General features: G+C 37.5%; 13 protein-coding genes, 1 long non-coding RNA gene and 1 pseudogene across 34 annotated transcripts in view; 12 read left to right on the top strand and 3 right to left on the bottom strand.

Annotated features, from left to right (window-relative positions):
* Positions 1 to 8,790, top strand: part of LOC113668393 (uncharacterized) — a 119,997-nt gene extending 111,207 nt beyond the window's left edge. The window contains exons 1-7 of one of the 12 annotated variants that reach the window (XR_016179963.1): positions 1,666 to 1,780; positions 4,024 to 4,098; positions 5,409 to 5,467; positions 5,816 to 5,875; positions 6,682 to 6,729; positions 7,278 to 7,852; positions 8,063 to 8,790. This is a non-coding gene — a long non-coding RNA (uncharacterized LOC113668393). Of the gene's footprint in view, positions 1 to 1,665; positions 1,929 to 4,023; positions 4,103 to 5,026; positions 5,223 to 5,408; positions 5,468 to 5,815; positions 5,876 to 6,681; positions 6,730 to 7,277; positions 7,853 to 8,062 lie in introns of those variants that run through there. The other 11 variants (XR_016179955.1, XR_016179959.1, XR_016179956.1 and 8 more) reach the window with 11 other exon arrangements.
* Positions 8,791 to 19,566: 10,776 nt separating this feature from the next.
* LOC113684567 (potassium channel subfamily K member 15) lies at positions 19,567 to 23,515 on the top strand. Its single transcript, XM_089183340.1, has 2 exons — positions 19,567 to 20,117; positions 22,746 to 23,515. The coding sequence occupies exons 1-2, from the start codon at positions 19,625 to 19,627 to the stop codon at positions 23,363 to 23,365; spliced, it is 1,113 nt and encodes a 370-aa protein (XP_089039466.1). The 5' UTR covers positions 19,567 to 19,624; the 3' UTR covers positions 23,366 to 23,515.
* A 1,496-nt stretch (positions 23,516 to 25,011) lies between these two features.
* Positions 25,012 to 29,788, top strand: LOC113684549 (potassium channel subfamily K member 3). 3 transcript variants are annotated; one of them, XM_089183344.1, is made up of 4 exons: positions 25,074 to 25,200; positions 27,858 to 28,178; positions 28,869 to 28,990; positions 29,118 to 29,254. In XM_089183344.1, exons 2-4 carry the CDS (start codon positions 27,881 to 27,883, stop codon positions 29,148 to 29,150), a joined length of 453 nt encoding a protein of 150 aa, XP_089039470.1. In that variant the 5' UTR covers positions 25,074 to 25,200; positions 27,858 to 27,880; the 3' UTR covers positions 29,151 to 29,254. The 3 variants fall into 3 exon arrangements, with proteins under 3 accessions (XP_027057745.2, XP_089039470.1, XP_089039469.1); XM_027201944.2 differs by having other exon boundaries at positions 25,012 to 25,200; positions 28,869 to 29,788; XM_089183343.1 differs by lacking the exon at positions 25,074 to 25,200 and adding an exon at positions 26,393 to 26,495 and having other exon boundaries at positions 28,869 to 29,788.
* A 189-nt stretch (positions 29,789 to 29,977) lies between these two features.
* LOC113684550 (potassium channel subfamily K member 15) lies at positions 29,978 to 36,137 on the top strand. Of its 2 annotated transcripts, XM_089183341.1 has the most exons (5): positions 29,978 to 30,091; positions 33,687 to 33,819; positions 33,955 to 34,275; positions 34,859 to 35,456; positions 35,919 to 36,137. In XM_089183341.1, the coding sequence occupies exons 3-5, from the start codon at positions 33,978 to 33,980 to the stop codon at positions 35,986 to 35,988; spliced, it is 966 nt and encodes a 321-aa protein (XP_089039467.1). In that variant the 5' UTR covers positions 29,978 to 30,091; positions 33,687 to 33,819; positions 33,955 to 33,977; the 3' UTR covers positions 35,989 to 36,137. The 2 variants fall into 2 exon arrangements, with proteins under 2 accessions (XP_089039467.1, XP_027057749.2); XM_027201948.2 differs by lacking the exon at positions 35,919 to 36,137 and having other exon boundaries at positions 34,859 to 35,772.
* A 6-nt stretch (positions 36,138 to 36,143) lies between these two features.
* Positions 36,144 to 37,958, top strand: LOC149039906 (potassium channel subfamily K member 15-like). Its single transcript, XM_089183350.1, has 2 exons — positions 36,144 to 36,334; positions 37,362 to 37,958. Exons 1-2 carry the CDS (start codon positions 36,282 to 36,284, stop codon positions 37,831 to 37,833), a joined length of 525 nt encoding a protein of 174 aa, XP_089039476.1. The 5' UTR covers positions 36,144 to 36,281; the 3' UTR covers positions 37,834 to 37,958.
* An 8,687-nt stretch (positions 37,959 to 46,645) lies between these two features.
* On the top strand, positions 46,646 to 53,051 carry LOC113684566 (uncharacterized). Its single transcript, XM_089183203.1, has 4 exons — positions 46,646 to 47,000; positions 48,282 to 48,887; positions 51,381 to 51,674; positions 52,300 to 53,051. The coding sequence occupies exons 1-4, from the start codon at positions 46,787 to 46,789 to the stop codon at positions 52,914 to 52,916; spliced, it is 1,731 nt and encodes a 576-aa protein (XP_089039329.1). The 5' UTR covers positions 46,646 to 46,786; the 3' UTR covers positions 52,917 to 53,051.
* Positions 53,052 to 54,029: 978 nt separating this feature from the next.
* LOC113684565 (uncharacterized) lies at positions 54,030 to 55,908 on the top strand (annotated as a pseudogene).
* Positions 55,909 to 58,123: 2,215 nt separating this feature from the next.
* Positions 58,124 to 59,796, top strand: LOC113684551 (potassium channel subfamily K member 3). The gene is given in 3 exon segments (XM_027201949.2): positions 58,124 to 58,567; positions 59,040 to 59,576; positions 59,579 to 59,796. Coding segments are annotated over 3 exon segments (924 nt in total). The 5' UTR covers positions 58,124 to 58,269; the 3' UTR covers positions 59,668 to 59,796.
* Positions 59,797 to 61,710: 1,914 nt separating this feature from the next.
* LOC113684564 (potassium channel subfamily K member 15) lies at positions 61,711 to 64,485 on the bottom strand. Its single transcript, XM_027201963.2, has 3 exons — positions 64,378 to 64,485; positions 63,003 to 63,298; positions 61,711 to 62,721 (listed from the first exon to the last, which is right to left on the bottom strand). The coding sequence occupies exons 2-3, from the start codon at positions 63,292 to 63,294 to the stop codon at positions 62,123 to 62,125; spliced, it is 891 nt and encodes a 296-aa protein (XP_027057764.2). The 5' UTR covers positions 63,295 to 63,298; positions 64,378 to 64,485; the 3' UTR covers positions 61,711 to 62,122.
* A 2,438-nt stretch (positions 64,486 to 66,923) lies between these two features.
* Positions 66,924 to 91,727, top strand: LOC113677033 (uncharacterized). Of its 2 annotated transcripts, XM_089183320.1 has the most exons (45): positions 66,924 to 66,968; positions 67,608 to 67,678; positions 67,905 to 67,924; positions 68,595 to 68,975; positions 69,623 to 70,006; positions 70,238 to 70,348; positions 71,039 to 71,152; positions 71,352 to 71,732; positions 71,974 to 72,084; positions 72,328 to 72,441; positions 73,077 to 73,457; positions 74,001 to 74,111; positions 74,602 to 74,715; positions 74,998 to 75,378; positions 75,734 to 75,844; positions 76,358 to 76,471; positions 76,779 to 77,159; positions 77,450 to 77,560; positions 78,053 to 78,166; positions 78,464 to 78,844; positions 78,942 to 79,052; positions 79,210 to 79,323; positions 79,540 to 79,920; positions 80,037 to 80,147; positions 81,088 to 81,204; positions 81,669 to 81,785; positions 82,206 to 82,322; positions 82,487 to 82,603; positions 82,720 to 82,836; positions 83,022 to 83,135; positions 83,884 to 84,261; positions 84,528 to 84,644; positions 84,845 to 84,961; positions 85,684 to 85,797; positions 86,385 to 86,498; positions 86,614 to 86,730; positions 86,999 to 87,115; positions 87,266 to 87,379; positions 87,710 to 87,826; positions 88,356 to 88,469; positions 88,590 to 88,703; positions 89,345 to 89,461; positions 89,816 to 89,963; positions 90,685 to 90,846; positions 91,624 to 91,727. In XM_089183320.1, exons 2-44 carry the CDS (start codon positions 67,629 to 67,631, stop codon positions 90,824 to 90,826), a joined length of 7,221 nt encoding a protein of 2,406 aa, XP_089039446.1. In that variant the 5' UTR covers positions 66,924 to 66,968; positions 67,608 to 67,628; the 3' UTR covers positions 90,827 to 90,846; positions 91,624 to 91,727. The 2 variants fall into 2 exon arrangements, with proteins under 2 accessions (XP_089039446.1, XP_089039447.1); XM_089183321.1 differs by lacking the exon at positions 88,590 to 88,703.
* A 300-nt stretch (positions 91,728 to 92,027) lies between these two features.
* On the bottom strand, positions 92,028 to 103,231 carry LOC113677030 (uncharacterized). 3 transcript variants are annotated; one of them, XM_089183337.1, is made up of 14 exons: positions 99,673 to 99,785; positions 99,278 to 99,391; positions 98,460 to 98,574; positions 98,140 to 98,253; positions 97,928 to 98,041; positions 97,743 to 97,856; positions 97,268 to 97,381; positions 96,977 to 97,090; positions 96,596 to 96,709; positions 96,123 to 96,236; positions 95,821 to 95,934; positions 95,410 to 95,436; positions 95,150 to 95,300; positions 92,028 to 92,272 (listed from the first exon to the last, which is right to left on the bottom strand). In XM_089183337.1, the coding sequence occupies exons 2-14, from the start codon at positions 99,356 to 99,358 to the stop codon at positions 92,122 to 92,124; spliced, it is 1,437 nt and encodes a 478-aa protein (XP_089039463.1). In that variant the 5' UTR covers positions 99,359 to 99,391; positions 99,673 to 99,785; the 3' UTR covers positions 92,028 to 92,121. The 3 variants fall into 3 exon arrangements, with proteins under 3 accessions (XP_089039463.1, XP_089039464.1, XP_089039465.1); XM_089183338.1 differs by lacking the exon at positions 99,673 to 99,785 and adding an exon at positions 98,948 to 99,070 and having other exon boundaries at positions 99,278 to 99,294; XM_089183339.1 differs by lacking the exons at positions 92,028 to 92,272; positions 95,150 to 95,300; positions 95,410 to 95,436; ... (5 more) ...; positions 97,743 to 97,856; positions 97,928 to 98,041 and adding exons at positions 98,948 to 99,070; positions 100,154 to 100,270; positions 100,571 to 100,649; ... (2 more) ...; positions 102,538 to 102,619; positions 102,861 to 103,231 and having other exon boundaries at positions 98,133 to 98,253; positions 99,673 to 99,786.
* Positions 103,232 to 105,278: 2,047 nt separating this feature from the next.
* On the top strand, positions 105,279 to 113,261 carry LOC113677034 (putative N-acetylated-alpha-linked acidic dipeptidase). Its single transcript, XM_027193778.2, has 6 exons — positions 105,279 to 105,401; positions 107,324 to 107,686; positions 109,607 to 109,817; positions 110,244 to 110,435; positions 111,216 to 111,492; positions 111,730 to 113,261. The coding sequence occupies exons 2-6, from the start codon at positions 107,436 to 107,438 to the stop codon at positions 112,977 to 112,979; spliced, it is 2,181 nt and encodes a 726-aa protein (XP_027049579.2). The 5' UTR covers positions 105,279 to 105,401; positions 107,324 to 107,435; the 3' UTR covers positions 112,980 to 113,261.
* A 5,604-nt stretch (positions 113,262 to 118,865) lies between these two features.
* On the top strand, positions 118,866 to 131,650 carry LOC113677028 (aminopeptidase NAALADL1). 4 transcript variants are annotated; one of them, XR_016179947.1, is made up of 7 exons: positions 118,866 to 119,017; positions 124,585 to 124,714; positions 127,524 to 127,734; positions 128,060 to 128,248; positions 128,510 to 128,786; positions 129,249 to 130,499; positions 131,322 to 131,650. XR_016179947.1 is itself a non-coding variant. In XM_089183314.1 (6 exons), exons 2-6 carry the CDS (start codon positions 124,668 to 124,670, stop codon positions 130,439 to 130,441), a joined length of 1,917 nt encoding a protein of 638 aa, XP_089039440.1. In that variant the 5' UTR covers positions 118,866 to 119,017; positions 124,585 to 124,667; the 3' UTR covers positions 130,442 to 131,650. The 4 variants fall into 4 exon arrangements, 2 of the variants coding, with proteins under 2 accessions (XP_089039440.1, XP_027049574.2); XM_089183314.1 differs by having other exon boundaries at positions 129,249 to 131,650; XR_016179946.1 differs by lacking the exon at positions 118,866 to 119,017 and having other exon boundaries at positions 124,334 to 124,714.
* On the top strand, positions 119,582 to 122,952 carry LOC113670190 (uncharacterized). The gene is made up of 2 exons (XM_089183315.1): positions 119,582 to 120,221; positions 120,942 to 122,952. Exon 2 carries the CDS (start codon positions 121,194 to 121,196, stop codon positions 122,889 to 122,891), a length of 1,698 nt encoding a protein of 565 aa, XP_089039441.1. The 5' UTR covers positions 119,582 to 120,221; positions 120,942 to 121,193; the 3' UTR covers positions 122,892 to 122,952.
* On the bottom strand, positions 122,957 to 124,319 carry LOC149039905 (P2X purinoceptor 7-like). Its single transcript, XM_089183316.1, has 3 exons — positions 123,804 to 124,319; positions 123,489 to 123,615; positions 122,957 to 123,407 (listed from the first exon to the last, which is right to left on the bottom strand). Exons 1-3 carry the CDS (start codon positions 124,030 to 124,032, stop codon positions 123,239 to 123,241), a joined length of 525 nt encoding a protein of 174 aa, XP_089039442.1. The 5' UTR covers positions 124,033 to 124,319; the 3' UTR covers positions 122,957 to 123,238.
* Positions 131,651 to 135,966: the final 4,316 nt, after the last annotated feature.

Genomic DNA, 135,966 nt, shown 5'->3' with positions numbered 1-135,966 from the left:
ATACCTGAACTATGAGTATCAGTGCATGGGGAATTCTCATTCCTACCCCAACCTACACGTCCCAAACCCCTTCCGTCCTCCACTTCGCTCTGCTTAAAAAAGGAAATTAAAGAGATGGATTCTGGCCAGTTTTGTTCGGAAACCTTTCTGTGAGTTATGTTTCTTATGAATCAAGAACATCGATCATTCCTACCCCAACCTACTTGCCCCAACCTCCCTCCCTCCCCTACTCCGTTCTGCTTCAAAGAGCGAATATAGTAGTAATCAGTTTGCTGGATAAATTGTTTTATTCTTTTTGCTCTCGACCAATTCCAACAGTTCTCACAGTTATTTCAAAAGCTTTTAATAAGAAATTTCTGCGCAAAATTTTGAAGTCATTCTGAAATTTTGTAGGTAACTGGTTTTTCTTTCTGTTCTGGTAGTGTTGCGCTTTTTCTAGACCATGAAACGTTACTGTCAAGTGCAATTTCTTGGGCATTTTACTTTACTTCCAATGCACAGAGGCGTAAGTAAGAAGGAACTTAGCAACAGTGCTTAGCGACAGTTAGGTGAATATTTTCCATATGAGGTGATTCGATATATGAGCTGATTACCTGAGGTGAGTGAAAAAATTAGAACACTAGAAATGAAATATCCGGAGGAAAAAATTTGAGAGTGTGTCCACGAGAGCACCAGGCAGTCTACATGCCATCTCACTTGTTTCAATGAAACTTTGCCAGTTTAAAGGGTCTACCCCAAAACTCAAACAGACAAACTTGTTTCCAGTTTTGGTTCTTTCCGCGGAAGGATAGACCACTTCCTGGTTTCTCTCGTTTTCACCGGGGAAATAGCTTCAAAATGGGCAAAATGTATGAAGCTCTCAGTGCGATGCAACAAAATTTGAGAGGGGGTCAATGTTTAGTGACAGTAGGAGACAGACAACTCTGAAACGTCATGTAACTTTCAAAGAGTTTACACTTCTAGTAATATATTCCCCTCTCTCGCAACAGCTCAGCAGATAGTATTGATCCTATGCAGTGTACGTGTATCAGTTGTATTGCGTCCTCATAGTGATGCTACATAAGTGAGCGAGTGTCTAAAAATCCCTCAATTCAATCTAAAACTCGAATTGAGTTACTAACCAGGTGGACTGCTTTGGATGGGCCCTTTGGAAAACACAAAAAGCTTATGCCTTTTTCTCAGAAAGCAAAGAAGTCTCTTCTAAACGTGTGCCGGACAGGGGAGGAAACTAGTAAGAAGTGTGGCTTCTCAAATATGTAGTTTAAGAGACGACACCAGCCAGAAATGTTGTATAAAACAGACTGGTTGATAGAGCAGCAGATCGCTTGATACTTCAGCCGAATATCTGCCTTGACAAAAGCTGGTTTATTGAAGAGGTTTTCCTCTGTAAGTATGAATAAGGACGAAGAAGTTGATGCAGATGATCTAGTTTCAGAAACTGACCGAACAATCAGAAGGGACCTTGAAAAATTTAGACGAAGACTGCAAGGGAGGGTACAGCTGGCAGCTGCCACAGGCTATAAAAAAATACAGACTTTTGCATCTCACTTTCCTCTCAAATTTATCGTCTTTACCCATGAAAACAACTGGATATGTCCTTGGGTTTTTTCATCACGGGAAATTTGCAGGAAGCCCACTGGTCAAAATATTGCTGGCTCATTCTTCGAGTCACGCAATTCAAAGTCGGTAAGTCAACGTTGGCAACACTCGATCGAGAGAGATGCAGATTTACATGTAGATATAGGATGCTTAAAAAAAAGGAAGATATTTTACGATCGAGGTAAGCAGATACATATAAAGACCTACAGAAGATTTTGAAATTTTTGTCTAGCAGACAGCATGAACAGCGAAAAGTATTCGGGTCACGATGCACATCGTGATGCACATGTTAGTTTTAACGGAGTTCTGCATTGAAGTGTTCGACGGCGGTAAGTGTCAACGACAACACTATTTTACTTTATCTCTGGAATAGTAGCACAGTTTTTGAATGTAAAAGAGCTACTGGTATTTTCTCTCAAGCAAGAGGGCAGATGTTCGCGGCCGTAAAAGCCGAAGTTGTTGCACAGGGAACTTGTATGTCAACCAACACTCCGCATGTGACTTTAAAATCTCCTGAAATGAGCGGTAACAAATCATAGCCTAATGAATGTTTTCTGCCGTACAAAAGCCATATTTGCAGATTTTAGTAAATCTCCAAAGTAAAAAAAGATAAAAGAAAGAAACACTACGATTTCCCATCAACATTTCGCTTACACGCATCTCTCTTGACGTGAAATTAATTTCCATTCCTTGAAAAAAATCTCGAAAATTGTTCACATTTCTTAGCTTCCTTAATGAATCATCATGGATAACGAGCTGTAACATATAGAGGTTTATAACATAGCTAGTAAATTTGTGTAATCAAATTCAATTGCGCGAGCGTGCTTTATTGAAGAAATGTAAAATGGTTTCCGTGTTTACGTAGCCTGATGTAAACACTTGGGAGGTTGGGAGAACACGAGATAAGCGTAGGAAACCACGACGCGAAGCGGAGTGGTTTCCAGCTTATCTCGTGTTCTCCCAACCTCCCAAGTGTTTACATCAGGCTATGTAAACACGGAAACCATTTTACATTTCTTTTATAAAATAACTAATGAAAGAGGAATGAAAACCGTGTTTACATACGCTCATGTAAAATGGTTTTATGGCCAATCAGAGCGCGCGTACTGTTTGAATTATTTTATAAATTCCTATTGTGCACGCTCATGACGTCACAAACAAATCCCTCGAGAAAACAAATTTTCCATGTGGTTGAAAATGTTATAAAACAATTGGTTCATGCGTCAGCTGTGCATTCATCGGGATATGAAGCACTTGGGAAGTTTGGAGAGCACTCAAGAAGCCAGAGTTGCTCTCAGCTACGCCTCGAGCAACTCTTACACATCTTTTGTGCTCTCCAAACTTCCCGTGTGCTTCATATCTCGAAGAACACACGCTGACGTTTGAAGCGGTTGTTAATTATTGGCCCAAGTGATCTCTAAGAGCCAGAATTGCACGACAGGTGTAGTTGATAGAAGCTTCAAGTCATAATCACAAATTTATGAAATGATGGATTATAAAGGGTAATTACATTAGTGTGGTAGCTTTCTGGCAAGGAGAGATAGTTGACCTCAAAGTTATCAAATATTAGATGAATCAAATAAAAACACAGTCATTTCTTTGCCTCTTTTGATTGACAAGCCATCAATTAAATTGATCGATATTTGCATCCTATATTCATTATTGGCTCTTCATATCCTACTTCCAGCTTTTTCTCCTGCATCTAAAAGCTGATAGTAGCCACTTAGACGCCTGCTGATACTCTACCAACAGTATTAAAAGTGCTTCTTTGTTTTGCTGAGAAAGAAATGCAAAATTCCACAAAAACCCAAAAGCTACGAACATATTCAACAACGATCTATTCTTGCCCAGTAATTTGAGCAAAGATTTTTCTTTTTGCTTTTATAGAGGGAGCTGGGTTTGTGATTGATATTGTTTCAGTCAGATAGAGAATATTTAGGTCAAAATTATAAAGATACAGGATACTTGAAGAAAAATTCAATGGAATGGAAAATATTTTAAATAGATGATTGCAGAATATCTAATTGGAACTATAGGGATACAAACTGCAGGAATTAATGGAATACAGGATAGTTAGGCCAATAGTTCATAGGAAATGGGATACTGAAACTAATTTTTTCTTGGAAACCTGCAAATAATACATTCAAACCTACAATCAAACCTGTTCTAAGTAACCTTTTTGTATTCTCCTCCACCTGACACAAGACACAATAAAATTCCAAACACTGCAATCAACAATCCATAATGTAATTATTGCATTTTAATTAGTTATTAAACCATTTTTTGTGTTTATAAATTGTGTGTAAACATAACCTCTCTTCTGATCATCCTACATGTATAAATAATGAATTACATGATATGCAACAAATTTTGTTTGCTGATAATTTCACTGACAACCTAATTGTTTATATATATTTTTTTCAGAATTTCAACACATTACAGAGTGTATGTATTTGATTGGATACCGGGGTGCCAGCCCAACTGCCAATCAAGTTGCATGTAGGTATACATATACATCACAAATTACAAATTTCATTCCTGTTCTAAAGATACAACTTGTCCATATATACAAATATATCTGATTGCATTGGCAAAAACATGCCAATTATGTTGCAAGATTGACATTTGAGTTCACACCCTGTCAGAGCATAGCTAACAGGTGAACATCCTGTGGTTGGAGGCTTGTTGAACATCCAAAGCAGCAGGCTTAGCAGAGGCTGCAAAAACCTGATTTTTAGGTTTTGGTTGAAGGTGGGCATTGCCTGCCTTCAAGCCAGCCTGGTTAAAGAAAATGCAGGGGATTGAATGTTTAAGCTAGTGCCTGCGTGCAGCCTGGCCACCAAACAATCCAAACAATGCAAATGACTCTGTATGGAAACCTCAGGGGGTGGAGAGGATAGATTTTTGAAACCCTTTGGTAGACTGGCATTTTTCTCTGAGGCTAGAAAACACTTGTCTTATTCCTTGTGGTTGAAAGCCTGCATTGCGAAACTGGTAATCAGCCTTGCAACCTGTCACACTTCAACCCCTGAAGAGGGGGGCATGGGGATGTTTGGTTTTGCAGTTTCTAACAGAACCCAATGCCCTCCTCACTAAGCTAACACTCCATGGCTGGAGGGAGGTTGGGTGTCAAAAGCATGCCTTTGGAAAAGAGAGCTCAATTGACATTGCAAGGTTTAATCACTGGAAAGCTGGCATTGCCCACCTTTAAATGAGCCTGGCCGAAAAAGGTGCAGAGGGCTTTAAACATTAAGGTTAGTAACCAAATGTAACCCAACCACCAACCTTCCCGAGGGGGGGTTGCAAATGGCTTTGTGTGCAAAGTGGGTAGAGTAGGTTTTTGACTTGCAAGTTACGAGGAATTTGTTTTTTGCATAAAAGTGGACATCTTGTTTTGATTTATACTTTGTCCGTATATTCATTTCAGACTCATACTTCATGGCATCACTTCTCATGCACTTGATCATTTTGGCTAGGGGTGGGGTTAAAAATGTTCAATTTTGAAAGTTTTTTTCTGTGATATTCACTTTGAGTTTGTTGTTTTTTTGGGTCTGTTTTGGTGAATTCACTCAGATATAACTAGACATATACATATACATATAATACATAATTATACATATACATATACACACCTGTTTTGAATAATGCCATTTGAAAAAAATACATGAAATATATATACCTTTTGTTTTCTCACCAAAAAGTGTCTCTTTTTCTATGTTTACAAAAATAATGAACTATGTAATAAGCCACATGAATATGGTTGTTAATTGCAACATCAGTGACCACATATTTGTATTACTTTTGTACAGAATTTGTAACAAATATTAGTGAGATCACAAAGTGGAAATGTAACAATTGCAAGACAGAGGTAATTTGCACCACTAAATTCAAAACTTTAAAATCCTTTTTTCAACATGGGGCAACTTAGAAGAAGAGGGAAAATTCTCTAATTACATTGCAAATTAACTTTCTAATGATTAAATGCTCTATGTAATATGCCACAAATATGGTTGTTCATTTTATTATTACTGACTGCATATTTCTCACATTTCGTTACAAAATATGTTGTAAGTTATATGCAGGAAAATAACAATCTTGGTTTGTTGGAGAATTTTGTATTTGATCAACAAATTGTGCTGTAATTGATGTTTTATTTGATTTCCTTAATCATCTTTTTGATATTGAATTGATATCACTGACTATTACTTTTTTACAGAATTTGCTGCAAATGCTGTAGCAAAAATGAACACCAAACAACTAGCTGATAGGAACAGAGGTAATGCACCAATAAATTCAAACTTTTAAAATCCCCCTTTCAACCTGGGGCAACTCAGAAAAAAAGGTCTGCAAAGTTTAGCATAATGATTAAAACCTTAGTGAAGATCGAAAGTCATTTATGCCTAAAATATGAACCACAACTGCTAAAACCCACTAACTACTGCTAGCACAAACAATTATTGTATTATATTGTTAATAAATTCACTTGTCATTCACATGAACCCAAATCACCTGTGTTGTTGCATCAAACAATTAAAAATGTTAACTATAAATCACTGGCACAGCAAAACAGAAAAATAGCACTAACTATCAATTGCCTTTTACAAAAATTAACTATTAAATCCAGCACTTTGAGTAGGGAATTTGAACAACACTTTGGCCCCAGGAACAAACTAATCTTCAAAACTTCAAATGCCTGAGGAGATTGTTGTGATATGGGGATGTTGAAGCTCCAAATTGATGGATACATATTTATGTACCATGCCCAGCTTATGAAATTTGATCAAGTCTTATCAATCCTAACAGAATGAGCATACATTTTAATTCATAGCTCCTTACTTGCACATAACACAGAACATTCATGCGTTCAGCAGTGACATCATGAACATCCTAAAAACAGTTCTTCCCACAACACACACACACACACACACACAAAAACTCCTACTTATAAGAAAGTTTTTTTCTTTAATCCAGTCATAGAACACCAAACATCCAAAAAATCTGCAAGATGTCTGTCAATTGAAATTTTCATTGAAAAGAAACTTAACTTAAGTACTCAGACTTGAATGCAACTTTTTTTTGCAGAACATGCTGCACAGGCAGCAACGAGGAGAAGAAATGTACAATGGCACTGTAAGAATATAGTTATAAAATAGCTTGTAAATTACTGCTTAATTCTGCTTACAATAAACAAATAATACTGTTGCAAGACAGTTCAGTTCATTTCAAGTAGGATTTATGTTCTTAACACTCACTATATCAGCTGTTTGTGAAAACATTTCTGTGGAAACATTTTAGATGCCACAGTCGCCTTTCAGTTCATTTCTAGATCAATTGGAGAAAATTAAGTAATCATTAATAGTAATGATTCAAAATTTATCGAACATTGACACCCAACTCAATTCCATTGGTAATCTGTTGTGCCAATCACCAGCCATGATAAGTGAATTTTTTTTAATTGATTCCTAGAATTGAAGATTACCTATAAAGCTAAATAATGGTAACACTTTTCAAATATTTCCAATAGAAAATACAATCTTAACCCTTTAACTCCGAGGATCTCATTGGCAACTCTCCTAACTGACTGTCATACAGTTCTTTTGATGTTCAGTTAGTTTGGCGAATTTGGTATTGGATCAAGTAATAATCTTCTGATTAATATTTGTCTTTATTCTCATTAGTTGTCTGCTTGGTATTGTATTGATTTTGTATGGAGAAACTGTGTCTTGGTCACTCGATCCTGGGAGTTAAAGGGAAGTGACAAAATTCTTTAAAACCTTAAGTGAACTTTTGGTACAGTGAAAAACCCAATTCAACATAGCGTAACACCTTAATTGTGTATTCATTTGATCATTTTTTAAAAGATTTAATTCACTGACATCACAAATTTAATCTAAAAAGCAGGTTTCCTCTGCAGATCTTGTTAACTATAAGTATGTATTTAACCCTCTCCTCCCTAGCATCAGTATGAATAATCTCCATACTACTTCCTAGACATTTCCCAGGGTTCTGACAAGGAGAATTTGTTCAACAATCAAGAGCTTCTTTAGTTGGTGATCATATCCTTTATTCTCATGACCTTAATGTTTGGTTCAAGGGTGATGTTGTTAGGAGAAATTAGATGTTAGTCACTCTTAGTGGTTGAAGGGTTAAGGTGGATCACATCATTTTACAGACAAATTATCTTTCCTATATTTCACAGAACTCACAACAAAACAGAGTCTTTGTTAATCATATGTTGGAGGTGTGCAAAACAGTAAGTTTCAACTCATGTAGTTTACAATTAAATTCAATCACAACTACAATTAGAAAAGAAAGGCAATTACCATTGATAGTTAAAACACAAAAATTTTCATTGAAACACTAGAGCAATAATCATACACCTTTGTGAAGTTTTTATGCCCACTTAAAATGTCATTTCTTCCTTCTGATGCACTCCTTCTGTTAATGACTTCTTTTCCCACAGTTTGCCTCATCTAAACTTGAGAACATGTCAACAACATCTGATGAAAATGATGCTGAGGACGAATAAACAAGATTCTGCTTCATTACCTTCCTAGTATACTCTTCTACACCATTATGTACTGAGCTTCATATCAAAATGCTGCATTATATGTCAATAGCATAACTTTAAACATTTGCAACTTGATATAGCCTATACATGACCTAAAGAGCTGCACAACACTGATTTAATGATAAGTCATCAATGCATTCAATTTCAGAATCCAATAACAAATTGTGACAGTTATGACAACCCATGTTTTTTTTTTTTAATAAAATGTTATCTTGTTAATCAATATTACTTCTCAAAACTGGCTGTCACTTCAATGAAATAACATATTAGTCACACAAAAGGCGTCCGAAGCTCATGTCTCGAGAAAAAGCAAAACGATTAATTCATGAAAGCGTCACATGATGTGTGACTCGGTGCTAATTAAGTTACGAGAGGAACCATTGTATGAGAATTTGAACACATTATAAGGAATAATATGGGGAACGAAATTTCATCCATTTATAAGAAGAAGTCAAGACCGCACGCTACGATTTGGACCGTTGTCCACGTAGAGGTAGTTTGCGCCCTGAAAATCCTCACAATTGGCATTTTTCTCAGCCGAAGTTGCAACAGGAATAACAGTGATGGCCCTAAATCACACAGTAAGGTCATTAGAATAAAAGAAATGATCACCAAATAAATAAGCTTGGAAACGATGGTCTTTTTCTGTACAAAATGATTTCAAGTCGACAACAATATTAACTCTTCAAGCCTTTGAACTGTGATTAATACGTACATCTTGATGCGACCAAAACAACACACCGAATGACAAAAACATTTACAAACTTTAACTAAGCAAAATTACCTTTTTACCATGCGATGAACAATTGCAGTAAAAATCATAGTTCCAGTGTTCCCCTGTTTTGTATCCTACTCGCCAGCAATCTTAAAAGCAATTTCCAAATGGAAATTCTTCATCTTGACTTTCCTCTCTTTTTTTTTTTTTATTTTTTTTTTTATCTAAAACCATTTCTATTGTCTACGAACGATTCACCATACAACAATAAACATATTCCAAACTTCGACGCCATCGTTTAGCTCGTCGTATGTTTCGGCTCTTTGCTGCAACAAAAAACGGTTGCATGATAGATCTTTCTTAGCAACAACCTCGTTACTAGGAGAGTAATATTCACCAATATTCCCCCAGCAACAAACCGGTCCAACACTACCAATTGCCTCGTTAGGCAACATATTTTTAGCCATATACTTCCACGTCAGTTGCTTTTAGCATCTCATACCCTCTGTCTGATAAAATCGAACTTCCACTACAAATCATTCCTGATTTAAAACGACGCTCTAAATGGAGACTTTTCTTTCTCTAATTATCGATGCTACATTTTAAATATACAGGTAAATTCTCAACTAGTCTCTAAGAATCAAACACCACTTATAAGGGCCCAGGTGCACTAGGAAAATTTTGCCAGTCTTTTCAGGAAAAAAATCTGTCTTCTCTTCAGTGAAGCAAGTGCGCCCGGTAATTTTTTATCCTACCAAGTTTTGTGACTCGTTATCAGTCTCGAAAAGCATTGTTCTTCTGCTTCGGAGCTGAAAAAAAAATTTTGTCAGGTGTAACATCTGATAGATGTTTCGATTTTACAAGCCAGAACATCAAATAAAGAGCGTTTAAATTTCACCTTCTGAACCTACCTTTAAGACTGAGTACGTCTTTCGTGCCCACCAAAGAGCGCGGTAAAATAAACGTCGAAGAGCTCTCTAATTTAAACAATTCTGGATTTCTTTCATTTGTGAATACGAAAAAGGGAAAAGAAATACAGACGAAGAAAACGTAGCCGTCATAAAGAATAAGTTATCCAAGTACGTTGTTGTCTTTGAATGGTATACAGAACCGCGTTTTATTTAATTATCCCATCTACTGATTATTCAAATATTCTTAGCTTCCACGACCACTTTATCGAGAGTCTGCTCGCAAAGAAGACTTCTGTTAACAACCTTAAAGCTGGATCCGAGGGAAACAAAAGACAGCGCAATTCAACGCCCAGCCACCGCCTGAGGACTCAGCCACTCAAATCGGTTCCTTTCGAATTTCAAGAAGAAAATGACATTTTCCTCATCGCAGTGGTTCACGTATGAGCAATATGTCGTCTATATCAATGACTAGAGCTAAGAAACCTAGACAAGTCGCAGAATCAAGACTTAAAGTGACGATTTTCTAGGAACGGCACTCCCAATAGCAGCAGAAATTTAATTTAATATTTAGCAAAGAAAAAAACACCTAGCTCTCTCGAAACTGAACTTTCTAAATCTCAAGCTCTACAACGAATCGTTACCTTCCTGGCAGAACTCGTTGGTCCTACAGTTCATTTCGATCACAAAGTCATCGTGCCTAATCCGCACTTCGACATTCCGAATCCTTTTAAGTACTTTGAATGTGAAACCTCGTGTAGCCTCTTCAGTTCCATTAAGAGAGTGCGCTCGTCCCAATTTCAACCCGGACATAAACCGATTGGCACCAGCGACCAGTCGCAAGGAGTGACGAACCACCTGTTACAGATGCATTTCAAGTGCTTTCCTGACCAAGGAATAAAGCCTCTAACGCAATGCTTCAACTCCATCAGCAGCTCAACAAAATCGTTGAAATGCTTGCTATACAGCGAAAGAAAAGTTTTCTTACCCAGCCTCAAGTCTCTCTTTTCGATGATGACTGTTTGAAGTATGAACCCTTTCAAACAGCTTTCGGTCCCATGTTTCGCGAAATTCCACGCCTTACGAGTAGTTTAACTTCTAACTTAGTTTTCTCTCACTCGTGAAAGCAGCAGTTCATTTGTAAATCACACTTGAAGTGTCGCATCCAATGCACTTCAAGTAACCCAGTAACAAATTGACATGTTATTCGTCAATTTCAATTTTTTTTTGTTGTTGTTGTTGCTGGAATTAAAAAAAAAGTTGTTATATTTCTTGACTAAAGCTAGTAGGTAATTAAGCATAACTCATAACAAGTAAGAAGTATAAAAGAGAAGATAAAATAAACCTAGCTAAAACAATAGCTTAAGACAGGTCGCTATTGGCCTCTTTAAAATAGTGCGTCTTAATGAGTCTCTTAAAAATATCAAATCGTTCTCTTTCCTAATATAGTCCGGTAAACCGTCCCATATCTTTGGAGCAGCCGCAGTGAATGATCTGTCCCCAAGAGTGCATTTGAACTTAGCGGTAGGGTCTTGCAAAATAACGCCCGCAAAACTCAGCAGGTTATAGCGAGAACATTGTTTAATATTTATGAGGTTACTTAAAAACGCAGGCCCCATATTGTGAATAGTCTTGAAAGAGATCTCAGCGATTTTAAGGCAAATTCTGAACTTCGCCGGTAACCAATGCAGTACAAGCAGCAGTGGGGTAATATGACAGTATCTGAGTGTATGGGTGATAAGTCTTGCAGCAGAATACTGAAGACGTTGCAATTTGGAAAGACGCACAGCAGGTACACCATAGAGAAGTCCATTGAAGTAATCGATGCCTGCCATGATCACGCCTTGTACAAGCAGTTTGGTGGAACCGGCCTGAAGAACTTCCTTATTTGTCTGATATCATGCAGGTGATAGTAGACTGATTGACTAGTCATGTTAGCCACAAGTTGCTCAAAAACCTTTTCAGACTTTGGGGCACATTTTAGCCAAACCTAAGGATCCTGTCACGAAACTGAACAGCGAACCGACGCCATTTATTCTATTCCTTGCAATGACTGTGACAACGAATAGATCAGACAGACCAAACGTCAGTTTGGTACACGTTTGAAAGAGCATCAAAAAGCGGTTTTCTTTTGCAAAAAAGAAAATTCAGCTTTATCGGACCACACATGCCTAACTAACCACACTACTGGGTGGGATAAGTCTAAAATTATCACCACTAATCGGCGTTACCACCAGCGCCTTTGTTTGGAAGCTTGGCATATTAACTTCGCCTACGCTCCATAAATCGTAATGATGGCGGCTTACTTCCTGACGCCTATTTACACCTCGTCAGGAAAAAGGCAGCTAATTAGTGAACGTATAAAAGGACCTCTTGTTGCAGCGTTTAGATCACTCCTGATGAAGGCACTAGACAGGAGTGTCGAAACGTTGGGTCTATGAATTGTAACTTCTTCGGTTACATTTATTAAATCTGTAAACCAGAGTAGCATCAAACCATGTTTGATTGTCCACCTGGTTGCCATGTCAACTTTAATAGAGTTTACTGGGGTTTTCATTCCAGAACGAAACACTCATTCTGGCATAATTACGCGTACCGCCAGCGGGCGGGAAGCCAACAAAGTGTTCAGGCATTAGTATAGAAAATTCCGCCACTGCCTGGACTTCTGGTAGCGTATTGACCAATTTCCAATCGAGACTTAAGTCTGGCGGGACGCGTAATTTTGCTGACGATGGTAAGTAGCCTACTTACCGGAGCCAGGCTGTATGAATTTTCCAGACATCTTGTGTACTACCTGTGATACACGCTTGCCAATTCCCTTATCGGCTTTTGGAATCGGCTTAACCCTACCATTGCAATGGCCGGACACCTCTCTAGGCACTCTACATCTACTATTGGAACCACGACTCCACCCAACATCTATGTGTGGGGCAAATTGTAAAATCATCGTCTCGAAGATGCCGGCATGCGACAAAATAAGATGAAGTGACTTGAAATGTCTTTTTACAACCATGCAAAGGAACGACTTGAGATATGCAACTTCGGTCTTCTCGGTAACTAAACCCACATGTTCCACCAGCGAACGATTTAAAAGAACAGCAAATCTCCATGTTAGTTTGTAAGATGAGACGCTCAAACAACAGATCAATGAACAAAATCACTATGTTGCTCGTCAATCAAATTGACTTTTGTAACCATTCTTTGACTTCCGCCGCCAAAGGAATCATTGATGGATCTGGACATTTTAGTTTTTTGAATGCAGTAATTCCAGAAAGGTTTTTTCTATATATCATGCAAAGAGGAAAAAACCCATCTCTTGGTGTTTCAGAGGTTGATTCATCTTTGAATTAATGTGTCACGCTTGTCGTGCAACTGATTTAATGAGATGGAGAAGATATATAATCTGGAATTCAATTATAGGTAGAATGTGGTAGAGCACAACGTGATCATCGAAACAGCTAATAAAATCATAAATAATTAAGGTAAGAGTGTTATGTTAGATTATATCTTACAAATTGTAGTGATTTATGGCCGTAAACGGTGGCGACAAGGAGGCACATCATGTATATTTCATAGTCGCTAGAAGGTAAATTTTGCCGGACTTTGAGTTCGTCTCAAGATAGAACAACACAAATACACAAGGGAATTTTTTCAGTAACTTTTTATCCATCCTTTTGTCTTCTAAAAGCTTGAAGCTCAGTAGATTTTTTCATATCGGTCATTGTTAAATCTGTCTTTGCTTTGATGTTACTTTTCGATATACAATCCAATGAACGAGAATTCTTACGGTGCGCGAGATACTAACGCAACAATCCAATGAAAGAGAATTCTTAAGATGCACGAGATAGTAGAAGAGAATTCTTAAAGCGCGCGAGATACGAACATAACAATCCAATGAAAGAGAATTATTAAGATGCGAGAGATACTAACGTAACAATCCGATGAAAGTGAATTCTTAAGGTGCGCGAGATACTAACTTAACAATCCGATGAAAGTGAATTCTTAAGGTGCGCGAGATACTAACTGAACAATCCGATGAAAGTGAATTCTTAAGGTGCGCGAGATACTAACTTAACAATCCAATAGAAGAGAATCCTTAAAGTGCACGAGATACTAACGTAACAATCCAATGAAAGAGAATCCTTAAGATGCACGAGATATTAACTTAACAATCTGATGAAAGAGAATTCTTACGGTGCACGAGATACTAACTTAACAATCCAATAAAAGATAATTCTTAAGATGCAAGAGACTCTAACTTAACAATCCAATAGAAGAGAATTCTTAAAATGCAGGAGATACTAACTTAAAAATCCAATGAAAGAGAATTCTTAAGGTGCACGAATTACCAACGTAACAATCCAAAGAAGGAGAATTCTTAAAGTGCGTAAAGTACTAACGTAGTAATCTAAAAAATGGAATTCTAAAAGCGCGTGTGGTACTAACGTAACATTCGGAAAAAAAGAGAATCCTAAAAGTGTCCAGGATACCTAGGTAGTAATCGATTGAAAGAAAAGCCTTTGGTGTGCGAGATACTAACCTAGCAATCGAAAGAAAGAGAAACTTAACGTGCCCATGATAACAATATAACAATCGAAAACAAGAGAAGCCTAAAAGTGTGAAAGATACAAAAGTAGCAATCCAATCTAAGACAATGCTAAAAATGCGCAAGACATTAAAGTGACTTTTGAATGAAAGAGAATCCTGAAAACAAATCAACTAAAAGATAGTCCAAAAAGTATGCGAGAAACCGGCGTCTTTATCGAATGAAATATAATTAAATTTCTTAAAGTGCACCAAGTTCTGGGGTAACAAACCAATAACAGACAATAGCAAAAGTATTCAAAAGGTTAAGCAACAAGTGAGCGAAAAAGAATCCTTTAAGTGCACAAGAAACTGCGTTTAACGCAATAATTAGTTGATCGGCTAGCCGAATGAAGAAGAAAAACCAGAAGATAAGTCTCGGTCTCTCTTGCGTAAGCGAGTATTCTAGAGCCAACCCTCAAAAGTTGGTCGTAACACATTGCATCTCCTTGCGGGCAATGGTATGTCGCAGTGCTATCAGTGGTCCTAGAGGAAGTGTGACTTTCAGCTCTATCTGTTTTCTGTTTTTCCCTTTTCATGGAACTAGTCGTACTGGCAGTAGATTTTGTTGATCTTTCACCCATCAAAGTGAAACAGCAAGGTTTGGAAATTTCGAAAAACGTTTTCAGTTTGAGTAAAATTATAATTTTAAGGATTGAAGTTGGAAATATGTAAAGAGAGAGATTAAATCAATTTTTTTGATTTGGAATGTGTGACTTTTTTTCTCCTTTGTTTTCTCTCAATAGAACTCTTCTTGCTGCCTAACTAGGTTTTTAGAGTTTCACGCGTTACAAACCAGAACTACACTTTCCTCTGGAACTAAATAAACCGTCGCCAAAACATTTAAGCTCCCATATCCACGCCTCAAAGCAATGATGAAATATTCATGTGCATGCAAAAAAAAGAAGCCAACATCGATGACTTTTCTTTTAGAAACTCATTATGCGAGTTTTTTTTTTTTCAGCCACTGGTTCCAACGGAAGCGAAGCAACTTTGTGATCTGAACATCAAAGTGAGTGAGTGTAACAATCGAAAACCGAACGTCATCCAATTTTGACCCGTATGTTACTAATTATTTGAGTATCTTCGTAGATCGACACAGTAAAGAAAGATGAATGTCTTTTTTTTGTGTCCAAAATATGATTTTATTAGTGGTTGCCGTGACGATACCTTAAAAATTATCTATTTTTCCTCCGTTTTATATTCGCGATCATCGAAAAGGAACAAAGCCAGCGAGAGGAAGACAGTACAAAGGTTTTGTGTTTTCATCTCTACCATCTCTACCATTTTGCATAGAAGAAAAACAAACTCGTTTTGTAGAATCCGGTGTTGGTGATAGTAAAATACTGCATGAGCGCAAAGATAAATCCACTATCAGACAAAACTAGCTTTTTTAAGAGGGGTTTTTGCGCGATATGAAAAATTATAGAAGGGTTTTAAAATAAATAAACCGCTTTCCGCCTTGCTTGTATGCTGGCTAATAATGTCCTCGGCTTCTGGATTGTTCTCAAAATTTCACATTTTCCCTCGAAGCCTTCGCTTCTCGGCCAAATATTCTCTTTTCAGACAATCTCTCAGCTAGCCGTGGACAGCCGACAAAACAGCCACCGAGGGGGTTTACTTATTAAATGTCTTGGGATAGAGGGAAAGGAAAGCCTATTAATCATTAGCGTTTCTGTTGTCTGGTCAATTTTTGAGTGGGTTTATATTGTTTTGTCTAGTTCGTTTTAATTATGTTTTTGTCATTTTTGCTCTGCGTGAATTATTTCTGTCAATGTCTTGGGCTCAACCGCTGCTTTAAGTTTCAAATTTGTCAGAGAAAAGTGATGTAAAAATTGCAATGAGTTAAAATTGAAAAAGTGAAGGGATGACAGATCTTATAAACAATGCATTCCACTCTCTGATTTTCTCTTACTATCAAATCTTACTATCATAAAGCACTTTCCCTCAAGAGATCAAGTCCGCGCGGTAATAAATCTTGCAAATGTCTCCTTCCAGATAACCTAAATAAAACTATCTTAATTTTTTTACACCGCGGTGATCATATCTGTCGTAATTGGAGAGACATTTCCCTTACATTTTTCACCGAGCCATTCAAAAAGCAACCTAATTATTAACGTCGATCGTTCAGTCGCTATCACCACGGCAAGGTATCACCATTTCCCGTAATGATGTCACTCACGGTTAGATGTTACTTTGGAAGATAACACGCCTTTTTTTTTTTTTTTTTTCTGTCTTGACCTAATTGATGTACATAAGCTTCCCACTACGCGAAAGAAGGAGGTAGTGTTTTTTGTGATAAACTGAATTACCTTTAGACTCTTTATGACACTCTAAGTGGTGAAGGAGAGAAATTTACAGCGATCTAAAAAGACAAAACTCCTGAAAAACTAGAAAGAAAGCAAAAAGGGTTGCTCACGATTTTCTTATTGCCTTTTTTTAACGTTTGTTTATTTTAATATTTTGGTCTTGTTCTGGTCTCATTTTTCTCTACAAAAATATGCTAGAATAAGTCTTTACTGATAAAGCAGGATTTGCTTTGATTTCCTGACTGGAATTAAGACAAAAAACAATGCGTCTTCATGCATCCTTGAAAATGGCACGAGTCAAGGAGCGATAACTGCCTCGGCCTGTATTCCAATAATTTGTGTTATATTTTAATCCACAGCGCTAAGTAGAAGAGTCGAAAAAAAATGAAGAAACTGTTAATGAAAAGTCTGTTTAGAGTCTCACTCCTTTTTGCGTATGCCTTATTTGGAGGAGGCCTGTTGTATTGCATTGAGAAAAAGCCCGAAGACAATAAGGATGTCTATTTAAGACTCTCTCGAGAGCTGCAAACAAACTTTACAAAAAAGTTCAATGTTTCCATAAACGAGAACGATTTTAAAAGTTTCAACCATAGAGCTTTCGAAGTTAAAAGTTAATTTTTCCAAATTTTCGGTATCGAGTGACAACGAATGGTAAAACTTCCGCACAGCCCCGTACTATTGTAAAACAATCTGTTTTCTCAAGTATTCAGAAATAGAGTTATTTTTTGGTACTTGTGTGGTATATACGAAAACAATTATTTACCTCGGAGTCGTAAAAAGTGTTGGATCCTTACCTCACCTCTGTAGTAAAAGAAGTAACATGGACATTCAAGGATAGTTATCTTGATTCAGTGAAGTTGTCATTAGTAGAGCTACACAACAGGAATTGAGTAATATCAAAACTAATACGAAATGTTTTGTAATCTTTCTGAATAAACTGCAATCTGTTGATGTTTCATACCTCACTCAGTTCAAAAATGAAATTTGCAGGGAAGTGATTTAATCCCCTTTTCTGAAATGTGAGACAAACAATATCATAAAAAAAACTTCATTGACTGATTGATACGAGAGAGAAAGATAAGACGAGGAGTTTCAGAAGCAAACAAACAAAAAAAAAAAAAAAAAAAAATGAGTAATAAATGAATAATTTTCTGTTCTCAAATAATTCATGGCCAGAAGAGATGCAATTACAGTCAAGTCATCTTCACTCTCTCGAGAAAATTCTGCAAAATTGGAATAAATGAAGATCTGTGGCGTTCTGGACTTTTATTATGTAATATGCAGCTTGCTTCTTCAAAGACACAAACATTTTACTGCGTCATTAAGATCGTTAAGTTCGCTAGCTGATATGCTAAAGCTAAAGATTTATAACTCCCAAGCTTTGTGTCATGATCAGCATTAAATTCAGACCAAATTTCCATAAACGGAAACCTTACTGAAAAATAGACAAAACTAGTGGAATGAGACGTGGTATAAAACAGAAAGGAAGAATGGTAAATCCCTTAAGTGATTTTTTTCTCTGAAATCCCTACCGGGTAAATTTGTGTGAAACTTTTGTCGCATAAACGTTTCCAAAGCTGAATGAATGTAACCCACCCATTGATTTAGCGAGATTCTATTGAATACTTTAAGTCATGCGGAGTGAATTCATCGATCAGTTATCTATAATTAACCTCTTTTTATACTCGCGATCGTTGAAAAGGAACAAAGCCAGCGAGAGGAAGCCAGCTTCCTGTCTGGAGTTTTCTCTACCATCTCTACCATTTTGCACGGAAGAAAAACAAACTCGTTTTGTAGAATCCAGTGTTGGTGATATTAAAATACTGGGCACAAAGATAAATCCACTATCAGACAAAACTAGTTTTTTCAAGAGGGGTTTTCTCGCGATATGAAAAATAATGGGAGAGTTTTAAATTAAAAAAGCCGCTTTCTGGCTTGCTGGTATATTGGCTGATAATTACCTCCGCTTCTGGATTGTCCTCAAAATTTCAGATTCTTCCTCGAAGCCTTCGCTTCTCGGCCATATATTCTTTTTACCGACAATCTCTCAGCTAGCCGTGGACAGCCGACAAACCAACCACTGAGGGCGTTTATTTATTATATGTCTTAAGATAGAGGGAAAGGAGAGACTATTAATCATCAGCGTTTCTGTTGTCTGGTCAATTTTTGAGTGTAATTATCTTGCTTTGTCTTCGCTTTAATCATGTTTTTTTCATTTTTGCTCTGCGTGTATTATTTCTGTCAATATCTTGTGCTTAACCATTACTTTAAGTTTCAAATTTGTCAGAGAAAAGTGATGTAAAAAAAAATAATGAATTAAAATTGAAAAAGCGAAGGGATGACAGATATTTTAAACAATGCATTCCACTCTCTGATTTTCTCTTACTATCAAATCTTATAATCATGAAGCATTTCCCTCATCAGATCAAGTCCTCGGGCAATAGATCTTGCAAATGTTTCCTGCCAGATAACCTAAATAAAGCTATCTTAATTTTTTTTGCACCGCGGCAATCATTTCTGTCGTAAATGGAGAGACATTTTCCTTATATTTTTCACCGAGTCATTCAAAAAGTAACTTCATTATCAACGTCGACCGTTCAGTCGTAATCACCACGACAAGGTATCACCATTTCCCGTAATGATGTCACTCACTGTTAGACGTTACTTTGGAAAATAACACGCCTTTTTTTCTGTCTTGACCTAATTGATGTACATAAGCTGCCCACTACGCGAAAGAAGGAGGTAGTGTTTTTTGTGATAAACTGAATTACCTTTAGACTCTTTATGACACTCTAAGTGGTGAAGGAGAGAAATTTACAGCGATCTAAAAAGGCAAAACCTTTGAAACAACTGAAAGAAAGCGAAAAGGGTTGCTTTTTAACGTTTGTTTATTTTAATATTTTGTTCGTGTTCTGGTCTCATTTTTTTCTACAAAAATATGCTAGAATACGTCTTTGCTGATAAAAGCAGGATTTGTTTTGATTTCCTGACCGGACTTAAGCCAAAAAACAATGCGTCGTCATGTATCCTTCAAAATGGCACGAGTCAAGGAGCGATTACTGCCTCGGCCTTTATTCCAATAATTTGTACTATATTTTATTCCACAGCGCTAAGTAGAAGAGTCGAAAAAAAAATGAAGAAGCTGCTAATGAAAAGTCTGTTTAGAGTCTCACTGCTTTTTGCGTATGCCTTATTTGGAGGAGGCCTGTTGTATTGCATTGAGAAAAAGCCCGAAGACAATAGGGATGTTTATTTAAGACTCTCTCGAGAGCTGCAAACAAACTTTACAAACAGGTTCAATGTTTCTATAAAGGAGAAAGATTTTAAAAGTTTCATCCATAGAGCTTTCGAAGTGGTCCAAGTTGGTCATAAAGCGGATTGGAGCTTCCTTAGTTCCCTCAGCTTTTCGCTGACAACGTTGGCGACTGTTGGTAAGTGACATTTGTTTCTGAAATAGAATGTTAATAAGTTCTGGTAAATATCTTGCTCATAGACTCACTGGATAGACACAGGTTATTATGTTTTCATTAAAATGGAAATCACTTTGATTGCTTGAAAACAGGAGCTTATGAAAAGTCATGAAAGAACGCCGTACTAGCGCAATTTATTATTTTTTTTTTAATATTGAATTTTGGGCCGAAAAAAAAACCTCACCTGATTTAAATGCAAAGTGTTTTTCTAATGATCATTTGAAGAAATTTAAGGAGACGAGGTCGCTAGACTGGAATCTGTGTTTACCGTTGACGTTGACAAATAGATAACATTTTCCTATAATAATGAGATGGTTTAAGGCCGAACAATAACAAGAAGAGTGAAATATACCATATGAAAGATCTTAATCTGAAAGGTAGATTTTTTTCGCAGTGAATACTGTACTTCAGATGTTGGGAGAACGAGAGAAAACTGTACACTAACTTTTGTCGTGCTCTCCAATGTTTATTTAATGTGTGGTCTGTACAAGTAATCACTTGATTTCGAGTGCAATTTGGAATAGATCTACCCGAGTAAATTTTTAAAGGCTAACCAAATTAACAAATTTAGAAAATTTAAAAGTTAATATTTTGACATAGTCGGTATCGAGCGATAACGAATTATTAAACTTCCAGAACCCTGGTCCACGCAAAGGACTTTCCTCGTCGAAAGCAATGTTTAGCGATACAGCAGAGTTATCAGAGTGTGCATTTTTAGAGGAAATAATATTATTTCGAGTGCAATTTGGTGTCATTAAGCATGAGTAAATTCTCCAAAGACAACAAAATTACACGAGTTTGCGCGGCAAGCGCAGTTTTTATTCTTATTATTTACACCAAATGACACGAGTGATCGTGCTATTACTAAAGAATTTTAAAAATCGCCGAGTGCTTTGTCGAGTTCTAGAAGCACGCGGGAATTTCCAAGAACAGGAGAGATGTGCGGAGAAGCACGAACCGAGGACGATTGCTTCTCGTACTTCTCGAGTGTTCTTAAAAATTCTTAAGTGCTTATAGAACTCAACAATGCTCGAGGAATAAGTTTGTTTACTTCTTTTATAAAATGTATCGTGAATTGCGCGCGCTCGTACCGATGACGTACCGTACGTGCATTATATCTCAACAATGCACTCGTGTGACGTTAAAGGCGCATGCTTTATGGAAATATAATGAACTCGTTCTGATCAATCACGGCGCGCAATAGGCAACGATATCTTCACATCTTTAAGGTGCAAAAAAGTTCAAAGTTCGGCTAAACAGTTCAAGGAATTGTTCAGTCTGTGTCCTAATCACTTTCGATGAAATGGAATCGTCGTTTCCGAGGATTAACCATGTTTGTTTTAAATTTCGGCGTTGGATCGCTCGAGCAAAGTGTTAAGCTGGGTCGGCTCGTAATTTTCAATTTCCTCGGCAATTCCCTTCTCTCAACACCACTTTTTCCAAACGGACAACCAAAAAGCAATGCTTTTTACAATTTTTTTCGTTGTTTAAGCTGTTTTTCAGCTGCGGTGGCGAAAGAAAACCTACTCAAAACGCCGGCCATTGTTTCGCTCGCAAATTTTCCAATTTTGTTGCGACATCTAAGGCTCGCATTTGATTGGCTATCTGCGAGTTTCTTTGATTATTGACCAATCAGAATGTCTGATTTGTTTCTTTTTTTGCACTGAATTAACCCTCTTCTGCACTGAATTAACTCTCTTCTGCACTGAATTACCTGAAAACTGCATTTGTTATAAGCAATCACAACTGAGTAATTTTTCCATGTATATTATTAGGACTTAAATCATACGCGTGATTTCAAAATCGAACGAGCGCGCAGTGCTCGTTCGATTTGAAATCCCAAGTATGATTTCACACCAAAATTGAACGAGACGAGGTTCAATTACCACTTTACTACATCCATTTTGAAATCGCCTAAATACAGGATTTAGTCAGTTCAAATATTTTATTGATGCAGTACTGAGCCGATCTGAAATTAAATTCATGTCCATTTCTTGGGGGGCAAAAGTAAGAGTTAAGAAAAAAAAAGTTGCAAAATTGCCACATGATACTCTTTGTCTTTCATTTTCCTGAAATTTGATTGGTTAAACAAGCCTTAAAATCTGATTGGTTATTTTGTTTTTAGTTTAGCCTCCTCTTTGGCTGGGAAAAAGATGCGATTTTAAGCAAAAAATGGTGCGATTCGTGAATAAATCGCATCAATTAGAACCAATAAGATTACAGGGACCACCAGTGATTTAAAAATGGGTATAATAAACAAGAAAAAAAGCATCACAGAAAGTCAAGAGAAACGAAATTTTGACAGCGCGTGCCCGCCATTTGTTATTTGCACTCGTCTCACAACTTTGCACCCATGTTACATGAACAAAACTAAACAAATAACTTGCACAAGCTTTTCCAAGCCGACTTCGATTTTTTGGAAAGTACTGCTCCAAGTAAATCCGCATAGGGTGCACCCTGCCCGTGAAAACTAAGTTTTTTTCATCTTGATTCATGCGATCTTATTGGAGTGTGATCAAAAAGCCTAAAATTAACATGAAATAAAAGAGGCCGTGAGGTTTCTTAACCATTTCACTTTGCCTCGTTTAGGTTATGGCCACATTACACCAGAGACTCCATTTGGACAAATCGTCACTGTTTTATACGCCTTTCTTGGTGTTCCTCTGACGATGCTAACTCTGAAGACAATGGGAAAAATGGTTTCCAAACTGGTTTATGACTTCGTTTACGCAATCGAAACAAAGTTGCTTAGCAGGACACGACCTCGAAACATAAAAGAGAAGAGTGTTTTTGTAACATTTGCTCTCACGATTCTGACCGTTTGTCTCGGTGGATTAGAAGGAATGTACGTGGAAGGTTGGACTTTTGTAGAAGGCTTTTACGCATGGTTCGCTACACTTTCCACTCTGGGCTACGGTGACTACGTTCCCGGATGGAGTGTGCTTTTACAAGTTGAAGAATCTTCAAATCCAAAATCTCAGTTAAATCTTGTTTTGATCATCTTTATTTCAGCTCTCCCAAGCATGGTAGGTCTGTGTGTAGTTGCTGGTTTTCTAAACTCAGTCGCTGAAACCATTGAAGAGTTAAAAATCAAATCGAACGCTCGGAATCTCTTTCTTGGGCATCATAACAAGATAATGGAAACTGGAAGTACATATGGCAACGAAGCAATTGGCGGTTCCAGAAGAGTGCGATCGGCCACTTTGTAAAAAGGAAAATTGATTATTGCTTTTTAAGATGCAAAAAAAGCAAATTTCTTAAAAGGCAGACTAACTTTAATATAAGGAATCGTAAAATTGAGATTTTTAATTTTCATTTAATGGAGAGCCAGCCGTTTCCAATGCGAACGTGAGAGCAGTAAACACTTCCTCCCAAATGCCACACGAACTGATTAGATCTTTCAAACATGATAACATTTACTATATCTCTGGCAGCGAACGAGGGCAATATAAAGCGAATCCTGTGTTTCCATTGGCTACCCGAGCGGGCGAGGAGGGCACATCTTGCCCGCTTGGGATTGCTTGCTTTGATCCACAGCAAGAAAAAACATTGCATGGAGCGGACTTATAAAGTTCGTAATTCTTGGAAAAAGTCAGCTATGGGGACGCGAAAAGCGGCAGATGACAAAATAAACAAAGGCAAGTATACAGAAAGCGTAAACAACTCTCGTGGGTTTATTGTGCTTGTAGGCACAGTTGGCTTTCTTTCCTGGCTCTCGAGATAAACAAGTCATTCTTGATTCTTAATTAAGCGAAATCTTTTGCTATGTATTAAATCCTTCATTGACCAAACTTGTTTGGTCAAGATGGCTGGATATTCGCCTCGTTCTATTTTTCCGTGCTTTCTTGTGGACCTCGACTTCGTCTCGGTCTAGAAAAATTCAGAAAAGGAACTCGGCGAATATCCAGCCATCTTGACTTCACGCTTGGTCAATTACGCATATGTGTTAATCATACGAACCCTAAACATCATGATAAGTTTCAAGGTTGGCCTCGTGGCCTCCATTTCATCTCAGTTCTCATTGGCCAAAAGAAAACTTCATCTTACTCGTTTATCAAATTCCCATCGGTCTTCCATGCTTTTATTATAGACTAATAAATTAGGATTATGAACACTACAATCCAATGCTTTCTCAGTTCAGCGCTGAATTGCTGTTAACCGCTTATCAGCCTTATACCATCGAAACTCACTGGAGATCTAACACATCGGATTTTTTTCCATCCAAACATAAACCTACATTATATCGGGAAGAAAGCCTAGATATCACATTCTATTCATAAGAGATGAAGCGGCAAATTTTAATGGCACCTCACTGTGGAGAGTCTCTCAGATTAAATAGGAATAGGTTCGCTTCTCAGGATAAGCGGTTTAAATGTGCGACTGGAAACTTGCGTGCGCAGCGAATTAGAGATTAATCTGCTATTTGCACCTATCCTTATGAGCCATTTGCACATGACTATGACCAAAATTTGTATATTTCAGCGTAGGAAGGTCATTTACTAGAGCGATTCTTTAAAGATGGTTAATAGATCTTCCCCATAGCGGAAGACAAAAAGATAGACTAATATAGAGATCACAGATCGACCAACATGCAAATGACAATAAAAGTGGTAGTTCCAAAGTGTTGTTTAAGTTAAATATTTGACAGAACTCTGACAAGTGCTATTCAACAGGTAATGAAAAAAACAACATGAGACAAATCCGTGGCAAATATCCCCGTAAAATGAAACTGGAAGTTTGTAACTTTGGTTTGCAATTTTACCATAACGATAATTACGTGAACAAACCATAGATAAACAAAGAACCAGTGGCACTGCAATTAAAAACATTAGTGGGTTTGATGAATAATTTAACTGCCGCATTCAATTGAAGTAATGTTTGAGCGATTCGTGAATATTATCGACTCTTAACGAATGTCATCTTTGATAGCGTGACACGAACAGGTTGTTGCATAAATTCGAGAAGAAGTAAACAGGAACAGCCTTTAACATTCGCTTTTGGACTAAACAAGTGGTTTCTGGATAAATACCGATTTAAAATTCAGGTATGTGTTTGTCGACGAAGATTACAAAAATTTACTGCAGTTATTGCCTCTCAGGTGATGGGCTTTGTATTGCGCATGAATTCATTAAAAGGAATGGCAAATTCAATCGAGCGAATGTTATTAACACTTTCCGTTTTTTTCCTAAAATGTTTAACTCGTATTTAGCAATAAATACACTGCCAAATAATCATTGCAAATTTCAAACGAAAGCTGTATCCATGGTACAGATTCTTGGTTAAAGTTATGCGAAAATCATTTAGCAGGAAACTCGTCGCTCGGCGTTCTTCTTCGCTAATTTGTGATTATAATACAAGGAATAATCAATTTTTGTGAAGATAAGGCTACTGTTAAATTGGAGATAAACGAAGGAACACATTAGTATGATGGCTAGAGGCCAATGTTTTTCTCTATAATGTTCGTCGCAAGGATTTTTTTAGGTTTTCCACGGCAGGTGGAAAAACAAAAGAGCTGTTAATCAAATGTTGATGATGGTTATTCCGGCTCAAACCGAAGGTCTCTCACACCTGTGAACACGCTTTTTACCAACCGCAGAACAAATAGAAACGTTCTTCTACTTGGGGATTGCGTTTACAGCTTTTATTTCAAGGCTGAGAGACAGTCAGAAAGATTTAAGAATGTATATCATTTTTAATTGGTCTGTGGCAATCGAGTACCTCAGAACCTGTACATATAAGTTATTTAACGCAACCGTTGCGCAAACCGTGCGAGCTAGGCTGACTTCAAAAATACTTCCTTTGATATAAAGAAATGGGTTTCTGCGACTGCTATCTCTTTTGCTCGGGGGAAACTTGAATTGCTGGCGCCGTCTTGCTCCCATCTCGGTACCCGAGCTTAAAAATTTCCATAACAATGTCATCCGCGCTGAAAAATTAGCACAGTAATTCGGCTTGGCCTACCTATAAGGTTGATATTTCCCCAAGGTAAACAGTCGTAATTGCCAGGACAGCTCGATTATTAGCCTCGTTTGAAGAGGCCTCGAGTGGTCTACTTTTAGTCAATCGAGAAAATCAAAGCATAAAAACTGTATGTGTAGAAATTAATGAGATATGATGATCCTACTCGATTGTCTGATAGGCTGCATTGAAGCATCGATCAATTCTCTAAAAAGAAACCCCGATACAAGCAAACCACTCGGTCACCGGGATTGTTTTTCTCACCACAGGATACAGGTAATTTTTGCCGAAGACTGCGCTTGATTCTGTCTTTCATGGCTCTTTTGGATCAACACATGTAATTTGCAACACTCACAGGGAGTCTTAATTCTTGCTTAACTGGTGAGCAACGTCTGCTGGCCGTAGACATATACTGTGTTTGATAGCAAGATAGTTCAGAACTACATTTTACTTATGTAGACGAAGGGGTAAAGATCAGGTCCACATCAGGACTTCGGTCTTGCCAATCCTTCTAACCTGCATTGTTAAATAAAGATGTATGTATGTATGTATGTATGTATGTATGTATGTATGTATGTATGTATGTATGTATGTATGTATGTATGTATGTATGTATGTATGTAACTTGTTAAAAAAGACTTAAGACAAAAGATAAACCTCAGTTAATCCAAACTCGATAGCGAACTTAGTATTGGTGTCTGTTCTGCAGTCTTGGTCTCTTTTTCATAGAAAGAGAAAAAGAAATTTGAGGAAGAGGAGTTTGAAGAACGCAAGTATTTCGTAAAACAGGGATCGAAGTTATATCTTTCCGGAGAAAAACGATGATACGTATATTTGTTACTGTATTTCGCTACGATTATGGACTACGTAATGAACGGTTCATTTTAATTCATCCATACTTTTAGTGCGCTATCAAACGCAGGTTCCGCCGCTCGTATGTAAAAATTGTACCAAATCCGAAAAAGATCTGTTGTCCAATGCATTTCGAGTGTGTTACCGACATCAAAAAGCAAAAAATTGATGGACGACAAATGGGAAAGTTGGAGGGACACAATAAAAAGCATAAATTATGGTCTTGATTTGTTTCTTTTTCTTTGCCGGCGTAGATTGAACTCATAATCTCCTGTTTTTCGAACGATCAAAATAATTAATTTTAATTTTAACAAAATATACGACATTTTTAGAAACATGTTTCGACAGTTCTTCTGTCATCTTCAGAAACAGAACAATGTATGCAATTGCAAGGAAAGTTTTAAATTAGCACGATAAAGTTGATGATTATGTGTAGATTGCTCCCATCGATTTTAAGTGGGAGAGTTGTGGAAGCGTGATCTACGATGCTAAAATACTCATCAGAACATAGAGTGCAACATTGTTCTGTTTCTATTGTTTGTTTTGTCCAATAACATTTTGTTATACACTTTAAATTCAACTTTGTACATGTTTTTAAAAGTGTCGTATGTTTTCTTAGATTCGTGACATATCTAGTGCTATCCAGACTTTTTGGCGATTTCCATTTTGGTGAGAAAGTAATGACCTGTGTGTACTCAATGAGTCTGTAAGCTAGATATTAACCAGAACATATCAACATCAGCTTGCTCGATCTACCTCTCAGTTTTCCTACATTTATTTTCACTCGTGGACGAAAAATGGAATTGGCACTGATCTTAAACATGCTATAGCCCTCATAAACAAGTACAAATAATAAAGAACAATTTAACCTTGTCATTTGTTCTACTTTAGTGAAAGAGGTTCAAAACAGTCTGATGAATGAGCTTGTTAAGAGAAGTCTTCATAGAACTATTCTTCTATACGTCTATGCTTTTATTGGAGGATGTATATTCTATGTCATTGAGTACAAGCCTGAGAAGAGCAGGATTGCTTATACAAGACTTAGGCACGAGCTCCAACTTAACTTTACAAAAAGATTTAATATATCCGTGAACGAGAGTGATTTCGAACGGTTTATGCAGACAGCTTTCGAGATTGTAAGAAATGGCAACAAAGCAGATTGGGGAATTTTAACCGGTACTTCATTTGCGATGACGTCATTGACCACCATTGGTAAGTGACGTAATAAAGAATTTCAATAAGTTGTGTTTGTGGTGGTAGAAGTTGCTGTGGTTGAAGTAATAATAGTGGTAGAGCAACTGGCTGCGTAAATTATGCATAGCAGTAGCCATATGCATATCAACTACTAGTCCAAGGAAGGACGCATAGGACACCTATGGGTGTTAGTTCTACACGCCAGAAAAAAAGATAAAGCGAGAACCAGGAGTCCAATGGGCTCCTGGCGAGAACTAACTCCAACGTGATATCTATTTGTTTGTGAACAGAATTGCAACCAGATGCCAAAAAATCTAGGCGCAAAATAACAATATGCAACAAACTTGTGTTTTACTATAAAACGCCTTTAATTTACCAGCTTTAACTCTTATGGGTTAATAGCACGCGATTTTGACATTTGTTACTCAACTCTTAAGCACTCGCGTGTGCCTAATGTATTCAAATTTTCAAAGTGTAATTGAAAAAGCCTCCGCAAAGATAGACGAGCAAATACTCGACATATTAGAGGGAGATTTTTTTAGCTTTTATTCATTTTTTGAAAAATTTATTCTGTGTATTATACCACAGCAGCCTAGCTGCTGTGGTACAACAGGAAACTGTAGAGAACGGATTGCACAAGTTCTATAAGGTCGAAGTGGACGTCATCATTTCCAATCACATCTACTTTTTCTTTGTCTTTACATCCAGGTTATGGACACATGACACCTGAAACACAACTTGGACAATTTTTCACCGTCATTTATTGCATTGTGGGACTACCATTATCAACGCTGGCTCTGAAGTCAATCGGAGAACTAATCGCCAAGATGGTATATAAGATCATTTATCGTGTGGAGACAAAATTACTTTTTAGGATAAGACCTCGGAAGGTTAAGATAAAAACCTTTTTCATAACTTTCACACTGATGATTTTGACGTTATGTATTGGTGCTCTAGCAGGGAAATACCTGGAAGGTTGGACTTTCATAGAAGGCTTCTATGCATGGTTTGCTTCACTCTCCACCATCGGATACGGCGACTACGTTCCTGGTTGGAAAATATTGAAAAATGCCGAAGACTCTGCAGCAGACATTTGGATATTGATAACAGCACTATCCCTCCCCGGTATGGCGACACTTTGTGTAGTCTCAGGTGTGGTTAATTCACTTGTTGAAGCTTATAATGAATTCAAAATACAATGTAACGTTTGTTCTCGATGTCCTGCATGCAGAAGGAGAAAGTCTGAGAAATCTAAAGGAAAACGCAAGAACAAAAAGTCTGCAGGTGGTGCAACACAAGAAAAACACAGAAAAATCGAGTCCCTATACGCTTGTAGCGAAAGGGAAAGATCGACTATTGTTTAGTCGACCAAATACATTTTAAAACGCACTAGGATACAGTTTTTTTTAACAAGAATGTTTTTATAACGATCGAGATTAGTATTTCTCTTGTTTTACCGACTTTTCCATGGTAATGTCTTTTATTGCTTGGCAATTTTTGCACGTTAGTTTGTTTCAAAAAAAAAATGATAGCAATTACCACATTACTTAGTAATAGAAAGAAAAAAAATATACGAAAGTATCAGGAATGGTGATGAAAATAATAAAATGTAAATCAAATTAGTCCAATTTATTCTTCATAGTAATCCGTAAGGCACTGAACTTGGAATGAACCTAATCTTAACAATCTTCAAACCTTTTCCTTGCTTCTCCGCTACGTTGCAATTAAGAGAACTTTTAAAAAACCTTTGTCGATGCAAATGAATAAGCTGGTGGTTATGATGAATAATTCAAAGTTTCAATGAGTCATATACAAACATTTGGTCTTAATATGAATAATACCGACATCTTAAATGTGCCGAAAACGTGCCATCAGACGCTGTTTGTCCATCTAATGCGGCAAGAAGATTAAGCAGGCTGTTAAAAAATAAGGTGAGTGAAAAACCATTGTGGTGACTTACTTTTTCTCATTATTAACCACGTAGCAAACAAGACGCATCAAATGGGCTTATTCCACAAATTCCTCGTAATTTTTAGCCAATATTGAAAATAAAACTCGCTTATCTGTTATATTCGAGCAAATCCTTCAAGCGACTTTCTTTCTTTTGGAATAAGAACAAAATAAAATGTTTCCAAGTACATTTAAAGTTTGTAAACACTTGTGTACGAGAATGAGAGTTTGAAAACTCCTTTTCGAAGCATATTGTAATAAATGTTGTTCTTCGGGCAATCGTAACACGATTTACATTTTATTCGATGTTTAAATATATTCTAGCGGCACTCGGTGGCACATAAACACAGCTGCCGTGACAATGTGCGAACAAAATCTCACGCAAATGGACAAAGTTCGTAATCTTTTCTATTTAAATGGTGGTTGGTCCCCTCTAAAAAAAAACCGATTAGTTTTGAAAATAACTTTGCATAAGAATAAACCGTTTTCTCAGATTTTCTTTCTTTTGCTTTTATCAGAGCACCTCATTGCCAAGTTAAATTAGCAATGTGAGTGCAAATCATGAAAATGTATATGTTACAGCCGTTATGAGTCCTCTTTTTCCCGCACCCCACGAGCACAGCCAAATCTCGCTTAATGCAGTTGGCCTTTAGGGCATTAGTCGTCTCATTAAAGATAATTAAAACAAAAAATGTTGATGAGTTCTCTAGTCGTTTGTGTGGAGTTTGTGTAAATTCCATTCAGTGAGTAATTAGTGCAGCTTAAGTTACGGTTAAACTTCATCCTTTTTACACACTGCGGTGCGAACTACTTAATTTCAATACACAGATACATATAATTGACACATATGATTCATTACTGACCTACATCCTTGGAAAAATGACTGATGCACGAATATGTGACAAGAAAGACCCAAATATCTCACTAATGAAAATCATTAAAATGCCGCGACACATCCACGACACAAAGAGAGAAATTGGCCTGAAAGTCATCAGAAGGGTGCATGTTTTTCTTGTGTTCACTCAAATAACTTTGAACACACAACTTTATCATATGGCTTTTGAAGAAGGGAAATTATAGGCTGACATTGATCAAGAGGAGCTAAAATAAACGGTTTACAACAACTTTATAAAAAGGAATCAAAGATAAAAACGACAGGTTTTTTTTTTCGTGTAAAGACAGTTGAGCAACGAAACTAGCCAATGCCGCGTAAATAGTTTAATAAAAAAAGGACGTACAAAGCTATAGTTTACAATTGTGTAAATTGTAACCTAACAGTTGGCAACTGCGTTCTCATTGGCTTTTGTTGAGACTATTATGTGCGCACAATTACAAGTTTTCTCAAACTACAGCCTTGTTCTCATTTATGAGAAACTTTTCTACCTGACGCCAATGATCGAGATGTGTTCCGTCCAAGAAATGCAGCAGGTTGATCGGGAGTTCTCTTTAGAGTTCACAGAATCCCCGACCAATTCCGCCTTTCTTCATGTTTGTTCACCCTTGATCGGAGGCTCTGATTTACTCTTTTATCTCAAAATGAACGGAGAGGCCCTGTAGCAATTTAGAGACTTTCGCAGTCTTGCCGAAATCTTCGAAAACCCGCAAGTTAGTTTGGTGAAACTAGGGTGTAAGCCTGGCCTCCCACTCAAGAAACGAGAAAACCGAATTGTAAGGCGGTACATTTTGTCCCTACGTGAGTTCAACTTAACGCAGTGTGTGACTTTTTTTCTCATTTCGAAGAAACAAGTGTCAAAGTGACTTTTATACTTCATTACGTCCTTACTATCAAAGAAAAATTGTGCGGGTGGATCTTTGCAGTGAGAATCGAATCCTAAACAGGTAATGGCAGAGCCGAAGTGTTTGTTTAGTACTACGTAGAAAGAGATAAATCGAATGGTTTCAAAATCGAACACTCATCCAGCTTGCAACACATGCACGTAATGTGTGATTTTTTCTAATAATAGCAGGCACAATAACCTTTTAAGCTTTTGTTTCTTAACTCGGCCTTGAACAGTTAATGAGCTAAAGGAATGTTCCCTGGGGAGGAAAGCCCTCCTAATCATTGACCGATCAAAGCTCTCCAGATTACGCTTCGCTGCTAATATTACAAGCCCCGGTTGTTCGAAGGCTGTCTAACGCCGGATAGCGATTTGTCCGTTGGGTAGCGTCATTCGCCTTTTTTGCAACTGGGCCCAGATCTATAATTTTACGCTAATGCAAGTAAACATCACGAGAACAATAGGCATCCTGTGCGATAGACACTTCATTTGAAACAACTCATTCCTCTTTAATGATTTTAGATATATGAAATTCATATATTTGCACTGCGGTGAAGAAACGAATTTTAAGAGATCCTCGCAGCCAAGAACACAACTGAACTAGTAGTTGACAACAGGACCTGAAAAAAAAATTCAAGCCCGTACGGGATTTGAACCCCTGACCTTTGCGATACCGGTGCAGCGCTCTACCAACTGAGCTTAACAAGCGAACTGGGAGCTGGTCGATATGTTGGGTCCAAATAAACCATCCAAGTGATGAATAATGATTATAGATATATGAAATTCGTATTTTTGCATTGCGGTGAAGTGCACCGGCTTGTCAGCTCAGTTGGTAGAGCGCTGCACCGGTATCGCAGAGGTCATGGGTTCAAATCCCGTAGGGGCCTGAATCTTTTTCAGGTCCTATTGTCATTCCTCTTTGTTTGTTTATTGCTCATGTAGTCTGGCAGCACTAATTCAGCGATTGGCTCAACATTCATTTTTGACAGACATGTGAGGATATTACATCCTGTCTATCAAACGTTTATCTTCCACAACTTTCTTTGATTAGCCCAAGGTCATGTTTTGGTCTTAAACAGACGACGAATGCTGGTTCAAATATGGAAGTGTTTCTTTACATGTTAACTACAACTCAAATACGTTGGTGATTTACGTTTAAAGGAGATCGACAGACTGCAGGCATGCTCGATGCATTTCGTTTAAGATAATTCCTTTACGTCTTGTGACCTACGGAAAATTTCTTAGCTCGTTAAACGCAATCCTTTCTAATCCTCTCGATCTTTAACCATCTTTGTCCATATTTCCCCTTCTTTGTCAATCTTTCTGTTTCTCAAAATATCATGAAGTCACTGAGGTTGAAAGCAGTTGACACGTCGCGAAAAATTATTGGACGTATCTGACTTGCTTCCTATGAAATCTACCTGGTTACAGTACAAATGAACTGGAATGAGACAGATGCCCACAACATGGGCATCTGTTTATCTAAGGAGCTAAGTTAGTATTTGAAGTGAAAAGTGTAGTTTCTAAAAGATGCATACTTATTTTATTTGACATATCTTTCGATTTCGATTCTTACATGAAAAAAATACATGTACAAAAGGTTTTCATGAACACTTTGAATGCATTAAATGTGACAGATGCAAGGGGGTCGGTTTTAATGGATAAAAGACCGCTCGGTTACAAAGCTTTGATGTCGTGAGTGTCAAAGCGTAAGTACGGGATATGTTGATTTGACATTAATAAAATGATAATGATCTAGGTCAAAGAAAAATTGAGATAAACTTTTTTTCACTCACAGGTTGAATTCTCCTATACTTAGAAGATATGAAATTCCTGCCATTTCACTGATGTTTTTCCTGTTATTCAACTCAACCAGATAAATACAAGAGAGGATAAAATTTATACGTTTCTTGATAGATATCAAATCGGGGGTGAGTATATTTTCAAATGCATTCTTTTGACGTTTCCAACGAGGTTGCATTTTGATATTTGTTGACTTAGTTAAGGTATTAATTAACTTGGCAACAAAATACATTTAATATGATTCTCTACCGTTTTATGAGTAGGAAGCATTACAAACAACAAAACCATGAAGGAACTTCTCAAGAAAAGTCTCTGGAGAGGAATTCTTCTGTATGTCTACGCGTTCCTTGGGGGCTGTTTATTTTACTATATTGAAAGAAAGCCTGAAAGAAACCAAGAATTGTCTTCAAGGCTATTGAGGGAGCTTCAGCGTGGATTCGCAGTTAAGCACAACATCTCAATTAACGAAAGTTATTTTCGACGCTTCGCGCAGAAAGCGTTTGATGCCGTTCATGTGGGAACTAAACCGGATTGGGGTATTTTCACTGGTATGACTTTCACAATAACAACTTTGACAACAATTGGTAGGTGACTGGCTAGATGCTGACTTTAATTCCGTTAGTTACAAGTAGCATGACTCCCCCATCTTCGACATATGTTCCCAAGAAGCTTTTATCTTGGTGCCTCGATGGACCCACTGTTATTTAGCAAAGAAAAATTAATCTGCTAGAATGATCTTTATAACTTTTTCTTGGAGGGGCAGAGGATTGGGGGGTGAGGGGGATCTTCCATTTGTTCATTGCGATCTACATGAAACGATCGAAATTACACCATGACCGTTAACTATTGGGTAATTTTAAAGATTAATTTTAATTTTGACTAAATTTCGTTTCTTTCTTCGCTGATGATGACCCAGAACTTAACATATCTCCAAAACTTTTCCCTTTTTGCCGCACTTAAGAGGGGCAATATATCATACTGCATATTTTTCAAGCTGCAGTCTTGAAGTCCTGCATATCATAACATTTTTTTGTCTCGCCGAAAGATAGAAAAGAAAATTAACTCTATTGTTGACAGTAAGAGGTAGGAGCAGAAAGGTCAGTCCATCAATTCTTCCCATTGTGCTGAGTCATGTTTTTATTTATTTTTTTTTATCTTTGATTCCAGGATATGGCCATATTACTCCAGAAACGTCACTCGGTCAATTACTCACTATACTTTACTGTCTTTTTGGGCTTCCTATATCACTGCTCACCTTGAAAACGTTTGGAGAGATAGTCTCAAGGATTGTTTACAGAATCGTATGCGTAATAGAGAAAAGAGTGCTTTGCAGAGAGAGACCCACAAACATAAAATTGAAAAGTTTTTTCTTGACGTCAATTCTGATGTTTTTGACATTATGTGCTGGTGGACTCACACAAAAGTATGTGGAGGGCTGGACTTTTACCGAAGGCCTGTACGCATGGTTTGCTACACTTTCTACCATCGGGTATGGTGACTATGTTCCCATGTGGAATTTGCTGAAGGGAAAGGGAAACTCTCTGAATGGCCTCTGGTTTCTTCTTTACTCGCTATCTTTGCCAAGTCTGGCGGCTCTCTCAGTAGTTTCTGGTCTACTGAATTCACTCGTTGAAGCGCTCGCAGAGTTCCGATTTCACCTTACGGCTTGCTACAAAAATGTCAAGAACAAAAAGAGGACCTGTCAAGGTCGCCAAGAAGAATTGATCCTTAGACGAGTTTTATTGGAGAGCTACAGAGAAGCGAGGTATAAGGAGGGCAACATAAGGCCACGGTCTGCTTCTGTTTAAGCTTTTCTAGTTCGTATTTCTTACACTCTAAGCATCATGATGTATGATTTAGGAAATGACTGTAAAACAGTAATTTCTTTGAATTTCTAGAGCGCCTGGTCACGGTGACTTGGATACTCGAATTTTCTGATGTCAAACCATGGAATTTTGCTTGAACGTTTTATTAGTTTATATAAATATGATTATTCTTCTAGAATAGTTGTGTTATAGCCTTCCGGGATTGTTTAGAATATGTTGTAAATGGAAATATAAAACTCGGTCACCTGGGGAAAATAGCTGCTGTTGTCGGCAAAGACAGACTCTCTGGAAAGCTAGACTGAGAGAAAGCTACTGTGGTATGGAAAAAGTGTCTCATATAAGATTGGCCCACTATTTCTATTTAGCAAGCACGGTGACCTTTCTTCTTTCTTTTTTTGTAGTTCTCGAAACGGAGGTGGGGAATATGTATTCCCTCTAATAACAAAGAGCCGTCGAAACCAATTAGCATGACAACAGCAAAAACAAAGCAAATGAAGAGAGCATCCTCTTTTCATTTTACAAGCTCTCAGCATGATAAGGAAACTTCTCATCAAGGCTCTTTGGAGAATTTTCCTTCTTTCATCTTACGCCATGTTTGGTGCCTGGCTGTTTAAATAGGTAAAAAAGACACCGAAAACTTACAAAGAGATTTCTGTTGACATGTTAAGGGAACTTCGCCAGAAATATCCGGCTTTGAATCATTCTGAATTCATCGTCTTCGTACAAAATGCTTATGAAGCTGTTAGAATTGGCAGGAAAGTAGAATGGACTTTTTTAAATGCTTCCTCCCACGTGTTTACTATCTTAACAACGATAGGTGAGTTAATCATGATTTCAAAACTTATAGAGGAAAAGTACCTACTAAACACAAACTTTTGATTGGATATGGAAATGAAACGAGTGACATTGACATTAGCATTGACCACGAAGTATGATATTAGCAGCGCAATTAGGCTGTAAGGTAACACAAAATGACTTCTTTTGAACAGATGTTGGCGATTCGTCCGAAGTTACTGAATTCTAGGGAATACTAACTTGTGCTCCTGCAAATTCGCTTCAGTCATAAATCTAGAAAGTCTTGAGGCTCTGGGTGTCAGGTTTTCGTGATGAAGAATTCTTGGTTTACTTTCCATATAGATAAGCATTCTTTGTTAACAAAACTGAATCTATGGTTTCCTTCTTGTACGTAATGAGCCATTTTTTTTGATCATCTTACGCTATGTTCTGTGCTTGTTTGTCTAAATATGTCGAAAAGACACCAACAACTCAAAACCTTATGGATAGTTTTCTTTTGACTTGCTAGGGGGACTTTATCGTGGGTGCCTAGCCTTGACGTTCCGAATTTTCTGTTTTTGTACAAAACATGCATGAAGTTTCTTGAATTTGAAGTAAAGTGGAAGGGATTTTTTTCATTGCTTACTTCTACGTATTTACCATTTTAATAACAATAAGTAAGTTGAATCGAATCTTGAGGTTCCTACTAGAAATAAAGATTTTCCTAAAGGAAAATTTTTATTCACCATAACAAAAAGTATAATTCAAAAACGAAATAATCATCGAGATAAGAGCTTTGATTACAAAGTATGACATCATTGGTACAATTGAACGGTATGGTGCGTATACTGGAAATTAAAGCTGCGTTTCTGCAAATTTACTTCATCTTTAAAAGTGAATAGACCGACTGAAAGTTCTCGTGTGACACCTATTCCGACTGGGAAGATTTTATTTGTTCTTGTAATGCGATTACTTGTTTTGGAATGCTTTCCAGGTATACTTAAACAAAGCTGTTTGTAAACAGCATGTTTTCGTCCTTTTGCGAGATAGTGCTTTCTTTTGTCATTAAGGTATGGTCACATGACTCCAGACACAGACCTGGGCCAACTGCTGACCGTGCTTTATGCTTTGGTTGGTATACAATTAACCATGCTGGCCCTGAAGACAATGGGTGAGATTATCGCCAATTGCACACGGTTGCTCATTTTAGGAATAGAGAAATTGTTATTCAGAGTCAAACAGGTTCACAGTATCAGACTTAAAACATTTCTTGGAACATGTGCGTTAATGATTCTGTTTCTCGTTCTTAGAAGCCTTGTAGAAATTTACATTGAAAAGTGGACCTTTGTCAGGGGTATATATGCGTGGTTTATCATAATTTCGACAATTGGATTTGGTGATTACATCCCATTCCAGTACATAGACCAACGTTCTGAAAGGAAAGAAATATTATGGGTTTTCATATTCTTCACGGCGTTGTTTACCTTGGCTGGCCTTAGCGTTGTTTCAGGAGGAGATGAAAGCTGCGTCCCTAGCACGTAAAGAATTGGCCATGAGGTCGAAAAGTTTCGTAAGGCGAATTAATAGAAAGTCTGCCGTGTATGAAGCTAATTTCGCCATGGAATGTGAAATCGTTGAAAGAAGAATGTGACTGATCTTGTGAAACGAAAACGGTCAGTGAGGTCGAAGAGCATTTAGAAAAAGGGAAGAGTTATTCAGCGAAGAACTTTTGCATTTATCATCAAAACACAATACCATGAGCCAATCAGCACATTATTGCATCCATGTTTTGATCAATAGTTGCATGCTTTATCCTCATAGAGCTTTCAGTAGTCTTCCTAAAGCCATGAAACTCGAATACGAATTGAAGTGTGTTTCAGTGTATATCGGAATAGGAAAAATCGTGTCCTTAACGATTCTAGATAATTGCCCTGTCGGATATCAATCTTCAAATCTATTTCAACTTTTATCTATACCTCTAGTTGCGAAAAAAGGTTCTTGATGTGTTCTTAGAATCTGAGTGATTTCGGTACCAACTTTCTAACAATAAAGGCTTTTAATCGTCTACTTCTTCTTCCTCTTCCTCTTCCTCTTCCTCTTCCCCTTCCTCTTCCTCTTCCTCTTTCTCTTCCTCGTCCTCTTCCTCTTCCTCTTCCTCTTCCTCTTCTTCTTCTTCTTCTTCTTCTTCTTCTTTTTCGTTTTTTTTTAAGAGTAACTGTATACCAGGCTGAAAATATGTCACCTTTATTTCCATCATCACTGAATGTATCAGTATCGTTCTTCAGTTATTTACGTGACTCTTAGTTGTAGGCCTCGAATGGTAGGATATGAAGTATGTGTTGTCAATATAAAGGAAACGAATCACTGATATAATCAAAACCTTTAAATGCATTTTACATATTTAGCTTTTATCTTCTGATATACCACCCTTAATTTTTTTAAGAGGGACGGTCAGGAAATATCGACCATTGAGTGGCAAGAATTGAAAAATGAATTTTGCTTATTTTCTGACTATAAAAAGCTATTAAGAATAGAAGAAATTTAATGTATTTCTTTTTCTTCCGGAGCGCTTTAATTCTGAGAAAACTGAGAAAAACGAATTTGACCCGCGAGGATCCCGAAAGGTCCCGCAAGCAAATGTGAAATTGATATTTTAAACTGACTTTTGGTCTTCAAGGAAAAACGATTCAAAGGATCATGACGCCGAATTTTGATAGAGTGAGTGCCGTACTTTCCTAGAAACTATATGACTTATCTTCATTGTTGTTCATAAATAGCAAACAACGCGCAGGAAAGTGCTATATTTTCAAACTTGAAAAATCCCGCAAATACCTCCTTAATTCAAATGTTTTTTTCACTATGTGGTATAATTCAGATTTTCCTTTTAACTATGTCATTAGAGGGATTTAAGGTTGTCCTCTGTAATATGTTAGAATCAGCACGGGTTTCCTTTACAGCGCCTCACGCGAAGGTTTTGAAATGACAGTAATTCATTCAAATTTTTTACAACGACTGAGTAAACAATTCTTGTTGCGTGACCGTAACGTCAAGCGGAGTTTTTACACAGCAGACCGGAATATACACGAAAAAGTACTGAAAGCGATTCTGGTGTGAGCTTTTCGTCTTTTTTTATTGAAAAAAAAGGCAATCGGCCGAAGAGGGGTTATTTTTTATTATTGTTAAGGTGAAAGTTTTCCTTTTCAGTGTAAGATGTTTTCCCTGATAAATATCAGGATGTAATTTGATTAGCTCTCGGCTAGCCTGTTTAACTTTTATACTTGTTTTTTTCGCTTCCTTTGGTCTCAGAAGAATCGGAACAGAAAGAAAAAAATAATAGATGCTTTTTAAATTGATATTTTCTTCAATTGTGAGGATTAATTTTTATTATTTGTTGAAGAAATGACAGAGTTGGCTAAAGCTCGAAGCAGTTTACTAGCCGTGGTAAATTGAATTAGTCAATTAAATGCAAATAGGGAAAATTTAATTAGCGAAGTTGGAGTGAATTTATTTTGCCAGTTTTGTGTCATCATGGACGTTAAGTACTCTTTTAGCTCCTTAGTCGGCGGTTCTTGATCTTATGACGCCAGAGATAGGAGCAGATCAACTGAGCTTATTCCATTTCTGAACTGCAAAAGAGACATCGCGGGTCATAAGTCTTCCTTGTCAATAACTGACGTAGAAACCGAAATCGAACTTATTTTGGGAAGAGTATCTACATCCTTTTCTTCGGAGTTAGACCTTTCGGAATTAACAATTTGTCCCCGGCACTGCTCATCCCTCGGTATTGGGTGGCGTCGAGGATCGAATCTGTGCCGAGTTCCTCCGCCAATCTCGAAGCACGGCGGACAAGCCCAAAAAAACGCAAAGGCAGAAAAAGGACTTGGCAAAAGTGCTTGTTATTTGATATGGAAGAAACTGGGAATTTTTATGCCAGTTGGTTCAGGTATGTATACATCATTTTTCATCTTTTTCAACCAAACAGACCAACTCTAAAATGGCGGTCCAATGTGACACTTCAATAAAAGCACTTTGTAAGCACTTTTCTTTTTTTTTTTATTTTGACTTTTTCAATAATTAAGTAGCCGTGACGGTCGCAAATTCAAAAGCCTTTGTTTATTTACGTGTTTCTTTTCCTTTCATTATTCTAACATTTTATATTAGTGATTGTAGCAGCAAAAAGGTAAATTTAGAAGCCTTCACCGGACTCCTAAAATTACAGCTTTTTAAAGCAGATTCCCCGATGGCCTATAGATAGTTACAGGGAGACTCAGCCCCTAAAGGGTACCTTTATCAGGCTTCAGGTATATCAAAGGGTAGGGAATTGAAGAGTTGAAGTATATGAAAGGGCAGGAAAATCTATAATTTAAGTTTATTAAAACAGGTGCCCTTACTTGTGTAAATTAAGACCGTAGTTGTTCAGAATAGTGATTATATCGTATCAGCAAAAACCTGTATTTTCCATCGATTCACTCAACAGGTATTTGTCGCAACTGCCGGGTTAATCTTGATATGCAGAAAATAGGGGAGCTGCCCACAAAGCTTCCGGAGACCAAGAACCTTTCTTACGAGGAAACTGAGACCATTGAGACTTCTGTAAGTTCTGAACTGGCACTCAATGGAAATAGTGTTATTAACAGTGGCACCAAACAAGGCCCGCGGGGCAAAAAAAAAAAAAAAATGGATAGGGACCTTATCATCACAAAGTCTGCATGAGCGGGCCCCGTTTCCTTGCTGCCTTTCCTTAAAATGTAACGAATAAGGATAGAGAGCATAAATTAACCGATTTCGTAGACTTCAGACTGTGCTGGTATCCAAGAAAACAATGCCATATGCTTATTTTGTGCTTTCTACGTCAGTTTTTCCTGAGTTCCGCAGATAATGAAGAGGTTTAATACCCCGTGCATTTTATGTCGCCCTTGCGTCTGCACACAGTTTAAATTTATTCAGCGGATTTTCTATTTTTATTCTCACCAAAATCTGAGAATTTGAAGCAGTGGCAACAAGTTAAAGACCACGTAGTCCGCGATGGTAAGCTGAGGCCAAGTTGTTCTTTTAAGAATAAAGGGTTCATTTAAAAAAAACTGCATTTTTGCTTGCACTTGCCCTGTTGAAGTCCTAAATGTAATAACTGTCCTAAATGTAATAAAGTCCTAAATGTAATAACATTTGGTCCTAAATGTTATAAACTCCTAAATGTAATAAACTCCTAAATGTAATAACATTTAGTCCTAAATGTAATAAGCCACCAATGCAATCGTTCAACTCCTTCAGTGCATAGTTGTTATGGTGGACATCCACACTGAGATGTTAGTGACAGCTGTTGCACCAAAAAAACCGCTGACCAGTACACATGTCACATTACGGGCTCGCTGATATCAATCAGCGTCTTTTTACTTGCTAGACATCATGGTTCATAAAGTGGTTTATTGATCGAGTTGAAGAAAATCATTTCCAGACCAAAGTGGGCTAGTGCTTGGCTGGAAGCTTAATAGGATGGAATAGATTGGTACGAAATTATTAATTTTTTGGAAAAGACATTGACTACAATTGATGATGAACTAGCTTGCTTTTGTTGATGTGTTCGTTCGTGTTAAAGTCTTAAGTAGTGATGCACCATTTTAGAGCAGTTTGAATGAATTCGCTGTGTCACATGTTAATCCAAAAGAAAATTATTATTATCAGTAGCGTTACTGAAATTTTGCACATCAATGTTATCCAGTGTCGGTTGATTTTAATGAAGCATTTGAGTTCATTTTTAAGAATGACTATACTGATATATTCAATTTTGAACTTAGGGTATTGCATTTCTAGCCCTCTATGGCTTTACTCCACCTCAGTAATCAGTTCATGTACCATATGACTATAAGTGGAAACTGTTGAGCTTTCTTTTTTCATTCATCTATATATCTATTCATTTTCTCCCCTCACGGCGGGGAGAAGAGATGAAGACAAAAAATGAAATATAAACTTGAGATCAACTTTAAAATATATTTTTTCCCGAATATTTCGGTTCGGGAACTGATGAACCCGTCATAAGGGGCTAAAGGAAAAAAATGAATGGTTCATTAGACCGTCAACTGACCATCATGTGTTGGATGTCGTAGCTCAATGGTTCAATTTGACTCTTGCGTGGAAAAAAGGCAACATGTCGAGACCAGTGATCGTGAAATGGGATAACATATAATTGGTCAGTAGATATCTTGCTCTGTAAGTCACTTTATCATATAGCTAGCAGCGCACGTGGGCAAAATGAAGTGAATCCTGTGTTCTGATTGGCTACCTGAGCGGGCATGATGGGCCCACCCTCGCCCGCTCGGGATTTCCCGTATTGATCCCACGCAAGAAAACCTACAAAGTTCGTAACTTTTGGACAATGTTTGCATATACATAAAAAAAAAAAAAAAAAATTAACGATTCTCCTGAGTTTATTGTGCTGCAAACACAGTTGGCTTTCACTATCGGCTCTCGAAATAAACGGGCCATTCTTGATTCTTATCAAAGTGAAATCTTTTGCTATACAATGAACCCTTTAATGATTAAGCCAAGAGAATATAAACTTTCTTGACCAAGCTTGTATGGTCAAGATTACTGGATATTAGCCTCGTTTTTTTCTACTTTTTTATGGACCGAGACTTCGTCTCAGTCCATAAAAACGCAAAAAAAAGGAACTCGGCTAATATCCAGCCATTTTGACCTCACTCTTGGTCAATAACGTATATGAATATATTTTATGCAGACCCGTACAAATTTGGCAAGGGAAGACAGCACAAAAAATGCCCTTCCGAGCCCAGAATTTGTCTAAGGTATAAGTCGGTGGACTTCCTTTTCCTTATAATTCGGTTCATGAAGTGTTAACTTCAGCACTGATGACAGAAGTATATCGTTAAAATCTGTTACACTTAAGAGTCTGAGCCAATGATATAAAGACAGCTATTGGTCAACGTTCTCATTGCTTTTGCGTCCGTCAATTTGATGCCAAAAGCACATCAGTAGCAGTATAAGGCTTTGTAACCAATGTTTCTCAACCTAGTTAGCAAATAAAAAGACGCTGATTAATATCAGTGAGCCCGCAATATTCCATGAATATTGGTCAGAGGATTCTTTGGTGCAACAGCTGTCACTTTGACATCTCAATGTTAGCGCAGTTAAACGATTGCATAGGAGGCTTATTACATTTAGGACCGAACGTTATTACATTTAGGACTAGGACTTTATTACATTTAGGACTTCAACAGCCCCCACCTACACACACGCATCCCTCCACTTTATACCGCCAGGGATACGAGTTCGTGTGATTTCCTCAAGGTTAAGGATACGGTGAATAACGCCCAGAAAAACGCTTCGGGTTTCCAATATACTACTCCGGGTTCCTCTACCACTCGCTTTAAAGTTCGTACTGATTTGTCATAATGAAAGGTATTTTATATAATGAATTAGGCACTTTTTATCATAAATGAAGGCAGCAAAAAAGGTCTTATTTTTGGTCCATAATAAAGGCAACAAAGATCAGGAGGGATTATTGATCTTTGTCTAAGTGTTGGTTAACTTTGATAATTACGTACCCAATTAATTTTTTTCAATACAGTTTACGTTATATTTATTTTGCGTCCTTGTCTAGGGCGTGATGTGTAACCTTCGAATTGCTGCAAGTACTCCTTGTTCGGTGGTAGCACATGACTCAACCCTCCTAGAAGAAACCGAGACAAGCACTACAGGAATGAAGTCGGAAGAACCTATTGACCACCTTAACAGTTTCTTAAGAAGTCAAGACGTTAGTCCTGTTAGGTACACCCTAAAGCCACCTTGGAATTATGCCAGTGGAAGGACCAGACGACTGCATGAGCGCATAGCAAAGCAAGCGGTTTCAGCTGTTCTTGGTGAAATAGCGCCTAATGATCCAGATCTTCTCTGGGAATCTATTATGTCCTCAAAACAAAATGAAACTGGAAATCACACTTGTTCTAGTGGTTTGGATAAAGAATTGATGTACACGCTGGCAAACTGCTACAAAAATGCAAACGAAAGGGATTCTCGCAGGCAGATATTGTCCATAATGGCGGATAAGGTTAGCTTGGCAACAATTTAACAGTGAATCCCGGGCCTGACAAGTTATCGGTTTAAGGTCGCCAAGCAGCATGCTGCAGTCCATGGCAGTGGAAAACTGGTGGAAAACTAGCGCATTTCCTAGACTTTATCACAAGCTCCCATGTAATTCAAGATCTTCCATTCGGAGCCAAGACAATAACATTGTCAACTAACGAGGTATCCAAGTTCCAAATGTGGTACGGAACATGATACCTGAACGAATCGTTTGCCAGTACCAAGAATATTCTGCCGAGCATGATTTCACACCCATGAGTCGCAGTACACTGCTCGGCTGCCTACTACATAAGTGCTCTCTAATTGGTTACTGCTCGCGTCTAGGTAGATGAATAAGGGTGGATTCCCACTGTCGCGTAAATTTCACGTGCACACACACGTAGCTTTTAGGCGCGTAATTTAAATAGAGGCAATGTTTGAAAGGTCGCACGTAAACGTAAAAGTTGAGCGAGGTTTAGCTTTAACGTTTACTCGTGGCATTCCATACGTTCTTCTATTTTATTCACACTCTTAACCCTATTTAGACCGGGAAGGGTTTGAAGTCCCCCTTTGCTTAAAAGTTGAATAACTTCAAAACCGCTCAAGCTTTGAGCACCAAACCTAGCGACTTTTCCTAAAAATCATCTGGGGACATTTTAAAGTCGTCGTGACTTGTACGTCAGCATTGACGTTACCATGGGAACCGAGTTTTGAGAGCCATATTTTCCAAAACTTGCTGTTTTACTCAGTCAATTATACCTTACACTGTTCTTATACGCCGTCAAGAAATGCAGTGTTTATAGTGTGATTCCGTGACTGGTCGACTCCCCAATATCACGTTTAGTCACTAAACACTTCGTCACGCAGAGTCTCCGGTCAATAGAGTTTAGCGTTTCAAAATGGCTAAAATTCACCCAGTTTGGCTTTTCTATCTCACTCTTTAAGTAAAAACGCAACTTTGCAACTGTAAAACCTACAAGGATTAAGAAAAATGATTATTTGGGGATCAAATATCCACTTTCATGGATTTCGAAACTGGAAGTGTTTACACAATTACCGCCGACCCACCATGAAAATTCCTTAACTTCGATACCGCCTTATAAAGATTTCCTTCAATAACCCAAGCTAATTCCCAGGTATGTTTTAGATGTATGTCTAAATGTGGGATTTAACTACAATGAAGTCAATTTGGAGTTATACCACATGTGCAATATTGCCGTCGAAAATCAATAACAAAACGGAGTTTTTGTTATCCATAAAACCTATTCCTCATTTTTGAATAATTTCTGCTCGGTGAGTGTCGCTTTTGCTCTAAAAGAATCTTCTAGTAAAAGAAGAACAGTGATTCTGTTGAAATAAAGTGTCCAAATTTCTCCGTGCGACTTTGTTTGCGAACGAGAGGCAAGTTGATGTATGCAAATTTCACGTAAATGATTAGCCAATTTTGTGACTCCGACCACAAAAACCGATATTCTAATTTTTCTAAAAAATAAAAGGCTTTTGGTGGGAATAATCCACATCAGGTATCTTATCCACCTAAAAGCTATTTATGGACAAAAAACGAAAGAAAGCGATTTTTCAACTCTTGCCACGAAATTAAGATTTTGGTCGATATTTCCTGACCATCGCTCTTAAAACAAAAATATGACCAGCTGAGAACGAATTTGCTGTATTGTATGAGTTGCGTTTGGCTACCGTAATTTTTTCCTTTCCAAAGCTTCATATTCCTTCGTAAAGATTTATGTTAAGGATAATAATAGTATAACGAAACAAAATTTCGTAAATTTGTCAACTTGACGAAAATTTGACGGAAATGACATCAACGACATCGATGACATTAATGTGTGTTTCAACGGAAAGACTTCTACCTTCCCTTAAGGCCATCACTTAGGTTGTAATCAATAGAGTTAATTGATATATCAACAAGTTAAAGGAGAATATCGTGATGTAACGTTTGTAAGTGAATGAAGAGAACACAATATGCCTAATTTTGTGTATGAAGAATGTGGGAGGGAAGATGAAACACATTCCGTGTATTAATACTCTCCAGTCACTGATAAACGACTATTTCAGATACTTTTGATAACCTTTGAAATTTCTTTTCGAAGTCGTTTGTTCCTAAAATTCTAGTTGAGCAGGTGTCTGGGGATTGAAACAAATTTTTACTTCGCTTGACTATTGAAATGCAAATAACTTCATATTTCACGCAGAGTAATATCATACTCCTTAAAGACGGCCTTTAACTAAGTAGCCGCCAGGCCATCCTCCTGTTTAAATTTGTAAATGTGTATCGACTCGAAATAGGACGAAAATGAGTTATCTATGCCGATCTAACTGTGTGAGCAAAGAAACCAAAATTTTTTAAATCCGTTTCTCTTTATTCTTGGGTTTTCTCTACGGCGGTGCTTTCCTGTTCATGATGATAGAAGAAGAAGCGACGAAAGAACAGATCGAGAAAAATAAAGCTGAATTGGAAATTTTAAAGAATATAACGATGGATAAATACAATATGACTGATGATGAATTTGGAACACTCGTCAACAAATTGAAGACAACAGCGTATGCAAATTTGCCGGAATGGAGCTTTGAAAATGCTACCAGTTTTACACTGCAGCTTTTGACTACAATTGGTATGCAATGGCTATGGTTTTCTAAACCACTTTATCGTTTATGTAGGCTGTATACTTCTTGGTAAAAGCCTTATGCGGTTAATGCTTGCAAATGTCATTTTTGTAAATATCCACAACAAAAGTTACACCTGCAAGCGCCTGTGATATTTCTTACAATAACATTTAACTTTCCAGCATAAGATAATGTTATTCCCTTTTCTAGTTTTAGCTCCCAATTAATAGCCAAACACATCAAACCTTGAGTGTCCACGACACAAAGAATCGAAAGTATCAAGTGGAATACTAATCTAGTTCAATTTCACGGTGACTTTAGTTGAACCCTTGCTAATTTATGAAACTCTCTGATTCATTACTGAAGAGCTGCCTGTCCTTCAGTGTCATGAGGGTCATTTCAAAACTTTGGTCCGCGGAAAATTGTAGTCAGAACATTCGTTCATTAACAAACGCAAAGAGTAGGCAGAAAAAAAATTCTTACCGTTTCTAACAAACTTTATTAATTCTACGATCCATGTTATACCCATTCTACTTAAAACGCATTGGTAACAAATGTATTTCTTCTAATTCAAGTAGTGATCGAGATGTTTCCTTCTGTCCCCAGACTGGTATCACTTTTAGATTTAAACTTAAGATCTTTCATTTTTAAAAAACCTTCTTAAACGATCTTAATTTTGTGTAAATATTTATTCATATTTTCTTATATTTTGAGACCACGAAGCGCCTAGAGCGAGCCGGATAGGCGCCATACAAGCATTGGCTATTATTATTATTATAATTATTATTATGATGTTTCGTCTATTCGATTCCTTATGGGGACTCAGAATTTTTTCCTAGTCCCACGCTCGTAATAAGACGAAAAACATCTTTCTCTATGTTTCATCTAGTCTATTTTTTTTTCTATTTTAGAAAGTCTCTCTGCTTAATTTAGGGAAAATACATTCTAATGACTACGTTTAAAACAAATTTTTTTCCAGTTGTTATTTCAGTGTTTACCTTGCACAAAAGTTCATTGAGAAGACACATTACACATACATTGACATCTAAATTATTCGCTTTTTGTCGAAGCGCCCAGTTAATTACAGCATTTTCAACACAAAAACATTTTAACGTCACAGGTTAAGGTAACAACACGTTGGGGACTGCTGCAAGACAGATTACTACCATCTTCTTTGCTTTTTATGTGCCTTTACAAAGCTACTGTCACATCCATTAGGAAAGTAAAGTTAGTAAGTCATTTATAGCATTTTAGCAAAGCATTAAACAAGTAACATCTTTATTTGGCAGGTTATGGAAACATCACGCCAAGGACCGCTGCGGGACAGATTATTACGATCGTATATGCCATTTTTGGTATACCTCTAACGATTCTCACTCTTAAGTCCATTGGCGAGGGATACAACAGCAAGGTCAAGTGGCTTATAACAAAGTTCGAAAACTGCCTCTGTAGAAAGCAAAATGAGAGTAAAAACCTTGAACTGAAGGTTCTATTGGGCAACATCTTCGTGCTAACATCCATTGTGTTCTCTGCAGCAGCAGCATCACAAGCCACTAACGGCTGGAGCATTAGGCAGGGTGTGTATGTATGGTTCATCACTCTGACTACCGTGGGCTTCGGAGATTTTGTTCCAGAAGTGATGATGAAAATTCAACCTTCTGAATGGATTATCCCTGGGTTGTGTTTCATGGCTGGGGTTGTCGATTCCATGGTTGAATATTTTACCAAGGCTGATTTCGAGCTTAACCGTAACAACAGTAAATGCTTTTGCTGCAACAATTCCCTTCAGTCTGCACAGGTGGAATATGATGGTACTAGGAAGCACTCGTCCAATGATCTGGGACTCGAAGAGGCTCATCAGCAAAGATGGGATGCAAGATCCACCGGAGATACAAAATTTTAAGAACTGACTTAAATTTGCTTAATTCATCGACCACTTAGCGGGTGTTATCACTGTCCAGTACAAGAAACCTGAAATTAGAACTTCTAGTGCGTCATATACCGGCGTGATTCAAAGAGGATCATGGAATTCAATATGTATTAGAACATAGGTAGTAAATTTGTGTAATCAAATTCAATTGCGCGAGCGTGCTTCATATTCCTATTGTGCACGCTCATGACGTCAGCAGACAAATCCCTCGAGAAAAATAAATTTTCCGTCGGGTTGAAAATGTTATGAAACAATTGGTTCATACGTCAGCTCTGCGTTCATTGAGATATGAAGCACTTGGGAAGTTTGGAGAGCACTCAAGAAGCTAAAGTTGCTCGAGGCGTAGCCTCGAGCAACTCTTACGCATCTTTCGTGCTCTCCAAATTTCCCGCGTGCTTCATATCTCGATGAAAGCACGCTGATGTATGAACCAATTGTTAATTTGCTATCGGAAGCAAAATATAGTGGCTTGAGAGTAGTGTCATTTCCAATTTCAAGTGTCGCCTCGAAGTGTTTATATAACCATTACTGGCTACTTAGTGTGGGTTTTAATTAAGTTCAGTATGTAATGTTACATATCTGACTTGCCTTTCACTATTGGATTTGAATTATTATGTTGTAGCGTGGACCATTGACTAACAAAAATTCACTTTGATATATTTGAGTAATTATAATTGCAGCAACAGAAGCGAGGATATGAACTGAAAAAGTCTATATCTGATTTCTGTAGTTCTCTCCTTTATTTGGTGCGTGGTTCTTTTCAGAGTTAGATGTAAATAAAATATACAAATGAATAAATAGATATGTAAGTATTAATTCGCCGGATCTTGCTCTTTGTCGCCAAGAGTGTACTAAACCTCTTCGTCGTTTGTCTGACATCATCCTCTTTGAGTTAATCAATTAATTAATTCATCTTTCGCAACTATTCGGGCCTGGTTGCTACGTATGTCTAACGACTAAAATGGTTTATTGATAAGCGGCTTCGTAATTTCAAAATGTAGCAGCAGTTATCTAGTAAGTCTTGAATAATCTTATATACACAGCAGCATTGCAGGTGTGTATTTCCACTTCCAATTTTTTGTCCAAAGCAGTATTGTGTCCTTTTGGTAGTGTAAGTTCTATCACCGTTACCAGCGATGCTTAAGTCAGAATTTCCCGTAATTCAGTCGTTTAAAATACATATGTTTACCTGATATGTGGAAGTTTTAAATTCCCATTATGAACTCCTACGCAGACTCTTGTGTATCTTTAACATGTGTAACTTTAATAATTATTGCCCTGTTTGTTGCCAAATGTATTGAATTCAAAGAGCTCGTGCCTCCAATGAAGTGTAGCTGTGGGTTGTAAATCGCACCAAATTATTACTAACCTGCTTACTATGCCTATGAGTCATCATAGCTTTTTATTTTTTCGAAGATTTATTTTTGTTTTGGCTACCATTATATACTGTATGGGTTGAAATAGAGAAATCTGTCTTCGATATACATGCAGCTGTTGGCGGTTCTCATGGCGAAGTCGTATTAGCCGCCTGCTATAGCTAATTCGTTACCCAGCTATTATTCCTTTTCCAATAGAGTCATAAAGATGGAGAAACATTTCGACTTCATTACGTCGTGCTGAATACTTCGATTGAAGAAAAACACAGTAATCAGATACAACTGTAAATTTCGATAAAAACAGACGCGAGTCTGGGATTACCCACATGACAATTTAAGACAGTTTGAGACAGTTTGGTAGTAAAGGTAACAACTTATTTCTTTCGGTTTTCTTCATCATTTATATCTTTAAACTAAACTGATGTTAACTTACACGCCTTTCATATCAACGAAAAGGATTAAAATGCAGAGGGAAACAAAAAAAGCAAACAATCAATAAAAGCGCAAGAGTTCAATATTAATGCAAATAGCCTTGAAATCTACATAATTATTTTAGTAGCAATTTGCTCTAAACCTTAAAAACAAAACAACAAAATCAAAGGAGGATTGCAGCGGTTGCATTTTCACTTACAATATATTTTTAGCTGTTCTTTGATATCTCTAACAGTTGTTGCGCAAAATACGTTTTAACATAACTAAGAATCTTCAGCTAAGCTTGAGTCAACTAAGAAATGAGCAGGTGGAAACACATTGACTGAATTTTCATGACAATCTTCAATTATTCATCACTCGACAAATAATTATAGATAAACGTAAACTCAAAGGCGCTATTTCTTGAAAGTGTCCCTGATAAAAGACGTAATGTTTAAATTACCTGGTTGATAGAAAATTTGGTTACCCATGAAAAATGCACCGGGAGCACAAAGTCTCTGATCTGATAACTTTTAAATTGCAAATATTCATGAGAATAAAGAATATGAGAAAGGGAGGAAACTTTTAAGCCTCGTTAGGAAAAAAAGAAGGGAAAAAGGTCTCACAGAAAAAAAATAACATTCAATATTTGGCTTTTTTTCAGAGTCGATAAATGAATTCTTTACTGGGAAAGGTGTTACTGAGGTTGTCAATATACTATGTTTATACATTAGCCGTTGCTTGGGTCTTCACCTATATCGAGCACCAGGATGAATCAGTCCATGACAGAAAGGATAGGATGTTGAAGGATCTAAGAACAGACATGCAGAATAAATACAACATGACAGAATATGAGTTCATGAATTTTTCGAGAAGAGCCAAAGAAGTCTTTTCGGTTGGGGATGAAATAGACTGGACTTTTCCTATCAGCTTTATGTTCGTGGCAACAACTCTATCGACAGTAGGTAATTGTACAAAGATAACCTTGAATAAATGTTCTGACTAAAAAATGACATGATACGACTCTATGAACGAGGTCGGCTCAAAAAGAGAACGGAGAGCTCGGATTTCAAATAGACCTCTTCAGTCTGCAGGATTGTTTACCAATATCCGGTCTCAACAGTATTCTCAGCTTTACTTTTTGTTAATTTTGTGTACATGTGCATGTGAACACGTTTTTTAAGAAATAGTTTTCTTAGGTATTATCACATGAATTGAAATGGGTAAACAAAACATTCAAGCTACAAGTGTAAAGAGGTACGCCGGTCTATTTCTATAACCATGTGGACTGCTGCAAAATCATGTCTAAGTTTAGATCTTATCGTGTCAGCAAGAATAAGAAAAATATCGAAAATAGGATTATATCTTCGATCAAGGAAGAAGGAGGATAAACAGAGAATAAGGGAGGCATAACGTAAAAATAAAACGATTTAAAAACCAAACTAAAACCTAACAACGTACAAATATAAAGTAAACCCCAGGTAACAATTATGCGTGATTCTCCTCGCTTTCTCTTTGATATTTCTCTATTTATTCATTTATTTATTTTTTACATTATTCACTTAACTGTGGTTGCTTGATTTTATGTAGGATATGGAAATATAACACCTAAAACACGTCTTGGGCAACTGATAACCATCATAGTTTGTATTCTTGGTATTCCTTTGTGCATGCTGACCTTTAAAACTACGGGAGAACTTGTTGCTTCTTGTCTTCGGTTCCTTGTTATCAAAGCTGAAAAAGTTATCCTAAAGAGAGAGGAATCAAAACATATTAAGAAAAAAACGTTTCTTGCGACGTGTGTTTTGATGTTAACACTTCTCGCATTTGCGGCCACGTTATCTACCTTCCAAGAACAATGGTGTTTCACAGAGGGTTTATACGCCTGGTTCATTACTTTCACAACAATTGGTTTCGGGGACTATGTACCATTTCAGAAAAAGGTTCACCGAGAAAAATATTGGGAAAACAGCTTCATTGTTGACACTATCATCGTTGGTTTACCTTTAATTTTTGGACTGAGCATCATGTCCTGTCTCTTAAACTGTGTCGTCGACTCTCTGGGTGAAATACGAAGTTTTCGTAATCGCTGTTGGGAGTTCTGCTCAAGGATAGCTTGCGGTCGATGTGTAAGCTATGTTGTTGCACCAGAACAGCGCAATCGAGATGCTGGATCAGTTTTTGAAAATCAGTCAACTAGACTTTAGTTAAAATTCTGACTAAGGTTTTAACAATTGAAACGTACTTGGTGAAAGATTGTTCAGGCTGGTTATGTGACACGTGACCCAGGTCATCTTAAAACTTTAACACTGTTTCTTACTAAGGATATCTTGGAGATAAGTTTATATGCTGTTATTACACTGCCTATTATGTAAATGATCCAATAAACTAGGAAAGCGAATATTTGTATCAAACACCAGTTAGGTTTGAAAGTCGCTTGGTAGCAATTTAAATTCAGCATACAAAGAAAATAATCTCGATTAACTATTCAAACCTGTAAATTTTGTAGCCTATATTCTAGTTTTGCGTGCGGTTATCTTTTACCTTGATATAAAACTGGATTTCTTAAATTCTCACCTTAGTCGAGGCCAAGTTTCAGACTAGGATACTTCCTATAGCTGGAGAACAGCAAAACTAATTCTTCAGTAGACTTAAAACATATTTCATTCATTTTAATCTATTAAAAATAAAACGTGGAAACTTTTCTCAATTGTTTATGCAGCCTCAAGAAAATTGAAAATGTGCAAGTTTCACCTGCCTGTACTCGCAGCACAACATTCTTTTGGCGGACTAATACCTCTGCTCGTTTCAGTGAGCGTGCAAATTATGTGTTTGTGGACACTGAACTATCTATTAACTTGTTTTTTTAATGAATTTTAACATATATCTGAATTTTCTACTGATACCATCAACAGCGATGTTTATCTGTTCGAGACCTCTCAAATGACAGTGATCTGGTGATGAACACAATGTATTAATGATTTGCATTTGAAACAAACAATCTGCTTCGTTCTGCAAAACACGAAGTCATTGTTTTCCTCTGCGTGGAAATAATATCTCGTGCAGGTCAGTGTTTTAGTTTCTGCATGCCCATCTCAGCTAAGTTAAAGAAAAAATGATGATACCTTTAAATTTTATTGTGGACGTTTCTGTTTAAGTTTTATTTAGACAGTGCCCAAAATCTTCACAAAAGCGCGTCGCAACAGGGATAGGAACTTTCCTTACCTTGAAGCGTTAGCGGGTTCTGTAGTGCGTGTGTCTCGACCTGCTTTTTTGTTTGTATGACCGAGTTTTCTGACTGTCTTTGAACCAGACATGATATGGATGACATGGTATGGAAGGTATGATTTGGAGGAGATGTTATGGATATTCAGCAAGCCTCCTGCTAGTAAATTTCTGAATGTTTTCGAAGATTTTCAACTCCTGGGAACTGTTTGTTGATTTGTTATGTAAACGTGTTCGCGCATGTTGATGTATGAGTTCAAATAATCACATGTACGGTCGATTAATAGAGCGAAGTTCATGCCCCTTCCTCTTGGATGAAAGAAATAGAAGAAACCGCCTTGCAGAGTATCACGTCAACGCTTTGATGTCCAACACGATGCTATGTTCACAGCTTTATTTTTTTCCCATCACTATTGTAAACATGTTCTCTCCATTTATAGATACTGCATCCATTACTTCGAAAGACATTGCTGCGTTTTGCAGTATTCTATGCATATGCGAGTTTCATTGCTTGGATTTTTACCATTATCGAGCAAAGAAGCGAGTTAGCTAACAACGGAATGGAAAGGATGTTGAAAGATCTGAGGGCAGACATTGAGATTAAGTTTAATATCACTGACAACAATTTTAACAGCTTTGTGAGGAGAGCTCCTGTCGCCATGACAACAGGAGACGAAAAGGATTGGAATTTCTGGAATAGCCTCGACTTTGTTTTCACAGCCATCACAACAATAGGTAAAGTAACTGAGATCATTCATCGAGGGAGAGGATAACAGAAATCTATTCAGGGCTCTAGAAACGAATAAGCAGTTTTAATCTCCTCTAAAAGGGTAATGTAAAGAACATGCTGCGAGTTTATTAGCAGTTGCTCTTCACATATTGCGTGCCGTGTCGGCCACTTACTCAGAGGGATGGAGTTTTATAACCAGCTTATACGCCTGGTTTACTACCTTTACAACAATTGGTTTTGGAGACTATGAGACTATGTTCCCTTTGAGGCACTTCAAAGAAAGCTGGATCAAGTGGAAGTCTCCGGCGCAGATGGCGTAATTGTCCCAGGCCTGGCCCTAACTTTGCCAATGGATGGTTAGGTTTGGTGTCTCCTCCTGCCTTTTGAACTGTACTGTTGACTCTTTGGATGACATAAGGGACTTTCGTAATCGTTATTTTAGCTGTTGGTCAAGTTTAGTTACTAATATGAAAACACTGCTTTGTGGAAGGAGCGAAAATTATAATAAGACAGAAGGTCGTGATGAAGACCATCAATCGTCCTATGAAAATAATCAGGTAGCTTCCCTGTAGCGCACACAATTGTATGTCTATCGCAACTCTTTCAAATGCTGCTGATGCTGATCACACTTAAGTGCTCCTCTCGCTAAGAGCGGTGCTCTCGACTTCCCGTCGGAAAAAAACTTTTTTTTTTTGCCAATGAAAAGGGTTTAGGACACATGTTTCAAAAATAGTTTAGTTATTCTCCAATTCTCTTTTTTTGCGTCGCCACAAGCTAAAAATGATTTTTGGCCAGACCACCCCTGTGGACAGCGATAGAAAGTGTAAATGTCACAGATTTGTCCAGCACGCAGCGACTGCAATAATATAGCTCACGGAAATCTTGCTACAAGTTACAAGATGTATTCAGTTAGTTCACAGACAAAATATGGAAACTTCAGCCGAAACATTTTTCGTACCAGCGTGATCAGAGGAGACCTTTCTCTTCGACCTTGATTTGCATGTCAAAAATTCCCTAATTTGTACGAAAGAATTCTCAAAATGCAGGCGTTAATCGAGCTTAAAGCATATCAGTGCAAATTTTATACACTAATGAGGTCGCGGATTGCCTCGAACCCGCGGGAATATCTCTAGCTTTCACCCACTAACATCTTAAAAACAACGTAAATCCAACGTAAATGCTCAATCGCGCTCGCGCCGAAGATCATTTGCATGAATCTGAAAGTTGACTTAGATCTCCTTTTGACCGTTCAAACTTCGTTCGTTTATCTTCTACGTTGAGGATCTTAGGTTTTCTCAATGACTGATTGAAGAATAGATGCCGAGTTGTCCTAAAACGGTGCGTAAACGTGATCGGTAGCAACGCTTTCGCGCTTGCGTGACTAACAAAGTAAACAAAGATGATCGCAAGGCGCCTTCTCGATCATTTACGTTGAAATATCAGATTATGAACTACGCACAGTGTAGAGAAGATCAAAATCAAGGAATAAAATTTGGCACTCTGGTTATTACAGACATATCGCGTTGCTTAAAAGGACACACAAACAAGTTAAGATACGTTACAGTGTTTATTCACAAAACAACACGCATACACTGTAAAAAAATTCCTGCAGTTTCTCCCGAGATTTGATTTCCATCATTCATGATGGAAACAAATTTGCGGAAAGTAGGGCTAGTTCATCAGGTTCCGTGTGCTAAATCTCGGGAGAAACTGCAAGAATTTTGTCTTTATAGACAACGAAAACTTAAGATCCTCAACGTACAAGATAAACGAACGAAGTCTGAACGGTCAAAAGGAGATCTTAGTCAATTTTGCATATATATATATATATATATATGTATATTTATATGAGAAAAACATTATAGACTTCCAAAGGCACCATTTTATATACTTTGGTTGTAAACATTTACTATATATATATAGGGACGCAGTTAAGATAATTAATCTTCCTGTTGAAATAGTCAGGTCACTTCCCCATATTTAATATTTACAGACTTTTCGACAACAGAGCTCCACGAAGTCAGCTCAGTGTCAGGTGAATGTCTAAGGGTTTTTACCAGAGGAAGTTAAACCCCTACTACCTTTGCGAGTTCGCCACCTGCACTAAAACAAGTTCTCTCGAAAAATCTTCCGACTCGTTTCCTCACAGCAGAATCAATTCTATTAAAATCATTATTTATTTCGATTAACTTGAAATTTCAATCAGCCAGTTGGCAAGTTCGATGAAACTGCAAACTGGCTGATTGACTTGTGACTACTACTTTTCTTAGTAAAAAGAAACCTGGTGAAAGTTATTATCCTTTAGTATCTGTGAAAGTTAACCTGGAGGTTAAATAATTTTTTATAGCTAGTTTGTTTGTTTTCGAGCCAGTTTGTTTACAACATTATGGCTCCTATTCACTCGGAGTGTTTTGTCTCTACTCCAGTCGGGGGCCAAATTAATCATTGATGAAAGAGTTATTTAAAATTAAAAGAGGGCAGCGATGTAAGCATTGTATAAAAAAGTATTTAAAAAGTAAAATTAAGTTACTCGAATATAACTACCTTATACGATTTAAGAAACTGTTTCTTGGTTTGATCGTGAGCTACGACTAACACAAATGGAATCTTTTTTAAATGACTGTTGATTTCCGAATTGTGATTGGTTGATTTTTTTCAACTGGGTCCGGTGACAAAAGTGACACTGCAATATAAAAGTTATTTCTGGCCTTTTCTTCAGCTTTCATGCGAAAGACGTTCTATTGAAAAAAAACGATCATAAAAAATAATAACAATAAAAGTTTTTTTGTTTTTGTTTTTTTTTTTAATAGAATATCACCGGCATTCTCCTCTTTAGGAGTACAATACATCGAGTTTGGCAGATAACAACGACCTACCAGTCCGCATAAATTGAAATACTAGGACCACAATACTATTGATAAACAGAATGTAATTGTGGACATACAAACTTCTTTTAGCAGGTGGACAAAAATTCATATGTCAACTTTACAATCATTATTCAAAACGTTGTCTACCTAGGTAAAAATAGTCTTACTGTTATGTAAATTTATATATTAATTTGTCGCTTATTTTGATGTTCTTGACAAGGGAAGTATTGCAGTGTCTCTGTAGCCGCAGGATACTCAGTGGATGATAAGCCATGAATTAGGCAATGTGGCATAATTACGGTAAGTTTAGAGCGCAAGAAATTTTCTTTTTTGCCGTTTGGAAAACAGCAGATATTTTCTCTCAAACAAGAAGGCACCGTAAGGAAGCAGGTTTGAAAACAACTGTAGAATTTCCATGTGTCTCTTTATAATTTGTTAATAGAACTTCACATCTTGATGATGTTAATGCCATTACTTAAGAAGGTTGTTGTCAAACTCCCTCACAAGAAAATTAGAATTGTAAATCTATGAATGTGTATTTTAAAAATTATATGCACAAAGTTTAAAAATGCAGTTATAAAATCGAAAGCTAGGTGTCCTACACAAGTTTAAACAACGGATCTATACCTAACTCGCGCATTTTACGATAGTATCTCAAATATCATAATTGATGGTTTTGATGTTGTAGTAATAACAACGCGTTGAACTTGTTATTCTCAGGGTATTTTGATAGAAAACATGCATCCTCTTCTCGGAAAAGCTCTGTTACGCGTTGTACTCTTCTACGGATACGGTTTGCTGGTTGCCTGGATTTTCACACTGATTGAAAGTCAAGAGGAGACAAGACAACTCAAAATGAAAAGAATCTTTCAGGAACTGAGAACGGAAATTACTCTTAAATATAAGGTCAATATGTCAGATATAGACTTTGAGAGTTTTGTAAGAAAAGCATCCACAGGGGTTACAGCTGGAGAGGAACTTGACTGGACTTTCCTGAACAGTTGCGCCTATGTTTTTGCAGCTCTTACGACAATAGGTAAGTTATACAGTTAGAATTCGAACTTGACCTCTTTACTAGCCAGCCTCTCATATTTGGTAAAGGCTGTCATAAGGGTAATTCAGCCTTGGACTCATTACAGAGAAAACAAATTGCTATCATTACGTGTACCAAATTAATCCTGAAACGGTCTTTGTGGTAACCTCATATCATGCATTCTTTTTAATTATTATATTACCCTAAATTTCCAAAATAAACAAGGGCTGTCAAGGTGTTGAACATTTACTTTCAGACTTTTTTGGGAGTTTCACAATATAATTGCGTACATTCTTTAGCCATAGAGTACTTGGTTAAGAATCTACTCAGCCTGATTTCTTAAAAGTTGTAGAGAAGACCATTTAAGGCTGTCGTATAAAATCATGGTTTTTCTACATTAAGCGGTTCGCCCTTTCTTTAAAGGTATTCCTTGTCTATTCAATGTTGGCATGATATTTATTATTCCATCTGTTAGGTTACGGACATATAACGCCTAAGACATCCCTTGGGCAAGGAGTAACCATCATCACCTGCCTGCTTGGTATTCCTATCGCAATGTTAGCATTTAAAACATTGGGAGAGCTGTGCGCAACGTTCTTTACGTTTCTTGTAATCAAGACAGAGACCATTGCACTCAGAAGGACTGAACTGAAACACTTGAAAAAGAAAACGTTTTTTGTGGCATGCTTACTTTTGATTGTTTTGATAACACTGGCTAGCGTTTCAACAATTTTTCTCGAACATTGGACCTTCATGGAGGGCTTGTACGCGTGGTTTACAACGTTCACTACGATTGGTTTCGGAGACTACGTGCTGTTTAGATCGTATTCCATAAAGTTAGCTCAGGGAGATATCTCCACAACGAGTTTATTGCTTAAAGGCCTAACCTTTGCTGTACCATATGTCGTTGGTCTCAGCCTCATGTCATGTATTTTGACCTGTCTTGTGGACTCTGTGGATCAAATTCGCCATTTTCGTGATCGTTGCTGGAGTTGCTGTCCAAGTTTGATTTCCATGTAAAACGCATCCTCTGTCATAATGTTTCGCAAAGTGATATATCTGAAGGACGAAATCATGAAGAAAATGAATCATGCCATGTGTAACACAATTTCCGCCCTCATTAACTTTTTATTACCAATCAAAAACTTCTTTCTTTGGTGATCATTTCTTTTATTCTCATGACCTTAGCGTGTAATTCAGGGATGACATTGAAGAGATGAAAACAGTATATTATTAAGTTTACTCCTTGTGTCGAAAATTCCATAATCAAGTAAAGGTGCTTACCAATAAACAAAATAAAATTACTTGAAATTAGCCAAGAAAACAAATGAAAAAAAACAACCCAGGAGGTTGCGAAAGGTAAGGGTAGATGTATACAACAAAGACCCCTAATGGAATTATTTGTGGCATTCAAAGGCATTTAGATGGAACTGTGGGAAACAGAGTAGTAAATCCTTTAGATGCTTTGGGTAAAGAGTAAGAGAGGAGACATTATTTTATATATTCAGTGCAACATACTATTGTCGAAGACGACTACATTAGGAAAATTAATCTTTTTTAATCTTCCTATATTTTATTGTAGATTTGTCATTTTCCGTCGTTGTCTTGATGCAGAGATAAAGGATAGCACACGGCTAGATTTGAATTTGCAAATAAAGAAAGGAGATAAGGAGGCTATTAGAGCCTAACAGTGTAAAAGCGTAATTCTACTCTGTTACTCTTACAAGTAACCATACTTCAGATATCAATGCGACCACGAAACAATGTAATTTGGCATTGGGTTTTTCCAAGAGGTCATTTCGAGCATTTGTCTATTCTATTTGAGATTTTCCCATGAATGCCTACGACTGGAAAATTTATTGAGATTTTTTTCTTAGCTTTGCTTTGTTTGTTAATTTTATGCCTTCTTAGGCAAACCGGTTGTACAGAATGTCAGGCGACCGATCCCTATGTCATCGACAGCGATACGACTCACATTTGTAGCTACATTTCCAAATTCATTACAAAGAACGTTTCCCTTCAACCATTTCTGTTTTTTCCCTACCCAGACCTATTTAACATTACATTATGCCCTGTCAGCCCTGTGCTCAAGCTGCGCTCCTTTCGTTGGTCGTGACTGAAAGCGAAATATATTCCCAGCCAGCCCCACCCTCAATAAGAACATAATTATGACGTTAGCGATTGAGAGTAACACGTAACGCCTGCATTTCAGTTGATTTTATCTGCTTCACAATTGCAAGATCATCATTCACTTTAAATAAAATCCCGGAATACATTTAAACTTGAAAATAATTACTGTTATCGTTCAGAAACGATTTTCGAGACCTTTTCAGTACGCCTTGTTTAGAGTGATCTCTTTATTTATACCAGATTTTATTGCACTTAAGTAAAGTAATCACTAAAATAATCCTAATTTGCTTTGGTGTTGCTTATCTTTGCTCTGTGATTAGTCTGAACCAATCAAAGAGCAAAGAGATTGCTATTGTATATAGTTAATTATTCTATATCGTATAACTCAGGGCGGGGATGGTGAGAACGTTCGCCTTCCACCGTTGTGGCCCGGGTTCGAATTCCGTACCTAAAGTCACATACTGTTAAATTATCGCTGTTTATTGGTATTTTTCAATATTATTGCTATTATTATACAGCAATTCCAGTGATCTTACATATAGTCAATAACTGGAAAGTTCACGGACTTAAATCCGTGCCATGAGCATTTTCAATATATTCACGATCAGAGATAAATTCTTAGCCATTTGATAATCCTCTAGGAGCAAAGTCTAATTTGAATGTAGGTCTAATTTTCAGGAGTTAGGCATATTCATCCCTTTAAATCTTAAGCAGTCAAAATTACTACAGTAAGGGAAACGTTAATTAACAAATAAACTGAACATTTCCAAAAGTATTTTTTAAGGATGGCTGGATGTGTATACCTTCTTTTGCTGCGCCAGACTTCAACTTCAGCTTAACGCATCTGGCGTTAAGTTCCTAATGGATACTGAAAGATTCGTTGACGGGGCTTCTGTCCTCAGATCATGCATGGATAGTTCGTTGACTTCACGATGCTGTTTTGCAGATGATGGCTGAGTTATTGATCCCCTTATTGAATCTCTTGGTTAAAAACGTTCTCGTTGCCGTCTCCGTCTTTGTTTACTTCATTTCTCTTTCTTAGTCAATTTTCAGAAAATTTGAGAGAACCATAATCCCTTCTATTATTCAGCCACCAACTTCTGAATTACTCGTTAGGGTGACGAGGAGGGAAAAAATTGATTCAATGTATATTAACATTCAACCTCCGACCCCCATCCTAAGAATTGTTTAATGCGCGTAATAAGTTAGGTTGTTATCTGAGAAAGCGCATTTCGTTGTTCAATTCAATTGCCATGAAAAACGAGAAATCACATGATGGCCGTTGCTATTGGCTAAAATAATTCACTCGCGCGGATGATCGTGGTAAGATTAGTTATTATTGGAAGGTCAGGGGGTTATAATTTAATATCATGGGTAAAAGATTAATTTAAAAACTTTTTTGGCGATTCCACTAATTCCAGGCAGAAATTACTTGATTTGGCACTCAACCTGATTTTCCTTCTTGCAGCAGAGCTTGTGTCTTATGCTTGAGTGTAAGTGTACGCAGCTATCTATACAGCCATCACGAAAGTGGCGAATCTGATCCATGGAATCCACAATGCAACCCAGAATACATGACATACAACTCAGGCCAATCATGGTTGGAAGGTACAGTACGCAGATGTATATCACAAGATGAACTGTATTGTCTATCCCTCGTCCCATGCCCCTTAGAAGCGCTTCACAATGGACGTAGTCGCCGAATCCAATTGTGGTGAAAGTGGCAAACCACGCATAGAAGCTCTCCACATAATTCCACTTTTCCATGAAGGCGCCTGTGAAACTTGTAAAGATATACAAAGCAAACATGAGGGTGCATGATGCCACGAGTTTTTTGATCTTTAGATTCTTTACCTCCTCCCTTTTAAATAGATTATTTTCTATCTTTATGACGAGATGGCGAATAGAAGAAGCAAAAAGCTCTCCTGAAGTTTTAAAGGCCAACATGGTGATGAGAATACCAAGGAGGCACACAGGAATTGTGATACCTTTGCCAAGCTCTGTTTTAGGTGTTATGATACCATATCCTGAAATAAAAAGAATGAATAATTTTTGCTCCACTCCACATTACTTTACATTTAAGATTTGTACAGAGGTTAGAAGCAAATCACAAAACACTCAGCGGCAAAAACCAAAAACAAAAACAAACAAAAACAAAAACAAAAACAAAAACAAACGAAAATACAAACAGATAAGGTCCCCTTAACTGTTAGAACTTACAATAAAAAAGAAGTGGATATACTCATTGCCCAAATAGACAAGCGTTAATTAACACTGTACACGGCATGCGCTGACCCTTTTCTCTTACCTATTGTGGTGAAAGTGGTCAAGGCGAATGTGAGACTGTTAAGCAAAGTCCAGTCCAGTTCATCACCCTCAATCACAGCCGCCGCTGCACGATTTACAAAACTATTAAAGTCGTCATCGGTTATATTATATTTCTTATTCATATCATTCCTGAGTTTACTCAGCGAATCCTCCTTTCTTTTGAAAGCAGGTTCATCTCTTTTTTCAATCATGGTGAAAATCCAAGCAATTAGAATGGCGTACGCGTGGAGGAATCCAAAACGCAGTAATGATTTCTTTAGAAGTGGATGCATATTCCTTCAAAGAGAAACGAGAACATCAAATTAAATCTTTGTTTGAACAATTACAAAGAGCCCGATCCAAAATAACAACAATGGTAACAACAGGGAGGAGGTATGGATGAGCATAGGTAATCTTAATTGCTATTCTTAGCTTTGTTGGTCCTGTTTTACTTCTCCTGACGATCACCGCGAGAGCATGTGTTGGATATGACATGCTTTCACAGCCAACGAGGCGCGTAGTGCAGAGTGAGCCTAACTAGTCTCATATGGACCTCAGTTTTATTTGAGAGCTTTGAATCATACTGGCTAAGTAAAATTCGGCAGGTTGACTTCGTATGACTTGGTTCCATTGGAATATATGCATGTAAACTGCACCCGTTAGATATAGTTATTGAACGAAATGAGTGACTAAAATCAGAACTATGAGAAACGACACCATTCGATGTTCGTAGGTTTAAATATGCACCAGATTTTATTAAGTCAAGATTAATCCATGATCAATACTACTTTCAGTACATATCACACAGTGAACCAGAAACATTTCTTATTTTTTTTGTCAATAAACTAAGATGTGGACGAAAGTTAAATTCCTATCGCCCGTTTGTGTCTCTTCGGCTGCTCGGTGGTGAATAGTATTTGGTAAAGACTTCCCAACAGCACACTCGAAAAATATTATTCACCTGTGTGGTATATACTAATGTTAGATACCCGTATATTAGTTAGTAAGCTACTGCAAATCTTGAAACAGTTGGGTGTGCCAGCCGTTTCAGAGTCACATCAATTATTCATTAGTATTCTAACTTTTGTAATCGATGGTGAACAAATTTCTTGCCTTAAGAAACTTTATATGGGTTAAATTGTGATGTAATTTGTGCGAATTTCGTATTTTGACTTTGCTTGAACAAATTAACAAAACGAGAATTCTCTACTTGAGCGTGAGAGTTCCCAAAAAAGAAAATGGCTTTTTCGCCGATAAAGTAATCAGTTATACCAATACACTTTAGAGTGCTAGCAAGTGTGGAAAGCAATAACTTCCCATTGCTTGAGTTGAATTAAGTTATTGAATTATTAAGGATGTTTTTTTTTAAATCTTACCTCGTTGATTTCTTGCTGGAGCAACTTTACCGACGTAACATGCGTGGCATAGTCCGCTTTTTTTACAGTAATAACCTCTCTGTTTCTTCCAAAACATTTTAAATTTACTCTGAGCCCATTAATGATTTATAGTTTTTTTTTATTCAAATGCCTGGCCTGTCATTAAAAAATACGTTCGCTTTTTATTTTCTGTCAAGGCGACAACAATTGATGAAATCTTATTGAAAGTCAATTAACCAGCTGAATCTATTATGCCGAGCCAGTGATTAGATGCTGTCTATTGTTTTGAAGGAATGAAAGAAAAAGTTTTTTTCTTTTAGATAAAATTACAATTTAGGAGAATCACGAATAATTTTTTTCCAATATAGATATTGAATGACTTAGCCCATCTGAAAGAGTATTCATTCTTGGGGAATATGAACTATCCATGCACTATGAGAGGTTAGAAATGGATGGATGGCCTGAAAAAAGTAAAAAATGACATCCACATCAATTTTTGTAGCTCATCATAATAACAACTTTCATATTTGTGATTTAGGGAATGAGGCGCCGAAAACAAACAATCAACCATCGCATTTTATTCACAGCTGAAAGTCACCTGTAGATGGGAGTTGCTTCAAACAAAACACCTCTGTGTGAATCATTTTCTTCGGATATCTCATATTGTTAGCGACTCCCCAAGATTAATCTTTCTGTTATTGTCTTTGCTTTGCTTTCGTTTTTAAAAGTCCCTTCAATTTCTGTTTTGCTTCTCGAATCAACTGTTTTTCCTGAAGATCTTGTTTTCTGCGTTGAATGACAACAGCAATTTAGTCGTTTTCCTACGCCGTCGACACTTATACCCATTCAAAACCCAATAATTCAAAGCCTATTTCTGCGAAATACTGAAAGACTATATTATTATCCTGAAATATTTAAGATTTGTCTCAAGGATCGAGCCAAAAGAAAATTATAATCGACTGAAAGTGACAAAGGATACAAATTTGGCGAAGTCCAGTGCTTAACTTTTGGGTAAAACAAGCAAAATCTTTTATTCATATTTCTCCAAAAGCAAAATTCTCTGCGGGCTGGTCTCCACTTTTTATAGGGACAATTTGCAAGCAAAGCTGAAAATCAGATATTGCATGTTTACATCTTACATTTTCTCATTAACAAAAGTTTCCGACAAATGACAGCTGCATGGCTTTGAAAAATGTTCGGAGTAATATCCCGAAGAGAATTATCGTTTCTGACAACCATCTTTTAAAAACTAACTGATTAGCTCTCACGGAGAACTACTCGACGCAAATTGCGTGCATTTATCATCCACATACCGAATGCTGCTCCTCTGTCAGAGGAATTTGAGAAAATCCTTCGAGGATACACAGCTGCGTGTCATTTGCAACAAGTTAAAGTTCGAAGAAATTCAGATAAAGATTTTCCCTGTTTTACCCTTCACTAAAAGTGACCGAAACTGTACCGAGATAAATAATGGATGAGAGTGTTCGCATTCATTCTCAGCAAAAATGGAATGCAGCATAGTAAAGATGAGTTATGCCACTATATATGGTAGAAGTAAGAATTTTTTAATGTTGTATTGAGCTTGAGATTTTTTTAGCGATGTTTTTGTGTGGAAAAAGGCCACAGGCCGCGAACAAGCAGCCCTAGTTATCAAGGAAACAAGAGTGCTGCAACCTCCCTGAGTGCTTAACCGCTTGCAAAACTTGAATAGGGGTTTAAAACTTAAATTTCCCGAGAGGTCTGACTCTTACAGAGGCTAGTTCTTAATAAGCATAATGATAACAACAAAAAAGGAGAAAGTCTGCTTATGCAGTGATGACCTTTAAGTTATCCGTTTGAATTGAAGGTTTTATCAAAGCTGATAAAGAATCATCCTTTTTACCATTTTTGAGGTATTTATTTCACTCGGGAGGCAGTGAATCCATTAATGCAACAGAGCGCCAACACGCTGAAAGTTTCGCTTATACCTTTCAACTTCAGTAGAGGCGACAGGGAACGATTTTGAGAGAGTCCCATTTGCAACATATCGAGAGATAGTTTGCCTTAATTCTCCTTCTTTCTTTTTTTAGTTTTCCTTGTCCTTTATTTTTAATATAAGAAGTTTTTCAGCTTCTCCTTGGATCATTTTTCTTGTTTATCGACTTGCTCTATGATATTTACACAATTCTAAAATGTCATTTTTCAAACTAGTTAAATGAGATAAGATAAATTAGATTGACTTATTTCCACCCACTTTGTATCATAAAAAAATCATCTCATACACTTTAACTTATGACAGCAAAAACGAAAAAAAAAAAAAGAAACACTTTTCCAACCCTATTTCGACCCTATTTAATCATTTAGTTTCAAACCCTGCAAGATTTGAGCATGTCTAATTTAAAATAAGTTCTCTAAATATCTGCCACTAGCTTTACTTAAAACAGTATTTAACTAAATCAGTTTTTAATTAAATCAGAAAAAACTGATTCTGAATAGTTCCATGAAAAAGGCTAATATTTGTAGTTCTTTGTCAATTTATAAGTGCGCATCAGAACTAAAGAGTGCTTTTCTCTTCAAAAGTCAATCTTCTGGCACTTCTGGACTCTCTGCTGGTGAGTGTGTTTAAATTCTTTCTTTGTAAAGTTCGTGGATGACGAGAACCTGCCGATTTCCAAAAGATGGATAAATAAGCAAAATGATATGTTAGTCAATTCACCATTTCCTTTTTTAATTCTGAAAAATTGAGGAAAAAGGAAGAAATTAGGAACGGGTAGAAAATGGTTTAAAACTGCGAGAGGAAAGTCGCCGTCTTCCAGCTTGAGCCAAAAGATATTCTCCAATAGATAACAAAATTATACCATTTGCCTCATTAAAAAAAAAAGAAAAGAAAAAAAACTAAAAGCAAAAACAACGTGGCGTCCTACGATTGCCACGTGGACTCACTGTGAGGCACTGTAATCTACTACATGCAGTGCATCTGTCCTTGATAATAGTGTTCAGCCGAATATCAGTGAAACGTTACATAATATCAGCATTAAGGGGGATTTTCTCACTATTTGTGCCATAGTTTTAAAGATTGGTACTATCCTTATCAGGTTCACAAGTGAGATAAGTTTACTGATCACAGCAAAATGAATAAATGGCAATTGTTTAATACTAATAACGAGGACTCCGTTTTCTGGAATAGCGCTTTTACGAAGCTGTTTGGTTTTAAACTAAATTGATTTCCAATGAAACTTTTTCCCTTCCAGAAGTGGCAGTCGATTCTGAAGATGAATTTTAGAATTATTAAATGGATGATAACTCTCGTAGTATCATCAACGTAAGTACAGCGTAATTTTTGACAATTTTCTTGCACTTACTTTATAATAAAATAGTTTTATAAATGATTTTCCCTCTAATTTGTTAGTTGATATTCCCATACAAACTTTCCTGTATCCTGATTGTTGAGACACCCTGTTTAGAAATCACTGAGCATTTTATTCCGTTTACTTAAAATGGTTTTTAATATCGAAAAGATTAATTGTTTGTCTTAACTCAACTTTCAGGATATACGAAACAACCCACGGTTAGTAAACGTTTCTCTTCTATTTAATTACCTGAATGACGTTTGATGATTATCCGAAAAAATGGATTTTTTTTCTTTGTTATATATTTGATTCATTGTTTCATCAATCATTTGAAATAGTGGTGACCTAATTCCTTAAACCGTGATAAAGATATGATTTAATCAACATCTTTAAGATGACAGGAAACTATTTACAACATTTAGATTGACTAATTTGAAGGTAATTATAACTATTTGCTTAGAGAAAACGTTTTGACCTTCATATTAAGATAGTTTCGAGAATCAAAAATTTCTTAAACTAAAATTAAACCGAAATTTCAGTTCTTTGATGTAGTCACTGTTGAACGCGAGCGTTTATAGAAATTTCGGCAAATTATGACAAACAATAAGTTTTGAACACTTTTATTTCTAAGCCGTTATCAAGGAAGCTGACTCAGTCTATTGCTTAACCATTTTGAGTACCTATCTGTGCCTTTGGACGGTCCGAATTGTTAGTGGCTCTTTAAAAACCTTCATGAAATGATAAGGACTGGCGAGGTCTTTTTTATTGTGTTCTACGTTTTATTTACCTAGGTTGTTCAGTGCCATGAACAAAGAAAGGTTTTTTTAAAATTTCTTCTTCCTTGCATGATTCCTATCTAATTTTTTCTGATAATTGTTGCGATGACAGGACATGATTACTGCCATAGTTATCAAGTGATTAATGACAGGACTAGGGCTGCTGGTCTCGCAAGGGGTAACGTCCTTAGGTGCGATCAGCGAGATATTCCAACCGCCAGATGGTATCGTTTTACTGGAACGGCTGGCACGCAGATGCCGACAAAGTGTGTGCCCATTAACCGTTGTGGAACCCACGCACCTGGATGGCTCAGCACATCACATCCAACTAGAACTGGGCAAATCATCAATGGCAAAGCATGCTTTCACTGGTCCGGAAACTGCTGCCGTTGGTCAGCAAATATCATGATCAAGAAATGCAATGGCTTCTACATTTATAAGCTTGGTAGAACACCATGTTGCTACCTTCGCTTTTGTGGGAATGGAGGCTTTGGTGAGTTACATCCAGTTTAAACTAAAGCAACCTACTATGCTATATTTCAAATAATTGATTAGCCATTTTTAAACAGCAAGAACGATTTATTATTATGATACATATAGATACACCTAGTTGGTCGTTATATACAACGCGAAAAGTTCAAATCCAGTTGCACTTTTGAAAGGTTTGAAAATTATGTTTTTCCAAACCTTCTTGCATACCGAATGCTCAAAATCATAATGGCCCCTAAATATATTGCGAGAAAGGATGTTATTACTTAGTCACAAACGTGGCTGGAAAATAATGCAATCATAGTGATTATGAAACAAAGAAAATCGTGGACATTTCATCTAATTCTGACAGGTCAATCGTGAGTATACCAATCGCAATCAAGTTCGAGTAAGAGAATTTATCATCGAGGCCACAAAGTGGATGTCTTCGCTGTTTCCCGTTCATTTTACTGACCATGCTGATTAATGGTTGTTATCTTAAAACGAAATAACATGCTAAAAATATTTCTGGTGCTCGTGTTTCTCCAATTTCCTGGTAGGGCCCATAAGCACACTGCGCGGCGATGTCTTCCTCGGCCAATTGTAAGAATAAAATCCTTGAACATTCTAAATATATTTTTACCTTTAAATGGCGTTTATACTCTTCTTCAGGAGACGATGGCTGCACTAACTACTTACAGTTAAACAATAGAACCAGAGCTGCTAGTGTTCCTCGGGGAAATATCCTTAAATGTGACCAATATGACATGCCCGGGGATCCAAAGTGGTACAGATTCACTGGAGCATCAGGACAAATGATGGCCACCTCCTGTGTTCCTAAGCATTACTGTGGAACGCATGCTCCGGGTTGGTTGAGTGGAGCTCATCCAACAAGTGTGGGGCAAATTGTCAACGCCAGAGTCTGTTTTCACTGGGGAGGAAGTTGCTGCAATTGGAACACTAATATCCAGATCAAAAAATGTAACGGGTTTTACGTTTACAAACTTCACAAGACCCCTGTCTGTTGGCTTCGCTACTGTGGAAATGCAGGATTCGGTGAGTCAAAGGCGGAATATTTAAAATAGAACTTTTCAAGGTTATTTTCTGCACGTCGTCTTCATCAAATCTTCCAACTCATCTATAGTCCAGACGGAGAACTATGAAACAGTAAGGAAAGAACACAAAAACTACAATATCAAGTACTTCTTATATAAGTTTATAAGACTTGCATGGAGAAGTATAAATGTCTTGTAATTGACCTAGCACTCACATTTTCTCTTTAACTAGATGTATGCAAGGTAAGCAATCCTTGTAAGAATGGTGCCACATGTGTTCCCAAAAATGGTGGGTACACATGCAACTGCAAGTCAGGATATCATGGTGTCAACTGCGAGCACGGTAAAACCTTACATAAATTGCAATCAAGTTCGAAAACCCCCGAGGGATATTTACCTTCACTAGAGCAAACCATTATAATATTAAATTCCCAACTACGCCTTCGGACATAAATAAAACACAATTCCCTTTTTTGGCACAGAGAGAAGTTTATTAAGAATACGAACCAACAGTAAACAAAAGCCAATGATATGCCTAATAGACTTCTCTGACACTCTATGACATCACACAAAATCACCCGTGGTGGGAGGGTGGGTGGGTGGAAAGAAAAACGAAACAATACACAATCTCTGGTAAGCGCTCAAAGTGAAAACTGACGCGAAGTGAAACACGAAACTCCTCGTGCTTGGTACTAGAAGGTGTGTGTGGCGCAATTCGTCCCTTTGAACACGTGCTTGTCTGTAGATGTCTTCTACAGTAGGCGCTAGCTCAATAGGAAAGAAAAACATTAGCATATATATTTCGTGGGGGAGTAAGGCTATGATAAAGTCGCTTACGCCATCACGTCTGCAACACTATTATACAACATGCAGAGTCAAATTTTCAACAAGATCAAAGAGAAAATTAGCAGGAAATTACTGCCAACAATTTGTATAAATTATTAGATAGTCTCACTGTACTTGAGAAATGTCAGGCGAACAGTGTTTTTAAAAAACAATGGTAAAAATAGCAAAGCTTTTTTCTATCATGCAGATGTAAACGAATGCAACACCAGACCCTGCCGTAACGGTGGAACCTGTGAGAACTTACCAGGAAGTTACAGATGCAAGTGCAAACCAGGATTTTTAGGGAATCACTGCGAGATCGGTTAGTTGATTTTGCGAATCTTGTGCAAAGTGTATTTCCTATATAAATTTTTCAGCGATTAGCCAAAATTTCATACTGAATCTTTTCTAGATATATTTTAAAAGCTTATGGTTTATTTGCGACCCTCGTGAAGGTAATCAATGTCGAAACAGACCTTTCCTGCAAATCTTATTTTCTGATAAATTTTCCCAACCACAAGCGTATGATGAATGCAGGCACTACCAAGTTCTCAGTGACAGACAGCGAGCTGCTGGAGTTCACAGGGGCAACATCCTTAAGTGTGACCAAAGGGACCTTGTAACACCTAAATGGTACAGGTTTACCGGAGCAGCTGGCACCCAGATGCCCACGTCATGTGTTGCGAAACATTACTGCGGAACTCATGCGCCGGGCTGGTTAGCGGGTTCACATCCGACAAGAGTTGGTGAAGTTGTCGACCGTAAGGTTTGTTTCCACTGGGGTTCCAATTGCTGCAGCTGGAATGCCTACATTCGGATAAAGAGGTGCAACGGGTTCTACGTGTACAAGTTGGCCCGGACTCCTGTGTGTTGGCTGCGGTATTGCGGGAATGCGGGTTTTGGTGAGTCATATATAGCTCTATTCTTATACTTAGAAATGGTAACTTAACTATAGAACATTATTTCTAGAATAATTTTGCAAGTTTGACTTTTTATTTGACACAAACGGGGTACGCATCCTGTGAGCAGCAACGTCATAAGAAGCAAATCATAGCTCGTCATTAAATTTTGATTGAAGTCATCTTTAGTCCTTCCATGTCATAGAATAAAACCAGAAGTAAATGCACTCCTTTTGTTTACCAGATCCCTGTAGAACAAGCAGGCCTTGTAAAAATGGGGCGACATGTGTTAACCAGAATGGTGGCTATAAATGCTTGTGCAAGCCTGGGTACCAAGGGATAAACTGCGAGCAAGGTAAAAGACACGAGACATCGATTTTTTTAAAGAAACACTTTTATTGCAATCACTATATCTGTAAGAGAATTTGGACAAGGAAACGTTTACAGTCATTGTGATCCGATTGTGACAATTTACTGGAATAGGAAAATTGGCCTTTAGTCACCTCGAACTGAAAACCATTGATACTTAATAAAACAAAATAAGGTATGAGGCTGTCTCTGAGTCCTATATGTAACACTCATCGTTTTCAATTTTTAGATATCAATGAATGTCTTACGAGGCCTTGCCGCAATGGCGGGACTTGCGAGAACTTAGCGGGAAGCTACAGATGCAAATGTAAACCAGGATATCTAGGAAAACACTGCGAGATCGGTTTGTGTTGTTCATTTGAGTGTAGACCTCCCTGTTTTTCATAAAACTCATCTTTATTTGACGTCTTTTAAGAGTCATTTGACATCTGCGTCGGGGTCGTCTTCGTTAAGTGTAAATGAATAAAGGGGTAAGGTCTAGAAAAATTGTGATGCTGCGTTGGTGGGGGAGTATGACAAGACAATTTTGGTTTTATCAACTGAGTTGATTATGTAAATTGACCGCCGTAAAGAGTTTCAAAGCTGATGTTAGCCCTTCGTCAGAGCTCTGACGTAGGGTTAATGCTTGGAAATGTCAGCTTTGACCAATTAACATTATTAGCTTAGTTAATGAAATCAAAAATTACATTAAGTATAATGTGGCTGAGATGAAAGTTATAAAGCGTAATTTCGTTGTGTTACGCCTTGCCTAATGAATAAATTTTCCTTGTTTTATCCTTTTTTCTGTTGGCCTGATCTCATTTAATGTTTTGTGACCTAGACGATGTCACTATTCGTTATTACAAAAAGCTTAAATCCCTTAGAGAATGAGTTTCTGCTATGCTTGCAAAATTTAGAAAGTCTGGTATAGGCAGTTGACAGTTTTGAGATACGGAATGTTTTCGGACTTTTATGTGCAGTTGTTCTGTTTTTTTGTAGTATTTGATGAATGCAGACACTATGAAGTCCTTAACGACAGAGAGCGCGCTGCAGGGCGTCACAGGGGTAACATCCTAAAGTGTGACCAGAGAGATCTTGTTACCCCTAAATGGTACAGGTTTACTGGAGCAGCTGGTGCTCAAATGCCAACGGCATGTGTTCCGAAACACTACTGCGGAACTCATGCACCAGGATGGTTGAGTGGCTCACATCCAACAAGAGTCGGGCAGGTTGTGAACGGGAAGGTGTGTTTCCACTGGGGCTCCAACTGTTGCAACTGGAATGCTGCCATTCAAATAAAGAAGTGCAACGGGTTTTACGTTTACAAACTTTCAAGGACGCCTGTATGTTGGCTGAGATACTGTGGAAATGCCGGCTTTGGTGAGTTGGGTATCGCCTATTTTTCTTTCTTTCTTTCTATGGAAAGTAGGATCAGCGAATTCACTCTACGATTTTGAGCTTTCCGGAAAGATATACGCTGAATATGCTACATTAAAACCCCGTGGATAGTGTTAATGTCACGTTAACGGTTTCCATTTAATGTTATTTGTCACGAATGAAACCAATAGAGGATAAAAATCTTCGGGAAGGCAGGGTTTTTGTAAGTCTTTAGTTTTATTCAACTTTCTTTTGTAGTAGTGTTAAAGGACAGAGGTATGTGATTGTGTGTCGTGATGGAGGCCTTTGCCCTTTAGATGACATGAGAGGTTATGAAAATAGGGTTCATACTGCATAGAAGTACAATATTTGTACGTTTCTATGTTTCTAATTGGGTTAACGCCTCGGCGTTCTTATATATATGATTGTTGCTTTCTTTTAATCTTCATTAATCTCCGTATTATCATTTTGAATATAACTAATATCAGTATTATCAATCCGATCGTAAATAGTATGTGTATTATTTTTCATTTAAAATTTTTTAAGACCCGTGCAAAGCTAGTAAGCCTTGTCAAAATGGCGCCACTTGTGTCAACCAGAATGGAGGCTACACTTGCCTCTGCAAGTCTGGGTACCAAGGAAAGAACTGCGAGCAAGGTGAGGTATCTAGGAGGACATCCTTAAAAATCATTGAATCTAAAACTAAAAAGTAAAATGGTGTCGCGTATTCTTTGTCAAAGTTACTGCAATTGACTGCCGGTAGTTGGTCGGAAAAGAATGGAAAACTACCCCACGTGAACAAAAAAATAAAGTACCCTTTCAAATAATAACTGACATAAGGACATTTAAAGGAATTCATTTTATTCAAAATTCCAAATTTATAGTTTTGTATATCTGATCATGAACATATTAAACCAGATAATAATACTGAAGGAATTGAAGACATAGTCCTTTCGCGAATGTACAAAAGGCGAAAAAGCAAGCCTATAAAATTGAGGCTGGCAAGGTTCTTACTGTTTTGATACTATTATGTACAGATTTACATACAGAAATAAGGCTATCAGAATGGTAACAACAATGTTGATAGTAATAAATGATTACAATGATAATAAAAACAAAATCAAATGTATGTTTGGTTTGTCTTTAGATGTTAACGAATGTGTCACGAAACCTTGCCGTAACGGTGGAACTTGTGAGAATTTACAGGGTAGCTACAGATGTAAATGCAAAGCAGGATTTCTTGGCAAGCACTGCGAGATAGGTTTGTATGCTTGCCACTTGCTTTTTTCCTTTAGCGCTCATGTTGCTCTTTTCTTTGTTGTTACCGTTTTTCTTTCAAGCTTTTGCCTGTAAATAATAGAAATAACTGTTAAGACTTTTATGATATTAACTTTTCTGTTGAGCAGTTTCCTTACTGTTTATTTGTATTTTAGTTTAGTGAAAAAAGTTTTTTAAAGTGTTTATGGTATTCTCTGAATCAAATATAATGTCTTAACTGGCGCACATCGGGAGAATACTGTAATCTTTTTATCTTATGTTGCAGTTTTCGATAATTGCAAACATTATGAAGTTCTAAGTGACAGAGAGCGGGCTGCTGGAGTTCACAGGGGCAATATCCTTAAGTGTGACCAGAAGGACCTTGTAACTCCCAAATGGTACAGGTTTACAGGTGCAGCTGGTGCGCAAATGCCAACGGCTTGTGTTCCAAAACATTACTGCGGAACACATGCGCCAGGATGGTTGAGTGGCTCACATCCAACAAGAGTCGGGCAGGTTGTGAACGGGAAGGTGTGTTTCCACTGGGGCTCCAATTGTTGCAACTGGAATACAGCCATTCAAATAAAGAAATGCAACGGGTTTTACGTGTACAAGCTTTCGAAGACACCAGTATGTTGGCTGAGGTATTGCGGAAACGCAGGGTTTGGTAAGTCTATAGTTTTATTCAACTTTTTTTGTAATACAGTGACAGTATAGAGCTAGGTGGTTATGTCATGTTGGAGGCTTTTGACTTCTGCATTAAAAGAAAGGTTTTATTTTTTTTGAAAAGAGGGTAGCATAATGTTTTTAATGTTCATTTCTGTATATTTCTATTAATATAACAAAACTGTGGCATTTATAATAAGGCCCCGAAATGGTTATTAAGGAGATTGTTGTTTTCTTTCTCTCTTCATTAACATTGCTATCAACATCTTAAAAACTATTGCTATTGAATAATCATTCTGATCATAAATACTTTTACCATGACTGGTATTATTACTTTTCAACACAAATTATCTAAGATCCGTGCAAAGCTAGCAAGCCTTGTCAAAATGGCGCCACCTGTGTCAACCAGAATGGTGGGTACACTTGCCTCTGCAAGCCAGGGTACCAAGGAAAGAACTGCGAGCAAGGTGAGATATCTAGAGGATATCCCCAGAAATCATTGGATCTAAAACTAGATAGATAAATTTGGCGCAAATATTTTGTTACCTGAACTTACTGCAATTGACTGCAGGTGTTTGTAGGAAAAGAATGGAAAACTACCCTAGGTAAACAAACAACGAAAAAAAGGAACCTTGTCAAATAATAACTGTCATTAGGACATCAAAAGAAGTTCATTTCATCAAAAAATCCAAATATAGAGTTTTGCATATCTGATCATAGACATGTAAAATCAGATAATAATGAAGGAATTGAGGACGTAATACTTCCGTGTGACGTGAATGTACGGAAGGTGAAAAAGCAAGCCTGGCGAAATTGAGGTTGGCATGGTTCTTACTGTTTTGATACTACTATGTACATATTTACATACAGAAATAAAGCTATCAGAATAGTAATGATAATGATAAAAGCAGTAAATAATAATAATGATAATGATAATAATAATGAAAAAAACAAAACAAATATGTTTGGTTTGTCTTCAGATGTTAACGAATGTGTCGCAAAACCTTGCCGTAACAGTGGAACTTGTGAAAATTTACAGGGTAGCTACAGATGCAAATGCAAAGCAGGCTTTCTTGGAAAGCGCTGCGAGATAGGTTTGTATGCCTGCCCTTCTTTTTTCTTTAGTGTTGTCATTGCTATTTTCTTGGTTATTGTTGTTTTTGTTACCATTTTTATCTCATGCTTTTGACTGTAAATTTTAAGTTATCCCTTTTACGACATTGACTATGTTAGTTTTTTCCTTCAAGCAGTTTCTTTTCTGTGTATTTGGATTTTTGTTTGGAGACAAAACAAATTTTCGCTTGTGATTATGATATTTTGTGAATCGAATGTAATGTCTTAACTAGCGCTCGGGCCGAACCGGGTATATGCCGTAATCTTTTTATTTCGCTCATTTTGCAGTTTTCGATAATTGCAAACATTATGAAGTTCTAAGTGACAGAGAGCGGGCTGCTGGAGTTCACAGGGGCAATATCCTTAAGTGTGACCAGAGGGATCTTGTTACCCCCAAATGGTACAGGTTTACAGGTGCAGCTGGTGTGCAGATGCCAACGGCTTGTGTTCCAAAACATTACTGCGGAACACATGCGCCAGGATGGTTGAGTGGCTCACATCCAACAAGAGTCGGGCAGGTTGTGAACGGGAAGGTGTGTTTCCACTGGGGCTCCAATTGTTGCAACTGGAATGCAGCCATTCAAATAAAGAAATGCAACGGGTTTTACGTGTACAAGCTTTCGAGGACACCAGTATGTTGGCTGAGGTATTGCGGAAACGCAGGGTTTGGTACGTCTATAGTTTTTATTAACTTTTTTCTGGTAGTGTTACAGGATAGAGATATGCAATTATGTCGTGATGGAAGCTTTTGCCCTTTAGATGACTTGAGAGGTTATGAAAATAGGGTTCATACTGCATAGAGTTACAGCATCTCGGCGTTATTATTTATAAGACTGTTGTTTTCTATTAATCTTCATTATTCTCATTATTATCATTTTAAATATACATATTATTAATATAATATTATTATTCTCATTATAAATACTATTGGTTTTGTTTTTCATTACAAAATCTCTTAGACCCGTGCAAAGCTAGAAAGCCTTGTCAAAACGGCGCCACCTGTGTAAACCAGAATGGTGGGTACACTTGCCTCTGCAAGCCTGGGTTCCAAGGAAAGAATTGCGAGCAAGGTGAGGTATTTGGGAGGATATCCTTAAAAACCATTGGATCTACAACTAGATTGAAAAATATTGGCGCCTATTCTTTGTTTACTGAACTTGCAGTAATTAACTGCCGGTGGTTTGTCAGAAAGAATGGAAAACTTCTCCACGTAAACAAAAAAAAAATATACTTTGTCAAATAATAAAAACATGAGTTCGTTAAAGGAAGTTTATTTTTATTCCAAATTCCAAATTAAGAGTTTTGCATATCTAATCATGGACATATCAAACAAAAATAAAGGAATGGAACATATAGTCCTTTAAGATGAAGTGAATGTATGAAAGGCGAAAAGCAATCCTATAAAATAGAGGCTGGCCTGGTTTTTACTTTTTGATACTGTTACGTACATATTTACATACAGAAATGAGGTTATCGAAATATTTATTATGTTAATAGTAATACATGATTTTAATGACAACAGTGATAATAGAAACAAAAAGATTTGTTTGGTTTGTCTTCAGATGTTAACGAATGTGTCGCAAAACCTTGCCGTAACGGTGGAAGTTGTGAGAATTTAAAGGGTAGCTACAGATGCAAATGCAAAGCAGGATTTCTTGGCAAACACTGCGAGATAGGTTTGTATGCTTGCCATTTTTTTTCTTTAGCGTTGATGTTGCTGTTTCTTTTTTGTTGTTGTTGTTGTTACCGTTTTTCTTTCAAGCTTTTGCCTGTAAATTTTAAGTTATACCTTTAACGAATTTTTAAATTTTTCCTTCAAGCAGTTTCATTTCTGTTTATTTGGATTTTTGTTTAAAAGCGAAAATATAGTTTTTTAATGTTTATGGTATTTTCCAAGTCGAATATAATTTCTTAAGTGGCGCTAGGGACAAACTAGGAATATGCGTAATCTTTTTATTTCACTTACATTGCAGTTTTCGATAATTGCAAACATTACGAAGTTCTCAATGACAGAGAGCGGGCTGCTGGAGTTCACAGGGGCAATATCCTCAAGTGTGACCAGAAGGATCTGGTAACTCCCAAATGGTACAGGTTTACCGGATCAGCCGGCACTCAGATGCCAACGGCATGTGTTCCAAAACATTACTGCGGAACTCATGCGCCAGGATGGTTAAGTGGCTCACACCCAACTAAAATCGGGCAGGTTGTGAATGGGAAAGTGTGTTTTCACTGGGGTTCCAACTGTTGCAACTGGAATGCAGCCATTCAGATAAAGAAATGCAATGGGTTTTATGTGTACAAGCTGACAAGGACGCCTGTTTGTTGGCTGAGGTATTGCGGAAATTCAGGATTTGGTAAGTTTAGAACTATCCTCCATCTTATTCAGAAAGAAATAAACGAAAGATTCATCTAAATGATACCTATATTCATATTTATCTCCACTTTTCACAGACCCATGTAAAGCAAGCAGGCCTTGCCTAAATGGAGCCACCTGTGTAAATAACCAGGATGGATACAAATGCCTCTGTAAGCCTGGCTATCAAGGGAAAAATTGCGAGCAAGGTTAGGAATACCATATTTCTGTCTTGTGAGTTTTCTTGCATGATTTGTTCCGTTTCGTCCTGTTTTTTCGTTTGTTTGTTTAATCGTCCACACGGAGATCGTCACCATACTCATGCTGTACCTTGCTGAGGTGTAAACCTTTCGTATATTTTTCCAGATGTCAACGAATGCTTAACTAGGCCATGTCTCAACGGTGGAACATGTCAGAATTTACCAGGAAGTTACAAATGCAAATGCAAACCAGGATTCTTAGGAAGACGCTGCGAGACGGGTAACCTTAAAGGATATTTTTTTTTGAAACACTTGCCTTTTGAGTATTGCCTCCTCTGATTAAATGTTAGTGCAACCTCAGATTTACCAAATTCTTATTATTTAAATATTCTTTGTTAGAGTAGCAAATTGGATTAATCGCAAGCGCACATAACCTTTGGAAAGACAATGATAGCTCATCAATGTCTCTAAAAATTTGTGCAATGTTCTTTTGCAGCCTTTAATCCATGCTTGCATTACGAGACCCTCAGTGACAAGGAAAGAGCCGCAAGTGTCCATAGAGGAAATATCTTGAAATGTGACCAGAGGGATTTAGTAACGCCAAAATGGTACAGATTTACAGGGGCAGCAGGCACTATGATGCCTACCTCCTGTGTTCCGAAGCAGTACTGCGGAACTCATGCACCGGGTTGGTTGAGCACTGCGCATCCATCGGTCGTCGGGCAAGTTGTCAGTGGAAAGGTGTGTTTCCACTGGGGGTCTAGATGTTGTAACTGGAACACGAATATCCAGATAAAGAAATGCAACGGATTTTTTGTGTATAAGCTTGCCAGGACTCCGGTGTGTTATCTCCGCTACTGTGGCAATGCAGGATATGGTAAGATGTATTGATGAAATGCATAATTATGTCAGAGAGTGAAGGATATTAAGTTCAGTATATTTAGAATTCGTAAAGTTTGAGCTGACTGACCAAGATGAATGTTTTCTTGCTAGGCGAGTGTAAAATGAATAAACCATGCAAGAATGGGGCAACATGTATCCAGAAACCAGATGGGTATTCTTGCGTCTGTCCTTCAGGTTTCCAAGGAAAGCATTGCGAAAACGGTAAGTTAAAAAAAAAAAAAAAGAGAAACAGCGTTAGATTTACGATACTGGTAACATTGAAGCTTGACGAAGACCGGCTACATCACTGAACGGCTTTTTAAAATATGCTACGATTCTGTTGCTCCTAGCATTTAACTTTTTTAAAAACCGGCATCCCAAGTATGATGTGACTCAAATTAAAATAACAAAAAAAAAGAAAACGACAAAAAGTTGAATGTTATCACGTTTAGAAAAGTGTTATAAGTCGCTAGCGAGGTTTACTTAAATGAATGTTTATCACTAAGTGAAGGTTACGTGTTCATGCGACATTTAGACACATTCTTTCATACATCAAGAATTCTTGCTATCGACAAGTTTCTATGGCCATTGAACTAAATCAGTGCGGCTAAGGCTGAAAAAATCAAAGGCTCAAATGAGTCTTTATTTTCCTTTGTCGCCCTACATTTGATGCATTAAGCTGAATTAGGCCATTCTTGCATTATTTAAAATGAATTACCGGTGATCCTAAATGTTGATAGCTTTGCCGTAAAAAGCTTAGCCATCAGGAAAAAATATTTTTGGGGTATGGATTCCAAGTTAAATTGTCATCAGTTCAAGGGAATTTTAAAATTTAGCCAGACTTTGTGAATAATCTGATCAAATGTTCGTACCATCCCTCGGAAATCAACGCGTGCGTGGTACACAAGCCATGCAAAAATGGTGCAACATATATCAACACAATCCGAGAGCACCTTTGTCGTTGTTTCAGCGGATTCATGAGAAAAAATCGCACCCAGAATAAATATCGCTTTTGCCTTTAGGCCCGCAACGTACGTTTTCAATCGAAATCGGCCTAATCAGATAACCTTGAGTTAGCTAGATTTTCAAACTTCCTTGTGTACTTAAAAGGCACAATAACGTTCCTCTTAGAGTTGAGACCATTTTTTCGTTTACCTTTCAGACATCAACGAGTGCCTAACAACGAAACCGTGCAAAAATGGCGCCACTTGTGTTAATAGCAATGGGGGATACAGGTGTCTTTGCGTCCCTGGATTTCAAGGGAAACATTGTGAGACAGGTGCAAAAAGTTCTCCAGAGTAAAATAAAGCGATCAAAACTGTACGCTGGTGTGGACGCAAAGAAATCGAAGCGTTTATGATAACACGAGAACAGCGTTTCGAAAACGTACTATGTGGACGGGGTCTCAGTCAATAAGTATTTTATCATATGATCACTGTCTAAGCTTTGAAATGTTCGAGTCAAAACAAGAAACTGGCAATTTATCGCAAAACATGAATTTTTTGAAAGGTTTTCCTCTTTTGTCACTCATACTTTGCAACGAAATTGTATATTGGGGTTGACGGCTTTTTCCGGAGCGACTAACCTTAACCTGTTAGGCCCTGCACACATCAGCCACCACAATGGTTTCTTATAGGATTGCGTGACAAGGGACGGACGGGTCATATGAGAATAATTCTTATAAGAAATTATCCATTCATTTTCATAATTAAACCTCCCATGTATCCTTCTTTTTTTATTTAGATGTGAATGAGTGTTTAATAAATGGCATATGTAAGAATGGAGGAACCTGTATCAATACTCACGGTGGATATCGATGTCAGTGTTTGAGTGGATACCAAGGGAAGCACTGTGAACAAGGTACAAGGAATCCATTCGCTATAACCTATACGGTTGAGGAACCTTTTTGCTTTCTCAGTGGAGTTACGCCTTTATTTGAGCATATACTTCGCTGACATAATTTTCTTCATTTAATAATCGTCTACACAAACGGAAGGTATCGTTGTCCCAAAGGGTTTGCTTAAAACCATTACAGACAAGAAAAGGATCATATTTGCCATTAGACACAGAAAGGGCACGTTTTCTGACCCATAACCAGCGAAATCAGGTAACCTGAAATTGGCTAGATTTTAAAACTATTTGTGTACTTAAAAGCACAAAAACTTTCCTTCAAGTGTTAAGGATTTTCTTTACATTGTTATCAACGATGCATATCATTCAAATTACGGGATGCGCAAAGTTGTCACAGTTTAAAGCTGTCTTTTTTCTTTCACCTTTCAGATATCAACGAGTGCCTAATAACAAAACCGTGCAAAAATGGCGCCACTTGCGTTAATAGCATTGGAGGATACGACTGTCTTTGTGTCCCTGGATTTCAAGGGAAACATTGTGAAACAGGTACAAAAAGATTTGTATAATAAAATAAAGCGATCAAAACTTTCTGGCCTAGAATGCTGAAGGATCCGTTGCGACCCATTGCAAATAATACTTCTTATATAAGAAATCATCCACTCATTTTCATTAATGAACCTCACGTGTATCATTTTTTTAAAATTAATTAGATGTGAATGAATGTTTAATAAATGGCATATGTAAGAATGGAGGAACTTGCGTCAATGCTAACGGTGGATACCGATGCCAGTGTTTGAGTGGATACCAAGGGAAGCACTGTGAACAAGGTAGAAATAATATTTGAAAGTTTACACATACTGACGACTTTGGGCCGTGTAGTTCTTTGAAGAGAAAGCGATCAATTTAGACTGTTTTAAATAACTGCTTGGGCCTTACCTTTAAGATGTGAACGAGTGCACAACGACAAGACCATGCAGAAATGGAGCCACCTGTGTGAACAAGAACGGTGGATATGATTGCTTGTGTGTTCCTGGTTTCAAAGGAAAGAACTGTGAGATAGGTAAAGAACCTTTCTTAAAAATGATTTTCTTCATAAGTATTGTGACTGGAAACGTTCTAGCAGTTTAGTTCGAAAATAAATTGTTTCTACGTTTATCTATTGATTTGTTTATGTCTGTATCTGTTTATCTGTTAACCAATTTATCAATGCTTTTATTTATATGATTATTACTTTTTTTTTATAAGATGTCAATGAGTGCATCACTAGACCTTGTTTGAATGGTGGTACTTGTGCCAATCAGCATGGAAGCTACCAATGCGTTTGCCTGGCGGGATTTACTGGCAAGCACTGTGAAACCCGTAAGTGTTAATGTTATTCCTGTCCGGGAATAGAATCATTTTCGAGGTTGATTGTCGTCTTCAACTTATACCTGAATAAATAGATGATCAATTAGAGTTATTTTTTGGCAAATATTCTTATTTAGGAACAGGCACCAGCTCCTGAAACAAAAATACCTGCACGATGGTAAAATTTCGGGTAAGACAAAAGAAAGGAAAAGCAAACAAAGAAACGAACATTGGGAACAAACACGCAAAACCAATTAACATACAGCGTAAAAAAAAAACAAAAAAGCCACAAACCATAAAAAAAAAAAAAAAAAAAATTGATAAATCGATCTCATGGAGTATCGACTGAAGTGTGAAGGTGAGAAAGTGAAAATATGTTTCTCAGCCCCTCCTCAATGGCCTTTGTTAAAAATTCGGTGTTGTTCCCATTCGCTCATTGATATGCCGCAAGAGCTTCAAGATGTATAAATAAGTCCGAGTTGTTCACATGTATTCCTCAAGAACAAGTTGAAAACGTTCAATAATGATCTTTTTATAGAAATGAGTAGCTAAAATGTTCATGCTTAACTCCGTTTCATGATAATTAAGGATGAAAATCGCGTTAGGACTGTGCTCAAATTTTCCTGAGTGCACGTAGAGATGCATTTAGTTACTCTCTACGTCCATTTTCGTTAATATGATACAGGAGACCTTGCTCTCTTGGATGATGATAAATACTGATGTTTATAAAAATTAAAGCACCCATCTTTGTTTTCAAAAGAAATGGATGCATGTGCAAGTTACTCGGTACTAGATGAGAAGGATCGTGCAGCTGGAAACGATGCAAACAAGTATACGTGCGACCAAAGGGAAATTGCAACACCGGCGTGGTACAGGTTTTCTGGAGACGCTGGCGATAAAATGGCGGACTCCTGTGTTCCTGAGTTGCACTGCGGAACACATGCGCCGGGGTGGTTAAATGGTGATCATCCCGTAAATGAAGGGGAGGTCGTCGAGAGGCAAGCTTGCTTTCACTGGGGATCCAGTTGCTGTAAATGGTCTACAAAAATAAAGATTAAAAAGTGTAAGGGATTCTTTGTCTATGAGCTTCAAAGAACTCCAGCCTGTCATCTACGTTACTGTGGAAACTCTGGTTTACGTAAGTGACAAAAACTACCAATATTTCCATTGAATTTGTATGTTAGACCTGATAAAAGGACAATCGAAGTCTCCAGTGGAATATATTTTGGGGTCCTAAGATAATATCGGTCTGTTTCATGGTGCCTGATTTATTTCTTTTTTTAAGTATGAATTGATATAGTCATTGTCTGTCTGTCTGTCTGTCTGCTTTTTATCTGTCCGTTGATCCTTCTATCTTTCTCTACAAATGAATCCATCATCCACATCTTTTTCTCTGAACTTTAGCCGTGAACGAGTGTGCCGTTACAAAACCATGCAAGAACGGAGCAACCTGTGTTGATTTGAAGCGTGGATACCAATGCCTCTGCGCCCCAGGGTTTACAGGAAAAGATTGTGAACAAGGTATTCTAATGCAGATATGTAACAAAAAATGGAACGAGTTGAAATTAATGAATGAAGGCATTCATGACAAAGATTGATTGAATAAATGAATGAATACCGATTCATGCATCAACAAAGGAAATTCTAACGCGGATGATTTTCCTACCTGAGTTAATATGCGCTTTTACTATGTTAAAAGAAGTTTGTGATTGTTCCATCAGATGTAGATGAGTGCTTGATAAGCGGTCTGTGTAAGAATGGTGCCACATGTGAAAACAGCGTGGGTGGATATCAGTGTAAATGCCCCAGTGGATTCAAAGGAAAACGCTGCGATGAAGGTAACAAAAAAGATAAAAAATAAAAAGAATTGAAATAGAAATGTTACTTTATTAATTTCAAGCATTCTTGTAGGGAGTTTGGTTAGAAGAAATTGCAGTTTTTCTATGAGGATTTTTATCGGTTCCCGTAATTGAGAGGATACTGGATTATTGTTGCAAATATCCGTCAACCTCAGTAACAGTCGCCTTCAGCAATCCTTGTGAGACCCAAAGCGCCATAGAGGTGACTGAGAGACGGACCGACAAAGCAACAGCAACAATAACAACAACGAAAACAATTATAACAACAGTATAAATTTCAACGCAAGCGATAAATTTTATCATGTATCTTTATTCTTTAGCCTTTGAAAAAATATATTTGTTTATTTTAATACAATTCTGAAGTTTCAACGCATGAATGTGACTTCCTTATATCTTTACATGTATACCTCTACGCCCTTCAGATGTCGATGAGTGTTCAGCTAATACTGAATGTAAAAATGGCGCAACGTGTGTCAATACCATTGGCGCATATCAGTGCCTTTGTTCACGAGGATATTAAGGGAAACATTGCGATCAACGTCTCAATTTTGTAAACATCCTCGTTGAATTGACTCGATTTTCGTCATTGTCTCCAAGTAATATTGCAGATATTTAAGAACGTTTTTTTTAAATTTATTTTTTTATTTCCTATAGCTTGGCTGATTTCCCTGTTTTATTGATCGTTTGTTTTTCTCTGACAGACATTGATGAATGTACGAATAGTCCATGCTTGCATGGAGGTACGTGCACAAACAAGCCAGGCGGCTACGACTGTAAATGCCTCATTGGCTACCAGGGCCAACACTGCGAAAAGGGTTAGTGGATCACTCTAGAATCTGCTCAGCGAGGTTCTAATCACTAACATTTTTAGGAAAAATTGAAAAAAATTTTCAGGAGGATGATTTGCACAGTAGCTATTACAGCATTCAAATCTTATGATATTACAAGAGATGTGTTCCAAGCGCTTAGCTTTTTGCTTTTAGTTAAATCAAAATACTGTCTTTACTTCTAGCCTCGAGATGAAATTTTTGAAGTCTTATGACACATAGCAAGGGCTCAAAGCAATTTTAAGGGGCTCGCGCACGTAGAAATATGAGTGATAACATATAGTTAAACGAGGTTCTAGGTCTAAATCATCTTCCCTTTATTTAGGTTCATGATATTCTAAACTTTTTATTGCCACCAGCTACGGGATGTGATTACCTACGGGCCAGTCATTTTCCGATGGCCTGGGGGGATATTAGGTGTATCACATAGTTTACAAGGGGAACATAACAAGGATCAGCCGTCGTTAAAAGATTATATATATATAGGGTTTACTGGGGGAAAGGATCATTAGAATTTTACAGAGCCTTCCGGTGGGATAAGGTAAATTTCATCCTTACTTACATCATTTCATCAGATGTGGACGAATGCGCGAACAGTCCATGTAAAAATGGTGGAAGTTGCATGAACGTTAAAGGGAGTTATAGATGCGACTGCATTAAAGGATTTACAGGAAAACAATGCGAACAAGGTTTGCTAGCGATTTTTTTATAAATTTTTTCTATTTGATATACACTCAACCGTCCTACAGACTACAGTGACTTACCAGCTAGATTTATGCACATGTATGTTTATGTATTTCACAGACATAAATGAATGCATAACGATTCAACCATGCAAGAACGGTGCAACGTGTATAAACACTATCGGTTCCTATATGTGTCGCTGTGACAGTGGATACCAAGGATTACTCTGCGATCAAGGTATACATATATCGACCCTTTACTAAAACCAGCATTGAAAATTCAGTGTAATGAAACCTAAGCAAATGCCTCCAATGAAGTCTCAAGTAACTGTTTGGGACACAGAAAAAAATTGAGCAGAAGACCTCAGATATAAGTTATGGAATCAGTACTAGCTTGCACAATCAACGCGTCACGATGTCACGATGCTTCATCTGATCTTTTTTTCCATCCCCAAAATAAATAGCCTTAGTAAACACAGTGTAAGAGCTTTTATATATTGTTTTAGACATCGACGAGTGTTCTTCATCAAGTCTGTGCAGAAATGGCGCCACCTGTACAAACACGATCGGAGGATACAAGTGTTCGTGTGCCAGTGGATTCGAGGGGGAACATTGTGATCAAGGTAAAGCGTATCAATAAAACAATATCCTTTAGTTATAATTAATAAGGGCAATTTAATAGTGGCAAATAGAAAAGGAATTTATAAAAGATCTGAATTAACAGTCACGTGATGGAGCTTTTTCACTTTGTTTACTTCTATTACCCATTTTAGATATTGATGAATGTAAGAGCGGTCCTTGTGTGAACAGTGGAACTTGTTATAACAAGCCTGGCAGCTTTGAATGCAAGTGTCCTGATGGATATGATGGCGAGCGCTGCGAAAATGGTATATAAAGCACAAAGTTAGATATCAAATTATAAAGCATTTGTTAGTTGACGCTCAAATGAGCTTTAATCTGAGCCTCTATGGCATAAAAATAGCTGTTTGCCTGTTGATTCTGGGTAAATGAGATAATTCGCTCATAACCTTTCAACTACAATGATATAACGTTTGTCGAGAAATTATAAAGCTAGTATGATGCGTGAAACATTTCCTGTTATGAATACCTTGTCTGATAATTAAAGATATTTTGCCTATCTGATCACCAGTCGGCGTGCACGTAATTTCGTGAACATATTGAGGTCTCTAGGTCTTTCGGATAATCTTCTTTTCTAGATATCGATGAATGCGCTACCAAAGACCCATGCAAAAATGGTGCCACTTGCTTAAACATAATTGGCGGATTCCAGTGTTCATGTGCAGGTGGATTCGATGGGAAATATTGCGAACAAGGTACCTTTCTTTTATTGTGCAAATTTGTATTGAAAATTAGGCATTCCGCTAGACATTTCTTGAGTATTTATGATAAGTAATCTCTGCGTGTAACGTTGTAATAAATTAATTAAGCAAATACCACACAGCTAAATAGTGCTTTTCGCGCGCGTTGATTTTCTGGTTTGAAAGTTTTAAATGAACTATTTATTTTGTTTGTTTCTGTTTTCTGATACATACCAAAGAGGAAAAATAGTCACCTCCACTTCGGGGAATTATCGTTAAGTACTGTCTGTAGCAGCGTCTATATAGGCCCGCGCACATGTTACGAGCTCAATCGTTAGCGTTGCTTATAAACTATATTTTGCTAAATGAGATTTCAAAGTAGTTTCAATGATATCACATTTCACAACGCTCAAGAAAGGAGAGATGCCAGTTACATGTAATAGTTGACCACAAATTTTCCACACTGGTTAGTTTTATTTGTAGACGAAACGTCCACTTTAATATTTTGCGATTTTAAGAGTCTTTACGATGTTTCGTTTTCCAGATAAGGATGAGTGCAAGGTGAACCCATGCAAGAATAGTGCTACGTGTATCAATCTGATTGGTGGGTTTGAATGCAAATGTTTACCAGGCTTTCAAGGGGATGTATGCGAGCAGGGTACGTATCTCTTGATGAATTTGGGTGTACCAGTAAAATAATTCTTTAAATCAAATATGTCTACACACTTAATTTGTGGGAGAGATGAGGATTAAATTGCAACACTGAATTCAATGACAGATATTGACGAGTGTGTGGGAGACCCTTGTCTGAACTCTGGAAACTGTTCAAACACTCCTGGAAGTTACAAATGCGAGTGTATCAAGGGATTTGAGGGCAAAAACTGCGAAAAGGGTATGTATCTCTGTTAGCTTTGGGAGTTATATCTCAGTGAACGTCGTTATGCGGAGGAGTAGCGGATGAACCATGAAAACCCCCTTTAACCCTGTATCACGTCACAGTTAGGTTTTGAGATCACAATTTGCTAATCATCCCAATGGAAAGCTCTCCTTTGACACAATGAGAAAAAGAGTGAGGTATAATCCAAATTTAAAAGGCCGAATTGTACTTGAGTTACTGGAGTACTGTAAGGTGGCATCATTGTTACACTGTCATTAAATACTTTACTCGGACACCTAGCCTTACTTTTGTCCCGCTAAAATGAAAGAAATTGCTCATACCAGACAATAAATAGAAGTGAAAGTTAAAACTAGCTGAAATAATAAGTATTTCGTGTAATGTTTTATTTTAAGTGTTTTTGTTTCAAAATGCAGTACGATTATGAAATTCGTCCTAATTTTCGCATGAGCGTAATATGTCAGCTTGATAAGGTAAACAGGGAGGCAGTTCATCAAGAGTCAGGTCGAAATTACCACACAGTTGAAGCGTTCCATGGACAGAATGGCTTCATCGGCTAGCTATGATTATTACGGAGAGAAATATAAGGAATGTTAGCCTACGATCGATCGTTAACACACACTCTTCATTTCATTTAGATGTAGATGAATGTAAAGGGAGCAACCCCTGTCAAAACGGTGGCACGTGTCAAAATAAGAAAGGCACCTACCATTGCTCATGTCCAGATGGAATTACAGGCTTTAACTGCGAGATAAGTATGTCATAAACATGAAAAGGAAATGTCTGAATTAAGTATAATCTATCAGAGTGAGCAGCCTTGATGATAACAAATATTTCACTTCTGTGTTTTTTGAACTCCCATGTGACTGTTTTTGTTCCTCATGCTAAAAGGTCTCCTTCCTCCTCCTCTGGTTCATCTTCTTCTTTCTTCTTCTAATTATCCTTCTTCATTAGAATCTTATTCCTTTTCTCCATTATCTTCATCTTATTTTTCTTTTTTTTCATCATCTTCTTTTTTTTCGTCCTCCTCGTCGTCTTTTTATTTCAACATTAATTCTTATTTGAAAATCACCCTCTATGTGTTTACCATGGCCACTTGTTTCTTTCAGAAATATCCTTCAAAGAGCTTGGTTGTTTTAGAGACAGGTCCAACGACCGTACAATGACTTTGCTAAAGAACCTACGAAAGTACATTGACTGGCGCGACATGTCCAAGACAGTTAAAAACTGTTCTGAGATTGCAAGAGGCAGAAAGGGGTAAGTAGCTCTGGCAAAATGTGATCAGTTTGCTGGCATTAATTAGTTTACTCAGTAGCAAGTTACATAGCATATTCATTGCTCTGTTATTTATTTTACATTGTGTTTGTTACGGTATAAGCTAACCGACAGAAAAATACTGCAATCCTACAAACTCGACAACTTTATTAAACAAAGAGTAATAATCTTTATGAGGAGTGACTCCTAAAAGCAGTACAATATTTATCCTCGATAAATTACTTAAGCCACTACAGTCTATATCTTAGCTCAGCACTATACCAAACTCACAGTTTCCTCCAACGTTTCTTGAAATTAGCAATCTTCCACTATAGCTCACCCTCGTGGTATAACTTTCTACACAGTCGGTCACTCCTGACAACAACAACTACTACTACTGCATACCTGAGTCCTGATATACATTCACAAAGTGTGCTGGAACATTCCAGAAGCTTACAAAAGAACAATATAGAAGTATTACGAGATAAATGTGTGAAAGCCGTTCTATGGTACGCATGTCAGCATAACTAAGCAGTCTGGAGATTTCGAGAAGCTTTTATGTACAAAAATAATTACTCATAACATGTTATTAAACTTGTACCTCCAAATGATGGAAGGAAGGCTACTTCATAGAACATTTACCTGAGCATCCAAGGTACATTGCATTCACGGTTTACATAAATTATTGACCTTTTCTTTTTTTTTTCGTGTATTCTGCTCATAGGATTTACTACTTTGCGATTCAATATTACGGAGAGTGTTTCGGTGCGCCAGAGGGTACCAAGTATGATAAATTTGGCCGAGCATCCAACTGCTGGTCCGGTGTGGGAGGAGCTAACAGCAACTTTGTTTACACGCTATATTAAAGCTATTGAGAGGTTGAGAGGTAAGATCATTTTATTTAAAACCATCAATTGTAGACGAAATTTACGGTGTTTCTGTGGCCGAAACCTTTTGTCTTACTCAGTGCGATCAATGATTGAAATATCTTTTATACATACACACCAGATATGGAACCGAACAACAAAAACAGGAATTTCAGCAAGGGCAGAGAGATATGTTTCGAATTAAAAAAGACACGTTCTGAAAACTACCGATTTACTCGAAAAGTTTACGGGTAGTTGGTAGCCAGAAATGGTCTGAAATTGTGTTCAATATAACAGTTTTTACCCACCTGCTATACATTATTAGTGCAGTATGTGACTAAAGAGTTTTTAAATCAGGTTTCTAACGAAGGATTGTAACAGAGAATTGCGTAATCTTATGGGGGACCCTAAGACAACATTATCCAGATTTCTTCCGTGGAGCGTGATAGTTCGGGTGAAAGTAAACCTTGTTCAAAAACTAACGAATTAGAGCAGATTCCTCTCAACATATTCTGATAACGACAAAAAACCGTACAAGTGACTTAGTTACTAAACCAGTATAATCCACTGCAAACCGACACATCGTCACATCACAAAATTAAAAAGGCGAAGTGGCTGAGTAATCAATTTCCACGACTTAACAAATTTCCCTGACAAATAACGTTGGGTCAAGTTGTCGAAATTTCTGCGTCACCGACAACATTCCTCTTCAGTCTTACCCTAAAACAAGAAGGTACAAACCCTTGATTTCTTGATTTCTAGTTGACTCGCAGTTCTATTTCTAAAACTTATTGCAGAGGTGAGCTAATCAAGGGCTTATCTACTGATGGTACTTAACTTGAAGCTTAAGAAAACTGTGATGAACAAAGCTGTCAACAATAAAAGAGAGGTTTAAACCAAAGAGGTCTGAATGTCATATATTTTAACTAGTGATGAGGACTTTTTCGAAATTCCCATCTGATCGCAACCCATTTAGGCACAGGTAGTAAAAATCAGCAAAATGGCAATAAAAAGTGTTTGCTTTTTATGAACTTTCGATTTCGCAGGGAACAAAAGAAAAACGATCGCTAAAGTTGCTTGTATCTCGGTAAGAGAATCCAGAAAAGTCGATCCCACAAAATATACTACAATTAATTACACTGCTTGTCGAGAAATTTACCTTGTAAACATGGTGGACCGCCTCCTGAAACACAAGCGATCACACACATTTATGGTCAGCCCTGAGGCAAATGATTTATTGATTTTCTTTCATGTCCTTACTTACTTTACTAAAACTTAAAGCTGCTCGGAGAGCCTTAGTTTACAAAGCGGTAAACATAGTTAGTGAACGATGTTCCCACAGCGTCATTAAGGCAGTTGGTAGCTTTTCCCTCTCTCGCGTAAGTATCTCCAGCCTCAGGACCTGACCAGCACTCCGCATAATACTGGACAGAAAAATATGCGTACCTGAAAAGCAAAAAAAAACAAAAAACAAAACATACTTTCCTGCTTATTTTTGTATTCCTCATCTCTCATGTGGGGCCTGCTAGATGAGTGGTTAGGGACCGGTCATTATTTATCGCCTGGGGGGGTCGGAGTATTTTTGTTGTCACATCGGAGCATTTACCTGATCCCCCCGTAGAGTATCTAGTTTTTTAGAGATCCCCCCTTATCGGTAGTGGAAAGTTTCATGATCCCCCCCCCCCTTTTCTCCCAGCCACCGCCAAATAACTTTTTGAATATGCAAGTGATATTTTAATAGTGGTACTTACGTCTCATGGACCTTGAACCACGACGGTAAATATTTGCTCGTCAGATACGAACTGAATTGTCGAGGAAGTGCCAATCTCAGGCTGTTCATCTAAATCCACGAAAACATAGTCATCGTCGCTCTCTGCCTCTCCACTTTCGGATTCTTCATCCTCGGATTCCACGTCATCTTCATCACTCGACAGTTCTTCTGTTATCACAGTCTCTTTATTCTGTCGGTAATAGTGACATCGAATGGCCTTCACTTTGTCAAGTTTCCGACCCACAGTCGTCAAACCATGCTTGTTGAGATACAGGTCTAGTTCTCTTACCCGCAACTTTTCAACTTTGCCACCCTCGATGAGGTTATCCCATTGAAAGTCCTTGTACGTTCGTTCGGCCTCTTGCCTTCTTCGCTCCTGAGCTGCTCTTGTTCTGATGTCCTTTCGGATCTCAATATCCTTCAAATGATTAACATACGCAATGACGTGCTTCTCTTCCACATTATATTTTGAGCAGAAGCTCTTCATGGTATCCTGATCGTTTCTGATACTGTCAGAATGTTCCTCGTACAGATCTTTAATACATTTTCTTGGAAGGTAATCATCTGGTGTCCTGCCCGTCGATTCCGTCTGATAGATATCCATGAAATGTCCAGGATTGTTTGAATCTGGTACAGGTTGCTGAATTCTTTCCGTTTCTGGACCGACCCATCTATTGTTAGAACACCAGGAACAGAGATTGGAACTTTCTTCTCTTGACTCTTTACAGGCATCACGACAGAATTCCATAAAAAGTTCTCCACGAATATAGTGGTCTTCCATAAACGATTCGATCTTTCGGAAGTATGCTGCACCGGGCGCTTGCTCTTTGTTTCGTTCTGATGCACCCCGATAGTTGTCGAGGTAAACAGAATTGAAAAAGAATAATTCATCAGGGGACTCGCTTACTTAAGGGCAGTGGTGATGTCGCGAAGTGTGAGTCCTCCTTGACCACTGTCAATGAGGCCTTTAATTCAGCATCCGATTTGCTCTCATTTATCGACAACAGACGAAAGAACCTTTATACAGAAGAGCATACCTTAAGGTCGTTTGCAAGTGATGAGCTCAAATATTTCCAGGAAGCTCAAGAGCGAGTGAAGGCCATACACCAAGAGCCGCAGAAAGCCTCCAATGCGCTCACGACCACCCTCATGAGCTTGAAGAGAAAGTTCCCATCTCCCATGGGGAACAACGGCCAATCCCGAAGAAAAAAAGAAAACAAGAGAAAAGGGAAAAAATCAAAGAGAAAAGGTTGCATCAGCGAGCAGCAATTCTCCTAGAAAAACTTACCTCAAAAGAGGTAGCTAAAGAGGTTTTCGATTTACTCGAAAAGAATACTTACAAATGTGTCTCAAGTATTAATGCAGGATTCACTGCGAGATTTGTCAAGCATCTCCACCTGGATCCTCTGCTATGGCTTTTGGAAAGAGGCGTGTTTGAAACAGAGCTGGCACGCAATTTGAAAGTGGTAGTGGCCAGAATGAACGAAGAGAATAGCAGTAATGGTGCTGAAAAAGGGTCAAGTTCGGGCGAGGATTCAGATGAATCTGACGAGGAGACTGTGCAAGAGCCAGTGGAGAGGGCTGCCGAAGATTCTGACACGGAAGCGGAACAAGATACAGCCTCACCAAAATAAACACTTTTTTAGTTGTTGTTTTCATTCGGCCGCGTATTAAAATAATGAAAGTTTATGATTTTAGATTACGATTCTCTATAAAACAAACTGAAACGTTATGAAACAATTTTGAGCAATTGTAAGTATTCCATTCTCAAAATCTTGATTACCTTTCTAATTTAGATCGTGCCTGAATAAAAACGTGTATGTTAGACTACGATAGTGATTCTTTTTTACAAAATGGAGGGTCTGTAAAAGGGTTTGGGTTTTGTGTCTGGGCTAGAATAGAGTTTATATAATACAAAATACAACTGAACGTGGTCTTGAATATATGGTTGGGGGTTTAGAGTCCCAGCGGCAAATCCTACCAAAGTATTTACAAATGCAATCATCCGGGGTCCCGGCGCGACCTAAAATTCCTTTTTTTTTGGTCTGATCCCCCCCATTATGCTTGTCAATTACGGCTGATCCCCCCTAAAGGTCTTCAAAAAACCATGTGATCCCCTCCTAAATACTAAATACTCCGACCCCCCCCCCCCCAGGCGATAAATAATGACCGGTCCCTTATTGTTTTGGACACCAGATGAAGAGGCCTAGGTCCATGCCTCGACATTACACTTATGTCCCCTTATTCACTTCAGGGTAAACCGCCATTGCTAAGTAATGCTGACAAAATAATGGGGATAGCCTTGCAGCTGATTCGTCAATGTCCATACATATAGGTTGGTAGTTGACTTGTAAGTATTTCTGACATCCCATCTAAAAGGCCAAAACTTTTGGGAGAATGTAGTTCACAACTAGTGCAAGAAGAAATACTGTGCGATCTCAAATTAGATTGTAGATCATCCCCGCGGGAAGATCCAAATCAAGGCTTTTATATGAACATTGATTTCTTTTATTCCTATTCGTTAATGTAGCTTTTCATTTGAAACACATTACCCTTTTTTCTGCGCCAGTTTTGCGCACTTGTCGACTGTAAGCTCCACGTGTTCCCAATTTATTTCTTTGCGGAAGCTCCCAAGAAATTCGGGTAAGGGGCGCGGCGCCACTCCTTTATCATGGAAACAGCCCACAGGTTCATAAGAGTTCCCTACAGAAAAAAGAAAGGTTGCAGTGATCATCAATACTGTTTCAATTATTATGTATTCATGCCGCTTTCTTTTGACCGGAAAATGTGAGGATAGGTCTACCATACTTACTGATGGCGGGTGTTGGCATGGATTGGGCTGAAAAATAAAAATAATATATAAACTTTATGAAAAATAACTCCATCAAAAGCCTTTATTCCTGTAAACATTTTAACCATACAAAATGTAAATATTTACTCTTTGGACGTTAATGTTATACCGGAATTTTTACTAGTCGGGCTTATTGACATGTTTTTTATTTTTTAACTTTTTATCGGGGATTTTCTTCTAACCGCAAAACGTAATCAAGTTGAATCGATTCTTTTCATGTCCGCCTGTGGATCGGAATTTATCTTCTCATTTGACTCCTTTACGTTTGTTAAGTTTTGATTGTCGATTTAAACTTTTACACACTGCTGTAACTAATTTATCCTCAATTCACTTATACATGGAGCAAAGAGCATGGGATCAAAGTTTCCTAACCTTGATCGCAGTAGAAACCTTCGTATCCAGATGGGCAGATGCATCTATACCCAGCAATGTCATTTATGCATGTTGCACCATTTTGACAATAGTGACTGGCACATTCATCAATGTCTGAAAAAAGAGAAAACACCTACTCTATTAAACAATGAACACCTCAATATTCGCGGTTGTGGTGTAAATAAATTAAAGGGCCTACTCGAAACTTAGGGGAATCGAGCGAAAAAAGAGCATTTTCCATCGCATGCTTTGTTTGTCGGCCAGTCTGCTTATAACTAAATAGAGCTTTCAGTTTTACTCACCATTTTCACAATCTTTCCCTTCCCATCCAGGCATGCATTCACAAACGTAACCGCCATTTGTATTGCGACAGGTACCTCCATTTTGACACGGGAAAAGTTTGCATTCGTCCACATCTTAAAAGGACAAGAGCTTCTTTACATTGATCATGAATTGACCTAAGAGTTTGTACTTAGTATGGACTTCTCTTCGTGAAGGCATCTGTTTGGCCGGCCAGATTAAAATTTTAATGTCCTTACATAAAATTCGAGTAACTACTCAGTGGTTGGAACCTTAGACATTAGTAAAGGAAATAACTGAAGTTATTTTTTTGGAAAGTATTTTGACCACAAATATGGCTCGATGGAATAGCTAATATACGTGACCTCACTCAATCCATTCCAACAAATCTTAAAAGCATTAGCTTAAAAGAGGATCTCACCGCGACTTCCCCATTGGAAAGCTACAAAGAAATATCATTGAGCTGTAAACCAACCCTTGTCGCATGCTTTTCCGGTCCACTGGTTTGTACACTGACAGGTGAAATCTCCTTGGGTGTTGGTGCAAACTCCATCATTTTGACAGGGGTTGTTCATGCATTCATCAATGTCTGAATAAGTGTAAGATGTTTATATATCGAAGTCAGATCAGACTTAAGGGCCTTTTAAATATCTTTATTCCGAGGCTTAACAAAAACGATAAATGGCGATAGGAACTAACGATAGTAGGGTCTTTCTGTCTTGTTACGTTTGTAAAGACATTTAGTTACAATTACGAACGAAAATGTAATACATCTTGCACAAAATGAAAGTTTGAATTTACTATATTTTGTTATTCATATTTTAGTTATGTCCTTAAAGTTAGATTAATAACCTACCTTGATCACATTTGGCTCCTATCCATCCAGCGGCGCATTGACAAGTATATCCCCCATGTGAGTTGACGCAACTGGCTCCGTTTTCACAAGGTTTGTTATTACATTCATTCACATCTGGAGATGAAATAATATAAGAATTGCAATCTTTTAAGGATCCAGAGAAAAGCCTCACTATTGCTTTTTCATGAATAGGTGACAATGTTGTTGAAAGAGAATTTTAATTTGCCTGGAAATATTACCTTTTGAGCCTAAACAATTGTCCTCGCCTCGTGACATTACAAACCACTATACCTTGCTCGCAATCTTTTCCAGTCCATTGTGGGACACAGCTGCATGTATATCCTCCTTGGTCGCTTCTGCACGTTCCTCCATTCTTACAAGGATTTTTTATACATAAGTCAAGCACTGAAAGGGGAATACCATACCTCGTGATGAATGAGATGTAGCAAAGCCTTCGCTAACCGCGTGTGAGCTAATCGATGGAACAGATGTGGCCTAAACATACGGAGCATCAGCCAACCCCTTCAGCCCCTCCCTTAAGAAACTTCTCGTCTGCGATCAGCTCAGAATTAACTTTACTTGATAGCTACGCCTTTTCTTATAAAGTCAAAAAAGATAACGAAAGCAAAAGTTAAGAATAAACAGTTACCAAAAACAAACGAGCAAAGACACGAAAAAAAAAAACAAACAATGAAACAAAGAGATGCAAAATACTAAGGTTTAGTGCAGAATTTATCAGTCTGCTTCCAATTAAGTATACGTTTACCTTCCTCGCAATTTTCTCCTCCATATCCATTATCGCATTTACACTTGTAACTTCCATCCTTGTTCTCACAGGTTCCTCCGTTTTGACAAGGATTGTTGTCGCATTCATTTATATCTATGGAGAAAAAGGGAAGGTGGAAATTTCAATAAAGGTCATTTGCCATTTTATACCCAAACTTCACTAACCTTGGTCGCAGAAATCTCCACCCCACCCAGCAGCGCACATACAGCTGAATCCCCCGTCCTTATTAACGCACGAGCCACCGTTTTTACAAGGGCCGTCTAAACATTCATCGAGATCTTGAGTGAAGAAAATTTAATTTTCAGTGGATTTATTTGACAAAAAAAAAACAAACAAAAAAAAACTAAGAAAGATAGAAACGCTACCGATCACTCACCTACTTCGCAGTTCTTCCCAGTCCACCCTTTCGGACAGTTACATACATGTGAACCGATCTGAGTTGTACATTGTCCGCCGTTTTGACACGGATTTTTGTCACACTCGTTGACGTCTTTTTAAAAAAAAAAAAAAAGAAAAACGGTTATGATGGCATTGAATGCTACTAAAATTAAATTAAAAATTCGATTCGCTCGGCAAAATAACAGAAATGCTGTGTTTTAAAGAGTTTTCAGTAGATTAAGGCCGCATAAAAGCAGTCGGTTTTTGGATTTTACTGGTTTAAAATAAAGGAAAGAAAGAAAAATTATTAGATCTTACCTTCATCGCAATGTTCCCCTTTCCACCCAGTTACACAGCTACAACGGTATCCTTCCAGGTTTGTTTGTACAAGCTCCTCCGTTCTTACAAGGATTGCAAAGGCATTCATCCAAATCTGAATCAATAATCATGATCTCACCAAGTTACTTTAGCAATATTCTAGGACTCGTCGACGGCCGCTAAGATCGGAGTTGCTTTTTCCTCAGCCTAAGTCTCTCGTAAGTTGATTATCTATTCGGCACGCTTGAAAGAGATTTGTCATTTTGGAACCCGTGAAGGATGATAAAGCTTTGTCAGAGTAACACAGTTCAGAATTAAAAGTAATGGAGGGTCGACTTTCCATTTGTCAATTGATACAGACACACTTGAGAGGAAAGGTGCCGGGTGATTTTTCATTCAGGGTACACTTAAGTGCCTAGGTAATGTTAAGAGTCCGATGAAAAATTAAATAAATTAAACTTTGAAAAAAAATTACCAATCAAACCTACCATTTTCGCAATGTTTGCCGGTAAAACCTAAAGCGCATGTGCACTTGTATGATCCTAACAGATTGAAACATTTTCCTTTGTTCTTACACGGATTTCCACTTGCAAGTGAACACTCATCAATATCTGGATGTGAAATGAATAAAGGAAATAATGTAAAGCTAGATATTTTCTTGCATAATAAATCAATAATTTGCACGTCTGAGAGTTCTTTCGTTCCTCCACCCCTTTAAAAATTGGAATTTGTCGCACGAGTCTACATGGAACCTATTTCCCCACGCATAACAGTCCCATCTGTACTCTTGTTCAATCTCTTTTTTTCGTTGAACTCACCTTGGTCACAATTCTTTCCTGTCCAGCCTTTGAAGCAGGAGCAGCTGTATCCTCCATCGTTGTTGTTACAGGTGCCTCCATTCTTGCAGGGATCTTTTAAACATTCGTTTATATCTGTGGGTTAGATGCAAATTTCCTCAGATACCCTGTTTCAAAAATACGACTTCAAAATGATTAGCAGGCCTAGGTATCCTATTATGATTTTTTACCCCCATACTGTTTTAACCACTTATCATCTCATTTTGTCTATCTTCAACTCTTTTAAAATAAAGCCTTACTAAAAATTGGAAATTGTGCTTCCTAAACTAGATGAGCTCAAGACAGGCCATCTAACACTTTCTGTCTTCATTAAGTTTAAGTTTATGATTCGTCAAAAAAATTAGAAGAACTGTCACCTTGGTCACAGTTCGTTCCGGCCCACCCTGATGTACAGCTGCAACTGTATCCACCAATCTTATTTTGACAACTTCCTCCATTCTTACAGGGCTTACTGCTGCACTCATTCACATCTGTTGAAACCAGACAGATAAAGATAGCGTAACCTTACAAAATAGCGAGATATGCTGGGACCTCTCCCTACAGTTTTATTCTCGAGACGACTAGCAAAAATTTTAAAAAGTAAATTTTCTTTCTCCTGGTTATACGTTAATGTACCTACCCAAACCCCTTCCAGCCAAACATCGGAGTTGAGTCTGATATCGACCCAAAGCTGAGTCAACATGCTACCCCATTTTTTTTTTATTGACTCTACCGTTTCTGCTATTTCGGCTTCCGTTTGTTCGTGTGTTTGCTTGCTTTGTTTCTTTTTCTCTTTACTTGACATTGCGTAATGAGAATAGAAAGCAACTAGACAGCACTTTTGTCATAATAACTCACCATCCCCGCAGAATTTACCAGTGAATTCTTTGGGACAAAGGCATTTGTAGGATCCGATGGTATTGACGCATGTTCCGCCATTCTTACAAGGATTTCCCGTCTTACATTCATCGATGTCTGCAACATAATTTGGTGCGGTTATGATGTTATCAGTTAGGATATAGAGGAATGTAAATGTACTAAGATGTTGGGATCTATTAAAAGATGGAACTTAAAAAAAAAACGCGTGAAATGTTAAGACACATTGATTTTTCTCACAGAGAGTGTTTTTCCCGACACAAATCTAGTGAAACAAATTTCATAAAATGTTCCATAAGCGATTAAGCAAGTGAATTAATATTTGGAGAAAATTGCAACCAGAATACTTATGATCATGACAACAATAATACTTGTGGAAATGGTATATTATTTTTTTACCTGAGACATGAACAGTCCCAACAGGAACGTCACCATCAAAGTTGTTTTCGCGACATTTATACTCCAAAAGCTCATAGATCTGAAGAAAAGAAAACACTTGGTAAAACTTAATTAAGTTCACTAATAGACCATCTTGATTAGGTCTTATTAGCCTCCACTAACTTAGTTCATATCAAAAATGTCAACATTTATTGACTGTAGAGCTTGTCACTCACAGACTTCTGCCATCTATCACTAGTGTGGTTTCAGCTCTTATACGCGAACTGATATACGTGATTTCTTCCATTTGATCAAAAATCAATTTGTACCTAAAGCTAAACAAATAAAACGATATCCAAAGACAACAAATGAACGCGCAATAGCATTCAGAAAATAAACTTCTTTAGCCCTCTACCAGATTTTAAGGTCTGCTGATCAATCGGTAAACTCACTGTGTTTCTATGAAATTTTTCATAAGATTATACTTACCTTGACATGGTATTTCCTAGGAACACTCGGAACCTTCACATCTCTTGTGGCACAGTGCGCTTTGCAGTCAAGATCACGCTCGGCATGAATATGCCCAGCACACTTGCTCGAACCAGCTCTTGCGTGGAAGTATACTTGCCGAATGCATGTGGGGCAGTAGATGTCTTTACGACAATATTTGTAGCAGCCTGTCGTTATATAAAATCAAAGCAATTGCAAGTGAAACCTGGAAGTGTAAACCTTGGAGGTCAAATATTAAGAGGCTATACCCTTCAGAAGCATTTTACTTGCGTTAAGATTCGATCTTCCCGAAACGTTGATGTCTTTTTTCGTTAATCATTAAGAAAAGTATTGTTATTATTACCATCATTATTGTTAGTATTATTAGTATTATCAACATTATTATAATCAATATTATTATCATCATTATCCTTGTCATTATTATTGTCATCAACATATCTCTAGATTTCAATTGTATATACACATGCTGCGAAAGACCAGCAGTCTCCAGTAAGATTCCTTTTAGTGTATTTATTTACCTCTCACTGAGATTGTCCCTCCTTGGGGCGCACTGAAGTAATTTTTACCCTCAAGCCAGAAAAGTGGATCTGCAAGTTAGATTTATGGAGACTATGTTTCGATATGAAACACACCATAAGTATGTATATCCTTTAATCGCATAAACTGCAGTGTTATACAAGTATTTCCGGCCCTGAGAAAAGCCGTTACAACACACGTGAAAAAAAGGCTTATTTTTTTCACGTGTGTTGATATAGCCAATCAGCTGCTGCCACGTCACTCGCCTTTGGCGCCACCCGGTCAAGTTGACGAATGAACGGCAAAGCCTTCACGATTCTCAACAAAAGTTGTTTGTCGCAGCTTCCTCGAATTATGGCGGCTAAAACACTAAAAAAACCGTATTGCTGACAGACAGTAAAATTCAAACGTTCCTAGAAGGGGAAGAAAACCAATTTACTGAAAGAAAAACAGAAAGTTACTTATTCAGTGGCTTTGGTGTAACCATTTCTTTCGGCTGAGAATGAAAATCGACAACTGGAAGGATTGGCCGTTTGCCTGAAAGACTTCTGCTGTCAGTAAGGACAAAGTCAATAGATAAGATTTTTGTAAATTGAAAATTACGACCATTGTTGTTTTTGTAATCATGATTCGACGCATTTTCTATCTGAAGAGTTAGCGCCAACGCACTTTACGATTGTTGTTCGGGGACTGTCGATTCATTTATTTTCATTCATAAATAAAGTCTGCTTTTATTCTTAGTAAAGGACTATCCTGTTTATATAATAAACAAAGTAATACATGTAGATGTGCAATTTCTCTTCTCGTGTTCAACTCGAAGAGAAATTTCATATTTACGCGCGCCCATGTATTATTCTCTATATATTCCCAGATATTCCCTTAAATACCGAGGCTATTTCAATTTCTTTATAGGGATATTATTTTGTTGTTTTTTAAATTTATTTTTGGAAATGTTTACTTACTTCCAACGGTAACAGTTCCAAGAACTACTCTATGTGCGTTGTCAGGAATTGTACCACAATTGTACTCTAGTAAACTGTATGCCTTGAAAATAAATACGAGCATTTCAAATATGTAGCAATTTCAGCTATACGACAGAAATAAAATAATTAAGGAGAACATGAAGAACACTAATGGAGTCGAGATCAAGTGGCAAGGAAACTATCGATCGAGATTTTAGTTCTAAAAATTTAACAAAGATGCAATGGTGGTTGCGAGATCGATGATGACGTTTACGGTAAAGGTCACAAATAAACTTTGGTCTCTCAGTATTAGTTTTACGTACATATATTTTGTAGCTCCCGTACTTCGTTGGAAGTTTCATTTTATGGCTGAATTTATAATTCCAACAATTCCACATTCTTTCAGGAATTCGTGCCGTCATGCATACACTTTCATCACCCACTTGCAAATAAGGTATGCGAATACATGAAGGACAGTAGTATGGCTTGCAGAACTTTAAGTAACCTACAAACCAGAGGTAAAACAAAACAAGGGAAGTGCGATATAACTCACGTAATTTATCAATGAATAAGGTGTGTAAAAAAACCAATGGATGAGCTTCATCCATTTAAGACAAGTGAGCCTAAAGAACTCTACCTTTCAGCGTAATTTCAGTTCCTCCTGGCTCGTTGAAATGTTTTGTTCCAGTAAGTTCAAATATTTCACCTACAAAAGATATGATTCGATTTCGTTTAGTTCTTCAATGTCAACTTTGTGATAGGGGCATATCTGCTATTTATTAGTTACTTTTAGACTTCAGATATCTAATTTCCTCGAAAGCATTTACGTGGAAAATCGATAGACGAAATAGCCGAATTTTGACGCAATATTTAATATTTATAAATCTCCCGTATTTTCTGACCTCGAAGGACCTACAAAAAAAAAAAAAAAATAAATAATGATGAAAATGCTCGCCAGACATAAAATATTTATGCAACCCACCAGATCGAATTCGTGTTTCCGATGTAGCTTGGCAAAACCACAACGCAAGTACAGCAAGCAGGAGCTTCATTGCATCTATAGACAAAATTTAAATTTTGATACTCAAAAAGAAAAAAATTAAACAGTGAAAGGAAACAGAATAACATTTTGGCAGAAGAAATTAGAGGAAACAAATGAAGCAGTTGAATGTCGCGAGCGTAAATGTTACAGCATAGATAGGTCATCTCACATTTATATCATGAAACAAAAATTTGTTTCCTTAAAGCCCTAAACATCCTGTAAAGGTAAGCTGTTCAAATTTATTTCTTTGCTGAGGTGTTATAAAAACAGAATCACTCATCATGAATTACTAGGGAGAAGGCCAAAGATAAAAACGAAGTGAGTAAAATTTTAATATGTCAAAGACTGTCTTAGAGTGCTTGAATATTCATTGGTCAAGAAAAGTTTATTTTACCATCAGGTCAACTGGGTGATAAAGCGAATAAATTTAATGGTACTTGGAACAAAGGCCAAAGCTTTTCAATGCAAAGTCGTCAGCAAAGTAGTTATTAACACAATAGAGTACGGCAGTAGCATTAGGGTGGTATTTGAACAGTTGTAAGCTGTGAAATAGTGTGACAAAGTCTTTCCAAATATTGCGTTAATCACAAATAAATGACTCGCCACTATTTAAAGTAAAAGTGATGGTGATACAGGAACATGCCACTGTTTGTAAAAAGGAAAAGAGCTGTATAATAAAAGTGTGTTTAAATTTCGGCAGAAAGTATAACCTATAGCATTACAAAAGAAATTCTTAGTGAGTATTATAGGGCCATCCACTCAATTAGCAAAATAATAAAGGGGGTAGGTTTTTGAAGAAACTGTGGTGCTGAGTCGGTGGGAGAGTATAGCAGGTAATCTGGTGCTAACAACTGAGTTTAAAACGTAAATTGGCCACCGTAAAGTGTAAAAAAGCTGACGTTTCAAGCGTTAGCCCTTCGTCAGAGCGATTAGCAAAATAGATTGTGTAAGTATTAATGAATTGACGAAAAGAACAAGAGATCTGCCTTAACTAATTCTGTGTGCTTTTGTCGATCGATTTGCATTTTTAGTGGCTGGAATGTTTACAGTGCGATTTGTATTCTAAATTCAGTGCAAAATTCTTCGTATGGTGCACGCTTAAGCATAATGGCCTTGCTGAATTCGCTTCCGTGTATACCAAGCGCACGTTGCTATGACAGCGAAGATGTTCAATTTGGTATGAATTTCTCATTCCTATTTGTCTTCTGTCAATTAACATTTGTGACAATGTAAACACAGGTCTTTCGCTTTCTCTTTATCCTTTAATCTTACTTCTTCTTCCTCCCTCCTGTTAAGCGATGGATTATTCCCACACGCTTGGTTAGATTTTCATTTTTTTATTACATTTTCTTGTCCATGGTTTGTTATTGTTTGGCAGTCTTTGATACAACATGTTTATGAATTGAGCGGATAAATCCGAAGCGATAATACCATTTGGGTGGAATTTCTACCCAATGCAGATGACAGTTCCTATCGAAGAGTGCGTGCGAATAAAAATGGTCTCCCTGCAATTATCTAATTATTTTGGTTGGAATTTTTTTTATTGCCATCATTTTGAAAGGATGTTCTAACTAAATAGCGTCAAAAGACCTTTACAAACTAATCACTTAGCGCAATATTTCTTTGCATAGCTGGCATATTAAAAGTAAACATAAAAACGATATTAGCACAAGGGGGTTGGAGAACAAATATTGTGAGTAGATAATCAATCGACACTGAATATGCAAAAACTAATTGTCGAGTCTTCCTTGTATCAATTAAACAAGTTAAGGAAGGAGAGCACGTTTACCAAACGCGAGGGACACATCTTTTAAAACAAAGAGTAAGCGAGAAATGATACTTTCCTTTTTTAGCTGCTGTTCAAACATGGACAGAATTACTGCTAAACTGCTTCCCCTAGTGTTTGACCATATTTAAACTTTTCATCCATACTTATCTAAGCCTAATTTTTAAGCAACCGCAAGAACTCCATTCGTGGCTGTGAATTAGATGAAAACGCTACAAAAGAAAAAAATAATGAAATATGTAGCAACGAGAGTACTTTCTTGAACAAAATAATGAAACTTTAAACAGCATCGGTTTAAATTTTGCCATTTATTGCAACACATTAAGAGCTGACTCGAAAATCGAAAAAAAAAAGTGAAAAATTTAAGTTAAATTCCGCCTCCATATGGTATTGATAAATTATTTCGCGGGTTTGGATTGCATCCCTTAACTCACTGATTTATTCCTGGTACGAATAATACTGGTTAGAATCGAGGGCCCTATCTCAGCTAAAGAAGCTTTAATTATTTATTTACAGGGTAAAAAGAATTTCCCGACACATGCGTTTCTTTTTTTTTTTAATATTTCTTTTAATGAAACTTATTTTGCATAACCATGATGAGCAAGGAGAGAAAGAAATCGTTCGGACCTACGTTTTCTATGTATCGTGACTGAGGAACTTGGAAAGGCTAAATTGTCTAGCAAATCTAAGGCATAGCCTTCATGAAATTGGAATCTATATACAGGAAAGAAGCTTATCTCTGCTTTATTCAAATCTTGCCTAATTTTCTAGATATTCGTATAATTTTCTATATTTTTTATATAAGAAATTGCTACAGAAGGCAAGGAAACAAAAGAGTTGCGATAAATATTGTGAAATTAATGATAATAAAAATAATGATAATGATAATAATGATAATCTAATGTGTCTATTTATTCGATTACAAAAAAACATATGAAAAGTTTCAAGACGATGAAATTAATTGAAACATTTGAAAATAAACGCTTATGGATTGGAAATTTTTAATTTCTTATCCATTTACAATTTACTGTGCATATCTTAAACCGATCGATGAAAAAAAGGCTGTTTTTAAAACGTTCGGTACATATATATTTCCGGAATTTTCCACACTTAACAAGGTGTCTATGACTAATTATAGCATATGAGTAATAACTTTATAAGACGGGAGAGATTTTATTAAGAAAGATAGCCAGAAGTTATTGTGCGACAGCAATTAAAGCATTTTTGGCTCGAAGAGTTACTGGCTGGAATTGCTCATAATTTTAAAGGAATTTTCAGTTGTTATTCACACGTGCTTAGAAAAGTAGTTCAGATTATTCAAACTTGAAGAAAAAGAGCTATAACTTGATATGGAGGTCCAAAGGAAGGTCGTGTAAACAGTAGAAAGAAAAACCGTGGGAAAGTTTATTTTGATAACAAGGTTGTTGAGTGTAGAAGTCAAACAACTCAATTTGATCCTCGGTCTTTAAGCGTAGCTTATAGTGTTTTGTGTTGTACACTCATCTTCGTTATGGCTTAGGCGGTCAAAATGTGTTATATCGGTCTAAAGACCGTTCAAAACTTCTCCTGAGTTAAAAAGGATTAGATGATTTTCTTTCGTGCAACTTTGCATTCCCCGCCAACTAAATCATTTGATAGGCTTTTTCTCTCACATTCACTCACGCTTCTTGATTGCTGGTGTTGTGTTTATTCGAAAACACTCGATTATTATTATTAAAAGGAACGGGGGAACCGAAATTAAACGAAAGACCAGTCGATATGACGTTTTGTCAATGGAAGGAAAGTTACGACAAGGATCCATTTACCCCAATCTACAAATTCGACGATCTTGACAAGCTCATAAAATTGCTAAGTTGCTGAAAATTTCCAACGCACAGAACGCTATTTGCCTCATAGCACTTGAATACTTTAAAACTTTAATTAAAATTGTAATACTGTGCACTCATTTCATTTGACAGGTCTGTCACAAAGATACGCGGTTGAGTCTTCGACGAAAGGAAAATATTTTGCAGTGCGTTTGAACGAATTAAGAAGTTCAAACTTCGAAGTTTGAATGTCAACAAAGCCAAAATGGAGCTCGAAATTTCAGGAGTTAGAAGGCGATCAACACGACGCCGAGAAGTCTTCATTGTCGTTCTTTTGGTTGTTCTTTTCTCAGTTGCGGCATTTCTTATTGGGTATTTCGCAATGAAGGCTGAGAAAAATACTGTAATATGCCGTCCAGGCGATGGAAGAGATGGAAACGGTAAGAAACCGAATGAAAAGTACCATGACATGTTTCAAGAGGAAGTAAAGGCCAAAAATATCGAAGAAAATCTCAGGTGAGAGCTTTCCTTAATTCTCTTTACCTATGCTAAGGGTTTAAGAAACAAAGGGATCTACTCGCATTGTTTATCGCCTTGATGATGATATCATGGAGGGTTCCACAGACTTTTTTGACAAAATACATATCTGGGTGATAGGAAACATAAAGCGATTAAAAAATAAATGTTTAAGCATAACTTCACTCCAATTTTCATAATTCACCTAAACACTGCAACAGCTGTCTTTAAAGGCAATCGTAAGTATAGTGATTTTTTTTTAATGTTTGGTTTAACAATCCTCTTGAGGGATACCAACTGAAATATCCACTCGATTACAAGCCGACATGATTTTTGTCTTCCAAACAATGTTATTTTGGGGAACTAAGGTCAAACAATCCCCTTAAACCATGTATTTCGCAACTAGAAAAGGGAATACAGAGCCATTGAATAACGTGTTTTCTTTTCAAATAATAAATATTTTTCTTTTGATTTAGTTTGATAAAACATAAACCAAATGCTTTGCAAGCTATGGTAACGAGTCTGACTTAGATATTGAAAGGTAAATCGAGTTATTTTCGTTCACAACGAATTGATGCCAACCAAAACTAAAAGTTGCAAAGGATGAGGAACTTAAAACTTAAATTGTCTTCAACAGACAATTTCCAGTGTTAGTAAAGATCAATTCCGTGCAGTATTTGTGACGGTAAGCGCATCTGTATACGAGCTACGACTTTTCGTAGCTTACCCCCTAGGTGGGCATTCTCTGTTTCAATGCAAATACAGACTACACCCGCACTGTGCCGGTTAAAATTTGAAAACGGCGTTTTTAATTTTATCGGCATCAAAAGATCTGCGTCCACACAGGAAAAGATGAAAATATTTGCTTTCACATTACAACGATGAGCCACGTGATAAACGATTGAATGCACCTTTGAGCATGCGTGCTCTCCTCGCCGGTTGTGAGCGTCGTTTTGTAAATTGTTGTAATATCTGTTAGTTGTACAGTTGCAGCAGAAAATTCTTTAATAATCTTAACAAAATGTTGCAAAAAGATCGAAAGTAGAACACCGTTGATAAGATGAACTATCCTATTCACGTGATGGAGCGGAATCATTAAAACAGACGAAAATAAAGCTAAAACAGACGAAAATAAAGTTGCAGCAATTACGTTGTCCGCCACTTTGAAATTGTCATTTGAGGAGGCCTCAGGTTAAAAGATCGGTCAAGTGCGTGACGTCGGTGTTTTCGTTTTCGTTTACACAAATTTATCGAGAAGATTTCAAATTTATCCATTCTAGCCAGTGTTTTCAAAACGCTTCGTTTTCGGCGACAGATTCCCCCGGTGTTTTGTGGATGGAAGGCCTAACCCAGTTAACCTTTTCACTCCCATGACCTGATTGTTGATTCTCCCATTTAGCTGCTACACATTTCCTTGTGAGGCAGCTGGGAGAATTTGATGTTAGACCAAGATGACAACTTTAACCTAATAAGTTTGAGTATTCTCATTACCTGCTTGCTGGATAATGTGTAGATATTATGGGGAGAAGCAGCGTGTTCACCATTTCTGAGAGCCAAGGGGTTAATATAGCTGCCTTTTCGAATTTTTTACCCGACTCTGTGCGTGACGTAGTCACAGACTAAACTATCCAATCTACGTATGCTTAAAATTACCCGTTAATCAACCCTTTAACTTCCAGAAGTGATTAACAAGTATCTTTTCCGCATAATGTCTAAACAAAATCCAGCAAACAGGTCACGAGAATGTTCATACTTATCAGGTCAAAGTTATTACCTCGATCTGACACCAAATTCTCGTTAACTTAGTTACAAGGAAATGTGCAGCAGCTAGAAGGGAGAATTAATAATCAGATATTGGGGGTAAAAGGGTTAATAGCACGTTCAGCACTGTTATCGTTCATTTGATCCACCACAATACAGGTTCATCACGTCAGAGCCCCATATGGCTGGATCGCAGCGTCAACGAGACCTTGCAGAACACATAGCGGATAAATGGAGGATATATGGGTTCGATGAAGTGGAAATGCCGGAGTACGAAGTGCCACTCTCTCTCCCTCAAGAAGACAATCCAAACAAAGTAGAGGTTGTCGTCAACGGAACTAAAAAGCTGACAATTCTGGGAAAATTAAAGGCGAGTGACTATTCCAATTGGTGCATTATCGTATTAAAATACTCTGCTGGGATATCATCCTCTCTCGGTATGATGCATTGGCATTCAGAGCCCTTTTTGTCGATGAATGGTTAAAAGAGCAAAGCAATAAAGGAAAGAAAATTCAACTATAGCAAACAAAATCAGGACGGAATGTCAAACACGGCCACATCTAAGCACTTAGGAAGAAATAAATACCTTCCTCGTACATAGCGATTTATAATGTTAGGATAATGCTTATAGCAAACGCACCTAAAACTTATTATTCCATGGACGTTAAGGCTCGCGTTTCCAAGAAACGATTTATTGAACGCAAAGAAACAAATAATTAGTTTTTGTCCATATCATGATATATTATATTTTTGAATTTTATATTTATCCTTTTCTTTCCGTTGTACCATTTTGCAGGCAAAACCTGAGCCTAGAGCCAAGAAAGCATTTGACTATTTTCCGTATTTTGCATACTCACCAAACGGAACTGTAGAGGGTGAACTCGTTTTTATAAAGGCAGGATCCGAGGATGACATCAATCTTCTCTTAAATCGCACTAATGTGTCTCTAACAAACAAAATTGTCATTGCAAGAGGAATCTACGCACGGGTAAGTACACGCAAACTTTATTTCAAGCAAGCAGTCATGGTGCACGACCCAATGTAGTTAAACGATACATCAAATAAAAAAATATATATATTCCAAAAAGGAAATTATTTCCTTTTCTTCCCCTTCTGGAACAAATAACTATGACCCGTCAAGCTCATCTCCTGATGAGACCTATAACTAGTAAAAGTACTTCAAGCTTTGTTTAAAACATTTATTAAAACGAAACAAGCAAAGTTTTTGCGCGCTGGATCAAATTGAATCAAAAGGTAATATCGAGTGACTGCCGTTTGTACTTCTTTTCGTGATTGGAGAACCTGTATGGTTTCACGCGGATTTCGGGTTAACGGTGTTACATAACATATGAACATTGATTAGCTATGTAGTTTGAGAGGCAGTCAGCTGAAACAGCCCCCCTCCCCCCCCTCCCTGTCTAAAATCAATAAAATCCAAAGGGTGAAGGGACAGAGAGGGACACCATTTAAAGAGCTGGAGGGAAATAGAACACACAATCCGGCCTGAGGGGCGAGGCAGATAGAACGCCCAAAGAAGGACGAATGTTCTGAAAAGGAGCGTCACCTTTTATCATTAATCCATAATAGGATAATTTAAGCTAAATGGTGGATGATGAACGATGCCGCTGTTGTTGTCCATTTAAATATATCGTCCATTTTATGCGTTGCACTCACTTTTGTTGATAAATAGAGGTACTTCGTCGGCTGCGAAATCAATGTTAAGTTAACATGGACTGATTGTTCTGAAAATTCTTCCCTTCCATTACAGACTGACTTGGCAGTCAGCCTCGGCGCTATTGGAGCACTGGTATTTCCAGATGTGCACTCATCCAGACCAAATGATACCTATCCGTACACGTCAAAAATCTCTGGCGATGCTGTGTTTGAGAAACCAGAGGCCGCAAACTTTGGTGACCCACTGACTCGCGGAATACCCTCTATTGAAGGAATGTACCGCGGACCCAAAAATTTGACGGCCTTCGCAGCAATACCAACTCAACCAATCTCTTACAATGATGCACTAAAGTTGCTTAGTCACCTTCAAAGTAAGAGAAGAATTTGACTTCGAACTCGAAAAAATAGTAAAGGAGAAAACTTATCATCCTCAATTTTTTTAACTTTCCAACTGCATGACAAGTACCACTGAATTTCTATTTTCCAAAAACATTTAAGATAAACTTTTTCTCTAATCATGTATCACTGCTATTTTTTATGTCGTTTAATCCTTGCTTTCGTTTGGAGAAATGGAATCGAGCCCAAAACATTCCTTTTCGTATTTGCAGGCAACTTGGTTCCAGAAGAATGGCGAAAAGAACTTAACGTCCCTTTTAGGAATGCCACAGGTCTCAACAGCTCTGACACCATTGTGCGACTTTCTGTCAAAAACGTGATAAAAATAAAATCCATCTATAATGTGATAGGAACAGTTTATGGTCGTGAGGAACCAGACAGATACGTATTAATCGGCAGTCATCGAGATGCTTGGTTTTTGGGAGCCGCTGACCCTTCGAGTGGCACCGCAGCTCTATTGGAAATATCGCGCGCTGTCAGCAAGATGCTTCGAGAAGGATGGAGGCCTCGACGAACCTTGAAGTTCTGTAGTTGGGGGGCGGAGGAGTTTGGTCTGATTGGCTCAATAGAATGGGTAGAACAAAATCAGAAGATTCTATCCGATAGAGCCGTTGTTTATTTGAACACAGACGTGGCTGTTGGTGGCAATTACGTATTGGCAACCCAAAATTGCCCCCTTCTCTCAACAGCCATATTTGATTGGGCCAAGAAAGTCAAAGATCCCAACGCACATGGGAATAAAACAAGCCTTTATGACATAATGGTGGAAAGAATGCCTTCATCCAACAATCCCAGCGAGCCCTATGTTGTACCTTACCTTTTTCTCAGTGATTACTTGCCTTTTTATATGTATCTGGGGATACCTTCCGCCGATTTCAGCTATTTCTATGGGCCTGGAATGGAACTGTACCCTGTCTATCACACGCAAGAAGACAACTTTTACTGGATGAAAACATTCATCGATCCTAAATTTGAGTTTCACGAGGCTGTTACAAAATTTGAAGGAGGCTTGCTGATAGAACTGTCAGACATCTCTATCTTACCATTCGATGTCAAGCGTTACGCAAATACCCTACTAGCTGGTTATAAAGCGCTTCCCACAAAAATGAATAACGAAACACTTCCGACTGGGTACATTCAAAAAGCAGTTTACGACTTCATGAAAGCCAGCCAAGCTTTCGAACGATCAAAGTCAAAACTGAACTCGGATACTGCTGACCCATTACAAGTGCGCATGGTCAATGATCAGATGGTGCAAATCGAGAAGGCATTTATCAGTTCTTCAATGCTCTCAGATATTTTTCTTTTCAGACATTTGTTTTTGAGCACAAACTCACCCTTCCCTGGGGTTTTGAAGGCATTCGAGGAAGGAAGCATAAATGAAGTAAAAATGCAGATGACACTGGTAGTAGAGGCGATATCTTCTGCGGCAAAAATATTACAGCCACTGCTGTCTGCCTAAGAAAGCAGAGACAGAGCATCGTAATGCGAAAATTTTATGGTTACACGAGAAGTTATCGATGCTGTTTAAGTTAGACCCTAGCTTTTTTTTTCTCAATAGGCTTTATTTTTAGTTATCATGTTATAATAGTTATAATGTTTTATGATTGGCGCTTTTAAGCACAAGAAAAAAGGAGGTCAAGTTAAGAAGCATTACTCATTAAACCAGTCTACGGGAAGGGCTATGTAAGAGTGGTTGTACAAAGCATGTTAATAAAAGGACTCCTGAAATGGAGGCTCGCTAGCTGACTTGTTTAGTACTTAATTTCTACCTTTCTTGTTTTGTCTCGTCTTTCGGATTACCTTTTCGCTGCACAAACTTTTACTTAATCTTCGATAATCCTTGAGCCAGTTTACGCCATTGAGACAGTTAATTACATTTAGAGCGTTAAAGAGGGTTGTCCTGTTCAACCGCCTTTTGTAATGAAAATAGCAAACATCGTCTCAATATTGCGAATATTGACATTTATGCCTGTTTGTGCCCTTTCTGTCACAAATTATGCGTGTCATTTATCGGCACATTTTACGGTAGTTGGAAGCAAGGATTTTTAAAGTAAAACTTGGAAGAAAAAGCTTGATAGGCAGAAAATTCCGAGCGTATGAAACCATTTCATATATATAATTTCAGGAAAAATCACGGAATTTTAAATGACATCGACTCAATAGATTGCTAGCTAGTATCTTTGCGTTCTAAGTCTTATTTTGCATCCTCGAGTGACGGACTTCATGCACACTTTAGCTGTTCCCTTTTTTTCTTCGATCAGCGTTATTTTATTTTCTCAAATTAACAGGGGATAACTTGTGCACCAAAGTTATGCAATCCAAAAGATATTGGTCACCGTGCTCGTTCAAGAGCTAAAGATTATCGTACATCTTTACCCTGTCCATTGATTGAAAAAACAATACCGTGTTCTCGGAATGCGTGCGCTTATCGCCTCTATATGTGATTTTTATACGCAGTACAGGGTGCGCAGTGCAATATCGAGGAATCATCGTAATAGTGTGTCTTTATTGTTCAAAAGAACAATAAAGACACACTATTACGATGATTGTTATTATTACTGTTACGTTATTGTTGTTACTATTACGATTGAGATCGTAAGACCTTGCAATACTCGTGATGAGTTTAGGAATGAGGTTTAGATTGCAATGAATACATACATTTGCCACACTTAGAAGCATTTTAGAGGGAAATTAATTCTCATAAGTATAAGCTGAACATCGCCTGAGATCACTTTAGATAGTCTACATACGTTTGGACTGTTCCAAGATCTCCTTGAGGATAGAGTGGGACTAATTGATGAACGACCTATGGCTGAAATTACGACTTTAAGCAGGAAAATTGCTTGAAAGGTAGCACTGGTCACGATTTTTGTAGAAATGGCTTAGAGGCGAGTGAAAAAGTTTTGGCGGGTTACGGCTACGTAAGAAAATTCCCGTTCTCAAAGTGAAGAAAATTAGACTCAACTTCCGATGGCTCGAGCCACGCCACAAACTCCACGCGAAACCTAGCCAAAATTGATTTCACATGAAACTCTTTCCCACTTTTACTGGAAAAATGAGCCTTCAGGTCAGAGCAGCAACAAAGTAAACTGCGTGTCAATCCAAAACATCCAATTTGTTTGAAACAGCAGTGTATTTTTTTCTTTTTTTTCGCTTGAGCAACAGTTAATGTAATTTGCGAAGTTTTTTGGTTTAACTACACAGTTCTTTATATTGCATTAAAGCAAGAAAACTCTTGATCGAAGTTGGTTAAAACATTCAATGTTTGTATATAATGACAAAGAGCCTGTTATTTTGGTTCATGAATTTTTGGTTGTCTGTTTTTGTTTCGTTTCGGTTTGTTTTTTTTTTAAAGCCCATTATTAATTCCTGACTAGCTTATAATTAATTAGCTCTATTCGATAACTCGCAACCCCAAAAGAAATGAAAGGGTAATGCACAAATAGCGGTTCGCGGTTCCTAAATATGTTTGACAAGATTTGGCTTCTTGTTTCATCCAATATTTACAACCAGCGTTATTAATAGTTGACGCATCATGTTTGGAAAGTTCTATTTATGTGTAGAGTAATACTCCTATTCCTACCACACTCTAAATTATTGACAAGACCCCCTCCCCAATTTAATATTGTCTGTATGTGGCTTGAAGATCACGAAATCACGATACAACATTATTTGGGGAGAAGAGGGGGAATAGTTTAACTTAACGAGGGCAAAAGAGATAGAATTAAAGAAATAAGAGGTGTAACTACTTCCGTTGAAGCTAAATGTAACCGCTTCCGAGGAAAGCTGCGAAATATTTCCCGGTTAGATTGACACCTCCGTGATTAGTTCCTTTTAGACGGAAAATTATAGTTAGCGTTTTAGTTCAGGATAAGACCCTATGTGATCAAGATCGTTTTTGAATAGAAGATAAGTTAGATCGTAATCTTCCATAAAGTAATCAAGACCCGCGAACGTTAGTAAGCAATAACTTGTTTTGTGATTATGTTACCTAACTTGTAGTCGTTACTCAAAGCGAAACTCATCGCTCGTTGTAAACTTTATTTTGGTTCTTTTAATTACCACGTGCTCGTTTCCAAAATCGAGATTATTTTTAAGCTATGATCACAGTACTTAGGTAATTTCTTCATGTAACGATTTCAGTTGTCCACTTCGATATAAGAGCGCCCCAAGGAGTAGGAAAAGTAATAGGAAAAGGAATAAAGAAAGAAAAGATCCTATATTGGTTTAGTGTTTATCGCATGCGCGTGTATCAAACGGAAATCGAGTTTCTAATTCTAGCTTGAAAAGAAAAATTTGAAAGAGGTTGAAAAATTTAATGTTTCAGCAACTTTGTAGGCGATTCTAGGCACTCGTATGTATTTGTACTTTGCTGGGAGAACTCGTGTTTTGATTTAGAAAGGATCCATTACAGGTGTTCAAGGCCTAAATATAATAACTCTCCTAAATGTAATAAAGTCCTAAATGTAATAACATTTGGTCCTAAATGTAATAAGCCTCCCATGCAATCGATCCTAGACCATTGTTATTACATTTACGACTTTCAGAGTACAATATCTTACCTTCCGTCTTCTTGAACTTCCCCTATCTTAAAAAAATTGTATTTGCTTTCCTCTAACTATTTGCTTCTATGCATAAAGAAACGAATTTAATCAATAGGCCATTTATTGCACCCACAGATCCATTATCCCTTGGAAACATTATTGAAGAAAAACAAAGTGGTCTCAGTAGTATCTTCAGCATTAAATGCAGCTTCTGTGGTCACCTAAATGAAGTAAAATCCTCTGTGGTCCTCTTGTTAGCGATATCAACACAAGGGTAGTATTGGGATCCCTACATGCTGGCATGGGGAATACCCACCTAAATAATTTACTCTCTACAATGAATGTACCAACAATGAATCATACTGCAAACCAAACCAAAGCAGCATTTATAACCATTTGTTCAAGGAACAATTTGACGCCAATGATGCTTTAGAGGATTTCAAGGCGCTGAGAAAAATTCTTTTTTAATCGTCATTAAGCCTCTCCAGGAAAAACATAATAATTGAGAATTCCAGTGTCATTAGTGCTCCCCACGCAGTGGCAAACATGCTCTACCTAGATCAACGCCACGAACTTCTTCTAACATTCAGTGATAACTTGTTCAACGTAACCGACGCCGGACCAATTAAAAGATCAATGGCACAAAACATCGCTGACAGTGGTCTCTCTTACTATGAACTTCACAAACTGTACACAAGGTTTGGTAAAAGAGGACTAGTCGCCATATTGTCTAATCCACTAACAACTTCATCGGCGAAGACACCACGAGTCACACGGACGAAGAGGATATTGGCCGCCATAGTTAAACACTTCGAAAAAACCAGCAACGAAGAATAAGGAGCGATGCCCGAAAAAATCTCAGGCAAAACATTTTACCTATTAGGAGACTCACAATCTCTTAACAAACATTCCGATCGAAGCGCCAACCAACACGTGTTTTCCATGGAATTTAGTCCATTTCAAACTTACGCCTGTTGTTTTTCAATAAAAATATGGCTTATATAGTCAGAGGTTGGAAGTAAATATTTCAAGGTGAGCCTGGAGGGCTGTCTTTAACGGCTGCTGAATGACTTTCTGAGCAGTAAACGTTTCCGAACGTTTGTGATCGGATGCCGTAGGAGCTCGCGCGAGCACACGCAATTGTCAGCGGTAGCCGAAACAGATCATGAGCATTTGTCGATCTTATAGAATCCAGATTTTTAGATGCGCGAGAACGTGCGTGGGAATTGCTAAACTCACGAAAGCTTTTGCATGAACAATAGTATGGTGACCCCTTCTTTTTAATGTTCCAATATAATAATTACTTTGGAAAGGAATCGTCAGAAAAAAAACTAGCAATTTCTACGGAAGGACATTTGCGATGCGTGAAAATTCCCGTTTTCTAAATTTTCTGAAATTCCGCTCCGTAGAATTTTTTTAAAATCTTTATGCATTTTCCTTTTCAAGTGCCAAAAGCAATCACTAAGAAAAATCATGGGGTCACCGAGTTAGTTTTCAAATTATTTGAGCCATAAGCTAAAAAATGCGTCTGAATAATGCTATGAAAGCGTTGCCATGGAAACTACTAGTGACACAATGACAACTATTTTTGGATAACGAAGGATTGTATCATTCAATCTTGTAAAAGTGTTCAACTGGCCTTGGTCAATCTTTTTGTTATATTTTTTCAAAGTAACAAACCATCAAAATGATGAAAACTGGTAACAGCCACCTTAAACAACATTCTCTGAATTCTCTCTGATCTCCTAATATGCCAAAGCTGTTACTTAGCAATGCACCCGTCATTTGGCATAGGGACCAATATTTCTTAATTAATCCGCCTTATAATACCTAAGTGAGAATATTTCAGGAATTTTAAAATTAGTTCTAAATGATTTTTTTATGTACTACCCTGCAGTGGCCCACAACTGTCACGGCAAAACAAAAATCACGGCACTACAAACTTTACTCACGGCAAAACAGAATTAACCTACGGCAAAACAAAATTAACTCACGGCAAAACAAAATTAACTCACGGCAAAACAAAGAAAACGAGTTGGTCAGCGGTTGTTATTTGCATCTGAAATGGTACGTGGTGTAACAGTAACCAAACGAAATGGCGACCTTTGTTGCTAAGAATAGTGGAGGGGTGAAAAAGAAACCAATGACAATCTTAAAAGAGTTTATATTTATTCGTTTTAGTTTGAACAAGCGACGCTTTTAGTTCCAAATAACGATAGGCGTGAGAAGACGCTGCTACAAATTAATTGGAAAAAAAACAATCAAGCAAAATAATGTAGCTTACACCTCAGAGGAAACTTTACTTTAAACAGTGTTATTTCCTTAAGTCTGTTTAACACCAGTAAAACTCAAGATAAATGATTTTAAAAATAATCAGGAATGTTTTGGCCTTTAACCTCGTGCTCTCTGACTTTTTGCAGGCGTACAGTACTTTCCGCCTGTTGAAAAATCCTTATTTCATCAAGGCCTATAAATTATACGCAGACTACATGCACAATCTAATTCCAGAAACACGCTAATCAGCTAATTTGTAGCAGTGTCTTCTCACGCCTATCGTTATTTGGAACTAAAAGGAATGCAAATACGAACACTTTAAATTAAGAATCGTACCTCTACCACAGTTTTTACAAAAGTTTGCATCTTCATCTACTACTGAACCACACGCGGTGCAAAACATTGCGAGCTCGAAAATGGCAGTTTTTCGAGCGAGCCGTGTGTTACTGTTACACAACGTACCATTTCAGATGCAAATAACAACCGCTGACCAACCGCTGACCAACTCGTTTTCTTTGTTTTGCCGTGACTTTTTTGTTTTGCCGTGACAGTTGTGGGCCACCGTGCTACTTAGCGTTATGCAAAATTTAGGTATCGCGGATCCCGCAGATCGTTTCAAAAGGATATGAAATCAAAAAGCGCGGTTTGCTGGTTACTTGATCATCGTTGTGTTCACTTGGTGAGGAGTGACTTCAATGAGTTGCAAATTCTTGTTTCCTACTTGTTCATTGATTCTGATAATGCGAATTTTTTTTTTCCAGGAGCTAGTTGCACAAAAGAGATGCTTACTTTTTCGCGTTTGAATGAATTTTAATGACATTAATTTTACGGGGGGGAAACGAGGAATGATGAGGACGGAATGCAGAAAATGAGGAGAGTAGATTGGATTTTCCACCAAGACTGTGGTTATTGGCCACAAAATGGTCTTTAGAATGTAGTTTAGTCTGTACCTTAAAACAAACCTAGTAAGATAAGTCTCAGGAGAAAAGAAAGTTTCACAACTTCACATCGCAGCAAGACGGGTTTCATGAGCCATTTAAAGGAGAACTGAAGTCCAAATTCATGTAATTTTTTTCACCGTGTATCGTACATTTATGTATGATGGAACAAATTTCCGTCATTTTTTTTTCCCTCTAACGACAGTTTTCATCCAGAAAACGAAGGGTTTTTAGTGATAATTGGCTCGACATTTGACTGTGGTACGTCGGCTCAGAACACGAATGTCAGCGGTTCTTTTTGTAGCGTGTGACGTAGGTTATGGGGATGAAGGTAAACACAGCAAGAAACAGGCAAGTTGAATTCAGGACTGCGGCTTGCTCGTGGGAAAGAATTTGTGGTTTTCCAGGAGTAAAGATTGTGCAAGGTGAAGCAAAAAATGATTCAATCGCCTCTCATATAAGAAAATTGGTCTTCTGTCCAGGGATTGTGTAAGAGAAAAATATTTTGGCTTTCGTAACCCTGTGTCTCTGAAACGTAGTTACGTGTCCAGATCATGTGCCGTTGAGTAGCCCTCGTTGCTATATTTACTTCGATTACTTTCGAGCTAAAAAATGGTATACTGCGCGGCGTTCGATTGTAACAACGACTCGAGGTACACAACCGGTATATCCTACCATTGCTTTCCGAGGGATGAAGCTCTACGATCACAGTGGCTGGCAAAGATCTCACGAGCGGATCTGGTCGTTTCGAAAAACTCCAGGCTGTGCTCAGAACATTTTACACCTGACTGCTACGAACGAGACTTGAAAGCAGAAATTCTTGGTTTGAAACCCAGATCTACGCTAAAACCAGGTGCAATACCCACGGTTTTTTCGCATCGGAGACCATCAAAAAGACCTCGACTTTCATCGGAGAAACGTTCAGAAGAGAAAGTCAGAAAAGAAGTAAGTGAATCGCGAATTACTCTCTTGTATCTGGGTTGGGTTGTTGCAAAGCTTGGGTTGTTGCAAACTCTTGAAGCTGCTCATCATTTATGCATGATTGATACAAAAAAAAAATTGAAAGGTGAATGCAGTTTGAGGGCAATAACAATTTATATCTTAAGGGATATCACCCGAATAGGTTCCATTGAGAAACATTAAATTTTCACAGAAAAGTATTTCTTCTCCTTAAGCAAAACAATATCCTGCCATGGAATTCCTTCTAGTTTCATGTTTTTTTTTTTCTGAGTCATCTTTGTACTTCATCTCTCCTGAAAATGTTTGACCAGTAGGTAAACAAAATTAAATTGTTTCAGAATAAAGTGATTATTCTTTAATTCTAGGAACATTATACCTGTCCCTTGTTAACTAGCAGGTGAATAAAATTAGTACAAATAGACTATATGTAAGTTGTGGATATTATTCTTTAAATAATGAATTCTTTTAACCTTCTTTACCTCTATGTGAATAAAAACTTAATACAACTGGAAATTCTAAGTTAAAACCAGTGCAGGCTTTCAACCAAAGGAGGGCAGGGTCAGGTGTTATATTTTCCAAGAAAATCCCATTGAATCATTGTGTAACCATATAGTAGCATAGTTTATCCCTCATACCCACATTTTTCATTCTCTCAAAGGGTCACTAACCCATACCATAACAGAGTTAATATTTTTTCTGTTATAGTATATAGCCTCTATCACTGCACAACCTAGTTGAGGAATCGAAGAACATGCAGCTTCAGCTTTAGAACAGCCTGCACCTGTTGATGTAGTGAATTGTGGAGCAAGTACATCAACCTCAGACAGCCCATCATATCCATTCCCACATGATTTAGGGCCTAAAAGCCCGTTGGTTGAGTCACAAGCAGTGCAGGTGAATTTGCCAAACAAGGGTGTGGATTTTGGGATCCAAGTCAATCTTCGTGGTCTTCATTTAATGATGAAATCTACTGACACCCAAGTCGAGGTTGATGTTTCAGAAAGCAGCACCCAGACTGAAGAGGTATTCCTTCCTGAAATTGAAGATAACAAGGGAGAAGCAACTGAAGCTGCTGCTTCCCCAGAAGTCTCTCCAAGAAAAGATGGCATCTACCTTCCCACAAAACAGGAAGATTCAGATGATTCGAACCTGTCAGGATCAGACAACAAACACCAAGGGGAAACAAAATGCGAAAAGCCACAGGATGATACCAAATACATTGTATTTAAACAAGAGCTATTTAAATTGTTTAAGTACTGTCCTGAGTGTGGTGCAGTTGTGATTAAGAGGAACCAATCCACACAAGGAAGCCAACTATTTGTCACCCTAGAATGTATGAATAATCATAAGTACTCCTGGCAAAGCCAGCCAATGCTTGAGGGGATGGCAGCTGGAAATTTGTTGCTGTCATCATCTATTTTGCTCAGTGGCTCTACCTTTACAAAAGTAGCATCTTTGGCAGATATCTTAAATTTGAAAATTTTCAGTGAGAAAACATTTTATAATATTCAAAACAAGTACTTATTACCCGTAATCAATGAGTTCTGGCTTAAAGAACAAAATTCCACTTTTTCTGAGGTAGGGGGGCGAGATCTGTGGCTTTCAGGGGATGGGCGTTGTGACAGTCCTGGCCATAATGCAAAATATGGGACATATACCATGATTGATCAGAAAACTGATAAGATTGTTGACTTCAAGGTTGTTCAGGTCAGTGAAGTAAATAATAGCAATGCCATGGAAAGAGAGGGTTTTAAACGCTGTATGGAAAACATCTATGAAAAAGGGGGGAAAATTATGGTTGTTGCAACTGACCGTCATGTGGGCATTAGGGCTGACATGAAAAGAAATTTCCCTGAAGTTGATCATCAATTTGATGTGTGGCACCTTTCCAAGAGTATAACTAAAAAGTTAACTGAAAAAGCAAAGAAGAGAGAATGTGCTGATCTCTCTCTCTGGATCAGATCCATCTCAAACCACCTTTGGTGGTGTGCCAAAACATGTGGGGGAGACAAGGAGATGTTGAGAGAGAAGTGGATATCCATTGTCTATCACACTGCCAATATCCACTCCTGGGATTCAGCTGACCTGTATGAGGAATGTGCCCACCAACCAATCCCTCCAGCTATCGCAAGAACTAAAAGGTGGCTTAGGGCTGGCTCCTCTGCTCATAATGCATTGAAGGAGGTTGTATTCGATAAACATCTGTTGAAGGACATTCAGCAACTAACACTAAGTTGTCATACTGGCAATTTAGAGGTGTACCATAGTGTGCAGACCAAATATGCACCCAAACGGCAGCACTTCTCTTATAATGGCATGGTTGCTCGAACTCAGTTGGCAGCCCTAGACCATAATGCCAACACTGGTAGACAACAAGCCACTGTATCCAGGGGTGCCAACCAAGGGGAGCTGCAATATAAGGTGGTGTTTCCGAAAAATACAAAAGAATGGGTGGCGAAGCCCATATTTGAGAAGACAACCAATTATCATCTCAAGCCAATGCTTAATGCCATTGTAGAGAGAAAATGCTTAAAACCACAAGAGAGGAGTGCAACAGTCACAGCACCACACATTCCTGTAAACATTGCCAGCAAACCCCGGCCTCCTAAAGCAGATGTCATTGCTAATCATACTTCGAGATTTTTGAATAATTAAATACAACAACTTTGTCAATAACACAATCAAATGAAAATAAAAGCAATCATCGTAGCAAAAAGCAATCAAAGTTAGGTTTGAGGTTTATTTCATTCAGGCCACGCAGCTATCCCTGGCAATGTGGATAATTTAATAACTGCAGTAGGGGTGACATTCGTTTGGCTCTGCATGGCTTTTGACTGAATCACTATGCAGAAATGTGTTAGTAATTCATATCCTCGATAAGTAATTGTATATTTCACGCAAATTTTAGAAAGAAACCGTAACATAAGGAAAGAAGAGCCTCTGGTGTTATACACGCAAAGGATATGTTACTAATCATTATTAAAGGACATTACGGATAAAGTTCAAAGTTCCAGATCTGCTTCTCGAAACCCCACGTAATTACCACTCTCTTCTGGAAATGTTTTACGTATGGCCGTGACGACGCATGCTGGCACGATTCTCCGCCGGTTTTTTCCTAATACCCCATGTGCCCACCAAGTAAATTGTCTGTAGGCTGCCAAACGCCAAGTTCTAGAGAACAAGAGGATATAAAGTCACAAAAGCGATTGACTTAATTACGCGTACAAAATAAGAAAGAAAAAGACAGTTTACCTGTTGACGATAGGGTCGGGAATTGGATTGAGCCGCGCATTGTGGATTGCAACCAATGCCGTGCTCAAAACATCCGTGTCCAGGCATACAATACCAAATTTCGGATGTTCTGTTATACATCTAACACCTATCAAGAAGAAAAAAGTCTTAACATTTTATTTCCCTCACTGTTTCAATAATTTCATCCATCAGACCTTGTAATTGCAATTACAACTAAGATCGAGTTTGCAATTGTCCACCTTTTGTCACTCTTAGCAAAGAAGCGGTCGCTTCAAACAAAATACTCGTGAGAATAATCACATAATAAGTACAAACCTGAATTGTCGAACTTTTGATTAAGCTCCTCTAGTTCTTGGCAGCAGTAACATTCATTTGCCACCGGCATAAGCGCACAAGCGCCGCACAAACACCATTCGGTGTTTCCCATCCTCGAAGTATTGTCTTCTTCGTGGGCTTCTACCTCCTGTCCTACACTCTCTTCCTGAGGTGGTTCTTCTCCAGGCTGATATACTGGTTCGAACTGAAATGGTTCTATTCCGCTCATAACGAAGGGTCGACGAAGACGCAATTTCTATTAAAACTTAGCTGAACGATAACACGTTCTAAAGTGATCCCCATAACATACGTCACAGGCTCATTTGGAAGACCGCTGATTTAAAATTGGTGCCCACGGTTTGAAAGCCGAAACAGCGCGAAAATACAAACTTTAAAGAAATATTTCTCCAAGGTAAGACACATTTAGCACAAATAACGCTTGAAATCGAGAATTTCGTCACTTTGGCTATCGAAAGAAATTAACTCAATTTTTGGCTTCAGTTCTCCTTTAAAGTTATTCCGCTTTCCCCTTCCCCACCCTACAAATCAGGAATTTGCTGCTACATAATTCAATTAACAAGGGCATGTGATCGGAAACCGCATCGAAGTAATGCGTTCGAAGAACTAAGGAAAGACTAGACCTTGTCTTATAGGTTCATGCGAACCTCACCGGAGATGGAGATGGAACTTCCAATTATCCCACGACGATCGACCAGACGCCGTAATGTCTTCATTGTCGTTATTTTAGTCGTTCTTTTCTCAGTTGCAGCGTTTCTTATAGGTTATTTCGCAGTGAAGGCTGAAAAAGGTACTGCAATATGCCGAACCGTTAATGGAGCACCCGGCAAGGAAAAATACCACGAGATGTTTCAAGGGGAGATACAGGCGAAAAACATCGAAGAAAACCTCAGGTTAGTGCGCTTGGAAATCTGTTTCCGAGAGGGTCATTTCCTCTACTCAGAGAAAAACGCTTAGTTTAATAAACCCCTAAAGATTCGATAATGATTTCCTCTTGTTGCATGATGTCTATCAGTGATCTGAGTATCATATTGTAGAGGAAGATAGGTCAGTTAATTTAGTGTTCAGAGTTTCCGACACAGCGTTTCAGACACCAGACACAATTCATTCAAACTCTTTCTATCATTATTAGATTTCCTAATTTCGTTGGCCGAAATGAATAACATAACAAATAATGTGATAGAGATCTCTATCGGGAGAATACGGCAGTTTTCAACGAAGGGAAAAGTTGTGCTTGTAGTTGTATGAGCTTGACAAATTCCCTAAAGCTATAGCGAATCGAACCGGACTACGATGCGAAAATGCATGTCTGTTTGATATGCTAATTATCGGGAGTGGAAGCTGAATAATGAATAGTGAATAACGGCTTTAAGTAAATAATGAATAATTGGGTTTGTAAACCTCGGGAATAATGAATAACGCAGTCATGCCAATGGAATAATAATGACCGCTTTCTTATTCGATTGTCCTGGTTATGTATTTTCTGTATGAACCTCCCAAACGAGTGTTTGCCAGCACAAGGTCGAGGCGTTCAGCAACACGCTTACAGCTGTTTTGATTTATAACCAGACATGTTGAAGATACCATTTGCTAGTTCAAAATAGGTAGAGCGGATAAACAGGCTAGGTCACGCACTTCTCATCAGTAATTATAAACCTTAAAATGAAACTGGAAATGTAGCAATTACATTGCCGAAATCACGGGAAGTTAATGAACAAGTAGATTCTAAAGCTTTGTAATTTTCACGTTCGTACTAATAGATAACAACGCGACTAACATTGGTCTGGTGTTTGTCAAGCTTATCTTCGATAACAGTCCACTCTGATCTCCTCCTGTTTTCTACACTTGTGTCTTTTTTTTTTCGGCTTTTACCTTTTTTCTGACGTTCTTTTGACGTTTTGAGCTGTTATTGAAATGTTTCGGTGGATTTTGTAACCTCCTCGGGATTGTTACATTACTTCGAATTGCATGACTTGGCTCATTTTATCTCTCGAGATAGGCATCATAGTTATTTTTTTGTCGTCTTTTGACAGATTTTCCGATCTACATGCTTGAAGGTTTGGGGTCAACCTCAAGTTTGGAAAAACAGCCACTGATATTACATTTGGAGCTACATAGTTCCATCAAGAATATCAGAAAGAGATAATTTATATGATATCTTGTAATGAATAGTTTTCCTTTAACTTAAGTATCAGCTTGGGGTAGTGGGATAAGCTATAAACGAGTGAACACAAACTCAAGCATTATGCTTGTTAATTGAGAGGGGTCTTTTATTTTTTACCTACAAAGTCCCACCTCATCATGCAAAAGCTCCATACAGATGCTTCTTATCTTTCGCCTATTTTGTAATTTTTCCAAACATCATTCAGGTTTTGTTTGTATAGATTTGTCATTAATAACTGGGGCAAGAAAGGCATGTGCGACGATAGAGTTGCTTGCAGAAGAGACTATTGCCGTTAAAGAGAAAATTACGTTGTGATAATAATAACCATAGCACCGAAAAATACAATATCACCTTAGTTTGACAAATAGTATGATGCGACAGTGTGATACCTATAATCAAATGTATACGGCGGACCATAAGAGTCACGGCAAAAACAAAACTTACAACAGGACAAAGAGAACTCACGACAAGACTGTAATTCAACCACAATTCACGGCAAAACTCAACGAACTCACGGCTTAACCTAATAACTATTCCATTACAGGCCATAATATGTTTTTGTGAACTATGGCAGAATCTGTGTGAGTTGACTTGGCCACCAAGACACTTATGAGCCACCGCAAATGTATAATCATGAAATGAAACCTGAAATCAAGGAAAAATCTTGCTTACGTTCAAGGAATAGGGAAGAATGAATACCAAAAAAAAATTTGAAAAAGAATAATGAATTAATTCCAAAAAAGGAACAAAGAATAATAAACAATCGAGGTCCCATTATTCAGCTTCCACTCCCGATAATCATAATATGACAAATTTGGCCATTTAGCCAAACTTAACAGCTGTATCAAATAAGTGCACTGGAACAGATATCAGCTGAGCCTTAACGCAGCCTTTAATGCAAAGACCACTGAAAGGAAATTAAAATAAAAAGAATTGTCACTATTTCCTTTCTTTCCAACGAACAAAGAAATTATTTTGAAAGACAAAAATAGTATAGAAACCAAGGCTACGAGTCATATACCTTGATAGAATATCTTTAAATATTTTTAACTGGGATTTACATTTTTGTATTCAGAGCAAGTATTTTTCTACTGAAGTAAATATTTTTGCACTGGTATAATTATTGTTGTAACGCACGTGCAGGGCACCGTGGTTTTTTTCAAATTTTTTTTTTATTTATTTCTTTTATTCTTCCTTTTTTCCTAGAGGGTTAAATTTTGATCACTAAATGAATGTACGAAGAAATATGGATTCTTATTGAAAAAAGGGTGATTTATTAAAAGAGGGTAGACGAGAAGTATTTTGAATTCGCATATATATATTTGCATACATATACAATTTGAGAAGATCAGTGATCGATACACTCGGCTGTGGCGTTTTGTTTTGTTGTTTTTTAATTTGTTGTTGTTGTTGTTGTCGTCGTTTTTTTCACATTTTAAAGTCATCTGTAATCTGTTGCCGAAGAGATACACGGCAATAAGGACTCATTCGTTATTTTATCTTTAATAATTTATCTTTACATCATTTTTGCAATGCAGGTTTATTACTTCCGAGCCTCACATGGCTGGATCGCAGCGTCAGCGTGACCTTGCTGAACATATCGCAGAAAATTGGAGGACGTATGGGTTTGACGCAGTAGAAATGCCGGAGTACAAAGTGCCACTCTCTCTCCCTCAGGAGAACAATCCAAACAAAGTAGAAGTTGTCGTGAACGGGACTATCGCTCATACAATTACAGGGAAAATTAAGGTGGAGGTCTACTGGAGATTAACAATTACCATGGGCTTTTCTTGGATAGTACATACATGCAAAAAACAAAACAAAACAAACAAGTAACTCGTTACACCTTAAAATTAGCGTGTGTGTTCTCCGTACTGCTCTTTGCACATTGCCTTTTATGAACGACGGCTTGGGCAACGCGAGGCGGCGAGAAGTCTACAAGGGGTTTAACACTGCGTGATCCCCTGCAAACCTTTTCCCGGGTTGCGGGAATGTCTAGCAGTTTTAATAAGTAGAACCGCCTCGAACGCTACTCACAACGAGTATCGCCATTTTTTTTCCATTGTTTTTGCAGGCAAAACCTGAGCCTACTGCAACGAAAGCATTTGACCATTTTCCGTATTTTGCTTACTCACCAAACGGAACTGTTGAGGGTGAACTTGTATACATTAATAAAGGATCTAAGGCTGACATCGCTCTTCTCAACCATAACAATGTGTCTTTAACAAACAAAATTGTCATCGCAAGAGGAATTCAAGCACAGGTAAGTGATAAATATTTTTTTCGACCTCGTGGTTAAAATCGCTAAAACAAATTAAAGCCTTTTTGTCAGGTAACGTACTAAAGACCACGTCCAATCAAAAATTAATTCTCAGAAATAGAACTTGTTTCAGGTGATTTTTAAGGGACAAACACTAAAAGTTGTAATTTATTTGATAGTTTATGGGAATAATCTCATGTTATATCATGCAATGCCCATTTCTTTACGTTAATATTCTAAAATATATTTCCACATTCATAAAAGATTCACCTGGCGGCCAGACTTGGTGCTGTTGGAGCACTAATATTTCCAGACGTGCACTCATCCAGACCAAATAATACCTACCCTTACACATCAAAGATCTCTGGAGACGCTGTATTTGAAAAACCAGTGGCCACAAATTGGGGTGACTCGCGCACTCCCGAGATTCCATCTATTGACGGGTTGTACCGAGGTGCCAGAAATATGACTGCTTTCGGAATAATACCATCACAGCCCATCTCCCACAACGATGCTCTGGTATTGCTGAAACAGCTTCGAGGTTAGAGAAACGGTATTTAAATAAAGAAACTAACTGTGCATCGTCTCTAGGAAAATGACTGGTAAATGTATATTTTGTCTAAATTGAACTTTCACTAGGATACCCACCTTTTTTTCAAATTCAAATTTAGTTCTTGAGGTAACACAAATAATGAAGAAAAGAGAAAAAGACAATATTTTTTGTGCATTGTTAATCCCTTTTGGAGTTATTAAAATTTTGATCACCGGTCACAAGCATTTATGTTAGCGAAAACTTTTCTTCCACTTTGTTTTTGAAGCTCGTACGTGACCTCCTTAATGCAGTGATTTTCAAAACGGTCTTGTTTAGTTTTGTTTGTTTTTGTTATTGTTGTTGTTTTTATGCGAATGAATGTTTTCTTTCCCTTTCCATCCTGATTTCAATTGGAGAAAATCATTTTCATTCGGTTTTATGAAAAATCTTAAGGGTTTGTTTGATTTGCAGGGAATCCTGTTCCCAGAGATTGGCAAGGAGCTCTAAAATTTTCTTTTGGATTTGGTCCTGGTTTTCGGACGCCTAACAGCACCGCGCGACTTCATGTTAATAACGCAGTAGAAATAAAATCCATTTATAATGTTATTGGAACAATTTATGGTCGTGAGGAACCAGACAGATACGTATTAATCGGCAGTCATCGAGATGCTTGGTTTTTGGGAGCCGCTGACCCTTCGAGTGGCACCGCAGCTCTATTGGAAATATCGCGCGCTGTCAGCAAGATGCTTCGAGAAGGATGGAGACCTCGACGAACCTTGAAGTTCTGTAGTTGGGGGGCGGAGGAGTTTGGCCTGATTGGCTCAATAGAATGGGTAGAACAAAATCAGAAGATTCTATCCGATAGAGCCGTTGTTTATTTGAACACAGACGTGGCTGTTGGTGGCAATTACGTATTGGCAACCCAAAATTGCCCCCTTCTCTCGACAGCCATATTTGATTGGGCCAAGAAAGTCAAAGATCCCAACGCACAAGGGAATAAAACAAGCCTGTATGACATAATGGTGGAAAGAATGCCTTCACCCAACAATCTCAGCGAGCCCTATGTTGTACCTTACTTTTTTCTCAGTGATTACGTCCCTTTTTATATGTATCTGGGGATACCTTCCGCCGATTTCAGCTATTTCTATGGGCCTGGAATGGAACTGTACCCTGTCTATCACACGCAAGAAGACAACTTTTACTGGATGAAAACATTCATCGATCCTAAATTTGAGTTTCACGAGGCTGTTACAAAATTTGAAGGAGGCTTACTGATAGAACTGTCAGACATCTCTATTTTACCATTCGATGTCAAGCGTTACGCAAATGCTCTACTAGCCGGGTATAAAGTACTACCCGCAAAAATGCATAGCGAAACACTTCCGACTAAATACATTCAAAGAGCAATTTATGACTTTATGAATGCCAGCCATACTTTCGAACGAGCCAAGTCAAAAATTAATCTGAAAACTGCTGATCCATTGCGCGTGCGCATGGTCAATGATCAAATGGTGCAAATTGAGAAGGCTTTCATCAGTTCTTCGACGCTTTCCGAAAGTTTTATATCCCGACACTTGTTTTCGCGCACAGCTTCACCTTTCCCAGGGGTGTTCCAGGCATATAAAGAAGGAGACATAAATGAAGTGAAAAAGCAGATGACGTAAGTGGCGGAAGCCATCTCTTCTGCAACGAAAATCTTACAGCTGCCACCTCCTGCCTAAGGTAGTAGTAATAAGCTATGTCAGATTACACAAAAGAACCTTTTTTTTTATTTCCACGCTATTTCCTTTTTGTTAATTTATTGTAGACGACCTATAATTGTTTCATTGCAAAAACCTTTTTTGGAATAAAACAGAACAGATCAAACAAGGCAAAAAAAGCAGAGCAGAAACGAAAACCAAAACCAGACAAATAATAAAAAATTAATAATAAATAAATCAAAGGTTAAAAAACAACAACAACATGAAACAGGATATAAAATAGAACCTAACGCACTTAAGGTCCCTTTCATGTTAAAGATCTAGGATCTCCTACAGGAAACTTTTTATTATCTGCGTCCCCTCCTTTTTATTACTTTATCGCAAAGCTCAAAAACTCGGTGAGAGCAATTGAGTTACATTATGAAGTAGCGCAGAAATACATTCTAAACAGACGCCTTTAGTATTATTATTATCATTATTATTATGATTTATTTCGTTGATAACGTAAATTATTTACCTTAAAGAGTTTAAAAGCTGACGTTTGGAGCGTTAGCCCTTTAATATCGCTCTGACAAAGGGCTAACACTCAAAACGCCAGCTTTTAAACTCTTTACGGTGGCCGATCTACATTATAAACTCAGTTGATAACACTAAATTTCCCTGTTATACTCTCCCAAGAACGCAGTACCACAGTTTCTTCAAAAAATTATCCCCTTTACTCAAGGAGAGGCTTTCTACGTCCCTATTTTTAACAAAGTCGTCAACGTGACACTTAAATATACGTTAAATATCGTAAGTGCAGTTCTTGGTAATCATAGTGGCTACTGTTTTGGATTTTTTTCAGGTACTTGCTTAAAACAGTGAAGGTATAAAGTGAACATCTAGTCTGTTCTTTTACTTGCCTGGTTAACGCTGAATGCAGTTTACATATCGCAGTATTATGTTTTTCTCCTGATGAGAATTTTGATTAAATATAGATCGTGATTTGTTCCACTTCATTCGACTCTTGCATGTTAAATTTATGTTTAGGCGCGAACAAAATTGATGTCTCTAAATGAAAGAGAAATGTAAGTAGACATAACTAAAGCAAATGTAACTATGAGTGCAAAAATTCAATTGTAGGCAAATGCAAAATTGATGAATAGAAAAAAATTAAAATGATGATTTACCCAGCTTGCGCTTTGTCTTGTCAACAGTTAAGGTGGTCTCTAATGACCTTATGAGTGACCGTAACCGGCCGTAAGACCTTAAACTCCAGTCCTGAGATGATTTTCGTTCCTTTCAAAGAGTGTTTTACATACCCGAACGACACGATTGTTTTCACTCCGATTCAAAACACTTCCCATCATTGCTTTGGTGAATAATACAAAGAAGGAGGAGGCTTTAAAGTCACTTCTTTAAATACACGTATTGCTAGATTATTTTTTTTTAAAAAAATTTAATCTTAGAGACCACAAAATGAACTTGACCTAGTTTCGAACAAACTGTTTACATGTAAAGTTATAAACGTAAGTTTAATCATAGCTGCATGATGGTTCTCTCACTAATTTGTCCACTTGCACTTTTTACATTAAAATCTAAAAAATAAATCTATTCACTTGTGCATTTGCTGAATATCTATCCTCGACATGAAACTGACTTTCTCATCTAGGCTGACTCCCACAAAGTACCCTTGAACTCTCTGACTGTCAAGTATCATCAATAACAGCAATTAAAATACATGTCTAACAATCCCTACCCGCAAAGTAGCCGAGCTAATCGAAACAGGAGAGAAATAAACATTAAAATATATTCTTGGATAACAAGTTTGACCTAACAAAGGAAAGGACCAAGAGCGCATGCACACTTCAGCAATAAAAAACTGTACGATAAATGATAAATACGCCAATTAGGCATCACCTATCACAACTGTAATAAAGTTTACACGCAGAAAGAAAATGAAACTTAAATATTTTAATTTTCTTAATTTATCATCTCAGTGTGGAGGTCAACATAAGCGTCCTCTCGCATCAAAATATTCAGCAGCTGTGTATGTAATTACTTATATTTCTCTCTATTAAAACCTCACAACATCACCGATAATAACAATAATAACATTCAAAATAATGATGACAATAATTATAATTTCAATAATAACTATAATGATAAAGTAAAGGCCCTGTTTGAATCTTCGTACTCAGCATGTTCCCTGCACTTGAAAGAACACAAGCACGAGTAAGAAACTTCCAAACATTGTATGTAGACGATTGTCCAAAAGAGAAACACTCATTGATATGGAGAATGATATTTATAAACTAGCGGCCATTTACATCCGTAACAATTTCCCTCTTCTCAATTGTTCCTTATTCCCCTATCGTCACAACTACGTCCATGCCAATATCAAATGCCCTAGAGAGAAACAGAAATAACTCAAAAACATTAACAATCTCATGAACAAAAATGATTTCAAAAGAAATAAAAATGATCATTAAGTTTATCGTAGGTATATTGGTTTGCAATTACTTGGACCTTCGCATTTCCTTCGTGTCTTGTTCTTATATAGGAAAGGGAGATTTATTTTCACTTTGGAAACACAGGCACTTATATCAGATTAAGTTGTATGATCGAAGGAACAGGGAATCACTAGCATTAATTATGTTCCATTTTGTACTTTTAAAGCGATGTTGTTTGAACTTCAATCCTTTGTTACCGTGTGCTCTTATTCATCAACTATTTCAAAATTATAGCCCGAGATTTCTATCGCGTGATATTTAATAAGGGTGAAGCCCGATTCAACCATGACGCAAAGAAATATAGAGCGAACGGGGTAAATGTCTTTATAGTTAGTATAAATATACAGGTCGTTCAAAACTTAAACTAATATTTTTACTTTAATCCTTTTTACGGCTCGCACAATTTTAGGCTACTCGTTTTATTCGCTATCTGTCACAGAGATAGCGAGTGGCGTGGTCAGTTAGATCGTTGCATTAATAGCGAACACCAGTAGGTGGTCCGAATGAAAATTTATTACGTCAATTATTACTGACGGTTGTTTAATTTAATTTTGACGTAACAGTTGACGATCACAGAATTGAGACGTATTTCCCTTTGGCCGAAACTACAATGATGGAGTCATTCTCGATGGCCCTTGGGAAGACAGAGGCAATTTAAAATATAGACAACATTAACTTTTGTTTTTAAAGAAAAAGATTGGTGACTTAATCAGAAGCTACAATAGCTTTGATTTCCACTTTGGCGATGCTTTTCATTCCCCCTTTCATATTTTCTTCAATATTTTAATATTATTCCAGCAAAAAGAAACAATCTCTTTACGATTTGCAAGTATAAGGAATGAATGAGTTTGATTATATTGAAACATCAATTTCCGTCTCGTTAATTATCGACATTGTTTGAAAAGTGAACCTTGTACTCATGATTTATTTATTCTTCATCGACTATTGCTGTATAGTATATCCTTATCGTGAATCCTAGGCCCATGTCAAATCTGATAGCCTGCACGAAAAAAAGAAAAAGAGATATATTGACAATTTTACAACGAAGTAAAAAAAAATAAAAAGGCACAAAGTTGTTGAGAAATATTATAGGTGGAAAGTATATTACGCTATTACATCTTCCTTTTTCTTTTTATTTTTCTCCTATCCTCTTTGGTTTGTCCTCAGCGACAAGAATATTTAAACATGTTCTTCTCGTTTTATCATCAAGGGTGACTTATTTTTAAAGTAGGATTTGCGTCGCATAACTTGAAGACAAAAGACTTTTGCACCTATATCGATCGTTTTAGTTACCTCAATGTGATGACCTAAAGTTGAACACTTTCAACGTGAAGCAATTACAAAGCTGGAAAAGAATATTTACACGAGTTAGAGTACTCCCAAATTTTTGAAACGTTCGGGAACAATATTTCAGTATGTTTTGAGTTTTAGTTCACCGTGCAGGTAAACGTTTTTTTCATGTATGTAAAACATATCAGGTTCGTTTGATCTTTTCGTAGGTTCTTTGGCTCGATTGTATGCAGAGCATGGTTAAATTGGACAGTCCCCTGATATGCCGCTTAAGCTTGCCAAAAAAAGTTTTCCTTGTTAAAAAATCAAAATAAGCTTCAGAAACAATTTTTTTTCAATGTGCAGCAACATAAGAAACTTGTAGTTCATAGCAACATCCACATCACAATACGTACGTTTAGAGAAAAACAGAAAAACAACATAAAAACGTAATTGCTTTTAAATACCCTTCATTAATGTGAAAAGGGGATGTTATTTAGCGAATAATTTTTGAAGCTGTTAGTAAATTTTTCATTGATATGTGTATTTCGTCTTATTTCTACCAACCAGATCATGCCTTTGGGAATTTTTTAGCAAACCCCTTTGTGCTCGTTTGAGCGAGACTAAACAACGCTCCACACAAGGCACGTTTAAACTGTTTTTTGATTTTTTTTTTTCAAATTTCAATTTCTACATGGTGAACACGGTCGCTGGTGCACTGTAGCCCATCAAGCTATTAATCCAAAAGAACCTATGACTCCTGAGGAGTCTAGCGTTTTTAATCCTTTCGCACGACTTAGGTACTCCTTTTATAACGTAAAGAATGGAGTCCTCAACCATCGAAACGTTGACGGTACATTTTCAGTGCAGAGGGGTGGAAAAGATACTCAAGTTCAAGGTTGAACCATGCAAAGAAAGTTAACATTTTAGTTGCAAAGACTACTTTAGAAGAGATTTCATTAAATTTAAGAGCAGTTCCTTATTGTTATTGTTAAAACCATTGATAACTGTTTCTGTATATGATATAATAAACGTTGCATATCAGAAGGATTGTTTTTATCCTTTAAATTAAAGTGAAAGATTGATGCGAATTTAACTGATAGATTAAATGGTATTAATTTTTGTTTAGATTAAATTTTTAACTTCACCTCAATGAACTCTTGTCATAAATATGGTAAAAACAATTCATCCTGTCATCTGCAGCATGAAGAATATAGATAATTTAGTTGTCTAAGGAAGTTGCATTCTCAAACTATGCTTTTTTATGTGATGATTTCCGTTTCTTAATTGATTTTCATTTGCCCATCGTGAAGGCCACGTCCGTTCCAATACCGATAGCCCTGGCGACAAACAAAAACAATAACAAAATTGATACACCTTTAGAATCGAAAAAAATTTAAGAAGAGATATAAATAACTGAATATAACTGAGATCTTTGAACTTCTGAGGTGCTTAATATTTCCACCCATTATGTAACTTACTAAATTTTCAAATGGAGCACGTAATTTATCTTTTCTTTTCAATAAAAACTAAATAAAATGAAACACATCTCAAAGATTATGAGAACAATGGCCACAGCTATTTATACATTCACATTTCTGCGTTGCTCTTTTACGATAAACCCGGCCCTTGTTTTCGTCTTCAAGTGACACTTACATTATGTAGCTAACTCTGTCGCATAACTAAGGGACAAAGATCTTTGCAGGTACATTCAAGTACTTCATTTTG

The sequence above is a fragment of the Pocillopora damicornis genome, chromosome 9 (assembly GCF_964200805.1).
Source record: "Pocillopora damicornis chromosome 9, jaPocDami1.2, whole genome shotgun sequence".
Classification (NCBI taxonomy): domain Eukaryota; kingdom Metazoa; phylum Cnidaria; class Anthozoa; order Scleractinia; family Pocilloporidae; genus Pocillopora; species Pocillopora damicornis.
The sequence above is the reverse complement of the archived record's forward strand: the minus strand, read 5'-3'. Positions and strand labels throughout refer to the sequence as shown.

Coding starts and splice junctions, on each gene's coding strand:
- LOC113684567 (XM_089183340.1), top strand. CDS start 19,625: ATGCTAGAATACGTCTTTGCTGATAAAAGCAGGATTTGTTTTGATTTC. Junction 20,118..22,745: donor GACAACGTTGGCGACTGTTG/GTAAGTGACATT, acceptor TGCCTCGTTTAG/GTTATGGCCACATTACACCA.
- LOC113684549 (XM_027201944.2), top strand. CDS start 27,881: ATGAATGAGCTTGTTAAGAGAAGTCTTCATAGAACTATTCTTCTATAC. Junction 28,179..28,868: donor GACGTCATTGACCACCATTG/GTAAGTGACGTA, acceptor CTTTACATCCAG/GTTATGGACACATGACACCT.
- LOC113684550 (XM_089183341.1), top strand. CDS start 33,978: ATGAAGGAACTTCTCAAGAAAAGTCTCTGGAGAGGAATTCTTCTGTAT. Junction 34,276..34,858: donor AACAACTTTGACAACAATTG/GTAGGTGACTGG, acceptor CTTTGATTCCAG/GATATGGCCATATTACTCCA. Junction 35,457..35,918: donor GAGAGCTACAGAGAAGCGAG/GTATAAGGAGGG, acceptor CTTTTTTTGTAG/TTCTCGAAACGGAGGTGGGG.
- LOC149039906 (XM_089183350.1), top strand. CDS start 36,282: ATGGACTTTTTTAAATGCTTCCTCCCACGTGTTTACTATCTTAACAAC. Junction 36,335..37,361: donor TACTATCTTAACAACGATAG/GTGAGTTAATCA, acceptor TTTGTCATTAAG/GTATGGTCACATGACTCCAG.
- LOC113684566 (XM_089183203.1), top strand. CDS start 46,787: ATGATGATAGAAGAAGAAGCGACGAAAGAACAGATCGAGAAAAATAAA. Junction 47,001..48,281: donor GCAGCTTTTGACTACAATTG/GTATGCAATGGC, acceptor TTTATTTGGCAG/GTTATGGAAACATCACGCCA. Junction 51,675..52,299: donor AACAACTCTATCGACAGTAG/GTAATTGTACAA, acceptor GATTTTATGTAG/GATATGGAAATATAACACCT.
- LOC113684564 (XM_027201963.2), bottom strand. CDS start 63,294: ATGCATCCACTTCTAAAGAAATCATTACTGCGTTTTGGATTCCTCCAC. Junction 62,722..63,002: donor GACCACTTTCACCACAATAG/GTAAGAGAAAAG, acceptor TTTTTATTTCAG/GATATGGTATCATAACACCT.
- LOC113677033 (XM_089183320.1), top strand. CDS start 67,629: ATGAATTTTAGAATTATTAAATGGATGATAACTCTCGTAGTATCATCA. Junction 75,379..75,733: donor TTGCGGAAACGCAGGGTTTG/GTAAGTCTATAG, acceptor AAATTATCTAAG/ATCCGTGCAAAGCTAGCAAG. Junction 82,837..83,021: donor AGGAAAGAACTGTGAGATAG/GTAAAGAACCTT, acceptor TTTTTTTATAAG/ATGTCAATGAGTGCATCACT.
- LOC113677030 (XM_089183337.1), bottom strand. CDS start 99,358: ATGGAGGCACCTGTAACAACAACGATGGAGGATACAGCTGCTCCTGCT. Junction 97,857..97,927: donor TGGAGATTTCTGCGACCAAG/GTTAGTGAAGTT, acceptor TTTTCTCCATAG/ATATAAATGAATGCGACAAC. Junction 95,437..95,820: donor AGGTTTCTACTGCGATCAAG/GTTAGGAAACTT, acceptor TTTATTTTTCAG/CCCAATCCATGCCAACACCC.
- LOC113677034 (XM_027193778.2), top strand. CDS start 107,436: ATGGAGCTCGAAATTTCAGGAGTTAGAAGGCGATCAACACGACGCCGA. Junction 109,818..110,243: donor CAATTCTGGGAAAATTAAAG/GCGAGTGACTAT, acceptor ACCATTTTGCAG/GCAAAACCTGAGCCTAGAGC. Junction 110,436..111,215: donor CAAGAGGAATCTACGCACGG/GTAAGTACACGC, acceptor CTTCCATTACAG/ACTGACTTGGCAGTCAGCCT.
- LOC113670190 (XM_089183315.1), top strand. CDS start 121,194: ATGATGAAATCTACTGACACCCAAGTCGAGGTTGATGTTTCAGAAAGC.
- LOC149039905 (XM_089183316.1), bottom strand. CDS start 124,032: ATGAGCGGAATAGAACCATTTCAGTTCGAACCAGTATATCAGCCTGGA. Junction 123,616..123,803: donor TCAAAAGTTCGACAATTCAG/GTTTGTACTTAT, acceptor TCTTCTTGATAG/GTGTTAGATGTATAACAGAA. Junction 123,408..123,488: donor CCCGACCCTATCGTCAACAG/GTAAACTGTCTT, acceptor CTTGTTCTCTAG/AACTTGGCGTTTGGCAGCCT.
- LOC113677028 (XM_027193773.2), top strand. CDS start 124,461: ATGCGAACCTCACCGGAGATGGAGATGGAACTTCCAATTATCCCACGA. Junction 127,735..128,059: donor CAATTACAGGGAAAATTAAG/GTGGAGGTCTAC, acceptor TTGTTTTTGCAG/GCAAAACCTGAGCCTACTGC. Junction 128,249..128,509: donor CAAGAGGAATTCAAGCACAG/GTAAGTGATAAA, acceptor CATTCATAAAAG/ATTCACCTGGCGGCCAGACT.